The sequence below is a fragment of the Thunnus maccoyii genome, chromosome 5 (assembly GCF_910596095.1).
Source record: "Thunnus maccoyii chromosome 5, fThuMac1.1, whole genome shotgun sequence".
Taxonomy (NCBI): domain Eukaryota; kingdom Metazoa; phylum Chordata; class Actinopteri; order Scombriformes; family Scombridae; genus Thunnus; species Thunnus maccoyii.
Window position 1 is genome coordinate 3,782,001 of NC_056537.1, and position 126,228 is coordinate 3,908,228.

The 126,228-nt window shown below is 39.2% G+C and overlaps 6 protein-coding genes across 12 annotated transcripts; 2 read left to right on the forward strand and 4 right to left on the reverse strand.

The window, feature by feature from the left end:
* The first annotated feature begins 2,771 nt into the window (after positions 1–2,771).
* mphosph6 (M-phase phosphoprotein 6) lies at positions 2,772–8,013 on the forward strand. Its single transcript, XM_042412096.1, has 5 exons — positions 2,772–2,972; positions 4,807–4,919; positions 5,921–6,011; positions 7,221–7,324; positions 7,584–8,013. Exons 1-5 carry the CDS (start codon positions 2,925–2,927, stop codon positions 7,720–7,722), a joined length of 495 nt encoding a protein of 164 aa, XP_042268030.1. The 5' UTR covers positions 2,772–2,924; the 3' UTR covers positions 7,723–8,013.
* A 2,233-nt stretch (positions 8,014–10,246) lies between these two features.
* On the reverse strand, positions 10,247–21,185 carry hsd17b2 (hydroxysteroid (17-beta) dehydrogenase 2). The gene is made up of 5 exons (XM_042412301.1): positions 20,676–21,185; positions 17,609–17,821; positions 15,583–15,768; positions 11,551–11,688; positions 10,247–10,802 (listed from the first exon to the last, which is right to left on the reverse strand). The coding sequence occupies exons 1-5, from the start codon at positions 20,920–20,922 to the stop codon at positions 10,456–10,458; spliced, it is 1,131 nt and encodes a 376-aa protein (XP_042268235.1). The 5' UTR covers positions 20,923–21,185; the 3' UTR covers positions 10,247–10,455.
* A 3,272-nt stretch (positions 21,186–24,457) lies between these two features.
* Positions 24,458–45,558, reverse strand: gpia (glucose-6-phosphate isomerase a). Its single transcript, XM_042412542.1, has 18 exons — positions 45,248–45,558; positions 42,589–42,679; positions 40,931–40,999; positions 38,239–38,358; positions 38,025–38,108; positions 36,510–36,656; positions 36,110–36,181; positions 35,793–35,837; positions 35,235–35,288; positions 34,816–34,876; positions 32,904–32,947; positions 31,953–32,105; positions 31,507–31,636; positions 29,931–30,007; positions 28,851–28,979; positions 28,248–28,323; positions 26,571–26,637; positions 24,458–24,886 (listed from the first exon to the last, which is right to left on the reverse strand). Exons 1-18 carry the CDS (start codon positions 45,364–45,366, stop codon positions 24,763–24,765), a joined length of 1,662 nt encoding a protein of 553 aa, XP_042268476.1. The 5' UTR covers positions 45,367–45,558; the 3' UTR covers positions 24,458–24,762.
* Positions 45,559–52,832: 7,274 nt separating this feature from the next.
* lsm14aa (LSM14A mRNA processing body assembly factor a) lies at positions 52,833–63,434 on the reverse strand. 6 transcript variants are annotated; one of them, XM_042412920.1, is made up of 10 exons: positions 63,044–63,434; positions 59,592–59,755; positions 59,351–59,510; positions 56,873–57,085; positions 56,434–56,514; positions 55,687–55,869; positions 54,745–54,919; positions 54,515–54,553; positions 53,916–54,156; positions 52,833–53,113 (listed from the first exon to the last, which is right to left on the reverse strand). In XM_042412920.1, exons 1-10 carry the CDS (start codon positions 63,162–63,164, stop codon positions 53,090–53,092), a joined length of 1,401 nt encoding a protein of 466 aa, XP_042268854.1. In that variant the 5' UTR covers positions 63,165–63,434; the 3' UTR covers positions 52,833–53,089. The 6 variants fall into 6 exon arrangements, with proteins under 6 accessions (XP_042268854.1, XP_042268851.1, XP_042268850.1 ...); XM_042412917.1 differs by lacking the exon at positions 56,434–56,514 and having other exon boundaries at positions 55,687–55,866; positions 56,741–57,085; positions 63,044–63,432; XM_042412916.1 differs by lacking the exon at positions 56,434–56,514 and having other exon boundaries at positions 52,833–53,110; positions 56,741–57,085; positions 63,044–63,431.
* Positions 63,435–66,955: 3,521 nt separating this feature from the next.
* Positions 66,956–98,257, forward strand: LOC121897884 (transcription initiation factor TFIID subunit 4-like). Of its 2 annotated transcripts, none has more exons than XM_042412665.1 (15): positions 66,956–68,262; positions 70,410–70,576; positions 71,528–71,617; positions 73,437–73,631; positions 73,816–73,938; positions 74,049–74,138; positions 75,436–75,627; positions 76,444–76,519; positions 76,697–76,802; positions 79,661–79,830; positions 83,302–83,432; positions 85,133–85,258; positions 87,128–87,184; positions 90,666–90,788; positions 97,011–98,257. In XM_042412665.1, the coding sequence occupies exons 1-15, from the start codon at positions 67,080–67,082 to the stop codon at positions 97,170–97,172; spliced, it is 2,991 nt and encodes a 996-aa protein (XP_042268599.1). In that variant the 5' UTR covers positions 66,956–67,079; the 3' UTR covers positions 97,173–98,257. The 2 variants fall into 2 exon arrangements, with proteins under 2 accessions (XP_042268599.1, XP_042268598.1); XM_042412664.1 differs by having other exon boundaries at positions 67,025–68,262; positions 73,440–73,631.
* Positions 98,258–100,622: 2,365 nt separating this feature from the next.
* On the reverse strand, positions 100,623–117,538 carry LOC121897573 (BTB/POZ domain-containing protein kctd15-like). The gene is made up of 5 exons (XM_042412141.1): positions 117,245–117,538; positions 111,189–111,364; positions 108,093–108,237; positions 102,205–102,507; positions 100,623–101,055 (listed from the first exon to the last, which is right to left on the reverse strand). Exons 1-5 carry the CDS (start codon positions 117,269–117,271, stop codon positions 100,894–100,896), a joined length of 813 nt encoding a protein of 270 aa, XP_042268075.1. The 5' UTR covers positions 117,272–117,538; the 3' UTR covers positions 100,623–100,893.
* Positions 117,539–126,228: the final 8,690 nt, after the last annotated feature.

The following is a 126,228-nucleotide window of genomic DNA, read 5'->3' on the forward strand; positions in this document are numbered from 1 at the left end:
TTTCTTAAAAAAGGACTCAAAACGATTAATCGATCATTATCAAATTAGTTGCCGATTAATTAAATAGTTGGAAACTAATTGATTAATCCACTATTCGTTGCAGCCTTAAACACAGTTTAACTACAAATGAGCTCAATATAAAGAAACTATTAAAGTCTTCAAACTAGATTTTAATAGAGTCCTTCTTCAAGACCACAAGATGAAGAACCTGTCAGAGATCAGATTGGACTTCACTGCTGCTAATTTATAACTAATTATAGATTAATCAGATTATGTAAACCCAAATGATGTGGGGTAAACCTGGGCAGTTGGTAATCCAGAGTTGTTACGTTACTTCCTGGTTTAAATCTTACTTAAAGGCAGGGAAACCCTCCTTCAAAAAAACGTTTGTACTGTATAATGTGCTGTAAATGTTGTCTCCCTGCATCGTGGTTTACTGTTTCACAGCCACTGACAGGACATCATCTGATGGACAAATATTAAATCCCTTTCAATTTCATTACTTTTGACCTTCAAGCAGTCGAATATAAAGATATTTGGGTTGGATGGAAAATACTGTGTCCTTCAAACGATTAATTCCATATTAGTGAAAACTGTTCTGAATATTTACTGTACGCAGTTATTAAAGTGAATCTGTGTTGTCTTCTCTGCAGAGGAACTTGTGTGTCATCATGCTTTCAACACAGATTGTTCAACAGAGAAACTGTATTTCAACAAAGGAAAACAAGGGCGGAACTCCCCGGAAAATTACCCAAACTACTTCACTCTGTGTGTGTGTGTGTTTTCACTTTTCTCTTTTAACAGAAGACACACACACACACATAGAAGACCAGTCAAATTAGAAATTGTGAATATATACAGAGACCCCTCCACTCGCTCATGGACTCGCCTCCTCTGTCGAGCCGTGACGTTTATGGGAAATGATGTTCGTTAAAGGCCACTAAAAAGCATAAATACTGAATAAAAAATGATATTAGATTGTTCTTCAGAAAACTTTCATCCTTATGTAAACATATGAAGCATGCCACATGACATACTGTTTAAAGGCTGGATTTTTAGTTAAAGGTGCAGTGTGTAGAATTTAGTGGCATCTAGCAGAACGGACTTTGCAGAAATGGAATATAATATTCATAGGTATGTTTTAATTAGTGTATAATCACCTGAAAATAAGAATTGTTGTGTTTTTGTTACCTTAGAATGAGCCCCTTATATCTACAGAGGGAGCGGGTCCCCTTCCACAGAGCCCGCCATGTTGCACCGCCATGTTTCTACAGTAGCCCAGATCTTACATGCTTGGAATGGGGGAAGGGTGGGGGATTGTTGCCGCTAGATGCCACTAAATCCTACATACTGTACCTTTAATGAGGTTTTCCTACTTACATGTGTTTGGTATTTTACAGCTCCTTTAATTTTATGTTAATTTCCTGGAAATTTCTTTAGTAATTTGCAGATATTTATCAATTTGTTTTTAAGACATTTTACGGAGAGGGTGGTGCAATTTGGTACAAATTATGCGAAAAACAGAAAAACATGTTAAGTTGGTTTAGGTGGTAAAGTTCCACTCATTATGTTTGGGTTCATACACGGTTTCTAATCTGAAAACACTCTTTATAAATTAGATTATTGACTACTTTTTGGCAGTCAGAAAATACTTTCTGTTTGTAGTTTAATGTGTCAAATGATACATAGCACACATACACAGCAAATTAGGTTTTTTCTTAAAAAAAAAGCTATCAACAATCTCAGTAACATTCATTTTACTGATACCTTACTGTCCTACTACAGTAATTTCCAGGACATATTTTCACTAATTTCCTAAAGTAGCTGCTGTGTCTTAGTACTAATTCTTAGTTCTAATAGTCCAGGTGATATGTGAAAATTATGTTCACTTTTTCATAAAACCATAAAACTTGGCACACTTGTACAATTTGGGGCCCTGAACATTTTCAGAAATGGAGCCATCACAAAAACACCTTGTGGTGGCCATGGCAACCAATTTACTTCCCACCATAACCTAATTATGTATATTGCATCATATCTCTGGAACCAAACATGATAACACAGAAAAAGTGATGTCTACCCCCATGTTTTGATGGCCAAGGATTACAATGATACCATATACAACATCATAAACTGTTCAGGTTAATAGTTAATGGTGCATTCATTAAGGCATTTTTGCAATGGCTCCATTTCTGAAAATGTTCAGGGCCCCAACTGTACAAATGTGCCAAGTTTCATGCTTTTATAAAAAAGTGAACATATCACCTCAAATTTGGCACATATCACCTGGACTATAAAAATTAGTGTCTAATTCTTAGTACATCTCTGTGGAAGGGTTGTATGATTTGTTGTATACAGAAAAAATCTATTATGCAGTTTGACACACAAGTCTACACGCTAAAAACTAAGCATTTTTTTGCAAATTAACAATTTCAACCCGAATAGAAGAGAAGAAGAATAGACGTGTGGATACTTACCAACTAAATCAACTTAATACTGTTTTCAATACTTTTTTTTTCTTGTAATTTGTACCAAATTGCACCTTCTCTGTAAAATTAACTGTTAAATACCTGCAAATTGCTCTTAAATTTCTGTAAAATAACCAATTGTTTACTTAGTAAGGAAGTTTATAACTTAAGTGTTCATAGATAAGTGGTTTAATGTGAATTCCTTGAAATTATTACTCACAAAGACAAAAAACATAATGTTGATTTTGACAACATTGTACACGAACATCGATGATATCAAAGGTCGATTAGCCGGACTGCTGAATCCTCAAAGCTGCTCGACAGTCGGCTGCTTCGGCCTGAGTTTTACCAGCAGCTGCAGCTCGTGGGTTTAGGTTTTAGCAATAAACTTTAATGATCCAACAAACCTTCAGGATCTGCTGTAGTTCAGTTATTTATCTGTAAACAGGCTTATCGATGGCGAGCGACTCTGTGAAACTCTCCAAAAACCTCCTGCGCATGAAGGTAAGTGATGATAAGAAACGATAAGCTAGCAGAGTTCACGTAACATTAGCTCCGAAACGCCACGATGGCTGATTTTCTGCTTTATTAGAAGCTGTAACTCGTGGAAAAATGTCAGTTTAAGATATTTTAATGTGATGTTTGACCCAGTGATTAATTCAGCAAATAACAACAGTTCTTAAACTGATCAAAGTCAGCAAATTAGCTGATTTACACGGCGGCCAACTGTGTATGTTGGTGTATGGACACTTTATTTATAATTTATCATCATTTATTTATTATATTATGGTTACAGTTTATTTCTTTTATTTATAACTTTATTTATAAAATGTGAGGCACCATAGTGATATGAAAACAACAACAAAAAAAATGATAAAAATTATAAAAAAAAAGATAAAATACAAACACCGATCAACCACAACATTAAAACCACTGACGGCTCAAGTGAATAATATTGATTATCTCGTTATTGATTATCTCGTGATATATCAGGCAGCAAGTGAACAGTCAGTTCTTGAAGTTGGTGTGTTGGAAGCAGGAAAAATTGGGCAAGTTTAAGGATCTGAGTGACTCTGACGAGGGTCACATTGTGAGGTCTAGACCAGTAGTTCTCAAACTTCTTCACATCAATGACCCTGAAACTGACACTTAGACCACGGACCCCCTTCTGATAAGATTTTGTCCCAGGGTCTGTCTGATAAGATTTTTGCTTTTGGATGTTTTATTACAGAAAGTGTATGAAACCCATGACCAAAACAGTCTTGTTGAGTGTTCCCAGTATGCAGTAGTCAGTGCCAACACAGGATGATGGGCTCTGAAGGCTCATTGATGCACACGGGGAGCGATGACCAGCCTGTGTGGTCTGATCCCACAGAAGAGCTACTGTAGCACAGAAAACGTTAATGCTGGCTATGACAGACAGGTGTCAGAACACACAGTGCATCAGCTTGTTGTGTATGGGGTCCATGCTGACCCCTGACCACTGCCGAAAGTGCCTTCAAGTGGGCACGTGAGCATCAGAACCGGACCGTGGAGCAATGGAAGAAGGTGGCCTGGTCTGATGAATCATGTGGACGGCTGAGTGCGTCATTTACCCGGGGAAGAGATGGCACCAGGATGCATTATGGGAAGAAGGCAGACTGTGATGCTCCGAGCAAAGTTCTGCTGGGAAACCTGCTGACGTTCATGTGGATTTTACTTTGACATGTTTTGTAAAATATTGGTGTCTTTTAATCCCACGTGGGCCAAATGTTTGGCATGACACCGAAATAACAATAAAACCTAAAACTTCATTAGATAAAACATCATTAGAGAGTAAGTCATACAGTAAATTTCATGTACCATGAGGGAAAAGTGAATGTTAATAAATAAAAAGGATACAAGTTAGATAACCAATCTATATTAATCTCATATATAATAAACATAATACAACTGGAAGCAAATAAATACATGATAATAATGCTGAAAATAATAATAACAATAATAAAATTAATAAAATAATAAAATTAATAATAATGCTGAAAATTCACCCCATAATATGTGTCTCAGTCTGAGATTTCCTCTGGTTTTATACATTAACTGCTCCATTTCTCAACACTAGAGCTTCACTTTTGAAACCACCTCTCTGTCATAAGTTTAAGAGCAGTTCATTATAAGCAGTTTAATAAGCCAGATTGCTGCTCAACTGTCTCCTCCTCCAAAGCTGTTGTTGTTGTTGTTTTTATGAAATAAAGTGTGACGTGTGTGTGTGTGTGTGTGTGTGTGTGTGTGTGTGTGTGTGTGTGTGTGTGTGTGTGTGTGTGTGTGTGTGTGTGTGTGTGTGTGTGTGTTTCCACAGTTCATGCAGAGAGGTCTGGACGCTGAGACGAAGAAGCAGCTGGAAGAAGACGAGAAGAGAATCATAAGTGATGAACACTGGTATCTGGACCTGCCAGAGCTTAAAGCAAAAGAGTAGGTGTCAAATTCTGCATACAAACACTCAGTAGCTTTATATATATATATACACCCCCGCACTCCTTAGTGAACTCCATTCAGAAATATGCCGGTTTAGTTTTGATAATTTCGTAGTCAAAGTTACACACATAGTAAAACTTTCCTGATATACTTGGTGTGAACAGTGAGATCCACAAATAATTTCAGTTTAAATTTAATCCTCCAGCCAGAAGTTAATCTGATAATGTGTCAACTTTTAGGGAGACATGAGTAGCTGCAGGAAGGAATTATACATGTTTGAATATTATTTAAAGTGTGTCTTGATGATTAGTTGTATGCTGACGACTAGATTGGCAAAACTGCCAAAAAAAAGAGTCTTGTACGCACATTTTAGTAATGTGGACAATAGAGGCTGTAACTAACGATTATTACCATTATTGGTTCATCTGTCGATTATCTTCTCAATGAATCGATTAGTTGTTTTGTCTATGAAATGTCAGAAATTGGTCCAACATGTCGATCAGAGTTTCCAAAGCCCAAGACGACGTCCTCGAATGTCTTGTTTTGTCTCGACCAACAGTTCACAACCCAAAGATATTCAGTTAATTGTCATAGAAGACTAAAGAAAGCAGAAAATATTCACATTTCAGAAGCTGCAACCAGATCATTTGGACTTTCTTCTTTCTTAAAAATGACTCCAAACAATCAATTATCAAAACAGTTGGCGATTAATCAACGAATTATTGAAGCTCTAGTGGACAAAGTGTGTCTGTTAAGTAATGAGCAAGGAAACTATAAAAACACATATTTTTGAATGGAATCTGGTGTGAAAGTGTTTTCTATAGAGAACAACTTTTAAAAGAAAACTTCAACAGCCGTGTGATAAATCCTACTTTCATTAAGTTTTAGAGGCGTCGGTTCAACTTTATGATCACGTTGGAGGCCGTTGCTCACTTGTGATGCTGTTGTATTGTATTATATCATGTTTTCCTTCATTGATATTCATTTTCTTCTTTCAGGAACCTCATCATAGAGGAGAAGAGTTTTGTGCCGTGTGAAGACCTGAATTACGGTCGCATGTCGTTCAAGGGTTTTAATCCAGAAGTCGAGGTTTGTTTTTAATCCGTTTATTAGTTCTGTCGTTTCTCTGCTGCCTCTTCTGAACTCTGCTTTCTGTTTACTGCATAAATCATTTCATAGACATTTGATTTTCTTTCAGGAACAATCATCTTCAAAATGTCTTTTTCTTTCTTTCAAAAAAAAAAAAAAAAAAATCCTCCTACGTGACAACTCTGCATTTTAAAAATGTTTCATTAATTTGTGTGAATTTTCTCAACCGACTGAAGAATTCATGAGTGCATGAAAGAAAAGTTATTTTGGTTCCAAAGTTTACAGCTAATATGAGAATTTCCTACATTTGTTGTAAAACTATTTGTTTTCTTGTCATATTTGCAGTGTAGCAGATGTGTTTGCAGTTTCTTCCAACAGGATGTAAGATAGTTAAATAAACTTAAAACTCAAAAACCATTTTTCTTAAGTCTCATAATCATGGTGGGACAAGTATATAAGTATAAAATGTTAAAAATGAGAAATAGTTTCCCAAAACCCAAAACGACATCATCAAATGTCTTGTTTTGTCCACAACACAAAGATATTCAGTTTACTGTCATAGAGGACTAAAGAAACCAGAAAATATTCACATTTATGAAGCTGGAATCAGAGAATTTGGACTTTTTTTTTCTTAAATTATGACTCAAAACAATTAATCAATTATCCAAATAATTAGAGATTAAATTAATAGTCTGCAACTGATCGATTAATCGCAGCAGCTCTACTTATCTTTTAACTTTGGCTGCAACTAACAATTATTTTGGTTAATGAGTCAATAAAACATCAGAAAAAGGTGATAAATTCACAATTTCCCAAAACCTTAGTTAACATATTCAAAAGTGTCATTTTAGTCGTCCAGAAGTGCAAAACCTGAAAATATTCTGTTTATTTTTCACATATAACAAACAAAACCTTCAAATAGTCACATTTGACAGTGAAATTTTGGCATTTTGCTGGAAAAATAGTTAAAAATCGTTCAATTAAAATAGTTGCTTTTGATTGATTTTCTAATGATCAATTAATTGTTTCAGCTTGACTTTTAACTGCTGTTGTCCTTTTAATAAACATGATATTTGTCAGAATGTGTCAGTAAAATAATCTGAGACAAATTTAAACCTTTTCTACAGATAAATGAAAAATAAAATGATTTGAGACATAAATGTGACCACATTTCATTTAAATCTTGTCATCGTTCTGCGTCGGACACAGAAACTGATGGCTCTGATGAATCCGAAGGACGAATCGGAGAAACGAGAGGAAGAGGAGGTCAGCCGAATGCAAACAGATGTCACAGATGAAGAAATGGCGCTGAGGTTCGAATATCTGACTTGTTGGTTATAACTTGCAGATGAGTAAATGTCTTTATCTGATGTTAAGTCACTGTAAAACAGTAAAAACTATTCATGATATGGAGAAGTAAGTAAACAAAGCCAAACATGTTTCCGACTAGATGAAGATCATAGAGGTTTATATTCTTCTAACAAGCTGACCTGCTGTGCTCCACAGCATCTGAAAGTTTATATTTTTTCTATTTTACGACTGTTTCTAACTGTGTTTTTCGTCTTTTTTCAGGTACGAGAGTTTAGTAGGAAGCATGAAGAAAAAGTTTGCAAAGAAGCGAGAGCGAGCAGCCGTAGAAGAAGAAGACGACATGAACCACAACGTTGTGGAAACAAACACAAAGAGAGTTTTTCTGAAACCGCAGGACTGAGATCATTGTGTGATGGACTGGAGAGATGTGTATTTTTTTATGTAAATGACTCAAAATACTTTTTTTTTTTTTTTTTTTAACTGTGTGCATAAACGTGTTTATATAGAGAGAGTGAGCATCAGAGATTGTGACGAGCAGAACGAGTATTTTAAGGCTGAATGGATGTTATACATCCTGTTTTTTTTAAAAAAGAAGATGATGTATCTTTGAGATGCTGAGAACATCCAGTGTAACGTGTTTTTACCGTCTGTGCAGCCTGGAGGACTTCCATTAAAAGCAGAGCACAGTGTATCTACAGTATGTATCTGTGTGTCAAGGAGAGTAACTATCAGACTATCATTCAATTTAGGGTCGCAACTAAACTACTATTTTCATTATTTATCTCAATGAATAGATCAGTTTGGTCTATAAAATGTGATAAAATGGTGAAAAACGATCACTGTTTCCAAAGATGACCTCAGATGTCTTGTTTTGTCCCGACCATCAGTCCAAGATACTCAGTTTACTGTCATCTGATGAAGATCTAAATGGGATTGAAACATTGTCAATTGAAGTGATTTAGAAGAAGAAGAAGAACTTTATTGATCCCTGTGGGGATCAATGCATTTGACCCATCCTATACACACACACACACTGGGAGCAGTAGGCAGCCGCAGTGCAGCTCCTGAGAACCGACTCCAGTTCTTTTGCCAGTGTCACTGACAGGAGTATTAACCCTGACATACATGTCATTGATAGAGGAAGGAAACCCACACAAACAAAGGAAGAACCTGGGACAGCTGGGGTTCAAACCCAGGACCTTCTGGCTATGAGGCAGCAGTGCTGACCACTGATCCACTGTGCTGTTTAGAGTCAGTGTGCAGCTTTACTCACAGAGACAGTCTCAAAGGGCTTCACGTTACAGGCTGAGACTTTTTAAAGCAAGGAGAGAAAAACCTTTTATCAAAAATGCCGTCCAGCTGTCAGGACTTTGTCTACAAATCAGCAACAAACTACTTTTCATAATGTTCTGTTTGGTTGTCTAACAACATCTCTCAACACATCGAAAACAGAAGTTTTAATAACAGTCCTTGTTCTCCAGTGGTGCAAAATTCAGCTGAATCAGTCAAAGTGGACAAAGACATGAAGCAAACAACATATCATCAACCTAGACGAGGTGTACACTTGTTGTTGGATAATTGGTTGAACGGGGTTTCAAATCTACTGGAAAATAAATCCAATGGTTGGAGCTGTCAAAGTGCCACACCGCTAACACCATGTCAGAAACAAAAGACCACAGACTTCTCTGAAAGTTACACAGACAAAACTATAAAAAAGTACAAACATCCGTCATGGGTAACATATTAGAGGAAACATGACAAATTCAGTTCTTCATTTATGCCAAAGAGCTCCGCTGCGTTCAGAGCGTGAATCCAATCCGCCTCTCTGTGGTGCGGCGAGTTGATGATGTCACCACCTCTAAGAGAAACTGTTGTGGTTAGCCTGTGCATAGTGTTGAGCGATAGCATAATCCATGTTTTATGATGACATAATACATGTCTTATGTTCAGATATGCGAGTCTTTAAAGCTCTTTTTGTTTGTTGCTGCTGCAGTTAATGAAGGATTTAATGGAGTATATTTTACCAGTGCGTGGATGTGTAAAGTACTTGGTGTCTGACGAGTTAGGACATTGTGCACAGTGGCCACAGTGGAAAAAACCTGTAGGTTGATTAGACCGGTGGGACTCAAAGTGGGGTTCGGGGACCCCCAGGGGTCCTTGAGAGGGTTCCCCAGCAAAATGGGGAATAATTTATTTTCACTATAATTACATCCATAAGTAACACAATGACAGAACGTGACTGTTTTGATCATGGGTTTCATACACTTACTGTAATAAACCATCTTAACAGCAGAAATCTTATCAGATGGGGGTTTGTGGTCTAATTTGTGTCACTTAAGGGGTCCTTGGTGTGAAAAAGTTTGATAAGCACTGGATTAGACAGCCAGGAGACAGTGTTATGTGGTTTTGTAGTGTCAGAATGTACCAGTCTGTCTCTCAGATTGCAGGGGAGGCACATAGCTGATATTATTTAGAGATGGGTCACTTTTGAGGGCATTCCAATGTTTAAGGATAATATTTTTGACCCTGCATGCAAGAGGAGAGTAACCAGTAGAGAAAGTGATCCATGAGGAAGTAGCGTTAGTTCTAGTTTTCTTAGCTAACAGGGATTCTCTCTGTGTATGTAAGGCCCTCTGATAGGCTGAAGAGATACATGATGTAGGGTAACCACGATGCTGGAAACCATCTTTCATCTCAAGAATTGACCAACAGGAATGTTGAGAATGAGTTGTTTTGGATGGTTACATACAATAAATGTTCAAATGATCCAATATTTCACCAAAAATCAAAGATTAGAGAAAAAGTCCAAAAACTGAAAACAGATTTGTGTATCAGAACTTTGTTTTTTTACTTTACTATACTTTAACTACCTCAAGCTCATAATACTTATGTACTTTAACTTCAGTAGGATTTTTCATGCAGGACTTTTACTTGTAATGGAGTGGAGTGGATTTTGGTATTTTTACTTAAGTAAAGGATCTGAATTCTTCTTCAATCACCACAAGACAATAATGCAGTTTGACTCCTGCTCCTCCAGAAAAAAGGTAATCAATGTTTGTTTTGATGGATTTGAAGTCTGAAGTCTTTGGAAGTTGCTCTGGATTACAGGATACCAGTATAAACACATTTCCCTTTAACCTGAGTTGACGTGGAGGCCTGCAGGCTCACAGTCGGTGTATTTCTGGAGGTTCATGATGACGCAATCGAACAGCGTGGTGGGAAGGTGGCGGTGAAGAAACGGAAGGAACCATCCCATCTTTCCGGGGGTGTACAGAGGTCTGGGCTGGACAGACAGCAGAGCATGACACATGTTGTCCACCACAGGAGACAGATCCTCCGCTGACATCTGGGACAGTTTGGTCAAACTGCTGGGGAGAGACGAGATGTACGCCTCCCCATAATCCTCTCTGGCATCAGAGGAGACACCTGAGAGGATCTCGTCTCGGTAGCGGCTGATGGCGTCAGTGTTCCCAAAGATATCTGAAAGGAAAAAACATAAATGTGGTTTTATTTTGCTGTAAACGCCACAGCTTTTATAACACTTTACTGGATCTGCCTCACAAATAGTGTCATGTCATTAGTTTTGCAGGTATTTGATCATAAACCAAAGTGTTGGACAAAATGAAATGTTGACCAGATGATGGCGCTAGATGAAAAGTCAGAGGGTCAAAGTTATTACAATTCATCCTGATGGATACATGAATGTACGAAGCAAATTTCACAACAATCCGTCCAATAATTGTTGAGATATTTCAATAAAAAGTCAACCTCATGGTGCCGCTAGAGGAAAAGTCAGAGGATCACCAAAGTCAGTAGGATTCATCCTCATATATTTAACATATATTTGAGACAGATTTTTACTTCAGTCAGTTGTTAGAGCAGCAAGATCATGAGAATCGTCGCCACATTTGAGCGTATGTTATGTATGACAGTGCAAATAAGAAAAGGAGAAATGAGAATTAAAATGAAAGAGAAACAAAACAGTGTGTAATGTAGTTTGGTGGCTGTTTGGAACTTGCAGCCTGCCTTTAGACACAAGACAAAAATGTAAAAACTAAACAAAGAAAACACTTTCTATTAGACTGTAAATGTTTCTCTGGTTTGAACCAAAAACAATTTAATGTCTGTCTTTATGCTGTAACTTCCCTTTCTTTTATTCATATCAGATAATAAACGCTTACATTACAAACTGAATATGATCATAAGTCACAGATTAAATCAGACTTACTTGTTCTGAAGCCTGAAGGCTGAATTAAAGCCACTCTGACGCCCCACACAGACAACTCCAGCCTCATGACTTTGGAGAAAACACTCAGCGCCGCCTTCGATGCTCCGTAAGCAGCGAACATGGGCATCGGCACCTCAGCTGCAGGAGAAACCATCACTGCATTAATGCAAAGTCAAGGAAAAATGGCCTCCAGAGTTGTTGGTAGAAATAAAATCATAGAGAGAGATTTATTTCTCATAAAAGTTGTGTTGATGCTGTATTTTTATTGAAGAATTTAATGTTATGAAACCCTTTTGTAAAACAGTAAATAATTTCATGTGCTTGTGAGAAGCTCCGATATCGAGAACTTGACAGACGGCTACTTAAAGGACTAGTTCAATATTTTGTGATGTTTTTGTATGTTTCTTCTCTTTCTGGCAGAGAGTCAGATGTTCAGATTGATTCCTCTCTGGTGTCTGAATATGAAGTTATGAAGGATTTTGTTACTTTTGGACAGAGCCAGGCTAGCAGTTTCCCCCTGTTTCCAGTCTTTATGCTAAGCTAAGCTAACCAGCTGCTGGCTGTAGCTTCATATTTAGACATGAGAGGAATCGATCGGAACATCTGACTCTCTGTATGAATATTTATAGAGTCACAATATTGCTTTAATAGAAATATTTTAATGCATAAAGCCACCAAATTAACATCATTTTTACAAACGTCCATGTTTGCTTATCGTTGATTACTGATGAATACTTCCTGCTCTCTTACAGTGCAGACACTTTTCTACTTGCTATCGCCTCTGCTTGCATTTTTCTGCTGATATTCTTGTTTTTCTTCTGCAATAAACTATGAGCAGCGGCTCCTGGATACTTATAATTTTAACATTTTTATGACCTCCTCAGTGAGGCCTACCAGCAGCACAAGCCTGTACGTGGCACTTAGCTAAAGCTAATTAGCAGCAAGATGCCTGCCTTCTCCACCAACAACTTCCACAAACTTCTACAGAAGATTGCAGTGCTGGAAACCAAAATTCACCGGTTAGAAGTGAACGTGGAAGTGAATGGACTATGTGCGAACGACACCACTTTACCATGGACTCAAAACGGTGGACAAGAGCATGCTAACACACAGCTTATTGGCACCACCAAGACTACCAAGAAACAGGAGGTCTGTGAACTGGATAATAAATCTACAAGTGATAGTCCTCCTTGGAACTCTCTTGTAGCAAAGCCTAAGTATAAATCAATTTCCGGAAAAGTGGGAGGACAAGTAACAGGCAGAGCCCAGCTCCCTGAGATTTGTGATGCAACAGGCTGGCCTGCATTATCATCCAGGCAGAGCGCCTCTTCAACAGCTGTTCTTCATAGGACACAGCCGTGGACAGCTGCGAAAGGGAGAATTAGCAACAAACCTCCCCAACAACCCAGTGTACAACTGGAGAACAGATTTGCTCCACTGCTGCAGGACCCTGGATCTCCGTCTGATGACCTGGATAACCTCTCGTCTTCAAACAGCAGGGTAAAGACTGAGAGTACGTCTGAAAGTAAAAAGCTACAGGGAAAGCTAACAACTGGGACTCAAACTCTGATTTTGGGTGACTGTGCTATAAAAGATTTCAGAAGCATGTGCAGTAAAAACACCAAAATACTCTGCTTTCCCAAGAACATGGTCTCTAACATGACTGAGAGAATCCTGCGTATCATGGCTGCACATCCAAATGTGAAAAACATCATACTGCACATAGGGACCAATGATGTTGTGAAACAACAGTCTGAAGAGTTGAAACAAGACTTTAGTGATCTGTTGAACACAGTCAGCTCTTGCTGAGGTGTTTATCAGTGGCCCTTTACCACCACTGAGAAAGATTCAGCAGATTGTTGGCACTGAGCACATGGCTCTCAACTGCATGTACCGTCCATTCACCGCACTTTATTGACAATTTCAACTTTCTCTGGGACCGCAGACATCTTTTTAAGGCAGATGTACTTTTCCTTAACAAGTCAGGAGTAAAATTGTTTATCTCTCACCTATTTTACCTCCTGTTTCACCCATCTGTTCCCTCTGCCAAGGACAAAAGACAAGAGGAATCAAAACAAGAAGAGGACATAACAAAACACAACAGAAACCTTGACAGAGAGCCGCCTCAGCCTCCGCCTGAAGACAGCTTTAAACATGACAGTCATCAGAGTCGAGAGAAGGCGTCTCCACCCCCCTCACCAACTTCCACCTTTGAGGATTCACCCTCTTCACCCCCCCAAACCCCATCCAGGTCAATCTCCTCTCAAATCACCCTTACCCTCTCCTCCCCCCTCTTCGAGTTCACTGACCAGATGAAAGAGCTGGTCACTGCAGGGACCAAACTTACATCCCGCCCTACTCCCATTTTCTCTCCTCTAAACCCCACTCAGCGTCCACCTCCACCAATGGCTTTAAGTCCTAGACCAGTCTCGACATATTCGTCACAGTTATGGCGCCCACCCCCTCCACGACGGCTACAGTATCATCCTCTCTCTCCCCAGTCTGATAAAAGCATAGCACATCCAATTATTAATGTACAAAATACAGCAAGCTATAACTGATATGTGCTGGGTCCAGGCTGCAAGGCTGATGGCATTCATGTCTCTTCCCAGGAAAAGCATATTGTTAAATGATTCCCTCCAATGCTGTTTGCAATCATTAAGCTATATTTCTAAATATCTACAGGCCACCTAACTACTGTGCAACCTTTTTCGATGATTTTGCTGAACTGCTGTCTATTATCTGTATTGACTTTGACTGTGTAGTTATTGTTGGTGATTTTAACATCCATGTTGACAACCCCCAGGACAGAGGGACTAAAGAACTGTGTTATGTTCTTGATAACTATGGATTGACTCATCATGTGACGGAGCCCACTCACAACAAGGGGCACACTCTGGACTTAATCTCATCTCTAAGGGTCTGAACATTTCTAAGGTTGTGGTGACTGACGTTGCTCTCTCTGATCATTCCTGTCTTTTCTTTGCGAGTGCTATCTCCATGCACACAAATGTTCAAACAGAAATAATCACATAATGGTATATCACTGAAAACACCAGTGAAATATTTATTCAGGCCTTCTCCTCCACATTTGCCCTCTCTTGAGTATCAGTCAATGAGCTTGTAGATAATTTCAGTTCTAAAATTAAATCTAAAGTGTTATTGATGCCATAGCAGCCACTAAGGTGAAGGTTGTCTCTGATAAGAAAAGATCTCCATGGAGAAATGCCACACTGGTCAGAATGGAAAAAGGAGTGTCGAAAAGCTGAACGCAGGTGGCGAAAAACAAATCTCCAGGTTCATTATGAGATCTACAAAGAGAGACTTCACATTTATCATTTGGAACTGAGAAATGCAAGGCTGTCCTTCTTCTCTGACATCATTGCCAAAAACAATAACAATGCACGTGCCTTATTTGCTACTGTCGACAGGCTAACAAACCCTCCTGTGTCAGTAGCCCCTAAACTTTTATCCACCAAGGCTTGTAATGAATCTGCCTCCTTCGTCACTGACAAAATTAATTTTATATATAAAACAACAATCCATTAATCAAGAAAATAATCTGCAGATTAATTGATAATGAAAATAATAGTTAGTTGCAGCCCTAGAACTAATCAATATTCCAGTAATAAGCGAGACAAATCATTTGTTTCCATAAGGTTTGAAGTCTTATTTTAATATAACACAAACTGAAACCAAAGACTGTTTGGAAGGTATAAACTTCAGGGATCACAAGTCAGGATTTATCCTCTGAGGAACATGAATGTGTGATCAAAATAATGTGACAACCCATCCCATAATTTCTGAGATATTTCAGTCTGGAGCAAAGTGGCGGACCGACAGACCGACTTTTCCATCCACAGAGCAGCACGGCTCTGTGGATGGAAAAGTCGGTCTGTCGGTTGCTACATGTAGTTTAGAAAACTGGCAGCAGTCATGTAATCTATACTTGTTGATTTGTTGTTTATTTGTTCAAACATGCCATGTTTGCATCATTCTGCTGGTGTCTCGTGTCTCTGCGGTCAGATGTACCTGCCATGCTGGCCACGTTGACGATGCGTCCTCTGGACCTGCGCAGCAGAGGCAGGAACACCTGACACATCTTCACTGCAGACAGGAAGTTGACGTCCATGACACGTCTGTACAATGTGACAGGATGCAGCTCTGCATCCAGAGGACAGTGAAGGATTCCTGCGTTATTCACTAAACCCCACAAACCTGCAGAGACACAAAAAGTGACAAAACATTTGTCATGTTCTATTCATCGTGGTGGTAAGGAGGTGAAAAGTTGCTTTCTAGCAGGTTTGGAGAATCTGGTTTCAAGTTAGTAAAATACCTTGATGTTAATGATGATGATGCTGAATCTCTTACTGACCTTTTAAGCTGTTCTTGTTATTTATTAGTAGAGAGATATAGAAAACTTTTAGGCAACAGACTTGTCATTTTTATCCCCATTACTGAACTGACTGTCACATTCAGCGATTAAAATGACAAACACACAGATGGCAGATTACATTAACTGCAGTGGTGGAAGAAGTATTCAGATCCTACCTACTTAGATACTTAAGTAAAAGTAGCAATACATCAATGTAAAAATACTCCATTACAAGTAAAAGTACTGCATGAAAAATCCTACTACAGTAAAAGTACATAAGTATTATGAGCTTGATGTAGTTAAAGTATTGCAGTAAAAGTACATAAGTATTATGAGCTTGATGTAGTTAAAGTATTGCAGTAAAAGTAGTGGTTTGGTCCCTCTGACTGATATATTATTATATATGACATCATTAGATTATTAATAGTGAAGCATCAGTGTTAGAGCAGCATGTTACTGTTGTAGCTGCTGGAGGTGGAGCTAGTTTACACTACTTTATATACAGTTAGCTAGTTTAGTCCAGTGGTTCCCAACCTAGGGGTCGGGCCCCTCCAAAGGGTCAGCAGATAAATCTGAGGGGTCGTGAGATGATTAATGGGAGAGGAAAGAAGAAAAAACAAAGTTCTGATACACAAATCTGTTTTCAGTTTTTGGACTTTTTCTCTAATCTTTGATTTTTGCTGAAATATTGGATCATTTGAACATTTATTGAAATGAAAGCATGTGAGAAGTTTAGAGGGAAAAATCACTATTTGGTGGAGCTGTTAACAACTCATAGACATGTGAAATGTGACCCCAACTACTAGGGATGTTCAGAGGGCCCAGTATTTATATTTGTATCTGTATTTGTTGAGGCAGCAAATTATTTGTATTTGTATTTGTATTTGAATAAAAGTGGAAAGAGGCTTAAAAATCCTGTTTTAGTTTTTATTACGCTTTTAATTTTAGAAAATTAAAGTATTACAATAAGTGTTCATGAAGTGTTCCCTTGGGAGCACTTCACTTGTGTCAGTAGCTCAGCTTTATCTCTGGGGAACACCCCCAACTCTGGGACTGATGTCCAAATTAGGAAATGTGCGTCATGTAGCAGGTGGATGTGACTCCCCTCGTTGAGACCTGCTGATAGACGTCACAGCGGAGCAGAGGAGAGACACTGAGATAGCAATGTAACCGACCTGCTCCCTGGTATTTGACATGTTTTGTTTTTTTTCTTCCTGAAAACAAATCATTTTTAAAATATTTGTATGAAACAAATATTTGTAAAAAACCCACTATTTGTGCCAAATAACGTATTTGTATTCGGGCACACCCCTACCGACTACACACTGCTTTTTGTAAGACGTCAAAAGCCAAAAAGGTTGGAAACCACTGGTTTCATCTTTAACAACAATGACAATTATATTATCAATTGTGTCAAATCTTCATCTGAAAAGTAACTAAAGCTGTCAAATAAATGTATCAGAGTAGAAAGTACAGTAGTAGAAATACTCAAGTAAAGTACAAGTTCCTCAAAACTGTAGTAAATGTACTTAGTTACTTTCCACCACTGGTCAGCTTTAGCTATTTGAAGTTACTTCCGTGACTTGAACAGTGAAAGTTAAACTTAGTAAGGTTGTATTAGGTTGAGTTTCACACCTCCTCGTCTTCTCAGTGGATGATGACAACAACAGCGTTCAGTCTCACCTGAGTCTCCGACCTGAGCGCGGATGTGCAGGTGTGTCTTCTCTATCTGGGAGCTGTCGATCACGTCGAGCTGCAGGACCTGCAGGTTTTCACATCCTTGGTCTCTCAGCTGCTGAGCTCCAGCTCCGTTCACATCCAGCACACCTGCGAACACCTGCACTCCCATCTTGCTCAGCCGCTTCGCCAGCGTGTGACCGAAACCTGAATCACAACCTAAAAGTGGAAGAAATGCAATTATGAAGCTTTGAATGAAACTTATTTATCGTCACCTTCCTAAAATAATGGCCTATGTCATTCTTTCAGGTTTCTCAGAAAACACAAAAAAAAATCACCATGGTGTGCACAAGCTGCCTCTAGACACTGCACAACAGGCTACTATAATACCGGTCAAATGATGTTATGATTACTAATATTATGTTTAAGTGAGATTTTCATTAAATAAAAACACAAAAGTAAAGAGGATCCTAAAGAGGAATTTTTTAGTTATACACACAATTTCTAGCTGTTATATTACAATACGGTATTCAAATCTTTCTTAATTAGATGATGTAATATGGAAAAAATTAGACAAAAACTGTAGATGAAATATTGTTTAAAAGGCAGAAAAGCCTATCACTTGCAACAGCCACAGATTCTGGAGCCTTTCAGCTCTTTGCTAAATGCTAGCTTTATGGACTTAGCCATTTTGCTGACTAAAATGACTGAATAAAAAGACTAAATCATTTTTGTCATTATTTTATGTCCATTATTTTAGGAAGGTGACGTTATTCTGTTTTTTCTGCAGCCAAGAGGCACAGGGCATAAAGGATAAGGGGTCTGTCTGTCTCTAGGTCAATAAATTTGGTCCAGACTCAAATATCTCAACAAAAATTAGATGGATTGACATGAAATTTGGTTCAGACATTCATGCTCTTCAGAGGATGAATCCTATTGAGTTTGGTGATCTTCTGACTTTTCCTCTGGCGCCACCATGAGGTTGAATTTTTTGCTCCTCATTTGGATGGATTGCTCTGAAATTTGGTTCAAACATTCATGTTCCCCTCAGGATAAAAACTTTTGATCCTCTGACTTCTCATCTGGCACCATCATCTGGTCAACATTTAATTTGTCCAATACTTTGGTTTATGATCAAACACCTGGTGACATTAGTAGCAAACTGAACACATGACAGCGTGTACTAAACACACCCTCTCTAATCACTGAATAATAACAAAATATGGTAATAGATATTAATATTAACACATCTCACTGTACTATAACTCACTCACACTCCTGGCCCATAATTAAAGGGTCACTTCAACCAATTACTAAAATGTATTTTCTCTCTTAGCTCTGATGCAGATAGTTTTAATTTTCTTCTTCAGACGCGTTATGAGCTCTGTGAATGTGTTGCATGGAGACTAGCCGTAGGTTTAAGAGATGAAGAGACATTATAGTTGATTAAAAGTTAGAGTAAGGTGCATATTCTGATCAAACAATGTGAAAACAAAAAATCTGACCCACAATCTGAACCTTGTGGTGTATTTTCATTAAGCGTCATTGGTGTGCTTAAAGACAATATTGAGCTATGCAGATTGATTTTATACATTTTATAAACAATAAGTGCTAGTGTGTTAGAATCTTATTGATGATGTATTTGTAATCTCATGAATCATTTAATCACGATATACGTATAGAAGCACGGTAAAAGAATCATAATCATACACTGGAGAAATTTGAGTGTGTTTGTATTACATGTCACTTTGCTCAGGTCTACATAAAAGTCTTCACCTTTTTTAAAAATACACTCTGGAAAAGATCAAGAAATAAGGGCGTAAAGTGACCAGAATAACTTATAAAAAAATAAAGGCCAGAAGACAACTTAGCAATAATGGTGTAAAATGATCCCCAATACTTATATAAAAAAAATTGGACATAACCAGATAGAATTGAATATGCCAGTACATATCCACGACAGCTCAAAACCTGTCTTGAAGAGTTTTGACCAACAACGAGTGACGAAGATAAAAATAATGGTGTAATTGGCCAAAAATAAGGAGGATGGACGATAGGTGTGACCTGTGCCAACCTAAGGGTATAAAAACTACGCCCTGAAGGAAAAAACCGTCAGAGCGACCTGGTTCATCTTGTATGCACTAATTTGCTCTCCATTAAAGAACATTTTGCTGCTTGGACCTCTGACTCCTGATTTTTATCTTCAAAAAGCAGTTTTTGATCTGGTGTTTTCTTCAACTGTCTTCCAACGATTTGACACAACAACCTTTTATATTTTATCTCTCTTTCCTGTTTGTCCAGTCGGTGCAGACTGCTGCTCACTGAAGCAGAGATGCCTGAAATGTCACTGACTTAATAACACAAATAATGCAGAGTTACATTCACAACATGTTGAGTCCGACTGTTATTATATCATTCAAACAACTTAAATGCTGAAAACAGAAACAAAAAACATAACTAACAGTCTAAAGATGAATCCAGCTTGCTTGATTTAGCTCATTAACAGTGAGAATCAATGGTAACATGCTAATATTTTGTATAGCGTCACATGTTAATGGTGTTTGCATGTTATGCTAACTTTAACATGCTGACATGTTAAAATGTTGCATACTAACATTAATGTGTAGCTTTCCTGTGACACAAAAAACGTGGAAATTAACAGATATAATTAAGCAAATTAATAATAATAATAATAATAATAAAATGAATTAACAATTGATAGCAATCAATAGAATAATATCAAGAAAATCACACTGATCCAGCTGACTGGAATTTAGTCATTAATTTCAGAAGGATCTTGTCTTTAAGTTTTGGACAAGTAAAAGTTTTGACCAGCTGGAGCTACTAAAGGAAAGGTCATGTGATCACCAGGTGCATATTATTTAAATTATCCAATTAAATCAAGTAAATAAAAAGCAATCCAGTAGTCGTTGGCATACTTCACTCTGGACCAAAAATCAGTGCTTCTTTTAAGATGTTTAGATGATTTAATAGTCACTCAGCTGACTTATATAACATATGTTTGTATTAGAATAATAAGGTTGCAGGTGTGTCTCTATATTCAAAGCCTCACCTGTAACCAGCACCGCTCTGCCCTGCAGCGGCAGCAGCTCGTCCGTCCTCGCAGTCACACACACCAGAGCGATGCTGCAGCACAGTAAGGCGACCCCACAGTACACCAGAGGAGCTGTGAAGTACAGAGAGGCCCCGAGGGCCCCGAACGCAACAGACCAGTATCCAGCATCACAGCCCTGCTTCAGCGTCCAAACCACCGTGAAAGTGAACGCCGCTGCAGCTGCAACACAGAAACAGGCATCCATCCTCCAGCAGAGGAATCAGTGTTTCTGCCTCCTTCACCAGTGACCCAGGTGTTCATTCTGATCTGAAAAGCTGAGTCATGATTCGTCCTGCCCTATCTGACCTGCAGACAGGTATTTGTGCTCCTGCCAACAGGTGTGTTTTCGAAAAACCTGTTCCTTGTCTGTAAGAAAAGCAGAGAGGACCATGTTTTCATCGTGACATATGACGCTGTTCTATCAGAGGCAGATCTCGCTCATATCCTGCAGTTCCTGCTCTTATCATGATCATCAGTCTCCTCTCCCTTCTCTAAATACAACTTTTGTATTTGCATATTTGTTTTTTCTTGTTTCCGACCTTATTTTCCTGCTTATAGAACATATTTAAAACTCAGCAGGAGAAATTAAAACCATCAGATGTTTTCTTTTGAAAAAATTCAAAATGATCTTGAAAGTTTTGGCCAAAGTTCAAGTTTCTCAGTTTTCAAATTAGTAAATGTTTCACCTTATTGGCGATGAGTCATCTGCTGCCTCTACACTGCGGTAGGTCAAATGTGTATCCAACTAAATAAGCACTTCACTAATTAACCCGCAAGTCAAAGCAAACATGGCAAAAAATCTGATAGGATATGATGTTCCACCAAACTGGAAGAATTTCGCTTAGTCCAGATAGTCTTAAAACATTCAAACACATTCTTTTACTAGATATGATCGATCATTCTTTTGTAACAGGTTTGCACCACTAAGATTAAACCTCTTGGTAAAAAGTCTACTGTTGATTCACGTGTTTTAGCCATCTATAGACCTATATCTAATCTTCCCTTTCTCACTAAGATCCTTGAGAAAGCAGTCGCCAGTCAGTTTTGTGTGACTTTCTTCATAACAATAGTTTATCAGGCTGCCCTAACAAGTCTCTATAGACTCTCCATCTGGTCCAGAATGCAGCTGCATGTGTACTGACGAAACCTAGAAAAAGAGATCACGTTTCTCCCATTTTAACTTTGTTGCACTGGCTTCCCGTAAAATCCAGAATATCATTTAAAATCCCTCTCACTTACAAAGCCCTTAAGGGTAAGACATCATCATATCTTAAAGAGCTCATAGTACCTTATTACGCCACTAGAACACTGTGTTCCCAGTATACAGGCTTACTTGTGGATCCTACAGTCTCTAGAAGTAGGATGGGAGGCAGAGCCTTCAGCTATCAGGCTCCTCTCCTGTGGAACCATCTTCCAGATCTTATCCGGGAGGCAGACTCCCTCTCTACGTTTAAGAGTCGGTTTAAAACTTTCCTTTTTGATAAAGCTTATAGTTAGGGCCGACCAGGCTCGCCTCGGATCAGCCCTTAGTTATGCTGCTATAGGCCTAGACTGCTGGGGGACTTCCCATGATGCACTGAGCTCCTCCTTCTCCCCCCTTCTCCATCTGTACACATTCATGTCCCGTTAATACATGTTACTAACTTGGCATCTTCCGCAGTTTTTGTGCTTTGTCATCTTGCAGGTTTCTATGGATCGTGGTTGATGCGTGCACCTGCTATTATTTTTAATATTAGTCATATTTCTATTATTATTGTTGTTGTTATTGTTATAATTTTTGTTGTTGTGCTTCTCTGTGTCTCTCTCTCTCCTCCTCCCTCCTTCTTCCTCTCTCAACCCAACCGGTCAAGGCAGCCGGTCGCCCGTCTAGAGTCTGGTTCTGTTCGAGGTTTTTTCTTGCCACTGCTTGCTCACAGGGGAGTGTTGGGTCTCTGTTAATTAAAGGATAAAGTCTAGACCTGCTCTATCTGTGTGTGTGTCATGAGATAACTTCTGTTGTGATTTGGCGCTATATAAATAAAATTCACTTGATTTGATTACAGATGAGAAATATGGTGACTTAGAGGTAGGGAGACCAAAAAAATGTTACAGATTTGGTATTTTTACTGACTGTTTTGAGTATAATCAATAATTATATATACACTGCCTGGCCAAAAAAAAAGTCACCACCTGGATTTAACTAAGCAAATAGGTAAGAGCCTCCTATTGGATAATTACTGCATGGGCAATTATCTTTCAGCTGGCAACAAGTTATTAAACCCCAACTGATGCAATGAATAGCTTCTCATTTCTTAAACAACCATGTCAAACAGACACATCCTGTGGTCGTGGAAAGATGTCAGTCTGTTTGAGAAGGGTCAAATCATTGGCATGCATCAAGAGAAAACATCTAAGGAGATTGCAGAAACTACTAAAATTGGGTTAAGAACTGTCCAACGCATTATTGAAAAATGGAAGGATAGTGGGGAACCATCATCTTCGAGGAAGAAATGTGGTTGGAAAAAAAATCCTTGCTGATCGTGATCGGCGATAACTTAAATGTTTGGTGAAATCAAGTCGCAGAAAAACAACAGTAGAACTCAGGGCTTTGTTTAATGGTGAAAGTAAGAGCATTTCCACGTGCACAATGCAAAGGGAATTCAAGGGATTGGGACTGAACAGCTGTGTAGCCCTAAGAAAACCACTAATTGGAAAAAAAGGCTTCAATTTGCTAGGGAGCATAAAGATTGGACTCTGGAGCAATGGAAGGAGGTCATGTGGTCTGATGAGTCCAGAGTGATGGGCGCATCAGAGTAGGAAGAGAGGCAGATGAAGTGATGCACCCATCATGCCTAGTGCCAACTGTATAAGCCTGCGGCAGTGCTATGATCTGGGGTTGCTGCAGTTGGTCGGGTCTAGGTTCAGCAACATTATGCTCCCAAAGAATGAGGTCAGCTGACTACCCGAATATAGTGAATGACCAGATTATTCCATCAATGGATTTTTTTCTTCCCTGATGGCACGGGCATATTCCAAGATGACAATCCCAGGATTAATCGGGCTCAAATTGTGAAAGAGTAGTTCAGGAGAGCATCATTTTCACACATGGATCGGCCACCACAGAGTCCAGACCTTAACCCCCATTGAGGATCTTTGGGATGTACTGGAGAAGGCTTTGCGCAGTGGTCCGACTCTCCCGTCATCGATACAAGATCTCGGTGAAAAATGAATGCAACACTGGATGGAAATAAATCAATGTGACATTGCAGAAGCTTATCGAATCAATGCCACAGCGAATGAGTGCCGTAATCACAGCTACAGGCGGTCCAACGAAATATTAGAGTGTGACCTTTTCTTTTAAGGTGGCGACTTTTTTTTGGGCCAGGCAGTGTATATATGTATTGAGAGACAGAGAAAGAGAAAAGAGTTTGGATTTTTTATCTTTTTTTTTTCTTATTGCTTAATTTTTTGTTTTTTAAAATGTATTTATTTGAAATTGTACTTTTTTTTCTTATTGCTTACTTATTTTTTGAATTTTTGTATGTATTTGTATTTTGTTTTTTTTAAAAATGTTTTTATTTTTAGTTTCTTAATGATGTAGTATTTTGTTTTTTACTGTCTCTTTACTGTCGTGTGTGATTTTGTTCAGATTATTCTATGAAGAATAATTTGCTCTTACATGTTTCCTTTATATTGTTTGTCTACTTTAAGTTTAAAATTAAGATATTAAAATAAAACAAAAAGCAGCCGAGACAGCATGATTCAGTGACAGACAGGACTTTATTTTCAGTCAGTGCTGACTATGTTAATTGTGGGCGTGTTGTCACCTACAGTAATATCTGCACCTTAGAGGGACGTTTATCTGCCCTCTCACATAAAAGCAACTGATAAATTCCCTTTCTGATTTAACACGTCTACATGTAAAGTCGAGTCTCACAGATTCAACACATCATCACAAACATTAAAGTGCTCGTTCCCGCGGGTCAGACAGAGGACAGGACTGTGGAGGATTCAGCCGATGAGAGGACTACACGGTGAGGAGGAGGAGGAGGAGGAGGAGGAGGAATCAGGCGAAGTTCTTCTTCAGGAAGCTGATGAGGCCGTTGGTGGAGGAGTCGTGGGAGGTGACCTCAGACTTGTCCTGCAGCTCCGGCTCGATCTTCTTGGCCAGCTGCTTCCCCAGTTCGACGCTGTCAGCGGGGGGAGGAGAGCAGTGATAAGTTATCATTTACACATCTGCAACTTGTAAAAAAAAAAAAAAAAAAAAATGGAGCAGTGATAAGGAACAGCCAACATGTGTCACTAAATCTTTTTAAAATGAAAGAACCAAAAACATCCCGAACAATGTCCATCACAGCACATGTCAACAACGAGGCGATTCAAAGTGCTTTACATAGAGCGCTAAAGGCATTAAAACAGAATATAAAAGCAAAACAAGTAGAAAGACATATAAAAACAATTAAAAAGTGTTATGTGTGTAAATTTGTGTGTCATCCGCATAACTGTGGTATTTTGTTGTTTTCCATAAGCATGTAGATGTTGAACAGAAGAGGCCCCAGTATGGAGCCTTGGGGAACTCCGCATGTCGTTTTTGTCCGCTCAGATGTGTAATTACCTATAAACATACAGTAGTCCCTGTCCTTTAAGTAGGATTCAAACCAGTTTAGCACTGTGCCAGAAAGTCCCAACCAGTTTTCCAGTCTGTCTAGTAATATGTTGTGGTCAACTGTGTCAAATGCGGCACTGAGATCCAGTAATACTAATACTGTAATTCTGCCACTGTCGGTGTTTAAGTGTATGTCATAGAAGACTTTAAGAAGAGTAGTCTCAAAACAGTTGTTTAGTGCCACAAAGTTGTCACGTTGTTGGAAAAACAGCTTTTTCAACGATCTCGCTTAAAAACGGGAGGTTTGATATGGGCCTATAGCTGCTCATTAGTAAAGTGTCTAGATTGTTCTTTTGTACGAGTGGCTTGTTGACGGCAGTCTTCAGGGCCTGTGATGTGTTGACAATCTGTAGAAGATACTCACTTCTACCTTCATCAGGTAGAATGATGGTGAAATGTTTTGATTTAATCTGATATCTAGTAAAAACAAGAAAATGTGTCATGACATGAAAAGAATCTTGTTATAAGAATTATTTTGTGTGTTTTTTTTTTTAAAGGGTAACACTGTTTACATAATCACATGCTGTAGGTCTATGTTGGTGCTCAAAATTAGCTTATTTGTGTCTGCATGGATTTGAAAATTCAGATCAGCCGCATCCTCCGCCCCTCTGTAATCGTAACAGGCAAGACCTCGAGGTCTGTTTCATATCAGCTGCTGCCGAGTATAAACATGAGAACACTGGCTGAATTGTGTTCCTCTGTTTGTGCCTCTCACACAGAGCTGCTGGTAGCGTTCACAAGTCTGATAAACAAGAAGAGTGACTTCATTAACGTCATGAGATTAACTACACGGATGCTGTGCGTATCAATCATTCGTGCCGTCTTCGATAAGAAGGTCGGCTTTCATGGTCATGGGCCTTTTCCTTGAGTTGTTCATATCTTCTTCATCTCTTTATGTCATTAAGCCATATCATGCATCGTCTCCTCGTTTCCCTTCAATCATCCTTTCTAAAACCCCCCTAACTCAAACTCATAATGAAACAATCTGAGTATCATACAAGAGAATATTTCCACATAGAAACTGAAATATCTCCATGACAACTGAGCAGACTCCATCTGCTGAGGAAGACGCCCCAGAAAAAGACAGTAAGTGGACCTTGAGTTGAGATTATTTTTAAGTTTTAAAACAAAACTTTCAAGCTTAACTAAAAAAACTGCAGTTTCAACGTTTGTCTGTGTGTTTTTGAGGGTAAATCTGAGTTTCTTACCCCCACTGATCGTAGCTGTTGACGTCCCACATGACTCCCTGAACAAAGATCTTGTGCTCATACATGGCTGGAAAACAAACAAACAAACAAACAAACAAACAAACAAACAGACAGGAGCGATCACATGAGTGGACAGATGAAGATACATCACTTGCTGAATTTTCAGGTATTATTATTATTATAATATATGTTGTATTTGTTTAATTACTCATCAATTTAATATATTCTGTTGTCTTTAATACTATTTTACTTATATACTGTATGTGTGTGTGTGCATACATGTGTATAGATTTGTATTTTGCGTTTTCTGAAGTGTATTTTTATCAGGATTTGTATTTTTTTTTCTAATTGTTGAATTATTTTTTGTATTTTTTTATGTATACATTTTGTTTGGATTTCAGTAGGTGTTTTTTGTTTTAGCCGAATTATTTTTTGCATTTTAAGTTTGTTTAAACAGAATAAATACAATGGTTAAAAACAAATAAAAATATTAAAGGTTGAGAACTTGTGTGCAGAAATCACAGTTACAGTTTTTGGATTGTTCAAGAGAAACGTGCCTGTGTTAATTTTCCAATTAACTATTTAACAAAGCTATTATTTATATTATTTATATCTAAATTTAAATACATGTGAGGGGCCTTCAGCTTTCACACTGTAGATCCTCTCGTCTGTACTTACAGTGTTTAATTAATAAATTAAATATATTAGCCTGGATAAGATCTGACTGTAAATTTGTCAAACAATACAACACTACAATGCTACGATAATAGAAAATGTAAGTCATTAAAATAATCTGAGCAGTAAAACAGTCGTGATCCTCTCTGTGTAGAAGGTTTGGCTTCAGATACAGTGACCTCTAGTGACCTCTAGTGGCAGTCAGTGATTTCTACACAGCTGTAAACACTGTGACCCCCCCCTTCAGACAAAATTGAGACTATTGACGACTGAGCCAGTTTCAAATGGTGAATAGTGAGTTTTTTGTCTTTATGTCCACTGGCCTTCAACACAAGACATATATATATATATGCATGTGTATATATGTGTGTGTGTGTGTGTGTGTGTGTGTGTGTAGGGACAGAGGAGAGTATTAATGGATTTTATTCTTTGTTTCTTGTCTGACTTGATTTCATCATGCTATCAGTACTACAGTTCCCATAATTCTTTGGGGGAATGTAAACAGGAAGTATAACTTTGCCATGGATTCAGTGCAGTGAATTAGCTGTGAGCTACATCTTGAGCACCGTTTTTAGTCTATTTTTTTTTTTTTACATTTTGGCAAATTGGCTCCATTAAAAGTCTGCTGCATTATTTATTATCAGCTCCTGTTTGAGGTGTAACATGAACGTACAGAAAACTTTGATACTGAAGAAAACTTGAACGTGATGATTCTCAAGTTCTGAAGCCTCTTTTTTCTATGATTTATAAGCAGACTGATGGACGTTTCATGGTGATTCATTCAGGATGTTTAAGTCACACTGAATCTAAAAACACATGTTTCATGTCTGCGTGTTCAGATTTGACTGATTTATGAGTCAAAGGAGTCATTTTTAAAGCAAAAAGCAGCTCATGTTGCTCACAGTTTGAAAACCTCTGATTGAAACTGCTCATGACCCTCTGATTTAGTGCCAGTGTTTGTTTCCTGTCTTCAGTTTAGATGATTTAGCGCCCATCACTTACCAACCAGAGCTCCCAGTATGAACGGAGTCAGCTTCTTGAAAACAATGGAGTTGCTTGGCTTGTTCCCTTCGAATACCTTGTAATAAAAAAGAGGAAGAAGAATCACAGAATAAGCTTTTTTTTAAGTTTTTAAAATCTTAACTTTTACTGCAAATTCAGGACATTTAAAAAAAAAAAAAGGCATAAAGGTCTCAACAGCCAATAAAATGTTTGTTTTAGTTTCAAAACATCAAACTCTAACTTTTTTACAGACTTTGTTTAATAGTCTGACTTTGACCCTTGACCTCTGTCGTATCTTAGACTCACTTGAAACACAGAACTAGTGCTCACAGCTGTCGTCATGGATATATATGACCACAAAACAAACAAATTTATTTGATTAACGGAAGCAAAAAAGAAAGATTTGACAGCGACCTTCAGTTTGTTTCACGTCAAACTGAAACACAAAACAAGTGTATCAGTGAAGTGTTAAAACAAACAGAAGTGCTGCTTTTATTAAGAGGAAACATGAGCTTCGCAGAGCTTTCCAGATACATTACAACACCATCTTTGTTGCCACTAATAATAAAAAAAAAAAATCAGACATGTGATAGTTCCTCTTACTTTGTGCGGCAGCAGCTTATCAAGAGCGTCTCCTTTCATGCCGCTGGCCTCCAGCTCCTTACGAGCCTCATCTGAGGTTTTACCCTTCATCAGAGCTTCTGTCTGGGCCAGGAAGTTAGCCACCAGGATCTGAAACGCAAAAACCATCAACGTCAGCCTCCAGCAGACAGACGGGATGAGATATCTGAACATCATTTTAACAGAGTTAAAGGTTAGTCGGGGAGCTCCTGTCATCATGTGCTTAATATAATGCACTCCAGTAGACCTCCACCCCCCCCACTATGACCTCAATAATAAACTAAGTAGAATTATCACCTTTCTGACAATGTCTTTACAATCTTATCACTGTTATTAGTCTGGACCCGTTTCTAAACAAACTACGATAATCATTCCCTTCAGGGACGAAGGAACATGTGACCCAGTGCAGCGGAGTGGCTCACTGACGTGTTTTTAATAGTTTTAGGACAACTGAGGTCTACGGCACAGAGGGGATAAGATATAATCAGGCTTTGGAAACACAAACAATCCCTGTAAGTAGATCAGTTCATTGCTGGTTTGGCTCCAAACATGAAGATTTATTGACAATAAGAAAAATATAGAAAATCACCAGACTGCTCCTTTAATATTCACACAACAGTAGTGGATGGAAACAAGCGTTCACTTCACTTACTTACATAATAACTTTCTGGGAAAATCTGTTAAAATTTGAGCTACATTTTTATGGAAACTTGGTTTATCACATTTTTATATCCTTTTAGATCAAACCTTCTCAAGTTGAAAGGTGCAGTGAGGTCGTACACATATTTAGAAACTGTGTCAATAAAGTTTTGAACTCAAACTGAACGTGTGAATACGTGAGAGGAGAAACTCAACAGTATTTTTATCTTTATCTCGATACATAACTGATAACAGCTGATTACAGAAGAGCTGGGAGTCAAACTCAAGACTGTTTTCACCTTCTACTAATAATTCGTTCTTGTGCAACAGAAACAGTTTCTTTGTCAGTTCGACTGCGGACTGTTGGTGCGAGTGTTTCTACATCAGATATGAAGACACACAGAGCGGAGCAGCAAGCGTTACCTTGTGGTGAAGGTTGTCCCTGATTGGATGCTGTGACTGAGCAGGAATGAGGAAGTCGGCAGGAATCATACGAGTGCCTGGCGAGATGAGAGCGAGTCCGTTAACTCTTCACAGACAAGATGCTGATTATTACACCATGATTAGTCTTTATTATCTTACTGAATGTCATGTTGTTTATCTTGAGTTTTTAACAGAACACTGTATCAGCTTTTAACTTCCTGTATTTGTTTACTTTATATTCGTGGACAGCTGAGTGTATGCAGAGCTCAGTTCAGACATGAAATACATAACATTGCTGCTTTATGTGTCAGTCAGAAAGAGGAGGGTTAATGTTCCTCACAGATTCATTCAGACTACAGCTGCAACTAACGATTATTTTCTTGATTAATTGATTAATTATTTGATCTGGAAAATGGTGAAAAATGTTTCCCAAAGTCCAAGATGACGTCCTGAAACGTCCACAACACAAAGATATTCAGTTTACTGTCATAGAGGACTAAAGAAACCAGAAAATATTCACATTTGAGAAGCTGGAATCAGAGAATTTGGACTCAAAATGATTAATCGATTATCAAAATAGTTGGTGACTAATTTAATAGTTGGCAACTAACCGATTAATCAACTAATTGTTTGCAGCTCTAATTCAGACATGACAGGATGTTTACAAAAAGACACACTAATGTTTCCTCTCAGGCTGCGTCACTGATGGATTTAAAGGACTTAAAGGACAGGTTCAAAGTTTTTCAAGTGTGTCTTAAACCAGCAGTCAGGTGTCCATAAGAACAGTGAAAGAGGTTTTTTCTCGCTGTAATCATTCCTCCTGTTCATACTGGATATTAAAAGATCCTTCAAATGTGCTTTCAATGGAAGTGATGGAGGCCAAAATCCACAGTGTGTCCACACAGACATTGTGCAAAAATGTATTCAAAAGTCTCTGTGAAGCTTCTATTCAGCTTCAGCAGTCTGAGTTAGTCATATCAAGTGGATATCTGACATATTTACAGTCTTTTTAGCATCAAATTCCCTCTTTGTGTTTCCTCGGACAGTGTTTCCCTGTTGAGCTGCAGGTGGAAGTATAGTAACAAAAAGAGGAACTTTGGCACTAAAAAGACTGTAACGTTGAAAGATATCTACTTGATTTGACTCATTTGGACGCTGAAGCTTCATATTAGCTTTAGATAAACTTTTAAATACATTTTTGCACAGAAGGAGGACTGTGGATTTCCATCACTTCCATTGTAAGGTCATTATGAAGGGATCTTCTAATGGTCAGTATGAACAGGAGGAATGATTACAGCAAGAAAAACATGTTTCACTGTTCATTTGGGCTCCTGACTGTTGTTTTAAGACACACTAGAATAATTGTGAACCCGTCCTTAAATGAAGCAGTTTCTTTCTCCTTTCATCTCCTGCTCTGCTGTTACTTTCCCTGTCCTGCAGTCTTCTGTCCTGCACATATAAAAAACTGATTAGAAACCTGGTGACTGTATAAACATGCTGCTGTGTGTGTGTGTGTGTTTTAGATGACTCTCTCTGTCTGTTACGGCTGTGATGATGGAGGAGTCAGGTGTGTCACCTTGGTGGATGAGCTGGTAGAAGGCGTGCTGTCCGTTGGTCCCGGGCTCGCCCCACACAATTGGTCCGGTGTGATAGTTGACACGGGTGCCATCTTTGGTGATGTACTTCCCGTTAGACTCCATGTCGCCCTGCGGACCCGAACGCAACGCTCACTGTTAGTCACAATAACAGAGTGTGTAATACTATATATTTTCCACCTCATATCAGCTGATGATTTCACTTTACAGGAGTCGTTTCACAAATGCAGCAAGAAAACATGTTTATCACTTTTAACTTCTTTGTATTTGCATTTCTGCTATTTAAATTTTTTGCTTTTTTTCCTGTGAAGCATTTAGTTTTGAAATAAATCAAGTTTATTATTATTTAGTGTTGTGATGTGTGTGCAGCAGAGGACTCGGCGGTGAACAGATGGTCTCTGGTTGTGTCTCTTTCTGCCGCTCTGACCTGTTGGAAGTATGCAGCGAAGCGGTGCATGTACTGGTCGTAGGGCAGCATGGCGTGAGTCTCCGCCTGGAAGAAGTTGATGTACCAGACGCCCAGAATGGCCAGAAGGACGGGCAGGTTCTGCTCCAGAGGGGTGCTGCGGAAATGGTTGTCCTGCAGAGGTGACGAGACCGGTTAACGGAGATACGATAAAAAACACACAACAGACAAAATACAACAAATACAGCGTAAGCTTTTTGTTAAATGTTTGAATTTCTTTGTATTTATTTAAAAACAGAAGAGTATTGTCCTTTTCTTCTCCATAATTTAACATATTTATGTTTTATTTGTGGTCTTATTTACTTAATTGGTGTAATTTTAAATAATGAAATTTCCAGTGTAGTTTACTGTCATCTCTGCTTCTAAAAAACAACAAAACTCATGTGACATAAAACAAAATATAGGTGACATATAGTCATATATACATATATACATCGTTTTTTTCAGTATAAAATATCAATATCAGCTCTATATTCTAATATTAAATAATAAATATCAACAAGCATCAACTTCACCTCTTAAAAGAATCAAACTCAGATATTTTTACCTTTTAACTGTAATTGTTTTTGTACAACAAATCTGATTTTGTCATGAATTAATTAATTAATGAATTAACATTTAATTTTTGCAACAATTTCTTTTACTTCTTATTCCAAACAAATAAAACTTATTATTTTAATAATTAGTATTTTACAGTTACAATCATTATTCTCTCCTATAAATAAAAACACATTCTCACAGATTCAGTCATTACAACTTCTTGCATTTGAACTAACGAGAAAAATGTAAATGTAAAAGTTTCAAATCTTATTTTTGAGTGTTTTGATGACTGAAATTCTTCATCTTGAAGCAACACAACAGCAGATAAAACGTTATAAATGTAAAGTAGAGAAGAAGAAAATGTTTTCCTACCATCCAGTGAGCTCCAGCAAGAAGCTGCTCAAAGTTTTCAAAACCTGAAACACACAGTGACGATAGTTTGTTTTACACACAGTGATAAATACAAAAAAAACCTCAGTTAAGGACTCTGGAACGTGATAAACAAAAACTAAAAAGTAGAAATAACGCATCACGTTGCCTCCGTCAACCAGTCAAGTTGCAGTTTACATCCGTGTTTGTCCAGACTCATCATATTTGTAGTGAAGACTTTAAATATAATTAAATTAAGTGTATTTTCCTTGTATGTGTTCATATGTTTGGCCAGTAAAGCTAATTTTGATAGAACACAAAGTTGTAGCCATGACAGTAAACGAAGCTTCAGATATGGATTTTGCTGCAAAGAAGCTATAAACTCTAAAACGCTGACACTTCACTCACATCTTTAACTCGGCAGAAGATTTAAACAATCACCACAGTTTCAAGGTGGGAACCAAGATTAGTGTCACCGATTCACTATCCGACCAAATGTGAAATACAGTCACAATCTCCTCTTCTGTTCCTGAGTTACGGAGCTGAATAACGGCCAGAAAAGTCTTTTTGCAGAACATTATAACGCCACAGTGAAGTTGACCTTTGACCTTTTGGATATAAAAGGTCATCACTTCACATCATTTTATCCTATTAGACATTTGTGTGAAACTTTGTCATAATTAGCAAATGAATTATCGAGTTATGGCCAAAAACGTGTTCTGTGCCAAATTTGAAGAAACTCTCTCAAGGCGTTCCTGAGATGTCGCGTTCATCGGAGAAAACGGGATGGACGGACGACCTGAAAACGTAAAGCCTCCGCCTGCGGCTGCAGCAAGCGACGAGGTTTAAAAATTTTTACAGAAAAGATAAAATAAGTACAGAAATATTAACAAAATTTACGTAAGTATCAAAAGTAAAAGTTCTCATGTTCGGTAGTTTAATCGGTAAACCCAAAGAAGATGTTTCTGTTTATAATTTCATCCTAAAATCTGTCAGAACAGCAAGAAAACTGTGTTCAACCAGTTTTTATTTTAATTCAATTTGTTTAAAATGCTCCAGAAACACGCGGCTGAAAGAATGAAAGCAGCTCGCTGCATCACAACTATGAAAAATGAAACTTTGTTTTAGAAAATACCTGAAATGAAAATAAGACTTTAAGTTACAAACTAAACTGACTTCATGAGACACTGAGAACTGAACAAAGCATTTTAGATATTTTAGAAGCAAATTATGTTTTGTGTGAAAAATCTGCTTCTAGCAGCCAGATAAATGTAGTAAAAAGTACAATATTTGCCTTTGAAATGTATTGAAGTAACAAAGTATTAAGTAGCATGAAATAGAAAATAAATAAATAAATAAAAGCACAGTACTTCAGTCAACTTTGGTTTGAAAGACAGAAACAAAGAACAAGAAGTTGATTAAAAACGACAAAATAAAATAAAAAGTAAAATACATTTAGATAATAAAAAGTAATAAATAAAACCAACATGTTTGTGTGTTTGTGAGACACATGATGCAACTAAACATCAGCAAAGCTTCATCATCAGGACTTTAAATGTTAAATAAATAATAAATATTTGTTGTACTACAGCTGAAACTGAGGCTGAGTATTTAGTTTTTAAACATGTGTAACTTCTTAAATGTTAAATGTAATTATATGTGAATTATTTGTATTCTTTCATAATAAAAAGACAAAATTATTTTCAGTTTCATCATTTTGTAAATTAACAAAACATTTTGAATTTAGCAAATATATCAATACGTTTGGTGGAAAATTCTACATTTTCTTTCTGATAAATTTCTGATTCAGTTGAATTTTTTGAAGATGATAAAGTGCTGATGGACATGAATCAATATATTAGTAATCAATACCGATCCCCGGTGTGAGTAGATGTTAGTGAAGGTTAGGACGTACCTATATGCAGAGCGATGGACAGACCGATGGCTGACCACAGTGAGTAACGACCTCCGACCCACTGAGGATGAGCAAACATGACATCACAGAATCATTCCACCAATCAGAGCGCAGGCAGAGCAACAACAAACGACACGATTTAAAACTAGAGCGGAAACATTTTAAATCCTTTCAGTTCGTGCAGAAACACTTCAGGTATTTTTTATAAAATCTTTGGGTCAGTTATACAGACAGAGAATAAAAAAACTACATATCATTTGCTTCTACACATGCTGCTTTACAAAACCACACACACAATATGAACAGGTTCACATTAGTATATTATTGCAGGCCAGAACACTGCACATCAACCTTCAGACAAATAATCATCCTCAGCAGTGAATATTAAGTGTTGCATAAAAAAAAAAAAAAAAACTTACATCCCAGAACTCAAACATGTTCGCCGTGTCGATGCCGAAATCCTTCACTTTGGCCTGAAGAAGAGACGAGAGCAGAGGAGAGGTTAGAAACGTTATAATAATAATAATAATAACTTTAAAGTTATAGTTTATTTAAAACAAATGCTACAGAGGGATTAACACAAAACTAAAAAAATCTAAAGACAGGAACCAGTGTGTACAAAACACCTTTACAGCCGTTTATGAGCACGCGCAACAAGCTGATGAGGTAGACTTGCAGGCAGCGTTTCTACATACGTTCACCTCAAGTTTTCGCAACTTTAACCATGTTTAGCATAAATATCCGACATTATAACAGGATAAAATCACAGACAATCTCAAAAAGCATAATATGTCCCCTTTAAGATAAAGAAAAGATAACTGCAAATGAAAAGAAGATGTTTTCGTTAGTCTTGTTCTAGATGGAGCCTGATGAGTGCTTTCTGGTTTACAGCTGTTTAAACGGTCCGCTCATGAAGACACAAATGCGTCTAAAAACAACAATTTATTTAAATGATAAAACTGAAAACGGACACTTACTGCGTTGGTGGACAGCGCGACGAAATGCTTGGCGACAGCAGATTTCTATAAGAGGAGAAAAGATGTAATGAGACACTGAATCAGAGACAGCTGATGCTCCTCCCTGCAGCTACACACATGTAAACAACTATACAGAGTGCTGGATATTAAGATATGACCAGATAGATTTCATTTTCTCAGAGCAGGTGTTTGTCTGTGCAGTCCTCCTCTCTGCTCAATCGAACCGTCACAAATCAGATTTATCTCTTTCCTCTTCAGTGCCTGCAGGCAGATAGATCTCTGTCCTCCTATTGGCTGTCAGCCATAAATCCACTCACATCCTTGGCTGTCTTGAGGAACCAGTCTCTGGCAGACTCGGCGTTGGTGATGGTCTCCTGAGTGGTGAACGTCTAAAAAAAAAAAACACATCGACTGTCCTCAGTGAACCAACAGACCTGAAACACACTGAGCTCATGTGACGTTCACAAAAACACAAAGTCTCACATGTGCAGTGAGACAGATTTTATCACTTTCTGTTTATCTCAAACTACACAGAAGTTTATGAATGCATTTTACATATTATTAAAGTTATTAAAGTTTGAAGAGTTACCAGCTCGTTAAGCTAAACATTTGGCAACTAGCTGGTGTTAAGCAGCTGTGTGTGTACAGATGTGTGTGTGTGTGTGTGTGTACAGATGTGTGTGTGTGTGTGTACAGATGTGTGTGTGTGTGTCTTACCTTGGAGGCGATGATGAACAGCGTGGTCTCGGCGTTGAGCTGCGCGAGCGTCTTGGCCATGTGAGTCCCGTCGATGTTGGAGACGAACCAGACGTTCGGTCCGCCGGCCGAGTATGGCTTCAGAGCCTCCGTCACCATCAGAGGACCCTGAACGCAACACGGGGAGTTACAGAGGAAGTTAAGAGAAACAGCGGTCGTACCGTTGGGACATCTCATGTCTCCATCGTGATGAAATCGCCTTTTTGTCAGCGTTTGGATTCCTCTTTGATTGGTTTTAATGTTTGATGCCTTGATATTATATTTGTTAGTCTACATGCAGACATCAAGCTTTCAACAGTCACTGAATTTCTAAACAAACACGCTGCTGTTCTACTTTCTGATGTCTGTTACTTGTTTTTTTTTATTATTTGAGCTCATTTGTCCACATGACTTCATATCTGAAGTAAATGGAAACTGCTGCTACATAAAAAAAGCAGTTTTAGCAGCAGATGGAAAATATTTTTTTCCAGAACGTCACATTATCAGATCTGGAAATGATCAGACGTCCTTTTCCACGTCCATCAAAATTAAAACACGCTCCATAACTCTTTTATTCACCAAACGTTTTCAGATTCTTGTGAAATGTTTGAAATATTACAACGAGGCTGAAAGAAAACAGAACATTCAAGCTTTTAACCCGTTGATGTGTTAATAATATGAAAAAGTGTATTCGCTAAAGAATTCTGTGAAAAGATGATTGTAATGTTATGTTTTGTATTTTTAATCATTTATATTTCTCTGCAATTTTTCTTTCAATAAAGACTGATGATATTTAGTTATTAGTTCTTCTGGTATCTATGTTGATTTACACAATAGATCAATGAATTGTATTTAAAGCAACTTATCTGACTGCTAGAGGCTAAGTGAGACTCTAAAACAAACTCCTCACCCCGTCCTGTTTCCTACGCCTTCACCCTTCAAACCACTGACGCCTGGATACAAGTCCAAACAACTAGTTTCAGTCCTTTGGCCTCTTTTAATGCTCTTCATCAAACATCAAACCTGTGTTCATCCTCGTTTCAGCTCTCTCTCTGTCCTGCTAACGCCATATTTTTAGTTTAACTGTTAATGTGTTGGGATTCGGTCTGACTGTCAGCAGCTGCAGGATCGTCCGTCTGTCTGGCTGCTGTTTGAATCACGCCACTTTCTAACCTCTGCTAAATGGCGGGCGTTACGGACCGTACTTTGACCACACAGGCTCACAATAATAGAAGGGCTGCAGGCAGCACAGTACGACTGAGAGTGATAGTAATGCTCAGTGACACCGCCTCATATCAGATATTCATTTGATCAATCAATAGTAAATGTGTAAAATCTTAATTAATGCACCTTTAAAGGAGACAGGAAGTAGCCTCAGACACACTGACTACGTGAATGACACATGTCGAGATGTGACGTGTATTGGTTTTAATGGACTTTGGTCTGCACTGTGTGTGTGTGTGTGTGTGTGTGTTCTGTGTCTGGCGGGTCACTCACCAGGTCGGAGCCCCCGATGCCGATGTTCACCACGTCAGTGATGGATTTCCCATTGAAGCCCTTCCACTCACCGCTGCGTACTTTCTGTAAACGGCATAACGAGAGGTCATGACCTTTAAGTCTGTTAAGTCTTTAAGTGTGTAATTCAACTCTCACCACACACACACACACACACATAAACACACACATAAACACACACACACACGCTACTCACATGACAGAAGACCTTCATCTTGTCCAGCACCCGGTTGACCTCTGGCATCACGTCTTTACCGTCAACTTGGATCGGCGTGTTGGAGCGGTTCCGCAGGGCGATGTGGAGCACGGCGCGACCCTGCACGCGCACACACACACACACACACACACACAGGTAAACAAAACATACACAGCAGTCAGGTAAAATGCAGTTTATTGATTCCTCTAACATACTCTGTTTAATATTTAACCACTTCATCACCTGCAGGTAACATTTTATCTGGTGGTGAATCTGTATTGATTATTTAATTCACAAAGAATTGATCGATAATCAGTTTTGACAATAATGTAAATCGATTATTATGTATAAATATCAATCATGCAGGTGTTACAGCTTCTAAAATATGTGTCTTTGCTTGCTTTTCATATTTCACAACACTGTAAATCAAACACTTCAGAGGAGAGTTTGTCATTATTTTTGACATTTTATAAACTAAAAGACTTCAGTTTAGGTTGACGTGGCGACTGCTGTGGTTATTGGTGGTAAAAAGTCTGTTTGAAAGGACACGTTTATTGATCAAATGCGCTTTGAGAAGCTACTCTGAAGACGACACAACTCGGGTTCTTCCCTCGTTGTTCGTCCATAATAACAAATATTAATAAGAGGACCGTCTGCTCTGCTCTTCTGGATTATGTAACAGCATCACATACATGGATGCGCATGAATCACGCGGATGACTCAGCTCTGACCTTCTGCATGTCGTCCACAGCGTGCAAACATCGTTTCCTGAGATACAGACGCCGTTTAAATCCAGCGCAGGAACGACAGACTCCACCACTGAGAACGTCAACCACTATGTTTAGAGCTGACTCATGAATGTAAATAAAGCTGAAACGATTAGTCGATTAATCCATTAACTGATCGACAGAAAAATAAGCTGCGGCTATTTTGATAATTGCAGAGCTGCAGCTAATGATTATTTTTCCTTTTTTATTAATAAAATGACAGAAAATAGTGAATAACGTCCAACATGACGTCCTCTAATGTCTTGTTTCGTTTCGACCGATATTCAGTTTACTGTCAAAGACTAAAGAAACCAGAAAATATTCATTCATACTATTTTATATTCATTTGAGGAGCTGGAACCAGAGAATTTTGGCTTTTTTTATGACTCAAAACGATTAATCGACTATTAAAATAGTTGCAATTAATTTTCTGTCGATCGACTGGATAATTGATTAATCATTTCAGTCATTTAGCTAAAATGCCAAAAAATTATCTGGTTCCAGCGTTTCATTTATAAAGATTTTCTGTTTCATATCGTAAATATTATTTGGGTTTTCTGACTGTTTGATGGTCTTTAGGGAATTGTGATTTTATTTTGACATTTAACGGCTAAAACACAAAGAATGACGACTAGAAATTGTGTCAGTTGGGTTTGATATGATGAAAATCGTTATAGGATTATAACTTTAATTGATTAATCAGAAAATAAATAAATGGTTGCAGTTTAAATTAAATTTACTCATAAATCAACGTTTCTTCACAAACTGCAATGTCACTGAGGAAGATGCTGTTATGCAACATCATTGCATCATGACCTGTGTGTGTAGAGAGGGGGGAGGGGAGGTCCCCTGAATGACTAAGCAGCGCAACACACACACACACACACACACACACACACACACACACACACACACACACACACACACACACACACACACACACACACACACACACACACACACACACACAGTCACTGTGAGTTCAGCTTTTGTCTGTCTGGACGCTGCTCGTTGTTTTCAGGAATCTGAGTCTGTTCTGCTTCAGATAACTTTGTCAGCTCGGAGCTGTAACACTGCAACGAATGTAAAAGGAACATTACGCAGACTGCTGGGAATCATGTGTGGATCCATTAAGGTCCACTAGTGATGTCCTGTCATTATGATCTGATTATAAATCAATCAATCAATCAATCAATCAATCTTTATTTATATAGCGCCATATCACAACAGAAGTCATCTCAAGGCACTTTTCACATAGAGCAGGTCAAGACCGTACTCTTTAATTTACAGAGACCCAACAATTCCCCCATGAGCAAGCACATGCATATGTGTCCCACCCAGGCGTGGGGAATCTCTGGGAAATTAATATTTTGTCGATAGATTCGCTTCAGAATCGATTCTCAGTTGCATAAATAGAAAAAGCGTCGCTATTTTCAGTCTCTTACTCCAGTACACTGTGTGCCAAAACATTCACTGGTGTCCTCAATCCACTGAAATGCAACATGAAACAAAACCTGCAGTTAAGATAAATGATCTTGATGAAGGTCACCGTCAGTAGAGAAAAGCGTGGGAGAGAGCGCCGCTTTCTGATTTTAAAAAGTTAACCGCGTTGATTAATTGGAAGCATCTTAAAGTCTTCTGCCTGTGTGAGAATAATGAAATGAAAGTGTGATTTACTGACTAACATCACTGGTTAAATGTCTTTTATAAGAACATAAATTGGTGTGTTTGTTGTGTTTCCTTTAACACGCTCAGCTGTCCACAGCTGGAGTTGTAGAGTGTTAAATACGTCCAATATGGCCGCCAGAAGTGTGTTAGGTGACCTGAAACTTCCTGATTAATGTGGATTTCCTCTTGTGTTTCTCTGTAACATTAACCCACCACATGAACCTGTTTAAAACCTGTCTTCAGGTATTAGTCAGTACCTCAGTGAAGTTGATTTTCTCTCCGGAGAACATCTTCTCTCTGGCTTCCTCCACTCCCCTCGACTTGGCCTGTGAACATTATAAAAAAAACAAACAACAGTGCAGTTAACTCAGACACGGGAGGCATGTTCAGCATCATATCTGCTCTTCATATCTCAAAACGCAAACAATGGGAGGTTATATTTCAGCAACAGTGTGTGCTTGTGACAAAACTTCCATTTGTGTAGCAATCCTTCCTTTTACTGCAGCGTGAGGAGGAAGTGTCGGAGGTTTTGTTGTGTTTCCACATTCCCGCCGATGTTAACATAACGCTGCGGGACAAAGCCGTCGTTCTGCCCTCGCTACGGTTCAGATATGTGCTTCCTCTTTCAAAATACACTGTTGTAATCTAATCCTGTTTCATTGTGTCCTCCAGCACAAGTGTTGAGACCAGATCCTCTATCTATCAAACTTCAGAACACTCTAAAAAAAAAGACAAACAAAGAGGAAAATAGTTCTTTTCTGAGTAGGGCTTTCGCAGTAACCTCAATATTGCAATACTGTGCTACAGACAAGTCAACCACGGTGGATGGCGGGCAACCGCTACACCTGCTCTATGCTCATGTTTCTTCTTTTTGCGTGTGTATTGAATGTTTGGCGCCGGAGGATCCCGCCCGCTGAGTGCCAGCTAACCTGGCGCCCGGCCCTCGTAACAGAGCCGGGCTCAGGGTCAGCTGACCGGGGGGTCAAAAGTGTATGAACTTTTTTTTTCTTGGTTATATGTTTAAACTCTCCCGGGTCACTGTGCGGCCGAGCAGGCTGCCATTTAACCTGCGAGGTTAAGTAGTTTTCCACCAATCATACGATCTAAAGGCGCGTCCAGCCAAACTCTGTTCATAAATTTAAGGGGATTCAGATGTAGGACGATGACGTTGTTTCCTTCCACAACACCATTTAAAGTGTTTTCTGTGTTTATCAGGTACTGCTGCTCAACTCAGGCAACACATAATCACATTAACATACTTTGCTTTTCATAAAACAAAACAAAACAAAACAAAACAACACAACAACGTGCCACTAGTACCACATAGATGGCATACCACGCTATTCAGCCACGGTGAACCACCGCAGGGGAAATTCCTTCACCACGACACATTTATCATCAGGTGACTTCCTCCTCCTGACAGACATGTGTAAAGGTCACTTATAGGAGCAACTTTTCATATTTAAAAAATATCCTGACAGTTAATTCAGTGTTTCTCCTGGTTTTACTGCTCAAAACTAGTTTGATAAATCTGTTTTTATTCTTAACTTTGTGAATAAAAGTAAAGAATTTCTACTTTTATCTTTCACTCGAGTCCAAAAATTTGACTTTTAGCGGTTAAATACGGTCTCAGGCCTCACCTGTGACCTCACCTGCAGAAACGCACCGGCAGCATTGTTTACAAGTGTCACAACCGTTTAACGAGTGTCGGGAGGACGATCATCAGATCACATGGAGGGGTTGGATTGGACAGAAGCTCAAGCCGAGTTACAATGAGCGGACGGGCTTAAAGTTGATTAGAGGCGACAGCTTCAGTCGCTGTGTGTACCTGCAGTGAGTGTGTGTGTGTGTTGTCTGAACAGAAAACACTGTTAAAGGGAGCGTGTATGAGTGTGTGTGTGTGTGTGTGTGTTACCATGGCGAGCAGCATGCCCATGACTTCCTGGTTGATGAGGTTCTTGGAGTAGTCCAGCAGAATGTCTCCATCGTCCGTCTCCACAGTCGTGCTGTCAGACACACAGTTACACAAATTTAACTAAAGCTGCAACCATTAATCGATTAGTTGTCGACTATTTAATTAATCGCCACTATTTTGATAATTGATTAATAGTTTTGGGTCATTTTTCTCTGATTCCAGCTTCTAAAACGTGAATATTTTCTGGTTTCTTTAATCCTCGATGATGATAAACTGAAACTCTTTTGGTTTGAGGACGTCACCTTGAGCTTTGAGAAACAGCGATTGACATTTTTTGCCATTTTCTGGACCAAACAACTAATCGATTAATCGAGAAAATAGTGAAAATAATAATTAGTTGCAACCATTATAAAGCAATCGTCCCTCCTGCTCATACTAGTAAAAGATCCCTTGAGTCCTCATTTTGTAAAAATATTTTATAAAAACATTTCTATAGTCTAATTGACATTAAAGGACAGGTTCACAATTTTTCCAAGTCTGTCTTCTGTGTGAGGTTTGCATGTTCTCTCCGGGTGCTCCGGCTTCCAGACCACAAAACATGCAGGTTAGGTTGACTAGCATCTCTAAATTGCCTGTAGGTGTGAATGTGAGTGTGAACGGTTTTCTGTCTCTGTGTTTCAGTGATTAACTGTGATTGACTGGCGACCTGTCCAGTGTGTACCTCGCCTCTCGGCAAATGTCAGCTGAGATTGACTTCAGCTCCAGTGCAAGAAAATGGACGGATGGAAAGAATGGAACAGTCAGGTTCCCCAAATGAACACTGAAACCTGTTTTTCTTGCTGTAATCATTCCTCCTGTTCATACTGACCGTTTGAAGATCCCTTTATAATGCACTTATAATGGAAGTGATGGAAATCCACAGTCCTCCTGCTGTGCAAAAATGTATTTAAAAGTTTATCTGAAGCTAATATGAAGCTTCAGCGTCCAAATGAGTCAAATCAAGTAGATATCTTTCAACGTTACAGTCTTTTTAGTGCCAAAGTTCTTCTTTTTGTTACTATACTTCCACCACAGCTCACCAGGGAAACACTGTCCGAGGAAACAAAGAGGGAATTTGATGCTAAAAATACTAAATATAGCAAATATCCACGTGATATAACTAACTCAGACTGCTGGAGCTTCATAAGCTTCAGATAAATGACTGTGTGGACACAATGTGGATTTTTCCCCCCCATCACTTACACTGAAAGCACATATGAAGGATCTTAAAATAGCCAGGATGAACAGGAGGAATGATCACAGTGAGAAAAACCTTTTTCTGTGTTCATATGAGCAGCTGACTGTGGTTTTAAAGCAGACTTGGAAAAATTGTGAATATGTCCTTTAACGGAACATCATCGCGCTTCCCCGGTTTATGTGCGGATGTGCCGCATCGCACGTAGCCGCCGCGGACCGCAGACATCCGCCCTCAACATGGCATCGTTATAAACCTGCCTGCGGGGACGCTTTTACTCTGTGTCACTGAAAATAATCAGTAGGCGAGGTTGCCGATGAAAGAGCTCAAAAAATGTGAATGAATGGATTATACAAATAACGTTACGTGCAAAAAAAATAGTAAAAGTGTTTTTAACGCAAAACGTAGCGTTCATTATCGGACACACCCCTGTCTCCCCTCCTTACACAGCTATGCCAACATTTTTTTATGAGCATAATGGCATTTGAGACTTCATCTCATACACGATTACAGAGTACAAAGTTCAACAAGTTTGATCTAGTTAGCTCGTCTGCAGCTACAGGTAACTGTCCTGTCGTGTTCATCGGATATTATACAATATAAATTGTCAATTGTGTAACATGTCAAACGTCTAAATTAAATAGAAACAGACGAGTTATAGGTTGGAAATGATGCTGACACAAGATAAAATAAACAAAATCTGGTTTAAAGTGGTGATAGCGAGCAAATTTACCAGCGTGTTCCACAGCGTGTTTAGCAGCCATGAATTAATGATCGATCATTTATCAGATGCATTAATAGCAGTCAACATGTAAAAAATAGTGAGTTTCCAATCACAGTGCTTTTTGCTAAAACACTAAAACAACTCCACGTGTTTAACAAACAACACGGAAATGTCACCGCAGTTATTCGTTAGCTAAGCACAATGATGTCCGATAATGGACGCTTGCGACATTAGCAAGCGAGCTAACGTTAGCTAGGTTGTTTAATTCACTGTCGACAGCAGGCCCGTCGCTTGTTTTTTGGGGAGATTTTACGGCGCACAAGCGGAAGATTTTACCTGACAAGTCAGAGCAGGTCTGAGAATTATATTTGGGATCGTTTCCAAAAAGGGAATGCGGAAAAGTACTGATATGAAACGATGACCTTGCAACTCAAAGTAAAGGAGTCGTAAATCTAGGAGCGCTGTGTATGGAAGGATATGCAGGGAATTAAATATTAAAAGCGGCACTTTTGTGTTATGTTTGCTAAATTACACCTTTTAGCTTCACTATGTGCTGTCGAGGAGGCCGTAACGTTTGTCACGTCTCTCCCAAAAGTGCAACTCTGCCAGCATCACTTCCCACCTCCCCTCCATTCATCACCATCGTGCCCACTTTTACTTCCTTAAAGAATTTTTTTTATCAATCTGTTTTTGTTTCCAACCTGAATTTGCTGAATCTGTCCTTGTCGGCGTCAAACATGTCCCTCATGTTGAGGCTGCCGGCGTTAGCTTTGTACCACTGCTCCAGCTTCTTGTAGCTGGGGTCGTTAGTTAAAGCCATGATGGTGGTCTGCGGTGAGAACTTGGAAGCGGCCCCCGTGTAACTCCAACCTCTGAGGTGGTGAACTGGTCTCCGTGTGCTCGGTGCTGCGGAGGGGATGATGAGGACAGGATGGAGCCGTTAGAGAGCTGTCAGGGACGGAGAGGGTTAGACCAGTCTGCACCAATGACAGCCGAGGCCTCGCCCCACCCGCTGGTACAACTCCTCCCAATGTACTGATACGATCACAGATAATGGGACTGAATGTATGCATATGTATGGAGGCAGATTAGTGTCAATAGTACAGACTGTGCCTTAAATATGCAGAGTGGAAGTGATCGTGCTTATGGGACTGAATGTAAGAATGGAAGCAGATAAGTGACAATCAGCGGTGGAAGAAGTATTCAGATCCTTTACTTAAAGGACTAGTTTGTAAGATTTGGTGACATCTAGCAATGAGGTTGCAGATTGCAACCAACTGAATACCCATCCCCTTCCGAGGGTAGGGGAACCTACGGTGGCCGCAAAACTTGCGAAAGGCCCTCTCTAGACCTGCTGTTTGGTTTGTCCATTCTGGACTACTGTAGAAACATGGTGGTGCAACATGGATGTATTATGAGAGCTGGATATTGGACTAAAAATGGCACCCATTCAGTCCTATAGAATTTGCTTGGCTGACGCATATGCCAAAAAAAGTTTCTAGCTTCCGGGTTTGCTTCTGCATTGTGCGGCCCACTGAATATGTGCAGTAATGTTTCCCCCACGAGTTCCCACTCAGCCCATAGACTTTACATTGTGATGACATCACAGATCTTTAAATCGCTTTTCTCGGCTCGAGGAAAGTTCCACAAATATAAAACTTCCATGGATCATAATAGAAAGAATCATAATTGACGTTGTTTGCAGTTCGAGGTGTCCTGTCAACAGTTCTACAGATGTCTATTTTACAGTGGTGGTCTATGGGGAAAATTTTGATGAAAAAGTGGATTTTTCGCTGCAATACTATTTATATACAGTCAATGGCTGCAACCTGGCGGGCCCCATGGAAGAGGACCTGCTTCCTATGTAGATCATGGATGTATAGTAAGAGCTGGATAGGGCAGCCGCTCAGCCTTGCAGCCAATTTTTCCCAGTGGCCACTCGTGGTATTGCAGCAAAAATCCCATGTACACCACCATTTTTACAGTGATGGTCTATGGGGCCACAGGGGGATTTTTTTGCTGTTGAGACGTCTGTAAAACTGTTGACAGGACACCTCGAACTGCAAACAAAGTCAATTATTACTCTCTCTATTATGAATTTTTGATCTATGGAGGTTTTATATTTGTAAAACTTTCCTCAAGTCGAGAAAAGCGATTTAAAAATCTGTGACGTCATCACAATGTAAAGTCTATGGGGCCGTGCTGGAATTTGTGGGCGGGGCCAGCCGGAGAAACACTAATATTCAGCCATGACAGAGTTGGAGAGAGGAGGGCCAGGAGGAGTTTGTTGTGTTGGAGCACAGAAAGTGTAGCTTGGTGTTATCTAAAAGATTTTCAAAGTCATGACTGAATATTTAGCTGATTTCTGCAACAACTCAACTCCCACGCAATGTCAGAACAATACTTCTCTTTGAACAAGACTTAGACACAATAACAAACAGACTGGGTCAAGAGAAAGGTAAAGAAAAACGTTTTATTTCTCTGTTTGGTCCTTTAAATAATGTTATCAGACACTTATAATAACAATCTGAGCCTGTCAGTGGCAAAAACAAGCACTTTTAGTGGACGTACTTTAACGGGGCGCTATTGCCCCGTCGGATTACATTGCAGCCCGTTATCCCGCTGCCACCTGCAATGCTCTCACTCAATACTGGACCGATTTAAAAAATTGTTGTCTCCATTAGTCGCTTAGTCACAAAAAGATGGGAAAATAGGGTCAAGGTTGAAAAATACTGAAGTTTCCCTTTAAATATGTAAAGTGAAAGTGACCATGCTCAATATAATGGGATGTATGTGTGTATGGAAGGAGTTAAGTGCCTGTACTACGAACCATGTCTTCATTATGTAAAGTGAAAGTAATCAACCTTCATATGATGAGGCAGTATGTAGTACGCAGCAAGATAATTACGTTAAGTGGAATATTTGCACACAGAAATTGAATTTATAAAGCAACAGATATATACTGAGCCCTTGAAGGGACATGAGCTAAAGCTGGACCGTCTCAGGTGCAAACCAAATACTTTCTGGTCCGCATCAGATAGTTTGTTTTTGTCTTTTTCTGCACACCATAGAATTTTTGGTGCACATATGACAGCTTTAAGTGAACATCAGTGTTTCTAAAAACACTTCTGTCCTCTCCCATTAATCATCTCACGACCCCTCAGATTTATCTGCTGACCCTTTGGAGGGGCCCGACCCCTAGGTTGGGAACCACTGGACTAAACTAGCTAACTGTATATAAAGTAGTGTAAACTAGCTCCACCTCCAGCAGCTACAACAGTAACATGCAGCTCTAACACTGATGCTTCACTATTAATAATCTAATGATGTCATATATAATAATATATCAGTCAGAGGGACCAAACCACTACTTTTACTGCAATACTTTAACTACATCAAGCTCATAATACTTATGTACTTTTACTGCAATACTTTAACTACATCAAGCTCATAATACTTATGTACTTTTACTGCAATACTTTAACTACATCAAGCTCATAATACTTATGTACTTTTACTGCAATACTTTAACTACATCAAGCTTATAATACTTATGTACTTGTACTCAACACAGGACTTTTACTTGTAATGGAGTATTTTTACATTGCTGTACTGGTACTTTTACTTACATTACTGAGTACTTCTTCCACCACTGGTACTTACACTATACAGTAGGCTATTGCAATAAAAAAGTGAGCAACAAACATTGAGTTATTTTAGATTACATATGAAGTCGGTGCCTTGCACTCAAATGCTTCTGTCCAGGTTAACTATTTCACAAAGTGCTGTCCTGGTTTTTCTAACATTTTTAAATCTTGTGCTGTCCTGCTCTCTGGCACTTAGCACCAGTCATGCAGGTTACATAATAATTTAAATGTGAACAGATAAAATCTTTCGGACTGTAGAGACTCCAGCATACTGTCTGTAATTAAGATAAAATGTTTCATGCATCTAGATTTCTTTTGTCGTTCACATTCTAAATCTGACAAGCCGAGCTGGAGGCTGAAGCAGAAAAACAAAATGAGACGAGACAAAAGTAATGAACAACTGTTTATTATTTGCTCTTAATAAAAACCCCAGTCCACTGAGGCCCACAGAGGAGGACACCATGCTGGGTTTCAAGGACTTAACATGTGGCTGTGACTCCAAAGAGTGTTAAAGGAAGCCAGAAGCGAAAAGCAAACACGAGCCATGGCCCCGTCTGCTTTCCACCTCCTGATGCTCAAACCGCCACCACTCCTTTCAGTTATTGCATCAACAACCATGGCAATTTCTTTTTTTACGAACAGTTATTTAGTTTTTCTTCTTTTTCACACCCAATTTAGTGGTGACCGACTAATAACGAGCATCATGTAGTGTTGTGTGCGTTTGAATACAACACCGGTCAAAACTTGACGTGGAGAACTACACGGCTTCCTTTAAAAATCCAGGCACAAAACCAAACCCCCAAACCTGAAGTGTCTTTTCTAAATCAGATAATCTAAAAGACACTTACAACTCTGGTTCTCAACTTGTTCACCTCAGAGAAACAAAAAACACGCCTTTAGCCTTTTGAGAAAATGTGGAAAAATCTATGAATATAGGCAGAGCTGGATTAACACACCAGGGGCTCTATTTAACCTCCCATACCCCCCATTTCTCCCAGTCTGTATACTTTTATATATATATATATATATATATATATATATCTATTAGTTAGTAATTAGTTTCTAGTAACTTGCTCAAGCTCAAATTTATTCAGTAAAATGCACCATGTCAGCACAAACTAGTAAAGGCTTTAAAACTAGGAAAAATTGTGGAGGGAAACACAGATGTTCAGATTGATTCATCTCTTATTTGTATGCTTAACATGAAGCTACAACAAGCAGCTGGTTAGCTTAGCTTAGCATAAAGACTGGAAACAGGGGGAAAACGGCTAGCCTGCTGGCTCCCGGCTCTGTCCGAAGGTAACAAAATCAACCTGATTAACGTGTTATATCGTGTTGGTTTAAACCAAACATGGCCCCTATGATTCCACTTTAAATGGCGCATACAGATTAAATAAACTAAATTGTTATTAATTAAGTTACCATAAACTAATTGCCACATGGGGGGCCGGGGCAGTTGTGCCTGGTTGGTGATCCAGCCCTGCCACTAGCTTCTCTATAGTTTGATTTGTTCAAAGTGAAGCCTGGTTAAAGACTTTTCTCTGCTGCTCTGATTTGCCACAACGCTGAAACAGTTGAGAACCACTGCTGCAATCAAGTCAACCCCTCCCCGAATAATCATCTGAAATGTTTCCAACAAAGAAGACAAAGAAGAAGAAGAAAAAAAAAAAAGATTTCTGTCCTGGGTTGGACACTTGGATAAAGTACCAAATTAGTTCGGACACATCAAGAAAATTGAAAATCTTTCAGCTTGTTTTAACATCTATGAATCTGAGAAATTCTCCATGAGACCGAGAAGCATCCGGCTGCAGAGCCGCAGCACCGACAGTCTCACACAACACACGTCTGCTGAGGATGGTTTGGATTTTATGGGCTGAAGATGAATGAAAACAGTGTTCCACTAGAATAATTAGTGTTTAATTATTGTCAATTAATACATAATAAATACATACATTGATCATTTAAAAAAAAAAGATATCAGAAAGTCATTAAACTACACATTTCAAAACCCAAAATAAAAAATAGGTTTTAAATTTGATGAATAACTGATTTTTTTTTTGTAATTTTTACAAAGGCTTTTAAGTTTTACTTTATTTTTCTGTGTGCCTTTCATTTTTAATTTTCTCACAATTAATTTTCCTGGTTTAACATTTTCATGATCACTTTAATTTAAACAAATGAGCTATGAGATGAAATACAGAAGCCTATATATATATATAAAAAAAAGAATAATTCTGTGATTCCATCTTCAAATTCACTTTCTATTTTACCTTTAATAGCCAAAAACAGCAAACAGATTTTTTTTGGTTGCAAAATTAATGTGCCTTTTATGTTTTTATTTTACCTTATAGTTTGCTAATGTATCATTTAAATACAATTTAATTGAGTAACATACTTTTTTTTTTCAAATAAATCCACTTATTAATTGATTAATCACTGTGAGTACATATTTATTCTTGTGACATCATTCAGGCTCCATAGAAACAAGCCTTCAGTATGAAACCACATCTGTTTGGTGTTGCAGCTCTGCAGCTGGATGCAGGTTTTTTTCTTGTTGTGTCCAACTCAAAATTTTTCTGAAGGCTCCCGACAATTCTCTCATGGGGTAAAAACAAATGATTTTAGTGCCTTAATGCAAAGGAATAGCGACGACAACAACAGCGGGAAAACAGGATGTTAACGGTTATTCTCTCGCATTAAGGCAAATCGAGAAAAAAAATATTTTCTCTACATTTCCTGAGCACAATTAAGTACTTTAAAGGTAGCTTTGCATGTTTTTTTTTTCCCACAAAATTTAGGGATCTGTCATTCTGGAGTCAGAGCCATGATGCAGACAGTGTTTAAACAGAAAACAGACCTGGGTCAAACACATCTTCATGCAAATTTTTGTAGATTTTAAACTGCTAAGAGAGCTCAATTCTTACTTTTCTCTGATGGAAAATGTTCCCAAAACCACAATGAACTGTTGACAGTGTTTGACCCAGGTCTGTGCAGATCAATACTCCTGAAATCATCTCCACTTTAAACTCCAGTTTGTTATCAGGGGGGGAGCCGGTTATTGTGACATTACAGTCTTCATTAGCAGGAAACAATCTCAGGACAGATTATCAGGAAACAGCATTATTTTTTTTTTCTTTTCCAACATTGCAAAAAGTACAACTCTATACATTTCTTGCCAAATCAGATGAAAAATGCCACTGAAAAGAGAGTTTTTAAGTACTTAAATCATACCAAGTCAAGATGGCTTCATATTATTCAGTCATAATTCATCAGACCCGATCCTTCGTAACCTCAAAAATAAAAATGAATATTGCTAGGAAACTAAGTTGCTACACCCAGACAGCTAGCTCGTTTTTCTAGGCTTTTGTTTTTTTTTTTTTTCTATATTTAAGTTTGACATCACTTCTGTAGCTTTAGCGGGCTGTCGACCACCATGCAGTGCCGCGGGACAAAGTTAGTGGCATCAGGTTGTTTTTAAAGAGGTGAATGTGGAGTTTTTTTTCTATAACAGGTGGATAAAATTAGACCTAGTGAGCTTATGGCTTTGTGTGCGTGTGTGTGTGTGTGTATTCCTGTGATGGTCAAGATTTGAAGTCCAAAGACGCTAAAAATTTAGAGCAGTATAAGTTAGTGTGTCTGAGGAAGCAGCCCAAGAAACAAAATGTACATATTGTATGCATGAATGAGTAATAATATCATCAAACAACTTCTTAGAAAAAGTGCGTTCACCTTCATGTGGCCTGTCTGCCGGGGACGCTGCCGTAAACTAGCAAAGATGGATTTTTTTAGTCCTCGTCTGTGTAGGTTACACTGCAGGTCTAACTCTTGAAAGCACCTCAAAACTCGTCACACAAGTACCAGTGGTCAGTGAATGAAATCACAGGAGGAGGAGGAGAAAAAAAAAAGATCAAAAGAAAAACTGAGATTTGACTTATGATCCATCTGCGACCCAGCCCGAGTTAGCTTGTGGGGACTGGGGGTAAAAAAAAAAAAAAAAACTACCACAAAAAACCAGAAGAAGAGTACACACTGACACTGACGGCTACAACCTCCCTATTACACTGTTAGAAAGTGACACCAAAGTGAAGAAACATCTTCAAATGATATTAAACCTACACTGTAATGTAAACACTTTAAGATCAAATGAAAATGACGACAAAAAAAAAAAAAAAAAAAAGCTGCAGAAGAGCGACTGAAATATTTTAAAGTGAGATGATCTAGAGAAAAAAAAAAAAAAAAAAAAATCGCACTGCCACTGAAGAAGGCGGGAGAGATGCGAGTGTGAGCGGGCTGACTACATGACGGGATGAAGTGTGTAATAGTAGAAAAATACATGTTAGAAAGGTGTGACTGAGACCCTGTGGGCTATTTTGGTGCTGAAGTTACATTACAGGACATATTAACCCCCACCCACCACACCCACACCCTCCCACCCCACACCCCCCAACCCACCCCTCCCAAATAAAGCTATGTCAGTGAGCATCACAGTCAAGAACTTATGTGGACGACCCTCGACAGCTAACAAAATATTATCAAATACAGGTTTAGGAAAGGGGGCGGGAAGATAATTCATTGAAAAACAAAAAAAAATACTAACATCCCTCTGAAATATGACATTTTATACATAATTATTTCAGAAATTATTTTGTAAAGATCGACTTTTTTTTTTTTTTTCTCTGACAAACTGCGTTGTTGTTGTTGTTGTTGTTGTTTCCACCGTTGAAAGGTGGAAAGTTAAGTTGCATTCAAGCAGTCTACCCCAGTGCTGGTGACAAATATACAACTAGTACACAATCTTCATTCTTTTAGTCAAGAAGAGTAGCAACCAAAAAACGATTTTCCTTTTTTTTTTTTTTAAGCGTTGCACCTTTCTGTAGAGCCTTCCTCCCGTTGAGACTACGCTGCCACTTTGTTGTCCTTCTGGAAAAAAAGGGGAAGGAAAAAACAAACAAACAAACAAACAAACATTTAGAATTGAAACGTTCAGATTTAGCACGTTAAACATGTGTGCATGAGGAAAGACGTTTAAGATTTATTTGCTCAGTCTGAGTTGCAACTATTTGATGATCAAATAATTTTATTTTTTTTTAACATTTTCTGACTCCAGATTCTCATATGTGGAGATTTTATACTTTTCTGTTTTACATATAATTATAAACTGATTATCTTTGAGTTTTGGACTGAACAAGACATTTGAAAAAGATGTCACCTTGGGCTGTGGGCTCTTTCTCTGTGCATTTTTTGCACAATTTTCTGACATTTATAGACTAAACAATTAATAGAGAAAGTAGTCTGCAGATTAATCAATAATGAAAATAATCATTAGTGACAGCCCTACTGGTGATATTCTCTATTTTTCCTTCTTGAAAAATATATTTTTTTTATGATCTCATGTGCAGACTTTCCTGTGTCAAAAACTATTTTTATTCTCAATTCATTTATCAATTATTGATTATTCTATAAAATAAATGTAATAAGTGACAAAATAGTGAAAAATGTCCACCATAATTTCCTAATGCCACAAGTTACATCTCTAAATGTCTTGTTTATCTGACCAACAGTCCATAAAAGTTAATTTTACTGTCACATACGACAAAGTAAAGCAGTAAATCCTCACAGTTAAGAACTTTAGTTAACAGTTGAGGTAAATAAAGGTCTCGACAACTATTAAAGGAAATACGGTGGTCTGTAAAGAAAGAATCTGCATTTAACTGAACTTTACCCTGTATGCTGATAAGTCGGCGAACTCGCGGCCGGCCTGGTTTCCTCTGTATCCTCCCCTGAAGCCACCGCCTCCTTGTGGCGGGCCGAAGGAACCTCGGCTAGCCGAACGACCCCGTCCTCCGCGGAAGCCCATACCGCCACGCCCGCGGTAACCTCCGCGGCCTCTGCTCTGACGCAGAGGGATGCCGAATGTCTCGGCATTCATCCGCCTCTCCTCCGCCCAGGTCTGCCTCCGCTCCCTGCAGCAGGAGGGAAAAACACGTCACAGATGAAGTGATGGAGGGAAACGGCAGCTTTACCAATACTCACATTCTGCAGGGAAATCATAATAATCAGTAATCAGTGTTCTCCAGGTTTCTCTAATCCACTACCCCGATTACAGAAACCAGGTTTCAGGAAGCAGACTGAGGACTGCATGTAAACACGCTGTATGATTGATGTCACCTGGCTACAAATCTAATATCCTGGTTGGGGACAATAACCTTTATTTGATTGATAAATGCAACAACTCAGGATTGCAGGATTTAGACAATTAGTCAATATTATCAATGATGTAGAGGTTTAAACTGGCTTTCACATGACAAGATAAACACTTACCGTGGGAACCCTGAGCTTCCAGACTTGTCATTTGCTTTCCTGGTGAAAAAAAAAAAACAACAAAAAACAGTCATGTCATCATAAAAGAAACATCTTTCATTCATCCTTACAGTGCGAGTCCTGGGAGGTGAAGGAAGTATGTACACAGTGATAGTGATGCTACCGTCATGTGTCACACTGTCCTTCTACCAACAAGTGTCTGACCGGGAGTGACGAAGGCCGGCTCGTACCTAGTGTCGTCACAGGAGATGTTGTCGAAGAAGGACTTGGATTTGTCGTAGTAGCAGTTCGGGCCGAGCGGGTCGCACTCTTCCTCAGCGTTGTTCTCGCTGTTCTGAGTCTCGACGCCGGAGTCGCCTTTGTCCTCTCCGTTCACCGCTTTCTCCGGCTTCTCGGTCTTCTCGTCTGAGTAACGAGAACGGACGGTCGCACTTTACACTTAACCTAACTTAAGTATATTTACTAAAGTTTTGAGCTACTTGTATTTTACTTGAGTAGGTAAAATACAAGTTATTGATTAATTTGTCAATTATTCTTTTAATACAAAGTCAGAAAACTGTGAAATAAGCATCACAGCTTCTCAGAGTCAAAGGTGACGTCTTTAAACTTCTTGTTTTGTCCGACCAGCAGTCAAAACCTTAAGATATTCAGTACAAGAAGGAAGGAAACCAGCAAATATTCATGTTTGAGAAGCTTGAAACTGAGACTTTTGGCAAATTTTCTTTTTAAAAAGGAAACATTGTACTTTTTACTACACAACATTTACTGGACAACTTTAGTTTAGAGTTTACATATAAAACATTAAGGGCTTCTATGTGATGAAGCACTGTTATATATGTTTAAACACATTATAGAAAATATATAAAACCATCTCTACCCCAAACAAACAGTAAAATGCTGTTTACACATGAATGCATCTATAATAATAATTATATTATAGTTAGTTTTTATGTATTATGAGTACTTTACTTTTGATAGTACATTTTGCTGATGATACTTATTGTACATAAGGACTGTTAGTAGTACTTTAATGTAATTTAAAATCCTGAAATGTAAAAGCTTAAATGCAAAAACTTAATATGAAACATTATTTCATTCCTGACTAGTAACAGAGTATCTTCACAGTGTGGCGTTGCTGAGAAGCTCGTTCACGGCTGAATGCTTTCTGCTACCTTTCAACTTCAGCTTGCTCTGAAACTCTCGGTCGATCTCCTCCTTGTTGAACTGGGCGTTGGCGCTCTCAAAGTCAAAGTCTTTCTCAAACTTCATGGGTCCGTCTCGGCGTACGTTGAAGCGTCCTCGGCCGCGGTGTCCGCCGCCTCGCCCACGTCGGTTAGCCGGTGCGCCGGCAGCTGCTGAACAACAAGAGTAAAAACATTAGTTGCTATTTTAATTTAAAAAAAAAAAAAAAAAAAAAAAAAAGTTTGAAGGGGGTAGTACAGAACAGAAACACCAGTAAACAAATCACATGGCAACACATCAATGCACACATCCACTTTCAAAATGAGTTAGCCAAGAGCCAAGAGCCATAAAAACAGCAGCTTGGCTTCAGATGTTAGCTGTACACCGGTGTCACAGAAATAAAATTCACATCCAACATGGAGAAAAAATGCAGTAAATAAATCATTCAGTTACTAATCAAATAGCACCACCACAGCACAGAGAGCATTATCACCGAGGAGACAAGTCTCATCGCCTCGAGTCCATTGACATGAACAGCATGTCAATCTGCACACATGTTCACTAGCAAAGAAAAACATGTCAAAGAGGGATGATCGGAGGGGGGTCGAGAGGTTGTAGAGGTATGAGTGTATGGGCTCCACTGTCCGACAGGAAAGGCATGCAGAGTCTTAATGAGCATGGAGCTAGGCTGTTGAGGATGGTTTCGGAGCAGAGAGGGGGGGTGGGGGAGGTTTAACCTGTGGAACGTTTACTGGTATCCCTGCCTTCACCTCGCGCCTGCTCGCTCTCTGGTTTGGGGACTTTCTGGACGTCTGTGCCTGGAATAGCAGAGTCTTTTAGTCTTCCATAACAAAGGCAACAGTCATGAGAGAGAGCAGCCCTGGTGGCACTAGTGTCCTACCTTCAGACAAAGGCACAACGCTTTCAAATGTGGGACCTCTGGAACAAAACGTTAACAAATCACACAAAGAGGGAAAAGACTCTTCACTGAAAGACAGCAGCACAGAACATAGCAGTGTGCTGTTCTCTGGCCTGAGGTCTCACCTGAGTGGCTAAAGATAGAGTGGGTAAACCCTGCAGTGGAAGCCCTATCTACAGCACTGATGTGAGAGGCTGAGATGGTTCGGGGTGCAGGCCAGCCCTGGCTGCTGCCGCGGCCTCCCCTGACAGTCTCACCCCTCCTTGTGTCCACGCCATCCTGCTGCTGGGCCTTCTGGCTGCTCGGGCCGCCGGCGGCAGAGGGGGCCGTGCGAGCGTGGGCGGGGCTCCTGCGTCCCAAGCCGGGGGCCGGGGCCGTGGTGGCGGCGGTGGGGGCCGACGGGGCAGATTGGATCACCTGCTCCAGGGAGGGGCTCTTCCGCAGAGGGTCCAGGCTGGGGCTGCTGCGGCCTAGAGGGGAAGCAGGACGGAGATCGGGGTTAGTGGATCACGCCGCTCACTACGACTCAAATACATCAACCTCATCATTTCTTAGCGTTGACTGAACCACCAACCGCACCCAGACAGTCAGTCATGTTGTTTAAAGGGAACCAGCTGGGCTCACTTCCTCAACACAAACTAAAACAAGCAGCAGCTGAACCTCAACACGTCTTCTCGACACCACGGAGACGTTTGCTTACAGTGAAACACCTGAAGAAAATCTCTTCTTCTTCATCTTCTTTTCAGTTGTCAAACAACAAAACGTCATCCCACATGTAGGGCTGCACTAACCATTTTTTTGATTATCAATCGATCAGTCGTTTGATTTATAAAATATCAGAAAATGGTGAAAAATATTCATCAGTGTTTCCCAAAGCTCAAGATGACGTCCTCAAATGTCTTGTTTTGTTCTGACCAACAGTCCACAACCCAAAGATACTCAGTTTACTGTCATAGAAGACTAAAGAAACACGAAAATGTTACTTTATATTATATTATAATTCACATTTAATTAATATTTCTTCTTAAAAATGACTGTCAGCCCTCCAGGGTACGGGGTGAGCGTGATACGGGAACTTGAGGCCTTGAAATAATATGCAAATGTTTGAAACTCCAATAAAAACATTTGAATAAAAGTACAAATCAATTAACTGTTGCAGCTCCAGAGTGACCGCAGTAAAGTCAGAGAAGAACAGAACAGGACACAGACTCTCACTGTGCAGCTCATGTCATCATTTTGTAAAATCTGTTTTCCTCGTAAACATTTATAAACTCTCCAGAATGTTTTGGAAATTATCAGTTTTTGGGGGAAGAAAATGTTATTTTAGTCTGGACGGCGGCTGAAACAAACACAAACAAAGATGTGTTTTCTGAAAGTAGTTTCATATCTTACGAAGGCTTTAAGCCGACCAGCACAAGACTGATTCAACAGGACATGCAGGTTATGATGTGGGAGCGTGCGGTTACGTTTAGGCATGAGGAAACAATTCTTCTGTCAAATTGACAACCGTGCAAGATTTGGTACTGGAGGCATTCTTACGTCTATGTTGTCAACAACTTAGAATCACAATTAGACAGAAAGATTTAAACATATGAGCAAAGAAAGACCAAACATGTAAACGTCTAAACACTGCAAATGTCAGTGAGCAACATCTAGATTGATCTGGCTTGTAAGTCAAATAGTTTTATAAAAGAGCAACTTTTTATTAGTGCAGAGTTTTCAACTGTGTGTGAGTGTAATTTAGTCATTTAGAACCACTCAGTGTGGTGAGTAGACACACAGATCTGCCACTGCCTTTTCAACCTGCTTCCTTCAGGTTGTTTTTTTTTTTTTTTACCTTCGGTTACAAGAGTACCCAGAGAGCTCAAGTCAGAGTGGCGAGCAGAGCCGACAGCGCTTCTCTGAGACTGGGCTGCGGCTGTGCTCGTGTCGCTCACAAAGGACGGCACTGATCGTCCTGTATGGGGAGGAACAGCAGGAATAAAGAGTACCTTTAAATGCTGTGTGCTGCTATGCGTCACTGTGTACCTCCCGATGTACTCTACCGTCATGTGATGCAACGTGTTTGATAGCCAGGGCTGCGCTGATATCATGACATCACCAGACAGACACCACAAACACTGAACATAAGCAGGTTTTAAGAATGTGTTTTATGTGTAAAAGTGACTAAATAAAGTTTACTGAACAGCAGACAGAATGCAGAGTAAATACAGTCCATTTAGAGTGTGCAGTTGATTGATTTCCCCACAATGCAATGCACGAACACAATAAAAGGAGCTGCTCACTGCTAAAAAATAATTTAATCAATAGTGGTTGGTGGTTAGAAAGCTCCAGAAAGACCTTGGAAAACTTTAATACGATATGCGATAAATGTGAAGCTGCTGTTGCTTAAACTATTAAATCCACCTGCTCTTCAGTGAAGGTTATACTCAGTATTATGTATCTGACGCAAAATGTAATCGGCACAACCCGAGTAACAACGACACATGTAGAGGGAGGAAGTGAAGGCCAGGAGTGATTAAGTCACATTGATGCCGTGAATCAAAACCTCCTCAGTTTTTGTGGCATGATCTTCGTGGTGCGAGAGTCACGGAGAGACCCCGAACCCTTGGATGTCATGCGCAACTTCTCCCCGTAGTTTGTCTTTTATAGTTAGACACATGACAGGCTATAGAACAGCGTTGTATCATAAAAAAATATTCTCCACCGTCATGATCGAACATGTCTGTGCTTACCGACGCCAACGGGTCCAAACTGGGGGGACACCAGGGGGCTGGTGCTGAACTGGTTGTAGGCAGGAACTGGAGCACGGTTGAAGAGGCCATAGGAGCCGGCAGACTGGAACGGGGTCGGGGCCGCGGCAGCAGAAGACGAGGAGCTAGAGCTCATGGACGACTGGAGGAGGAGATCAAAAGGTGGTTAATGTTACAGCTTCACATTTAAATACTAAAAACCGAGGTCGAGGTGAAACCTCACCTGGACAATGGCGGGGTCCTGAGGGAGAGAGCATGTTGGTTTGGGTGGCTCACACACAGTCAGGTCCTTGATGTCGCTGCCTCTGAAGATGATGTACTCGAAGGTGTCATCTCGAGGCGGGATGGGCCTGTCGGTGGGGCGGTCCTCCGTACCAAAGGAACGTACTGACGAGGAGGATACAGATTGAAGTTAGCATCACAGGTCAAACGTCAACTAACTCAGGGATGGAACACGAAATTAGTACAGTAACTATATCACTTAAAGCTGGAGTGTGGGACTTTTGTCTCCCCCTTCTGGCAGTGAGAGTAAAGGGGGGCGCTTGGCTGTGATTGCGAGCAGCACACTCATGTGCACCCCGAATGACAGGCACACAGAGAGGGCCGGTAAAGCGGGTATGTTTAGACAGCCCACTAGGATTTGTCCCAATATGCCTGCTGTCCAGTACACCACTGGCTGTGACCTACTGTTGTGGCTGGAAAACACATAGATTGTTTTGAGCGTCACACAAGCCCCACAAAATGACTCGTTTCACTATCAGAATTTGATCCATTTGGTCCGATAACATTTGGAAAGTCCAGAAGAGCTGCACGATTAACAGCCACACGGCCAGCCACATAAAACTTATCAGCAAAGATGATTGGTTAATTTTTTACATCTTCCACTGTGAATGTTTTCTGGTTTTCTCAGTCTTCAGTGATAGTAAACTAAATATATTTGCTGCTGGTTGGACAAAACAAGAGATCAGTAGACGTTACCTTGGACGGTAGATTAGAAGAATTATGAAATGAAGTGTGAAACCCAAAAAACATCCAAGTTTATCATCTTGAGACAAATAAATGCAGCAAATCATCACTATTGAGACACTGGAAAATGTTTGGCTATTTTGTTTCAAACTTACTTTAACAATAATTTATTAAATGAACAGTTTCAGATTAATTTGCTGTCGATAAACCAAACGATTTATCGACTAATTGTTTCAGTTCTACTGTAAATGAGGTTGGGTGATGTGGACAAAATCAAATATCAAATACTTAATACCTCAATATCGATATTGCAACAGTATTGTAGGGATGACTATTGGTGCTTTTACAAAATGTTTATACAATGAGATTTTTTGATAAATAGTCATCAGTAACGTGGATATAATGACTAAAGGCAAATAATAGAAGAGCTAGAACAGTCTGGTAAGTTCAGAGAATGACATCACTTCACTGTAATGCAGCCTTTGAAACCAGGAAAAGACAACACTTATGCCATATCACAATATTACGATATCCAACATCTAAGACAATATGTAGTCTCATATCACAATATTGATATATTAGATATATTGCACAGCCCTAATTGAAAATATTGAGTTGAATCCATATGGTGTTTTCTACTCCACTACATTTATTTGACAGCTTTAGTTACTTTTCAGATGAAGATTTGACACAATGGATAATATAACAAGCTTTTAAAATACAACACATTGTTAAAGATGAAACCAGTGGTTTCCAACCTTTTTGGCTTTTGACGTCTTACAAAAAGCAGTGTGTAGTCGGGGTCACATTTCACATGTCTATGAGTTGTTAACAGCTCCACCAAATAGTGATTTTTCCCTCTAAACTTCTCACATGCTTTCATTTCAATAAATGTTCAAATGATCCAAATATTTCAGCAAAAATCAAAGATTAGAGGAAAAGTCAACAAACTGAAAACAGATTTGTGTATCAGAACTTTTTTCTTCTTTCCTCTCCCATTAAATTTCTCACGACCCCTCAGATTTATCTGCTGACCCTTTGGAGGGGGCCCACGCTAGTTCAATCCAGTGGTTGGGAACGATTGGACTAAACTAGCTAACTGTATATAAAGTAGTGTAAACTAGCTCCACCTCCAGCAGCTACAACAGTAACATGCTGCTCTAACACTGATGCTTCACTATTAATAATCTAATGATGTCATAGGCTATATAATAATATATCAGTCAGAGGGACCAAACCACTACTTTTACTGCAATACTTTAACTACATCAAGCTGATAATACTTTTACTTAAGTAGGATCTTTAATGCAGGACTTTTACTTGTAATATAATATTTTTACATCGCTACATCGGTACTTTTGCTCAAGTAAAGGCTCTGAATACTTCTTCCACCACTGCTGTACTTCACTGTCAAACGTGTTTGCACCAGTTCATTAGTCTACATTGCTTCTAGAATATGGATAATATTAATGAGATGTTTCAGTGAATAGCTTTGCGTCATAATGCGTGTAGAACAGGTGAGATGAGTGCGCACTCTATGACGTCAGGTGTTCTGGCTGCCGCTTCGTCAGTGAATGGAAGTGATTGCACAGATAGCAGCGACACCTGTAACACCTGTCGGTCAGTCAGCGTTACATAAACATGATCTCAGCTAGCGTTAGCATTACAGCGGGGCTGTTACAGGCAATGCTTGAATGAAGCTGACTCATGTTGGAAACTCAGGTTAATACTTACAATTCATACATGACTTTCAGATTATTAACACGTCGCCTAATTGTTTCGTGTCTGCAATGAAACTCCTCGTCCGACTAAAGTAACGTGGCTGTTAGCTTCCTAGATGAACGCATTTTATAAACTCAAAAATTTATCACTGTCAGCCTCAAAAATCAAATATGGGTCAGACTTCAATTGAAATGTTTAAAAAAAAAAAAAAAGGTTTTTAGGGACTTAAAAGCGTGCAGAAGATCGTACTGAGACAGACATTCCATGTGTCATATCTCACGTCAAACAGCCTGAAACAAAACAAAAGATAAGTATACGAAGGGCAGCCATGTGATTTAGTTTATGCAGATAATTATTTAGGGTTCTTACGTCGGTGAAGGCGATTAAACTCCTCGTCTGACCAAAGTAACGTTGCAATTAGCACCCTAGATTTTATAAACTCAAAACATTATTGTTGTCAGCCTCAGAATCCAATATAGGTCAGGCTTTGATTGAAATAGAAAATAGGTGTTTTAGGGATTAAAAAGTGTACAGAACAGCAGCAGGAGATAGAAACTTAACTCTGACATACATGCCATGTGTAATATCTCACATAAAATAGCCTAAAACAAAACAAAAACAAAAGAAAAAAATAAAGTGTAAGAAGGGTAGCCATGTGATTTGGCTTCTACAGATAATTAATTAGGTTTGTTATGTCGAAGAATACGATTAAACTCTTCGTCTGACCAAAGTAACGTTGCAATTAGCATCCTAGCTTTCTGCTTGATAATGGTAGCGACGTTAGCCTGTTAGCTCACGCTAGCAAACTGACGCTAAAGGTTACTAATTTTTCATGTTGCGTTTTTGGATTAGCTAAACCTGCACGCAGCGGATTATTCACACAAAGAATCCATTTTCAAACGTGTTGTTTTCAAACTATAGGTTACCACTCGCCGCTTAGGAATAGCATTAGCCTAGACTAGCTTAGCATTAGACTAGCCGTGTTACCTTTAGCGAGTGCGACAGTGGAGTTCTCGGTATCGATGGTGTACAGGATCCCTTCGTAGCGGATCTCGGCCTTCGAGATGAGGCTGATTTTGCTCCCGAGGTAGGGCGTCCCGCCGCTCATGGTGTCTCCCACAGCTCGGCAGACCAAACAGGGAACAGGATGGACGGCCCCTCTGAGCCGTGTGGTTTAACAGTTACAGTTTCTACACCAAAAACAAAGAAAAAAAATCCTCCGGGCGGTTTGTGCGCTTCTTCTTCTTCTTCGCCGCTACAACATGGCTACCTCACCCTCCTCCATCGCACCAACGGCTCTCGGTGAACGCGGGGGCTAACGGGAAATCATAATCTCGCGCGTTTACGCTCCGCCGTGGAAACTAGATCCGTGCAGGATAGAAGAGCTATCAAACATCATTACACACAGCGGTGGAGAGTAACTAAGAACATTTATGACATTTCCTCAACTACTGTACTTAAGTGCAATTTTGACGTACCACCGGACTAATCTAGCTAACTGTATATAAAGTAGGTTAGTGGTTCCAAAAAGGTTGGAAACCACTGGTTTCATCTTTAAAAGTAACTAAAGCTGTTAAATAAATGTAGTGGAGTAGAAAGTACAATATTTCCCTCTGAAATGTAGTTGAGAGGGAATGTAAAGTAGCATCAAATGGAAATACTCAAGTAAAGTACAAGTACCTCAAAACTGTACTTGACTCTTAAAGGTAGATTTGATACTAGACCTAGTATTCTTAAATATTTATATAGAGTATAAGTATTTATATTAGAGTTGCAACAATTAGTCGATTAATTGATTAGTCGACAGACAGAAAAGTAACCGGCAACAATTTTGATAATTGAAGAATCGTTTTCAGCATTTTTTTTAGGCAAAAATGGCAAATATTTGTATATAGTAAACTGAAAATCTTAGGATTTTGGATTGTTGACCAGACAAAACAGGACATATACTTACTTGTTCATGTTAAAAAAAAACATTTTATCCACTTTTATCTTTTATCCAACTTTTATCTTTTATGCAAGCGGCAACCTCCAGGGCTGAAAACTGAAGCCAAAGAAGAAGTGCCAAAAACTGCAGTTCCTTGAATGGCCACTTGAGGCTCCAAATGCGAGTCAATCCCCATAGACCTCCATGTTAAAATGCCCAAATTTACAGCAGAAATAAACATGTTTACAGCCTGGTACAAAAAATGGTTTTGGTCTCTATAACAAATCTTTTCTTTTCATATCTGTAGAGGGGTAAAAAATTTTTATAACTAGCCTGTTTAAATTTTACTAAGCTGTAAGGTTATACATAATAAGAACATGGCTGCTTTGAGTGACGGGTTGTTAGCCACTAGGTGGCTTGTTTCAGGAACCAGGCTTCATTCAGCCTACCTCAGCTCCACCTCTTTGCCCATTTTGGATTAGCCGGGAGTTAGGCACTGCCAAGATGGCGACGGCCAGAGCCGCGCACTTTAAGCTTCAAAACCACTCTTCAGAAACCAATGAGTGACATCACGGTGGCTACATCCATATTTTTTTACAGTCTATGTTTTTATCAGATTTTATGAACTCAAAAAAATATTATTGTTTCAAGCCTCAAAAATCCAGTATGGGTCTGGATCTAACTGAAATATTAATTGTACCGAGATATACATGAAACGTGTAATATGACACATATAACCGCCTAAAACCGAACACAACAAAAAAAACATTAAAGTATAGGAACTGCAGGCATGAGATTTAGTATCTGCAGACAATTTTTTAGGTTTATTGTGTCAAAGAACCATTATCTTATCATTATAACTTCATTAACTTATTACCTTGAGATAACAAATGGTGATGTTTTTAGATTTTAAAGCCTGTTATTATGTGATAACAATTTAATCATACCATTATCAGCTATAAATGTTATAATACCATTACATTTTAAACATGGTTTCCTTTCTAATTAAAGTTTATACAAAAGATGATTATCCAAGTTGAAGTTACAGATGACAGCAAAAGTGAATGAAGTATGTTGGCCTGAATAATACAAAGTGACTGTAGGAAAACAAAATTATAATCAAGATGACAGGTCTAAAAATATATATATTGATAACCATGGCATCTTTTGGCTTCCATACTTCTATACAAATACAAATAGGATGGTTTTAAATTAATGCCAGAAATTATGCTGAATATTCACATCACTTTACTGAAAGTTAGCTTTTACTGATATAGAGTAATACTTTCTTCACAGACAGTATGTAAAATAAGAATATTGGAGATACAGTAAATTCACTTTACACATGTAGATAACATGAACAAAAAAGAGACCTTTATAGTCCTTAATGCCACGATTTAATAAAGTTTATAAAGTTTAAAAAGCTGGAACTATCAAATGTTTGGAATTTATTGCGGTTGTTTTTTAAAAAATTGCTCATCTTTTTTTGTCAATTGACTAATCAATTAATTGACTAATCTTCCTCTGTATTATTTTATTTTTACTGCATGTAAAAGGCTTCTTGCACAATCCCTTTACCAAATGTTTTTATTATTATTTTTTATTATTATTATTATTATGTCATAATTGAATTCGCTGGCACTGTCTCTCCTCTTTTTGTTCTTCATATTTGTTTACATAGTCCTGTTTTTTACTGTCTTTTGAATTTGACTGTTCTCAATAAAATTGAGGGGAAAAAAACAACAATCAATATCAATATTTCACTTGTCACTTTTAAACTGTGATTGACTCGTTTTACAAACACACCTGTATGTGGTGCCACATCACCCATATAAAATCTATTTATTATTATTTTTATTTAAAAAAAAAAAAAAAAAAAAACTTTATCGAAACAAGTATACAACCAGTTTCCAGCACCTTGTGTAAACAACTTGTGTCTATAAACATGCTGGGTAACAAAAGGTTGTAATAAAAGAAAAAGAAATAGTTAAATAAATAACTTTTTAAAGTTTACAAGAGTTATACATTTTAAAAGCTTTTTTGTTCATACAATCAGAAATACTAGAAATGTATTGCTTGATATGGACAGTCAGCTCTGAAAAGTTTGACTTTTTGCTGAAGAATTTTTACTTGTGAATATAAAATTTGGTCAAAATATTAAGCACCTTTCCCTTATGCCACCTGCTGCTGGTCTTTGACAGGTTGGAAATTGGGCCTTAAGAAAATTGGGGATGCTGCTTTCTTTAACTAACTACAAAATTATGGAATTTTCTGCTGAGACATATCAGAGAGGCTAACCGAGTAGCTAGTTTAAAAAAAAACACAATGGTACAACCTGGCATTTTAACCCCTCCTCTGTATTTAATGACCTTTTTATTGTTTTACCCACATATCCCGGTTGTATCTTCTATTTCTTTTTTCCTCTTTGTTTTATTTGTTTGTTTTTGTTTTTTTCTTCTTATCTGTTTTTGTTGATCTTTGTTTTTACTTTTGTTCCTGGTGCTCTGACTCTGTCATTGGCCATGTAAAGCACTTTGAGGTGCAATCCTTGTATGAAATGTGCTACACAAATCAGAATCAGAATCTGTGTGTTGTTTTGTTTGTTGTTTTGTTTTGGCGTTTACCTTTTTTAGAGTAAGGTAATAATAATAATAATGAAATAATAAAATTAACAAAGTAGAACTAAAATTAAATGAAAAAAATAAAATTTAAAGTCTATTTACAGAATGGGATAATAATATTTTTGAAATGGGATATAAAACTTGAAATTAAATATTGACTGTACAACGGACTTCCGTACGGACCAGGAAATGGTGCAAAAATTGTTATTATTATTATTATTATTATTATTATATTCAGTGAATCCAAGCACTACATTTTTTCTTAAGTAATGTAAAGTGAGAGTAGATATGATCGGCAATAAATCTTGACATTTTACTCCACAGTTGTTTTTTATTGTGGGCAAAACCAAATAATCTGAGCTCCTCACAAAAGGATAAAATCTGTGTTTTCTATTTCTATGCTCGAAAACAACACGGATCCTCCGCGCATGCGTACATTCTAAAATACGATTTGCACAACGGTCCAACATCAAAGATGGCGGGAGCCTCCGACCTACTGGAGGACATGCTCTTCAATGAGGTGGATGAAAAGGCAGTTAGCGACTTAGTTGGCTCTCTGGAATCACAACTCGGCGATCGAAAGGCTCCCGCTGCTTCATATTCCGACGTGAAACGGGAGGGAGCTCCGGGCGCCGTCAGTCAATTCTCAGGGAAAGTGCGCGATCAAGTGGGGTCTCTGGAGCCGCAACAAGGGCATCCGAGAGCGGGGTTAAACCCGGAGCCCGGCGCTAATGAGCCGCTCTCCGGTAGAGCCCTCACCTCCTCTACCTCCTCTGCCACCGCCGGGGCCGTAATAACCACCGGAGCGAGTCTACAAACAGTTGGAGCGTCTCCTCCCACTATCTCCCCGGTACCGGGACCCGTAACTTTGAGCACTCAGCCCGCCGCTGCTAGCTTCCACCGGGCTGCGGTCCCGGGTCCGAGTACCAACGTCGTCCCCGCGGCGGAGGCTGTCAGCACCGCTTCTCCCGGATTACAAAGTTTAAACGGCAACACTGGAGCTGTGAAGTTGGTGAACTCGCCCGCTGTCACTCCTCCAGCCGGGGCCAACACTGTAATAAGTGCTGTCAGTACCGGTGGCTCCACTATTATCGCCTCCATGGCTTCACAACCTAATTTTCCTGTACCTCAGTCCTCAGTGGCGTCTCCCGCTGCAGCTGTGCAGAGGCACCCCAGTCCGACGCCCAGCGTCGCCCACAACGGGGTCGACCCTAAGGGTGGCCAGCTGGTGACCCAGTGTGCACCTTCCCCATCAGCCTCCACGTCTCAGGTCATGAACCACAGCAACCCTCTGATGCACACCAAGATGTTGGTGCCCAGTCAGCCTGTCTCTGGAAACTCTGTCATCCTGGCCAGCACCCCTCCGTCTGCTGCAACCCAGTCCCCCATCAGCCAGACTCAGACCGGGACCAGTCCAGGCCAGGCTACTGTCACCCTTGCTGCTGCCGGGGTGAAGCCTGCGGTCAACGGAGTGGGCCAGCCTGCAGTAGCTGTCGTGAGGCCGCTCGGTGCTCCGGTGGTGGCCACCTCCATCCAGCAGCAGAGAGCAGGGCTGGTGGCCACCTCCACCAGAGCGGCTGCTCCTCAGCCTCCACTGGCAGTCCGGCCTCAGCAGCAGACCACCATCCAACTGCCCCCGGGGTTCACTATGCCTCCTGGTGAGCTGACACAAGGATGCTACACTCTCACCTCACCCGAAGACTCACCTGTGGTGGGGTGATGTCACCTCTCATGACACTGCATGCACACTGAGGTCACGCTCAGTTTGTTCCTCTCATCTTTTAACATTACATTTGAGTCACAGAGCTAAACATCTGACTTACCTACAAATAAATACCTAGAAGGTGCTTCAACAAAAGTTCCTGCTGTTCTGAATGAATCCTCAAAAACTCTGCAAACCATCTGGACTAAAAAATATTTTATCTTCTGCATCAAAGATCAGACTTTTAACACATTTTCTAAGTTGCGATTGTTTGTTTTCCTAATCTAGGCAGCTGGAGATGACACATTGTTGCTCGTTTTGTAAAACAAAAGCAAAATATTAAGGCGTGTTTTGTTAGAAAATATAAAATATTGGAATGAAACATCAATATAACTGAAAGTGAAACTTTAAATTTTGTTTCACATTGTATAAACTGAGCATGGACATGTTATATCCAGCCGCCATCTTTGTTTGGATCAGGAAACGGAGTTGAGACACGAGTGGAGACTATATTTTAATTCAGATAGTTAGAGGAGAGTTTCAAGAGTCAACAGGAAGTGTTTTTAAACAATCTTCAGGGTTTTTCAAACATCACAGATACTAATTTTTAAGATCAGATGCTTTGCTCTGAGACTGAGGTGTAATGTAAAACATTATGAGACGAACACGCAGGGAGCTAACGTCTGTGTAGCTCATGTTTTATCATACAGGATACAGTCCAGGATCCTCAAAGACTCTTCTAAACATCTGGATGAAACTGATGTATGATAACTGATTTTTCACCTGTTTTCCAAGCTTTGACTCTGTTCTTTATCCAGGTAGCCGGCAGGCCGCCATCTTTGTTTTGATTCAGAAGCAGAGGCACAACTTGGTAAACTAGTTCAAAATGTTTTTTTTATTGTTCAGCAAACAGAATATTTTTTTCATCCAGATGTTCAGAAGAGTCTTTGAGGATCCTGTAAACACCTTCAGAACAGCAGGAAGTTTTGTTAAAAGGCCGTCTGGGTTTTTCAAACGTCGCTGGTTAATTATCTCTTATAGAAACTAACTGTGTGTGAACTGAACAGAGTTTTCATTATTGATTCATCTGTTGATTATTTTCCCGATTAATTGACTAGTTGTTTGGTTTATAAAATGTCAGAAAATGGTGAAACATGCTGATCACTGTGTCTCAAAGCCCAAGATGGCGTCCTTACATGTCTTGTTTTGACCAGATCAACAGTTCACAACTCAAAGATACTCAGTTTACTGTCGTAGAGACTAAAGAAACCAGAAGATATTCACATTTGAGAAGCTGGAACCAGAGAATGGCTCCAAACAATTAACTGATTATCAAAATAGTTGTCGATTCATTTAATAGTTGACGACTAATTGACTAACCGTTGCAGCTCTAAACCCGAATATATATCGATACATAAGAGCTGCGACGATTAGCAGATTAATCGATCAGTTGATCAACAGAACAAAATGAATCGACAAATATTTTGATAATCAAGTCATTGTTTTAAGTCGTTCTTAAGCAGAAATGCCAAATATTTCATGGTTCCAGATTCTCAAATGTAAGAATTTGTTGTTTTTCTCGGGTCTTCCTTCACAGTCCTGTAAATTGACATTCTTTGGGGGGTTTTGGTTTGTTTGTCGGACAAAACAAAACATTTCAAGATGTTACATCGGACTTTAGGAAATTGTGATGCACTTTTTTCATGTTTTGATATTTTACAGACCAAACAATTAGTCAGCAGATTAATTGATAATGAAATAATCATTAGTTTCAGTTGCTAAACACATGAGAGCAGGACATTAAGTTGTTCTACGTAGCAACAAGTTATTGGTAAATTTATGAGCCACTTTCACAGACGACAAGTTTTTAGGAGCTCTTTGTTTCAGCGCTGGTGTGACTGAGTGTTAGTCCGAGTAAGATGTTGTGATAATCAACAGACGAGCATGTGAATATTTACTGTTGCCGTCTAACACTGCAATAAAGAAGCACTTACACGCTCATTAGGATCTCTTCATCATGACTGTCCACTCGGCAGGTCGCCCGTCGTCGTTCCAGTAAAGAGACGACGCGTTTCAGACCGATGATGTTTCTGTCTCCTTCAGGTATGGTTCTGGTCCGGACGGAGACGGGCCAGCTGGTGATGGTCCCTCAGCAGGTCCTGGCCCAGGCGCAGGTCAAGACACAGCAGGGCCAAACGGTGACCAACATCACCCAGAGACCCGGGACACCGACGGCGGGGGCCACCATCCGGGTCACCACCGCCAACCCGGTAGGTTTAATACTGACAACGCTTCAGGGACTGTAGATGTCAGATGTCGGGTATCTGCAGGTCCTGAGAAGTCTTTAATTTAGTCTCCTCGAAACGTCCTTCAGTATTAAAAAGTCTTAAAGTTATACTGTCTCTTTCCTGCTGTAGTAACCTGAGTTGTAACTTTTTTATATGTTGTTACGTGCTTGCAGGAGACCTTCAACATAAAAATAATATTCTAGACTGTTAAAATAATCACCAACTATTTGGATCATTAATCAGCAATCATTTTGGGTCATTTTTTTAAGAAAAAAATGTGCAAATTCTGTGATTCCAGCTTCTCAAATGTGAATGTTTTCTGGATTCTTTAATCTTCTACGACAATAAACTGAATATCTTTGGGTTGTGGACAAAACAAGACATTTTAGGGGCTTCGGGGAACTGCGATCAACGTTTTTTCCTGACAGATTATAGACAAAATAACTATCAATTAATCCATAATGAAAATAATCATTAGTTGCAGCCCTTTAATATTCAGTCGACTATCATATAAGACAAGGAAAAGCATCAAATTCTCAAATTTAAGAACATCAAACCATCAAATATTTGGCATTTTTGCTTTAAAAAAACGACTAAACAATGAATCAGTTATCCAAATAGTTGTAGGTTAATGTTTTATCGATCGATTTATCAACTAATCATTGCAGTTGTGAGTTTTGGACTGTTAGTCGAATAAAACAAGATGTTCGATGACGTCACTCTGTGCTCTAGAACAACGTGACGGACATTTCTCACAGTTTTTTTTGTCAGCAGATTAATCGATAACGAGAATAATCGTTAGTCGCAGCTCTAGTTCTTTGTGTCTATACATGAACTTTAAGCTGATGGTGTTACTGCTTAATTAAGACGTCCCATGATGCTTTGTTGTTACATAACATCATCTGTTTCCCCCTCCCTCCCTGTTGTCCGCAGGTTCCTGGTACGACTCAGACCGTCCGCCTGGCTTCTCCCGCTCAGACCAGACTGGTTCAGTCTCCCTCTCCCTCCACCACCACTGTACAGGTGTGTCTCCCATCACCAGCTGAACCAGACTCCTGGTAGATGACGTTGTAACATGAACGTTGCATTTCTACTGTTTATCTTGCGACGAAAGATAGAATATTTGATGCCATGGTAGTTTTATAAACCTCTGTGCAGTGTGTTCTGGTGTCTGATAAACCTTCAGACTCATGGATCTGTTATTCAGACTGGATCAGATTTCATCATAGAAGTAGTTGTTCCAACCCTGAGGTGTGAGGAAAGGGAAGCAACCTAATGCCAGTATATTCTGGCAAGATCGACCAGTTATTGTTTCGTTGGAAAGACTCGACTTTTGGATGCTGGACAATGATAAGGAGATCTTAGAAGAGCAACAATGAGAAGGGCCAGCATGTGGTATGAAATCAAATAAATGATTATAATAAAAGGAACCGTCTTATCACTTAAACACAAATAAATATAAAACAAAACCTTACTTATGTACTTGTATCGCTCTGCCTTAAGGCGCCTTCAGGCTGTGGTGACAACAACAATCGTGTGAGTTTATTGCATGTCATATTGTGCATAAAAAAATCTTGGTTGCGGTCTGTGTGTCAGACTGTACGATGTCAGTCTGAGGCTTTCAGATCGTGAGATAAATGTCGGTGAATCGTAGTCGCTGCGAGGTAAATAGAGAAAAGGAAACGAAAGTCATCAGCTCGTCATCCGTCTGCAGGTCCGATGTTTGAAAATGCGAGCCACACAAGCTGCTTTTTGTTTCACCTATACTTACGAAAGATCACGTCGGCCGGTTCGTCCTGTGTCGTTTCGTGTCGTGCTCTTGATTGGTTTGTTTGTAGTCGTGGCAACAGTCACGTTGTGAGGATTTGCTCTTAAATTTTGCCTCAGGTTGTCACATTTTGTCGGCGGTGCACATGTCTGACGGTGTTCCTTTTTAAAGATTAAAGTCAGGGAACAAAAGTCTCCTGTGTGCAGTAAACACACCACAGATTACATGATAGACTTATGATTGGCTCGAACAATTATTTCCATTATGAGTAATGTGCTGATTATTTTCGTGATTCATTGTTTAGTCTATAAAATGTCAGAAAAATGTAAAGAATGTCTGTTATTAGATATACTTGATTGTCCCTGAAGGGGGGAAAAATTGACTTGGACGTTAGTTCTGCACACAGCTGCAATCAACCTAAGCACCAGAGTCCTGGTCGCCAGCGGAGCAGCGCCGCCGGAAACACCGATATAATACAGCCCATAATTCTCCGTTATAATACAATCTGATTAATCTTTCAAATCTGGAGGTTCTTCAGTGTCCAGCTTGTATGAGGTGGGGAGGGACCGACCTCTCATACAGGAAGTATTCTTATTATAACTGCATCTGAAGTAACACCAGAGAAGAAGAGATGCTGTGTGAGTGTGTAAGGACAGTGACAGATGTTAATGACAGATCAGTGTTTGATTAAACGCTGCATAATTAACAACTTTTGTGGACTGTTGTTAGCACGCTAGTCATGCTAGCTCCCGCAGGTTATGGTTGCATCCCTACACACGCTGTTTCCTGTCTCTCTTTCCTGTTGGCCGAGCCGTACGAGTAAATTTCTCCAGGCGGTTTTCAGTCTGACTGTATGCACTTAAACGTATCTGTGGCTGATTTTGGAAGGTTTAGGGTCCATGTGACTTCTTTTACAAGCTGCTAATTCAGTAGTATTAACTTCCAAATGAATACAGTAAAATTAGACCAAAAGAAAACGCTGATTATACTGTGATTCCATCTGAGGAAGAGAGCAGATCATTAAATAATGATTATAATAAATTTCATTCTCTCCTCGACTGTGTCGTTTCTCAGAAGGCCATCACGGTGGCTCCCGGCGGTACAGCGGTGTCGGTGAAGATGGCCCCCGCTCAGAAGGCTCCGACGGTGATAACGCCGGGGGGGACGCCTGTGGCGAAGCCCGCCGGCGTGCCGTCCACCCCCCCGATGACCAGCACGACGCCGGCTCCGGCCGCTACGCCCGCTGCCAGAGTGACCGTGGTGTCCCAGGTCAGGGTCCAGAGCAACACCAGCTCTGAGTTCATCCCGGTTCACTGTGTTAGACTCATTTATGACACATTCAAGAGACACTTAAACATATAAAATAAGAAAGAAAGTTTGAGTTAATGTGAGTGTTACCTGACAAACTAATCAGCGTTGTTGCCTTTTATCGTGTCTCTCAAACTCCCAACAGGAGATGCAAGAAAACGTGAAGAAATGCAAGAACTTTCTGGCCACGCTGATCAAGCTGGCGTCCCACAACTCCCCCTCCCCAGATACCTCCAAGAATGTGAAGGCCCTGGTGCAGGACCTACTCGTAAGCAGTTTTTTAATTTCATGTGTGGATTCATTCAGGGGTTTCCAATGACCGGCTTGTGTTTTTTGTTTTTTTTCCTTGAGTCTAACTCCCGCCGTGTGTTTGTTCAGGATGCTAAGATTGAGCCGGAGGAGTTCACCACTCGGCTGCAGGCGGAGCTGAAGTCGTCTCCACAGCCCTACCTCATCCCCTTCCTCAAGGTAACAACACACACACACACACACACACACACACACACACACACACACTGCAGTCTGAAGTACTACCATCAGTGATATTACCACATCACAACCTGTGTACCTGTTACAGTACTGTACAGTAACTACTGCTCTTATTCTGAAAATTCTTTATTCTACTGCTGCTGCTGCTGCTAATATTACACTTCTTATCTTTTAACTCTGCTTCACTACTGCTGCTAATACTACTAGTACTACTGCTAGTACTTATTCCACTGCTTCTATGGGCACTGGTACTTTAACACCCACTACAGCTACCATCAGCAGTACTACTAACCACTTCCTGAGAGCGCGAACCATCGCTGCTGCTGCTGTTATATTAATAGCACTATTAGTACCATTATTGTCTGCGGTATTACTGTTACTGCAGAGAAGAACAGAGATACATGTATAAGTTTTTTTTTACATTTTACACTTTTTTAGAATTGTATTAGTTTATTGCAATTCTTTAACAGTATTTGCAGTTTAGGAGAGCTGCAGTTAACGATTATTTTGATAATCATTTAGTCCAAAAAACAGTGAAACATGTCCGTCACATTTTCCTAGAGCCTGAGATGACGCCGTTTAATGTCCTGTTTTGTTCAAGTATTAATTTATTATAATGTAAGACAAAGAAAAGCAGCAAATTCTCAAGTTTAAGAACCGAAACTATCAAATATTTGGCATTTTTGTTTAAAATAAGTTACCTGAATGATTAATCGATTATCAAAGTCGTTGCCAATTAATTTTCGAATAATAGTTGTGGCTTTATGATTTAGTTTCTGTAGATAATAAAATTCAATAAGGTATAAAGTGAAATGTATAAGAAGAATGGAAGTAATGTTGTTTAATTGTTTAAGTATGTGTTATTGCTTTATGTCATATATGATATAATAACATGAGGAAATGTTGCCTGCTCTTCATCTCTGGATCCTCTTCTTCTAATGTATCTCAGCTAATCCAGGCTAACATGTTGATATCAGGCTAAAATAATCTAAAAATTTCTCCACGTTCACACCTGTATGAAAGTCAATCATCATCATCATCATCATCATCTGGAAATTAGTTCTTACAGTATGTTCAACCTAAAACGTCTTGAACCATCTCACTGTGAATAAGCCTGGACTTTTATAGGTTTGGGCTTTTGGATTTGTTGCTATGACAACAACTCTAGATCATGAGAAATCCAGACTTTTGTCAAATCAAACTAACTAAGATCACTTCATCGTAGCACCACCGGCTGTTTAACCCTGATGTGTGTTTTCTGTTTTTTTCTCCACAGAAAAGTCTCCCCGCCCTGCGTCAGTCTCTTCTCAACAGCCAGCAGTCTCTGACGACAGTCCCCCCCAGCACCTCCGCGCCCCCTCTGGCCGCCCCCGGCGCCGTCACCACCACCGCCATCCAACCGCGGCTGCCCATCAGTCCCGCCACCAGCACCGTCCGACTGAACGCACCGCTCACAAACACAGCTCTGGTACGAGAGATGAAACATCCCCAGAAAAACATTTTTAAAACTCCGCTGCTGCTTCGCTTTCGTCTGACACATTAACGTTACTGTGCTGTAGATTAATAGTTGCTGAATCGTCTCCTCATAACGTGACGGATTACAGAAAAGAAAATCCTAATTTAAGGGCTTGTTGGAGCATCGTTGACCTCGCTGGATCTCCGGTGTAAAAACAACATCATAGCGACTTTGTTTTAACACAGAAACATGATGGAAGTCATGTATGAAAAGTCAAACACATGTTGAAAATCCTGCATCACAGTGTTTGTGTGTGATCGCGTCCAACTATCATGAAAAAAAGTATTTTTTAAATTGAAAACTGCTAAAACTCTCCATTAAAGATCCCCTCTAGACGTGTTTTAAGACATATGTAAGAATACTCTACATGGAATAATAGTTTTTCTCTTCTTTTTTTTCCACAAAAAAGTTAAATTACCTTGTTAAAAATACTTCTAAAGTTTAACTGCTGGACACAAGATGTCTCCTACTTCACTGAAAAGTCCGCTCTCAGTGTTTGTGCACTGGAGTTAGTTGCATACTGGACTACGATTGGCTCCAAACCAGTTGTGATGTCATAAATCCTGCAGGTACGTCCAGTGAACACAGAGAAACGTTCAAAACAACCTCTGCACATGCATCATTCTGCAACATCATCACAGTCAAGAACAAGAAGAAAAGCACATTTTAGGGCGGAGGGGAACTAAATCTACATCTCAGACTCTCAAGAGTTTCTGCTGTTTTTGTATTTTTTAATGTCCCCTTTTTAATTTTTTCTTTTGTCTTCAGGCTGTGGGCAGAGCAGGAGTGCAGACTGTGCAGACTCGTTCACCTGTTGTCGTCAATCAGACTCTCAGACCTCAAGGTGAGTCCAGCAGCGTCTGCAGTTCACTCCGAGCTGCTGGAGTCCAACCAGCAGATGGCAGGATTCACTAACACAGCGGAAATATTCTTTCTTTACCAGATTTAGTGGAAAAGATGTCAGCTGATCTTGTTATTTGATATTAAATGTTGGTTGTTTTTTTTTCTCCCCCTCCATCAGGTGCACTTGTAAGAGGACCCGCCACCATAGTGGGCAAAAGTCCTATTCACCTTGCAGCCCAGGCCAATCAGAAGAAACTGAGTGACCCAGGGGGCGGGACTTTCAGGTGAAGTAGAAACTCATTGGCAGGCTGTTTGGAGGTCAGATTAAAGCAGCTGGAGGCCAAACATTATATAAATCACACACACGTTGCCTTCATCACACAACAAACATGGAGACGTTTTCTCATACTTATGAATTCAATATCATATAATTATGACATCACCTTATTGGAAAACTATGTGGGATATTTACTAAGGATATCACAAATGACTTTAGGGGCGTAAAAGCTGCACTAAAGCTGTATTCAGACAGGAGGAACAACACGGGGGGAGGTGGTGCTTCTTGATAATTGAACTCTTGGTTCTGGGCGGCGTTTTAACCAGGTGGAAATGACAGGATCTGTGATAGACATGACGCTGGAGACGTAAAGATGAGGGGAAAGATACTGCGTGAGGTGAGAGTCAGAAATCGTACTCCTACTGCTCGGAGGGATAACTCAGTCAAATCTGAACACACAGACATTGATTTCATTCAGTGTGACTTACACTTCCCAAGAATATCATTATCTCTAATGTCCTTTAATGGTAAACCTCCATAAATACGGTAAATTATAGAAAAAAGAGGCTTCAGAACTTGCCTGAGAATCATCCAGATTTTTAAGTTTTCTTCAGTAATCCAGTGATAGTTGTCTTTACATCCATGGCAACACTGCAAACAGGAGCTGTTAATTCAGCAGACTTTAAACCTGCAGTGCGGGACTTTTGTCTCCCCCTTCTGGTAGTGAGAGTAATTACACAAACACTGTTGACATGTGCTCATGTCACAGGCTCCTCCATAGACTCCTCCGTCACTACTGTTGTGGTTGTAAAACGGTGGATAAATTGTTTTGAGCGTCACGACCTCCAAGAAATGACTCGTTCTGCTATCTGAATTTGATCCATTCAGTTTAATAACATTTGGAAAGTCTAGAAGAGCTGCATGATTAAATTATTTTCTCCCCAGTCGAGTTAGCGGAGGGCTTAACTAGAAGTCTCAGGTGTACATGCTGTATCTTTACCAAAAACATCAGAGCAAATGTCCAAATAGGTGTAATTTGGATAAACTGACCACATATTTGGACTTTAAAAAAGTGACATTAACAGTCCTACACTGAAAATTACAACACCTTCTAGTCTGTTGCGTCAGATTTGCTGAGGATATTACATCATGTTCGGCATCCCGACCCATCCTGACTGGTGCTCGGCCCTCAGGTGATACAGAGAGATTTACCTGGCAGTGACAGGCTTAATCAGCATTACGTGAACTCGTTTGGCAAGAGCTGGAATGTAACAGATGTTCATTTATATGTAAAAGTCCCTCACACACACAATATAAACAAATATGGTGTAAAAACGGGTCTGAAAGGGAACAGCAGTACCTGCCTGCAGCGGACATTACAACAGACCGTTAGATGAGCTTTTATGGAGTCTTGATGGTTTTATTTTATTCTGTCATCATATTGGCTCCCAAATTGGCCGATATGCTGGTGTTAGCATGTTTCCATCTATCAGGTTTGCAAAAAGTGTTTAAAAAAAACTTTAAAATACAAGAATGTCGCTCCAGATGAGATTTAAATTACACAATTAATCATCAATCATCTGTGTTGATAGATGATGATTAATGTTCTGTTGATCAGATCACAACTGAGCTCATAATTACAACATCTCATAACGACGAGATGCATGTTCTTATTTAAGAGCTCCGATCAGAAGAAAACATCTGTCATTTTTATGTTTCCACATGTTGCCTGTCGTTGCTTTCAGCCTCTTGACGCTCAGTGTTGAACAACTTGTAGTTCACATACGAGCCACCAGATGGCGGCATGTGTTCACAGTGCCGATAACTCGCCTCTCTCATCACATGTCGCCGCCGTGCACCAGGGGAACAAACTTTTCCTGCAGTGTTTCAGCTGTGGTCCAGATGGATCACAGTTCTGGCTGTGTGAGTTGATCTCATGATGTCTGACAGGGAAACATCTGTCCACACACACTTCACGGAGCAGGAGGGAGGAGGTTTTACTGCAGGTGGCACCTCCTCAACCCTCCCATGTAACTCTGAATGAGCCAACTTTAATACAGTCAAAATAAAGTGCTTTTAATGCATTTATTTAACTAAAAGTTTCATTTTTTTTAGTGAGATGATAAGGATAATGCACCTACACACATGCATGACAAGCAGACATTTCCATCTGACATGAAAAAGTGATTGATTTACAGCAACCTGGAAATATTTAGAGACATTTTTGAAACTAGTTTGGTCACACGGCCGCAGTGACACGACAAGAATCTGAAGTCAGAAACCTACTGAAACAGACAACATCAGAAACATACTGTTACAACAGTATTAACACTAAGTAAGTAAGTAAAATGTATTTATATAGCACTTTTCACAGACATTAGTCATAAAGTGCTTTACATGAGCATGATGCCACAAAGAAATACAGAGAAATACACAATCTGTAATAAAAGTACACAGTAAAAAACATAAAATAAAAATACACAATAAAAACATGGAAACATACTCAAACACCTGTCTAAAAATGTGTGTTTTTAGATGCTTTTTAAATGAATCAGCAGACCAGTAAGGGTGCAGGCAGAAGACTCCAAAGCTTTAGGTGCCACGGCCTCAAAAGCTCGATCACTAACACACAAACTAACACATATTAAAGTCATGTGAATCACTCGGTGAATAAAAAGCTTAAATAACCCTACACCTTATGTTAAAACTACTACAGTAAAACTATTGGTTGTCCTGGTAACTCCTGAGGTAACTGGGAGGTCAGTTTCCTGTTGTGTCTTAATTCTAATATTCGTGTATTAACGTGAAGAAAACATCCGGCTGAACGCAGCTAACCTCTCCGCTCTGCCTCTCGACTGTCCTCAGAGATGACGACGACATCAACGATGTGGCGTCCATGGCCGGCGTCAACCTCAACGAGGAGAACGCCCGTATCCTAGCGACCAGCTCGGAGCTCGTCGGCACCAAGATCCGCTCCTGTAAGGACGAGTCTTTCCTGCCCACGGGTCTGCTGCACCGCCGCATCCTGGACACAGGTACGGTCACCTGTCAGTGGTTAGTGTGTGTGTGTGTGTGTGTGTGTGTGTGTGTGTGTGTGTGTGTGGTGGTTCAGATCAGTGAAACTGGGGAAATAGACCCTGTTTTTACTGTGTATCATCCGTGATTGCAATCATATTTTGTGATTGTTAAATATCATTAATGATACATAATATTTAGTCTATGTTAACAATATAATAATGATAACAATAATTTATTTGTTTAGCACTTTTCAAGTTAGACGGCATAAAGAATAATCACAAATATACAAAGAAAGACACAAGAACAGCAAAATACAAGCACACAATTAAAAGAAATTTACACAAAAATCATCCAAAAGGTAAAACGAGCGAAACTATTAAAATAAACGTAAAATCAGGTGGTTGCACAACTGAGCTGTTTTATGTAAATTAATAAGACTAGTTGTTAAAATGTGTCTCAAGAATGATTTTAAAAGCAGAAACGGTGTCAGCAGATCGAACGCGAACTAGAAGACTGTTCCAAAGCTGAGCTGCCAGTACAGAAAAAGCTCCATCACCCTTTGACCTTAACCTGGAACAGCCAGCAGGCCAAACCCAGCGGATAGAAGAGGCCATTTTGGACAGTAAGGGGTTAAGAGTTCACTCATGTACTCTGGCGCCTGGCCACGTAAAGCCTTGTGAGTCATGAGTAAGACTTTAAAATGGATTCTAAAAGAAACTGGTAACAAGTACAAAGAAGCTAAAACTGGGGTGATGTGAGAAGAGCGTTAACAAGGCGTTAACAGTAGTCATAGCATGAATAATTTTCTCTGTATTGCTCAAAAATAAGATTGCTCTGATCTTGGAAATATTCCTGAGTTGGTAGAAACATGATTGTACCAGTTTTTTGTGTGTTGAAGACAACGAACAGGTTCTTAGCAGGACCCTTAACCCATAAGAACCCACGGTGACACAGGTCCTTGATTTTAACTCATGAAGTCCCTCAGTGACATCTACTGAACATCCTGGTGCAGTCATGTGACAATGTGTGAATCTGTGTACCCATGACATCACTTCCAAAACGGCAGTGTGGTGTGGCTGGTCAGCAAATGTGACAGAACTAACTAATTTTAAAAAAGCTTGTTTTTCTGTTACTAAAGGTAGATTTCAACCCATTTAACAATTCTGATGCTTTAATAAGACGTCCTGTATTACATTTAACCTGTTCTCACCACATTTCTTGAACAAATTGATATAAAACAAGTTAGGGAAATATCGTTATGACATATATGTTACATTACAGATCTTTGACACTGAAGGTAGAAATGTGTTCCTCGTGGTCCATTTGGTCTGTTTTATATTCCCCATAATTTTCCTTAAAGGAGAAACGGGTCCGGGTTCTTATGGGTTAATATTGGAATATATACGGAGGTGCTGATGATAAGCACGTCCGTTTTGTCAGAGTTAACTGCGAACAGTTTTGTGACATCCAGTTTCTCACATGAAACAGCGGGTTTAATGGGTTTAATGGAGAGATATAACTGTGTATCGCCCTAATGGTAGCGTATACAGAGAGAACAGAAGTGGTCCTAGAGTTGATCCTTGAGGTACGCCACATGTTGTCTGTGCAGTTGAAGAGATGAAAGAATCAACAGAGACATATAATTTTCTATTTGACAGATAGGAGGAGAAACAGGGCGGCTCCAGGAATGCCCACACAATCTTTCAAGTCTATTAATTAGATTGATGGTGTTGAATGTTGCACTAAGGTCGAGCAGCACCAGTACAGAGCAGTGTCCAGAGTCTGCAGCCGTTAATAAGTCATTTGGAAGAGCTGTTTCGATGCTGTGTAGCTCAGGGAAATACGGATTGAAATTTCTCAAAGATGCTGTTGTTATTAAGCGAAGTTCTAAAACCAGTTTCTCAAGAATTTTGGAAATGTTTGGTAATTTTGACGTTGGTCTAAAACATTTCTTGAGTCTCTCAGAATGATTTCTCACATGTTTGAAAATGAAAAATGATAAAATGTGATTTCAATGTGAAATCAATGTGAAGAACAACATGATGACTATTTAACTATTTTGGTTTTTAATATCTAAACACATCAAAGAGAAAAGGCTCTTTGTGTTACTGTTACATTATTTCCTGTCATCTAACTGTAGTCATATTCCCTATAAACCTGCATTTATCTGCTCTTTGGGTGTTGCAATAAGTAAATTTCCATTCAGCTGTTTTTAACGCTGAAAAAAACAATCTGTAAATATCACAAAAATAGTTGTTATGCTTGTCTGAAGTGGAAAAGTTATTGAAGTATTGATGAAAGCATCACTTACGTTTCCACTCCACTGAAGAGCTGAAAACATCAGATCTGTGTGTTGAGCGATGATGAGGAGACGGTAACCTTCCTCAAATCAATACATGAAACAAACAGAAATGTCATATTTCTACGTGGTTTTCCATCGTTTGAGCTTTGACTGCCGCTCTTTTAATGACGTCATCTCGTTGTGTCTTCTTCGGTTTAATGGCACCGGCTGGAGAATTAGCGCCACCTGCTGTTTATCTCCTAATATTCACACAAAAGCTGATAGATGGAAATTAGCATTAATTCCAATTTTCTTTCAACCATTTACTGGTTAAAATTTGAGCTACAGTTGGATGGAAACCTAGCTAATAACTCTCCAGTGCTTAAATTGATGCGTTGGAGATATGAACAATTAATTATTGCTGTCAGCTGACATCAGCACTCTTTAACTTATCAATGAGGTGTAGATATCAGCTGAAATGTGACAAGAAGCTGCTACAGGAAAGCAAAAAGATGTGTTTATGGTCATTTATAAACACTGTCTCCACCAGTGACAATAATAGCTAATGATGAAGTTTGTATAATCAGTCAAATTAAGTTTGACTTTAATTTTTTTTTTTACATTTTGTAAATAATTTCATTGTGATGTCACTGAAATGCAAAACGGCATGTGACACATGTGACCCACAAATTCTGTTTCTGTTTCACTTTCACATCACTGTTCCACTGTGACTTCAGTGTTAGTTTAATTATATGCTCATGTTAAAAATCTATGTTTTAAAACTCTCAAACGTAGATATTGTCGTAACAGTTACGTTACACATGAACTCTTAAAATCTCTGAGAGATTCAGTTTGATTGTGGAGGAGAAATTAAACGACGTTCAGCAGCATCTGATCATCTGTCATGTTTAAGTGGAGATTTGTTCTGCTGCCTCTGTCAGTTATTTTTAAACTCGCTCGCGGCAGAAAACCCTGGTTAATGTTCGTTCAACTCTTGACTGAGAGCAGACTAAATCCCCTTCAAGCACTCGTGCCCGTTTTTAGTAACAGAACACAGAGAGTCTAAAATTAGTCAAAGTCAAGGACAAAAAGTAGAGCCCTGACAGGTGCTGCAGAGGAAACATCCGCCTCAAAACAAGAAGAGTCCGGTTGTTTCACAGGTGGAAATGTTTCCTCTGACTCTTCTTGTTTCTTCTCTCGTCTGCAGCTAAGAAGCTCGGTGTGACCGAGGTGCCGCTGGAGGTGGTGAACTTCATCTCTCACGCCACCCAGTCCAGACTCCGCTCGCTGCTGGAGAAGGTTTCAGCGGTCGCTCAACACCGCACAGACGGGGGAAAGGCAAGAACAAACACAGACACACACACACACACACACACACTGATTTATGGTTGCAACTAATGATTATTTTCATTATCTATTAATCTGTGGATTGTTTTCTCAATCAATGAATTGTTTGGTCTGTAAAATGTCAGAAAATAGGGCCAGTTATAATTCCCCAGATACAACAGTTGTCCGAACAACAGTCCAAAACCTAAAGATATTCAGTTTACCATCATGTATAACACAGGAAAGCATTAAATCATCACATCTCAGAAACTGCAGAAGGAGAAATGAACAATATTTACATATTTGTAGATTCTGGATATTTAATGAGGGAGTAGATGTTATTTTAAGGATTTTAAAGTGGTAATCATATTTTTTTTTGTGGAAAAAACATATCAGACACACACTATTGTTCCAAGCAGAGTATTTTTATGTGTTTTAATACATGTCTGAAAGGGATCTATAAGAGAATACTTTTCATTTTGGAGAGATTTTGCCTCCAGAAATGAGATTCAGGTGTATTTTCATTGCACACGTAAAGTGCCAGTTCAGTGAAATACAGTTTTGCATTGAAACTGATAGAACAAACAGTAGCAACAATGCATAAATAAATATATATGAAGATAAACCAAACAATAAACAAGATGTAGAGTCTGAGTGAATGCAGCTATCATATGTCAGCATGAACAGAAACCAGTAAAATATTCAGCTCCAAAACAGCCAACAGAGCTGTAGTTTATAGTTCACTGTTCAGTTTGTTCAATTAAATCGAAGCTGATCACAATGTGAAGTCATTTTACTAACTCTTAGCAGTTGCTGTGATATTTTTGGCCATAATAATTGACGCCAGTATAATGTTATAGACTGTATAAACAGAAAGCAGTTATGTAAATTCATCATTGGTCGTTAACTTCTCTAAACCTTTTTGAAGGTAAAGATCGTACAAGGACTCAGGAGTTACTGTTGAACACAATCATTCTGTAAACGCCTTTCTGCAAAATACAGAACCAGTCTAAAGTTCGGACACTTGAGAGAAGGTGTCCAGACTGTTGACTGTTGTTTATCCTGAAGGTCTGACAAACATGTCGACTGAATTTCTATCTGTCAAAACATTCGCAGAATGTGAAACGTTAATTAGAAAATGTTCACATTCATCAACACTGATTTAAAATATGAATGTGACACTAAATTTTGTGAGCTCGTCAACTTCATAGAGCTTCAACTAAAGATTATTTACTTGATTAATCGTGAATCAAAAGTGAAAAATGCATCACAATTTCCCAAAATCTAAGTTAACACATTCAAAAACCCTAAAATATTTTAGTAATATTAGTTTATTTTCATATATGACAAAGAAAAGCATCAAATTGTCACATTTGACAGTGAAATTTTAGCCCAAATTGTTGCTGATTAATCTTCCATTTATTCATTTTATGGTCCATATCTGTATTATTATTATTATTATTATTATTATTATTATTATTATTATTGTTGTTGTTGTTATTATTGTTTTAATATAAAACATCTCTATTTATCTGTTTTACTTTCATAATTTTTATAATTTTCACACACCCTTTTTGTTTCTTTTCCGCTCCTTCATTTCCTGTTCTCGTTTTCTCTCTTACCTACTTCTCCCTTCACCCTCATATTTATCTCTCATATTAACCGCCTCCTCCTCCTCCTCCTCCTCCTCCTCCTCCTCCTCCCTCCACCAGGATGAAGAGCATCATGAACAGACGTCAGACGTTCGTTCTCAGCTTCGTTTCTTCGAGCAATTGGAGCGGATGGAGAAGCAAAGAAAAGACGAGCAAGAGAGAGAGATGCTGCTTAAGGCTGCCAAGGTACAAACACACACACATATATATATATATATATATATATATATATATATATATATATATATATATATATATATTTATATTTATGTATATTCACACAAATGTATACACACAGTTTCCTCAGCTTTGTTGGGAAAAAAGAAGTTTAGGGTGCATTTCTGTTTTGTTTGGAGGTTTTTTTTTTGTTTTGTTTTCATCAGAAAGTTTTTTCGCAGGTTTTTAAAAACAGAAAATAGATTTTAAAGTAATGTTGATCTGGATTTTATGTTCACACACATTCAAAAGTTGTTGTTTCCTTGTTTGTTTTACCACTGAAGTTCACAGTAAATGAGGTCTTATTGTGGTGCAATTGATAAATAAACAAGTGATAAAATAATAAAAATAAAATGGTTAGACTACAGAAAATGTGTGCTGCATAAGCTAATTACAATAAACTTGTCATTTGTGATTTTTCCCGGGAATGTCACCACAGACACCCAGTTCGTGATACACATAACACTGTAAATGCCAGGGCTTTCATCAGCGGGCCAAAGGCTCAATCACCATTGTATTACCTCATTCGGCGATAGATAGACTTAACAGACATTTATTTGAAAGTCTTTGAGATTATTTAACTATGAAGCAAGGACTCTCAGTCTGGCTGTATGTATGTATGTCCTTCACATATCTCGAGAACCGTTCATCCGATCTACTTCACACTTGGCGGGTGCGTTACTGGGGACCAAAGGAAGTGTCATGTGAAGTTGTTTGAATGAGAAATGTTAAAGATATCATTAAAAAAAAAACAGTGGACATCTTTAATATGGCAGTCACAAATACCAGCATAAATACTTGTGCTGCATTTGTTTATGAGTGAATCTTGACCTCTCCAATATGGCAGCCGCACAGACACATAGCTGCAACATACAGCAGCTAAAGAAGTCTCTGTCTGTCTGTCCGTCCTTTGATTTGCTCTACAACTGTTCATCCAATCGACTTCAAACTTAGCGGGCGTATTGCTGACGACCCAACGAAGTGGTGTGAAGTTGTTTTGATGAGCATTTCTCGAGAAAGCTGCAAGCAGCAATACCGGAGGCCAAACAATCAACCCATTACGAACAGGCGTGTTTTGAATGGGCGCTGCACTAGTCACTTAAATGTGCGTGTGTGTGTGTGTGTGTGTGTGTGTGTGTGTGTGTGTGTGTGTGTGTGTGTGTGTGTGTGTGTGTGTGTGTCCCATGAGGAGGAAGTGACACATGAAAGCAGAGATAATTACAGAAATGACCTTTTACACACATCACTACACACACTAACACACACACACACTCAGCTAATTACCTTGATCTTTAACAGAGACGTCACCGAGGAGGTGACATGTCTGTTTCTCCTGAACAATATTCCCTCATCATATTAAAATTAAACCTGTCACATAGATTCAGCTGCTCATTACCAACATCATTATAACGGTGTAAAAATGTCTTTATTATAGCCTGAAATTAAACACTTCATTCTGAAATGCCACATTCTAACTCGCAATTAAGGGGAAAAAATAATTTAGACTAGAAAATAATTTAAGTTTTCATATGTAGAAAATGGATCCAAATACAACCGATATGCCTATTAATGAAAATAATTAAATATTCAGATTTGACAAATAACATGATTATTATTTATTGAGGAGTTTTATTCACTTTAGTTAAATTATCCACAAAATATTATGTTTATGTATGTATTATATTTGTATAAATTAATGACTTTTAACTTGTAAAATGATAAATATTTGCAGCATGTCAGCTTCGTCTAGCACAGAAGAGCTGTGAGCAGGCTTCTGGTGTTTAAATGTTATCTGATTAAAAACAGTAATCTGAACTTCTGTGTGTGTTTCACTTCCAGAGTCGTGCCAGGCAAGAAGATCCTGAACAAGCTCGTCTGAAGCAGAAGGCTAAAGAGGTACGTGTGTTTTAATGACGTCTTCATATAAAGTCCATGCAGTGAATATATAGTTCATACAGTGGATATACAGTTCATGCAGTGAATATACAGTTCATACAGTGAATATACAGTTCATACAGTGGATATACTGTTCATGCAGTGAATATACAGTTCATACAGTGAATATATAGTTCATACAGTGAATATACAGTCCATATAGTGAATATACAGTTCATACAGTGAATATATAGTTCATACAGTGAATATACAGTCCATACAGTGGATATACAGTTCGTATAGTGAATATATAGTCCATACAGTGGATATACAGTTCATACAGTGGATATATAGTTCATACAGTGAATATACAGTCCATACAGTGGATATACAGTTCATACAGTGGATATATAGTTCATACAGTGAATATACAGTTCATACAGTGAATATATAGTTCATACAGTGAATATATAGTTCATACAGTGAATATACAGTTCATACAGTGAATATATAGTTCATACAGTGAATATATAGTTCATACAGTGAATATACAGTCCATACAGTGAATATATAGTCCATACAGTGAATATACAGTCCATACAGTGAATATATAGTCCATACAGTGAATATACAGTTCATACAGTGAATATATAGTTCATACAGTGAATATACAGTCCATACAGTGAATATACAGTTCATACAGTGAATATACAGTCCATACAGTGAATATAAAGTTCATATAGTGAATATACAATCCATACAGTGAATATACAGTTCATACAGTGAATATACAGTCCATACAGTGAATACATAGTTCATACAGTGAATATACAGTTCATACAGTGAATATACAGTCCATACAGTGAATATATAGTTCATACAGTGAATATACAGTTCATACAGTGAATATACAGGTCATGCAGTGAATATACAGTCCATACAGTGAATACATAGTTCATACAGTGAATATACAGTTCATACAGTGAATATACAGTCCATACAGTGAATATATAGTTCATACAGTGAATATACAGTTCATACAGTGAATATACAGTCCATACAGTGAATATATAGTCCATACAGTGAATATATAGTTCATACAGTGAATATACAGTTTCTCTTGCCCTCGTGTAGTGTCTCTTTATCAATACTTTTCCCTGACATGAAAAATCAACAGTGTCTCAGATGTTTATTATATTCTTTAAATTCAAAGCATTTCCAGTTAAATATTTCATGTTTGCAGGTGGATGGAAACTTAAGAGAGTTTTTAATTTAATATACATTCCATTAATAATATACCATATTATACTGTTGATATTATTAATGTAGTTTAATAACCATATAAGCCTCATTTATAATAACATGAAGCTGACTGACTGTCCCACCTCCACCTCCACATTGACTTATGTTCATTTCCTGGAGACTTACCTTAACCTTAAACCAATGATTTACGTTATGGGGACTTGCTTTTTGTCCCCTAAAGGGAGGCTCTCACCATAATGTGAGTGTGTAAACAGATTTATGTCCCCGCAACATGAGGAATACCTGGTTCACACACACACAGAAACCTCTCCCCGTGTGGACTCTTTGTCTGCCGCAGTGTCACCTCGAGGCAACAGCCGGGCATCGAGTCTGTCCGAGGCTTCAGGCGTTCCCCGAGGCTAGCAGAGGTCAGGGGTCATTACCCATAAGTCTCTCTGCTGAGGCCTGAGGGGAATGGCGGGGGGGGGGCAGTGAGAGCCAAGTGGAGGCATGTCAGAGTGGTGTGGACAGTCTGAAGAGATGACAAGTTTGTATAAAATGACATAAAACGTACAAACAAGTTGCTAAAATGTCTGGTTAAGATAATAATATATATTCTGCATTGCGCTAATCCAGGCTGGATCTCATTCTTCGGCTAGTTATTAGCAACTGTATGCTAATATAGTAGAGTATGCCTGCTAGTCGGTCGGATCAAGGTAGGATCACGTTTCCACCACAAACAAATCACTCTGAAGTTTGTTCGGGACTGGACCCAGACCACCTCCTCAAAGGGTCTCGGTACAGTTGTTTTAGTCCACACCTGAGTGCCATTACTGTGTTCAGACCTGCGCAAATGAAGAAGGGGGGAAAAGAACCAGAGTCCAATTCAACAGGACATAAAAGCGCAGGTGTGATAACGCCCTCAGTATTTCTAGAGAGAAGTTGACACTTTGAATGGGAGTCAGTCGGAGCCTCTAATGTCTGTCGGTGGCGCTTTAAAGTGCTTCCACGTTGGTTTCAGCCTCAAGCCGCAGTAACACACATGTAACCTCAGTCCAGTGAATGAATCTAACTCTTCATTATGCATATTAATGATTATGTGATCAGACGCCTCAAAATGCACCGAGAATCGTTTTTGCAATCAAATATGTGTCTGCAGGCTTCCTCCCAGCTCCTTTAATTCCACCAAGAGATCAGAGCAGCATCTATAAAACCAAACAGTTCCTGGAACTAATCTCAGGAACTAAACTAGGAACTAAAAGTCTCTGTTGTTCGTTCCTGTTTGTGTTTCCACCACATCTTAGGAACCAGTTAGATTATGCAAATTAGACCCACGAGGATGTAAAAAAAATCAGTTTTCACACGTGAAACAACAACAGAGTCGTCGTGTTCTTTGTATTTACTGTTGACGACTCTGATGTTTGATGTAACGAGTGAACGAGAAGCAGAAATGCAGATTGTCTTTGTACGCAGTGACGAGCTGCTGAGTGTTTGATCTAAATCAGCAGCTAATTTGATAATTAATCGTTTCAGTAAGAAAACATGTTCTCCCACATTCTCAAATGTGATAATTTGCTGTTTTTCTTTGTCATATGACAGATAATTGAATATCTGAAGGTTTTATACTGTTAGACAGACAAAACAAGCAAATTGAAGAAATCACTGGGCGCTTTAACATTTAATCGATTTAACAATTAATTTATTAATCAAGAAAATAATCAGATTAATTGATGAGAAAAATCATTGTTAGCTGTAGCCTTATTTATTTATTTATTTATCTATCTGTGTTACTGTACATCTGTGTCCTCAAAGTGTCCTCGTGTGTGTGTGTGTGTGTGTGTGTGTGTGTGTGTGTGTGTGTACACCATGTGCCCTCCTTCCCTTCTAATTAACATTACAGTGTGTTAATGAGAATGTAAATGTTGCCTCGAATTACGTTTTCTGTCTGCTCTGATCTCCGTCAACCGCACACACACACACACATATGTATGTACTTCCATACTTGTGAGGCCCCTCATTGACATTATGCATCATAACTTAACGCCTAACCCGTAACCCTTTACCCTGAACTAAACCTAAACCTGATCCTAACCTTAAAACCAAGTCCGGACCGGCCAGAATGTCACCGTACCTTTTTAATCCTAATGTGTGTGTAGTTTCATGTAAATATTCAATAAAGAGGTCAACACTTTGATCACATAAATAAGACAAATATATATTAATTTCTGAGGACATCCTCTCTCTTTGATTTCCTTCACAGATGCAGCAGCAGGAGTTGGCTCAGATGCGGCAACGAGACGCCAACCTCACGGCCCTCGCTGCCATCGGGCCACGAAAGAAACGCAAGCTCGACTCGCCGGGGGGCGCCACAGCCGGCTCAGAGGTACGTCAAATTAACAGTGTAGTGTAGTGTAAGTAACCGGTCACATGATCTGCTGGTGTGTCAGGACGGAGGAGGGTCACAGAGAGAGAGAGCGGTTAAAGCTTTTTCAGACTCAAAATGTCAGTGATGGAACATCAACGGTGGCAGTTTTTATCTTGAGCGCCACTTAAAATAATATATAAGAATGAAACACAACAGAAACCTTATAAAACTGTAGAATTACAGCACAAGCAAGTATTAAACAGCAGTTTAGTAGTGTGCAAAGCAAACTTTATTTATATAGCATACATAGCATTTACATTCAAGGGGAGATTCAATGTGTTTCACATAGAAACATGTATGTATATACAGTATGTATACATACACACATACAGCATATACACACACGCAGACAAATCATACACACATGTATGGACACCATGAAACAAACAATCTGTTATACTGAAAGAAAACAAATCAAATGCACAAACAAAAGGAATGTTTTCATTTAAAATGCTTCAGTCTGATCTGAAAGCTTCGTTTGCAATGTTGTTTTACTTTCCAGACGAGACGACGTCAACTCATCACATGTCCGTTAATGGTCGTCTGTTCTGTAGCCTTTGTTGCTAATAAGGTTGTCACGATACCAGAATTTGAAAATTTGATACAATACCAGTATAAAAAATGATGCTTGATACCACAGCAAAAAGAAAAAAAATCCTAGGCACACAAAATAGTTTTTTTTTTCTTTATTATTATTCCCGTGGCTAACTCTAGCAACAGGTTGAGGACCAGTTGATTTTCTTCCCCGTTGTTTCATTTGCAGCCTTGGGTTGAAAATCTGATTGTATATCTGTTTATTTGTTTATTTATTTATTATAGCTTCAGTACTTTTGATACTACTGAGGGTATAATTAACTTCAGTCGTATCGTTTTAAACACATGGTATTGAAAAACTTAAGTTACTAAAGTTGTCCACTTGCGTATTTGGGATCTGATTTGGGCTTGAACATGTGTGGATGTGTTTGCGAAGTTTCCATTTGGAATAATCTTAGTAGTATAATTTGTTTACGTTGCCTCCTTAGCAGGAGGAAGCTTCCTGAAGCTGACCAATCAGAACAGAGTGGGCTGATCGGGAGGCGGGGCCTTAAAGAGACAGGAGCTAAAACGGCCTGTTTCAGACAGAGGCTGAACTGAGGGGCTGCTGAGGGTCATTATAAGATAAATAAAGAGGTTTTTTTAAACTGTAAATCAAGCAAAGATAATCCAGTAGAGCCCCAGAATATAAATATAGACCTGGAAATAAAACACAGTCTGTTGTCAGTGTACCAAATGGCCAGCAGGAGGTGTTACATTAAGTGCGTCATTTTTACAGTGTAATTAAACGCTCTCTGGTGGACAAACTCTGAATGAGCTCAAATCCAGTTTAACATTTCTTCTTACTTATCGGCCGACATACTCTGATACCACATATCTGCATTAAGCTGATATCAGCTGATATATCAGCTCAGCTTTAGTAACAAGTAACTAATTGTATTTTAAAGTAACTTGCACTGAACACTGATCCTGAGTGAGGATGACTGCAGAGAAAGACAAACTCTCCTGACCTTTTCCATCAACACACACACACACACACACACTCCCTCCTCTCTAATCCAGTGAGTGAATGTGACCACAGTTGAGTGAAGGGGGTCAGCTCCGGCCTGGAGGCTTGTTGTGGGTGTGACTCCCCCCCCCCCCCCCTCCCCCTTCCCCTCCACCCTTGAGGGCAGCCATAGATTTGGGCTCTGCAGAAATGAGCTCGGGGCAGGGTGTTGGAGGCGGGTTGGAGGGGGGGTTATCGTGGCCCGGGGGGCAGGCTGCAGTGCAGTATGGGTGCTTGCCTCGTGCTCACCCCACCCTCACCCGCATGCTCTCTCTGCCCCCCCCCATACACACACACACACACATCCAGCCTGAGGCTCGCCCCCTAGCAGGCCCAGACAAAGGCAGCAGAGTGATGATGAGGAGAGGAGGGGGGGGGACCCTGCGGAGAAATCCAACATTTTGGGGGTGGTTTAAGCCTCTGATGGGGGGGCGATGAACTCTGGGATGTGTGAGCGATGTGCTGCCTGGCAGTCAGTAATGAAGCTGCATTAGTCAGGTTTTAATATGTCTGCATGTTGTTTTAAGCAGCTCAGGTCTGTCAGAGCTCCAGTAAATACATGTTGACCAGGTTTTTTGGAGCAGCTCAGTCTCCTCTTGGCCTCAGGTGAAAAGGTATGGCTGCTTATTTATTGTTTTTTTTTGCAGAGAGGAAAACAAAGCTGCTGCGTTGCTAGCGTGTATTCATAACAGCGGGCCGCCCCGGGCCGCGGAGGTGGTGGTGGGGGGGGGGGGAGGATGGGACGATCTGAAGCCTGATCAGGCCTGCAGTCTGGAGCTAAAGGGCTGCAGCAGCTCCGGGGCAGATTAGATAGACGAGGCAGCCAGGGAAGGCTGAAAGAACAGAAAATCATTTGTGCTGGAAGTTTCCAGGCGAGTTTGGTGTGAATTCAGAGTCTCGCAGAGAAAAGACGGAAGAAAGGATCTTTGTAGTGTCTACATGGTGGAGTTTGAAAGCTTCTGTATGGAAGCAGGGGCCATATTTATCAAGAGTCACGGAGCAGGAAGTCACTCCTCACTGGCCAGAAACTCTCAGAGTGATGCGGTTTTGGTTCTACTTTTAGGAGAAAGAGTAAAAACATCACTTCTGTCCGCTGATATGAATCAGAGCTGCAGAAGAGTCCTGGCCTGATGTTTTTGTTATTTGAGTATATATTTGATATTTAAAGCAGCTATAATCGATATTTTTAGCTGTCAGTGTGTAATGTGTTGGTCGTGGCTCATAACGATGAACCCACAGAGACTCAGCAGCTCCTCTCGGCTTTACAGAGCTTATAGTGAGTTTCAGCTCGTTGTTTATGTGTCTGGCTGTAACTTCACTGTTTTGGTTCACTCTCAGCGTCTCATAGCGTCGTTTTCAGCCGCAGCTGGCAGCTGTTTTCAGAGAAAAAGCTCTAAAAAGCCACTGTACACTACCTGCTCAGCACCAAACAGCCAGATATTTCCCTCAGGAGTCAGTAGAGAGTAAAAACAGCTAAATGAGAGTGAATATTGGACTCACATTCACCAGGTGGACAGAAACACGACTCCACATGAATGATAATGTTGCTCCGTAACTGCTGGATGTGGAAAATAAGCAACTGTTTGCTAACAAGTTCAACATGTAAGTGTTGTGTTCACTACTCGTTTCTACTGAAAACAAGCAGACAAAACATAAGTTAAAGCAAGTTTAAGTCTATAAATGAACAAACTGGTGACATTTATGGACATAGTGTGTGATCCCAGTATAGAAGCCACACCTGTGTGTGTATGGTGCGTGCAGACGTGTATGTGTGAAGCAGGTTGACATGCCTGCAGGCTGTGTAGCTTCGTAATGCTCTGATTGTGTTCCTGTATGGACCTGGAGCTTCATTCCTATCCTCTGCTGTCAGCTCTGCCTTCAGGCTCCGCTCCCGCACAAAATGGCAGCCCAGTTCTCCGTACAATAGCTTTTCAGCTGCTGGCTCCACAGAAGCCGAGAGAGGAAGCTTCAAAGTGTACATATAGGCTGGTTTATGCGTACAGTTATAAAATGCGGAAGCTGAGAGACTTGAAACAGTGTTTTAATTACACAGAGAGAGAGCAGATCAGGTTTAGGAGAAAGACCTTTTGCTCTTTTAAGAAACACCTCCGTCAGTTAGAGCTGCAGCCAATGATTGTTTTCATCATCTATTAATCTTCAGATTATTCTCACGATGACTTGTTTACTCTATGAAATGTCAAAAAGTCATAAAAAAAAGGGCCCAAACATCTTCAAACATCTTGTTTGTCTGACCAACAGTCCAAAACTCAAAGAGCTTCAGTTTACAAAGATATAAATCAGCTGAAGCTGAAGCTGGAACCAACACTTCTTATTCTGTGGTGGTATCTGTGGCCGTCACCGTCTTATCCAGTTTAAACTCATTCATGGAATATACTGGTCAGGCTGGACAGGCTGTCTAAAACTAAACCTCTGACGTCTTTCCTCTGTGTGATAGATGCAAGCAGCTGCATTGATGCACATTATTTATATTCTGGAAATCAATTTTTTGACTCTATTTCTAAAGCATTAGAAGCAATCATTGACCCTTCCCCCTCTCATTGGCCTCTCACCCAAAAATATTCCCCTCTAACTCCCAGAAAGACGCCCTGGTCGTCTCCACCCTGGAAGTCTACTCAACCACCTTCTCATATACACTCGATGAGGGATTTATTGCGTCGCTTGCAGCTGGAAAAGATCAGATACACACGACAAAGCGAGGCCGAGAAATATCGTTTTATTTGGGTATAGTAGGAAATGTTGTCAGAAGGTAGTGAGGGGAGCTCGTTGCCTTAAATTTAAATGTAAAAGTAATTCTCCCTTTGGTTTTTCAGTTGGTCTTGTGTTGGTTCAGCCCTCAGGCTCTGCTCCTGCAGAAAATAGTAGCTCAGTTGTCTGTACAATAGTTTGCACCGCTGGCTCCAAACATCATATGGTGCCACGTGGGAGAAGAGTGTAAAACGGTTTATGTCTCAGGCCGTTCTCAGCCGGGGTGAAGTTCACTGTGAGCGTTATTCTTTCAATGTCCTGTCAGGTAAACCGTCCTTGTCCCGCCACCCTCATAGCGCCGTATTTCTCTACCGTCACCTCGGGGTCAATTCAGGAAACTGCTCACTCCCACGTTTTTCTGTTTCAAACAGAAGTTCGTTTGTGAGGCTCTCGGAGAGGCTCGGCTCGCCCCGGGGACATTGGGTGCATGGGAAGCGACGCTCCGAGTCATTAACGCTCTGAACTGTGACTTTCTGTTTAATAGACCATTTTGGGAAAGAGGGCTTGTTGGAGCAACATCTCTGGGAGTGCAGAGGAGTTGTGTTTGGCTGATAGCTGCAGGGGCCGGGCGTTACCTGGCCTCAGGCTGCAAACACACCTTAGACTAGGAAGGTGTGGTGATCCTCACAGGTCTGGACTGAAAGAGTGATTAGTGTGGGAGATATAAATTAATGCTGTTACTGATGATTCAGGTGCGTCTGCAGATAAAACCAACACTGCAGAGGTTAAAGCAGGGGAGTTCTGATCAAACACATTATAGTGTGAGAAAATACAAAACCACCACTCAGTCTAAACTCCAGGTTTCCAGTAGAGTTTAATAGAGCATCAATTAATCTAGCAATGATTATCTCTAATCGATTTGGTCAATAAAATGTCAGAAAATATTAAACATGACATGTTTTAATGTTTTTCTATCAAAGTAAAGAAATTATAATCTTAGATGATACCTGATAACAAGAATCTTTAATCAATAGTTTGACATTTTGTGAAATATGCTTATTTCAGAGCTGCAATAATTAGACAAATAATTGATTAGTCAGTCAACAGAAGATTAATTACAACTATTTTGATAATCAAATACTTGTTTTATTAATTTTTTAAGCAAGAATGCCAAAAATTAGCTGGTTCCAGCTTCTTAAATGTGATAATTTGATGCTTTTCTTTATCGAACGTGACAGTAAACTGAATATTTTGGGGTTTTTAAACTGTTAGTCTGACAAATAAGACATTTTAGGACGTCACCTTTGACTGTTGGGATCTATAAAACACATTTTTCACTGTTTTCTGACATTTATAGACAAAATGGTTAACTGATAATAATCAGTAGATTAATTGATAATGAAAATAATCATAAGTTGCAGCCCTGGGAGAGTTAGATGAGAAGATGAGGAGACCATTAGCCTAGCTTAGCATAAAGACTGGAAACAGGAGGAAACTGCTAGCCTGACTCTGTCCAAAGTGAAACAATCTGTATTTTTGCTTGAAATATGACAGCTGACTAATCAACTGATCGACTAATCGTTTCTACTGCATTATTGAAGAACTGATTGAATTTGAGCTAAATGACTTTCAGGAAGTGGACAAAATAAATCCAGCTGCAAAAAGCAACTGGTTTCCATCTCCAGCTGTGGTGTTGATGTGATTCTTGGTCTGTTTTAATATTTCAGTTTAAAAATGAAGTACTGTGACTTTCCTCAGTGAATTTTTTAGCTTTGTCTTGTGCTGAATTCTTATTTGTGTCTGTTTGTCTTCACACTTCAGTCTCAGGAGGCTGGAGGTGGACTCCGCCAACCCAGTCTGGGTCTAACACTCTTCTGTCTCTTCCCCTCCAGGTGGCTTCAGGCTCGGGCGCAGGCTCCTCCCCCGCCGCCTCCTCCCGACAGCAGGTCCGTCAGCGGATCACGAGAGTTAACCTCAGGGACTTCATCTTCTGTCTGGAGCAGGACCGCACCACGGCGCGCTCGCTAATGCTCTACAAGGCGCTACTCAAATAAGGTGTCCCTCAAGGAAGCGACCTCGGCCCACTGCAGATCTCAAACTGGATTACACTTACACCTGCTCCCCCCCACACGTATCCTCATCCTCAGTCTGTCACCTGAACGCTCACCTCTACTTTTACATCGACCTTTTCGTCTCATTTTAGCTCATCCTCGTGCCTAGCTTGAGACAGCACAAAACTTCTCAACTCGGTGTTTGTTAATAACGACAGATATATAAAAAACACGCAGAGTTGAAGTGTGAATGCTGCAGGTCTGAAACGAGGCACTCTTAACCGAGAGTTTCAAAGTGTTTTCCAGACTGTGAGATGAGCAGATCCTGCTGCCAACGCTGCCAGGATTCTTCTTGTTTCGACTCCAGCGCTGTACCTAAAGAGGTGCCTTCGAGTCTGAGCTCTCCTCACCTCTCCATAGCAACATAAGATTTTATTTCCGTCTCTCGCGATCAGCAGCCCACTCAGCTACCCACTCAGGACGCCGGGCTCGTGGGCTGCTCAGTTTGTTTTGTTTTTTTTTTTGTTTTGTTTTGTTTTTTTTGAGTTTTCTAATCATGGTCAGATCTGTGAGAAAGTCTCGACTGTAGAGAGGCTGGTACGCTCACTCACTCAACCTGCATTTTAACTCATCTTACAGCTACAGGGTGGGAACGAGTTTAGGGAATGTTTTATTCAGCATAGTGTGCGTGTGTATGTATGTGTGTGTGTGTATGTGTGTGTGAGTGTGTGTTGTTGTCAGAGGAGTGTGTACCGCGACTACTGTGAAGCTTCGCTGGTCGTATGAAAGGTAACAGAACAGTTGGAGAGTTGGTTGGTAGATCATTTTAATGTGTGTGTGTGTGTGTGTTTTTCAATGTGTGTGTGTGTGTGTGTGAGAGATAATCATGCTGAGGACGGTGACACTCGACAGACTTGAAAGGTTGAAAGGAAAAGTTTAACGTTTGTTTTCTTTCTGGCAGAGAGCCAGATGTTCAGATTGATTACTCTCTCGTGTCTTAATATGAAGCTATAGCTAGCAGCTGGTTAGCTTAGCTTAGCATAAAGACTGGAAACAAGTGGAAACTGCTAGCATGGCTCTGTCCAAAGATAACAAAATCTACTTACCAGCACTTCTAAAGCTCTCTCATTAACATGTTATATCTTGTTTGTTTAATCTGAACAAAAACTAAAGTGCAAAATTCACCTTGTTGTTTTAAAGGGAAGTTGTGTAAATTTACAATTTAACAAATAAAATGTGAAAATTTATAAGAAAATTCAGTCAAAGGTGATTTTCCTCAAATGTCTCATTTGTCTGACCAACAGTCCAAAACTATTCATATGAGATATTTTAGAAGTTGAAACCAGAATAAAAAAAATTACTAAAATGATTACTCAATTATCAAAATGGTTGTGATTAATCCTCTGTCTATTGATTAATCAATAATTTGACTAATCATTGCAGCAAAATGTCAAACTATAACTACAATTTTTGGCACTTTTCCTTTGAAAATTAACCTGCAACTATTTTCATAATCAAATAATAATTTTAGTCTTTTTTTTTTCAATCAACTAATTGATTAATGGACTAATCGTTGCAGCTTTAAAGGCCTTTATGAGGACAGCATCGTACTGTCGTCACAAACATGGACTCATTAGCTCGATGGTCATCAGTTAAAACTCAACGAGATACATTAAAGAGATTTAAAGGTGCTAGTAGGTGGATTTTGTTACCTTTGGACAGCGCCAGGCTAGCAGTTTCCACTTGTTTCCACTCTTTATGCTAAGCTAAGCTAACCAGCCGCTAGCTTCATATTTTACGACGCGAGAGAGGAATCGATCTGAACGTCCGACTCATCTGCCAGGAAGAGAACAGATGTTGAACTTTTCCTTTAACACGAACGATTCACTTTTGACAGTTTTTAAGTTCCAGTCATCACAGGGAGCTGGCTCTCCTACAGACAGTAAAAAACTCACTCAGGCTGCATTCATGAAGGCTAACAAACATTTAACTCCTCTTCGGATCAAACAAACATTCCTGCAGTTTCCTCTCCTCCTCCTCCTCCTCCTCCTCCTCCTCCTCTTCATCCCGGCTGACGTGTGATTTAACTTTTAGCTCAACGTGCGACTATGAAAACATTAGAATACAAATCACAGTCTGAAAATATTGACCTTGTACTGTTGAAAATATTAATTTGTCCTAGTAGTTGAATATGCAGTTTTGCTTCACAGTTTGCTGTTGAAAGGCAGTTTTTAAGAAGACTTTTTTGGAAAGGGTGTGTACATTGAAGGTTTTTAACGCTTTAAATGTTTTTTTTTCCCCCATAACGGGCATTTGGTTTGTATAGTATATAGCTCTAACTGATAATTGAAGCTGTGGTGTATGTACTGTATTCAGTCTGTCGGGGGGCTTCAGAGCACCTAGCTAAAGTATCATCTGTTGGAAGGACACAATTTTTGCGACTATTTATATTTCCTACATTCTGTATTCAATCCTGACGCATTTCAGGCAATGCAATTTTACAGTTGTTTGTACCTTTGCAAAAAAAATGAAATAAAGAAAATGATAAAGAAGCAGGTTTGATTTCATCTGGATTTTGCAGAATTTTGCGACGTAAAAACAAGACGGCCGAGAGCTTTTTTTTATCTTTTTATCAATACATCTGTACAAATTAAAAAGTGTCACACAAAGTAAGCTAACAAATACATTAAATATACATTTTCAAAATGACAGTTATATAAAAAGAATTAAATTATGCGCCCCGCGGCATCCTCACACACTTATAAAAATGACCTTTCCATTCATTTGTATACACAGTAGACAATATTCACCAAGCGAGCTGTTTAAAAGGACACATTCACAATTTTTCAAGTGTCTTAAAACATCAGTCAGGTGTCTATATGAGCAGTGAAAGAGGTTTTCCTCGCTGTAATCATTCCTCCTGTTCATACTGGATATTAAAAGATCCTTCAAATGTGCTTTCAATGGAAGTGATGGAGGCCAAAATCCACAGTGTGTCCACACAGTCATTTAAAAGTTGATGTGAAGCTTCTATTCAGCTTCAGCAGTCTGAGTTAGTCATATCAAGTGGATATCTGACACATTTACAGTCTTTTTAGCATCAAATTCCCTCTTTGTGTTTCCTCGGACAGTGTTTCCCTGTTGAGCTGCAGGTGGAAGTATAGTAACAAAAAGAGGAACTTTGGCACTAAAAAGACTGTAACGTTGAAAGATATCTACTTGATTTGACTCATTTGGACGCTGAAGCTTCATATTAGCTTCAGATAAACTTTTAAATACATTTTTGTACAGAAGGAGGACTGTGGATTTTGTCCTCCATCACTTCCATTGTAAGGTCATTATGAAGGGATCTTCTAATGGTCAGTATGAACAGGAGGAATGATTACAGCAAGAAAAACAGGTTTCACTGTTCATCTCAGCTCCTGACTGTTGTTTTAAGACAGACATGAAAAATTGTGAACCCGTCCTTTAATATCAAAGAGAGATTCTTATTACATAAATATCTACATGTGACAGCTGTTTTATGTACGTATTGTTTCTTTCACCTGGTCGTCAGGCTCAAACCAAAGCTCTGTGATCTGCAGCAGAGTCAAATGTCTGTTAAAACTCTTGTGATATTTTTAAATCTTGAGGTTTCTCAGCTCAGCGCCGCCGCTAAGAGCAGCTCCAGAAGACATTTTGAAGGATCCGGATGTGAATAAAATGACTGTATATGAGTTTGTCATTAGTCCAGAGGTTCCTGTTTGATCCGGATGGGAGTGCTGTTGATGGACTGGCTGTGTCTCAGGTCGCGACACAAGACGTACTCGCTGAACTGGGACGAGTCGACTCCTCCGCCGCAGGACGCCTTGATGCTGAAACCTTTCTGAAACAGACGCTCGAGGACCTGCGGACACACACAAAAACGCAGACGGCTGTTAAAAGTCTTTTCAGATGATCTGCAGCACCAGGCGCAGGTGTTCATAGTAAACGTTACTCCCAACTCAATGTGCAAAATATAAACATACAAAAACATTTAAAAATATGTTAATACATGTTGATTATTGCACGTAGCAGCAGCAGTTATGCTAATTTTCTGCCCACTAATTTGTCATTTTTCAAACTCAATTCCTTTCAACTCTATTTTAATTGGTGTAGAGGCAGAAATCTCAAAACCTGGACTAAAAACTATCAGCATAGTTACATAATAATAATAAATAATGTTTGGGTTTTTTTCAGATTTTTCTTTAAAAATTTGTTACTGTTGTGTTTTCAGCTCGTTTAGTTGCTCCCAAAGTGACCAAATAATCAGTCAGTGCTGCTTTAAAAGTTCCCTTAATAGCTTCTTCTGAGTTTTCAATGAGAAAAAGCTCCAGAAACAGCCAGTAAGTGGACCTTGAGTCAGGGTTTTTTTTTTGTCAAACTGCTGTTAACAAGAATGACTTCAATTATCTTCAGAGTTACAGCCTTTCTCTTAATTTGTCAAATATTTTTTGCTTTCATATTTCTTTCTTCTTTATTTTCTCACTCTTTTGTTTTCTTCTTTCTTTCTGCCAGTTTCTCTTTTCACTTCCTTAAATTTGTCTTTACTTCGCTTTTTACTTCTGTATTTTCTCCAAATTATCTGAAAGCAGTAAAATCCCCCAAAAAACTAAATTCCATTTAACTTAAAACCTTTATTTATTCAGGGAAGTTTCACTGAGAGGACGCCTCTCTTTAGCAGGAACGCTCTGATCACACTTACACACATTCACACCTGGAAGCTGCCCAGTACAACCACAGTCTGATCTGCTGGCCACTGGAGCAGTTTGGGTTGAGGGCCCTGCTCAAAGGCATCTCGGTGGTGGTAATGAGGGAGGTTTTATCCTCCCAGTCACAAGCTCACTTCTCTAACTTCTTTAGGCCTCCAGAAATCTCAAAACCTCGACACATGAAACCAAATCTATCTACATGGATAGATGCTACTGTAGTAAATATATCTATTGTGTGTGATTTGGGTGAACCGAGCCTTTAAAAGTACGTGTGATGCAGCAGAGACGTTGTCATGGGAACCAACCTGCACGGAGTTGAGTCTGCAGTATCCGTTGAGGGGGAAGCGGATGACGTGCGTGGGGTCCTGGTTCCAGCCGGCGTTCACCGAGTTGCACATGACGTCACCGGTCTCCGGGAAGATCTCCTCGATCAGCACCTTCTCCCCGCTCAGCGCGATCCTCTCGCCCAGGTCGGGCGTGACGCGGACCACCAGACACTCGCAGAGCGGCGCCCGCTGGGCCTCGCGCTCCGCCTGCCAGCGCTCCAACTCCCGAACCATCGGGGTCAGCTGGTAGAAACGAGCCTCCTCGTACAGCTGAGGGAAGTCCTGACGGGACAGAGAGGCGCACCGTTAGAGACCAGATGACTCAAGTGTCTTAATTTCACCAGGCGAGACACTAGGAACAGTTTTATATTTACTATGACAGCCTGGTAAGCGCCAGAAGACACTTGAAAGAGGGAGGAAGAGGATTGGGGACAAAAACAAACAAACAAACCAAAAAAAAACCCAAAGAAGAATGACTAACTAATCAAACAGAAGTAAAACATTTACAAGTGTGAGCAGGAAAGGACTGCACTTGTTTTCATCACTTTGGATCAATGATGGAAGTATTCAGATCCTTTACTTCAGTAAAAAGCACCAATACAGTACAGTCAGACACTGGGGGGGACCCAGTGGGAGGGGGGGTGCACTAGGTTATTCATAGTCATCATATTTTTGGTAGAAAATCAACCAAATAAATGATCAGGTTTGTTGAGGAGCCAAAGTATTGAAATCTCTGAGATAGAAATCTCCAAACCTGGACAAATAAACATAAATCTTTATGAATGGAGAGATAATACTAGAGGTACGGGGGGGGGGGGGGGGGGGGGGGGGGGGGCAGGTTTGTCTGAGCAGCTAGAGAGTTCACCTCTGCAGCCCCAAAACACAATTAAAACACTGAAATTGCATTATGTATGTAATGCAGCTTATCTTGGACTTTTAGCTTAAAATAAATATATCCAGTCAGCTCTGATGGAGCTCAGGATTCATCTATAAGAGGCTGCTTTATTACCATCAATCCCACCTTATAAACCTGCAATCAGTGTGTAACAGCTGAGCTGTCGGACGTGCAGCAGAACACACATCCATCACTGTCAGATCCTGATGTTAATGACGTCACCGCTGCCGTGCCCACACGTGTAAACGCACACATCGCTCTCTACAATTTAAAAAGACACACTCTTATGGTTTCTGCTGCTGTCGTGACGCTGCAGGTGTTTAATAAAGTCGAAAGGAAAAGAATCTGACGCACAGCAGCTGTGAGCAACAAACAGCATCAGCACTGACGTCTCTGCAACATCCCAGATTACATTCAGTGACACCTGAACGACGTTATCGTGAGACTCAGACGTTAATCTGACATGTTACAGACTCGCCCGAGTCGCATTAATAGCTGTGTTTTGATGGACGTTTCAATAGGCTGTTTAATAGATGTGAAATACTGGAGAAGTACAAGCAGTAAAATACATGAAGGTGGATTTGTGATGTTGGAGAGCTCTGTGTGTGTGTGTGTGTGTGTGTGTGTGTGTGTGTTACTTAAAGCTATGCAAACTGTCTGCAGCTTTCATTATGGACAAATCTCTCTGCTGAAATGTGGAGAAAAGCCTGAAATGCTGGAAACCGCTCCGCTCACTGTAAACAATAACATTACTGCCTGTAAATACATCCACAGCCTGGTTATATGCAGCAACACATTTAAGTTCCTCTCTGTTAAATTAAAATACCAGTTTTGAGGAGCAGAAACATGCAGCTCGGCTCATAATATTCGGGGCTGAAGCAGCGGCGGCCCTCTGGACCTACAGGACGGACCCGAACATGAACAGAAACGAGACGCAGCAGGTTTTTCTGTGAATGATGAACATCCTGTGTGTTTGGATTCGGTTTAACACTGAATATTGAGGGAACAAATCAGCTTTCTTTCAGCTTTTTGGGGGAATCTGATGTGTCAATTACAAATACTGTGAGAGGGGAACAAAGTCCTGTGTTTCATATTTTGGGGGGGACGTGACCCCCCCCCCCCGTCTCCTGCAACGATTACACACCTGCAATAAAGCAACGTAAGAATACTCCATTACAAGAATATCTGAATAAAACTTCTCAGCAATTTCTTTGATAGTTGTTCAGATATTTCAGTCTGAACTGTTACAGTCGAAGTTACAGCAAGTCTGTAATGAACAGTCAGTGTTTTGAGCAGCGAATAAGTACCTATACTGAAGTACAATTTTGAAGTACTTGTACTTTACTTGAGTATTTCCATTTGATGCCACTCCACTACATTTCAGAGGGAAATATTGTACTTTCTACTCCACTACATTTATTTGGCAGCTTTAGTTACTTTTCAGATGAAGATTTGACACAATGGATAATATAACAAGCTTTTAAAATACAACACATTGTTAAAGATGAAACCAGTGGTTTCCAACCTTTTTGTCTTTTGACGTCTTACAAAAAGCAGTGTGTAGTCGGGGTCACATTTCACATGTCTATGAGTTGTTAACAGCTCCACCAAATAGTGATTTTTCCCTCTAAACTTCTCACATGCTTTCATTTCAATAAATGTTCAAATGATCCAATATTTCAGCAAAAATCAAAGATTAGAGAAAAAGTCCAAAAACTGAAAACAGATTTGTGTATCAGAACTTTGTTTTTTCTTCTTTCCTCTCCCATTAATCATCTCACCACCCCTCAGATTTATCTGCTGACCCTTTGGAGGGGCCCGACCCCTAGGTTGAGAACCACTGGACTAAACTAGCTAACTGTATATAAAGTAGTGTAAACTAGCTCCACCTCCAGCAGCTACAACAGTAACATGCTGCTCTAACACTGATGCTTCACTATTAATAATCTAATGATGTCATATATAATAATATATCAGTCAGAGGGACCAAACCACTACTTTTACTGCAATACTTTAACTACATCAAGCTCATAATACTTATGTACTTTTACTGCAATACTTTAACTACATCAAGCTCATAACACTTATGTACTTTTACTGCAATACTTTAACTACATCAAGCTCATAATACTTATGTACTTTTACTGTAGTAGGATTTTCCATGTAGGACTTGTAATGAAGTATTTCTACATTGCTGTATTGGTACTTTTACTAAAGTAAAGGATGTGAATACTTCTCCCACCACTGCATAATGTACTGAAGGATATAAGCACTATAATGAAGCATTATTTCACTGTGTTGTGCCAACTTTTCCTGCAGTAACAGATCTGAGTGCTTCTTCCTCCGCTGGTAAAATACAGAGGAGGCTTCTTGTGTTTTGTTTTTTTTGTTTTTTTCTGGCTTTTTCCTCCATACTGTTCCTGACGAGGAGCTGCTGCTGGCCCGAGGCTTCACGCTGTATCAAAGCCTCGCCTCCTTCACTCCCTGCCCCCTCCTCTCCTCCCCCATCGCAGGCTGGAAGCGAGGGATAGATGTGTTTTATAAAAAGGGGTTGTGTCTGCGGGGCTTTTTAGTCATCCTGAGCACAGAATAACAGAGGCAGCGCTCGCTAACTACAGGGAGGGAGATGAGAGAGATGCAATATGCCCGCTGACTCACACACATACACACACATGAACAGACACGTCGGTTCACTCAGACACACACCTCGCACATTAATTTAGTAAAACACACACTCGTCTGTGCTGTAAGCTACACTGGATGGAGCTGTGCAGCCCTCGGGCGCAGCGCCGCGCTGATTAAAGTTTCCTCAGCGTTAAAAGACTCGCTGCTGTTTGCTCAGACTAACCAAGATAACGATGTGCTGCTGGACAAAGACAAATAATTTCTTTCACCTCAAGGTCATGTTTCTCCATCTTTGCATATCTTTGCTGGATTCGCTGTGAGCCACGGCTCATCGTTACAGAGTCAGTCGATACAGCAGCTGAGATAAAAACACGACTGTTTTCACTGTTTTAAAATGACTGTAAACAATCAGGATGGAATCAGCTTTCAGTGGACATTTACTGTCTTCATCCTCTCCGTATAAAACACTATTCAGTACTCAGATCCTTTACTTTAGTAAAAGTACCAATACAGCAAAGTAAAAATACTCCATTACAAGTAAAAGTCCTGCATGAAAAATCCTGCTTAAGTAAAAGTACATAAGTATTATGAGCTTGATGTAGTTAAAGTATTGCAGTAAAAGTACATAAGTATTATGAGCTTGATGTAGTTAAAGTATTGCAGTAAAAGTACATAAGTATTATGAGCTTGATGTAGTTAAAGTATTGCAGTAAAAGTACATAAGTATTATGAGCTTGATGTAGTTAAAGTATTGCAGTAAAAGTACATAAGTATTATGAGCTTGATGTAGTTAAAGTATTGCAGTAAAAGTACATAAGTATTATGAGCTTGATGTAGTTAAAGTATTGCAGTAAAAGTAGTGGTTTGGTCCCTCTGACTGATATATTATTATATATGACATCATTAGATTATTAATAGTGAAGCATCAGTGTTAGAGCAGCATGTTACTGTTGTAGCTGCTGGAGGTGGAGCTAGTTTACACTACTTTATATACAGTTAGCTAGTTTAGTCCAGTGGTTCCCAACCTAGGGATCGGGGCCCCTCCAAAGGGTCAGCAGATAAATCTGAGGGGTGGTGAGATGATTAATGGGAGAGGAAAGAACATGTGAAATGTGACCCCGACTACACACTGCTTTTTGTAAGACGTCAAAAGCCAAAAAGGTTGGAAACCACTGGTTTCATCTTTAACAATGTGTTGTATTTTAAAAGCTTGTTATATTATCCATTGTGTCAAATCTTCATCTGAAAAGTAACTAAAGCTGTCAAATAAATGTAGTGGAGTAGAAAGTACAATATTTCCCTCTGAAATGTAGAAAGTAGCATCACATGGAAATACTCAAGTAAAGTACAAGTACCTTAAAGCTGTACTTCAGTGCAGTACTTGAGTAAATGTACTTAGTTACTTTCCACCACTGAGAACAGAAACAGTAAAAACTAGAGCTGCAACAATTAGTTGATTAGTCGATTGACAGAATATTAATCAGCAACTATTTACATAATCAATTAATAAGTTTTAATATTTTTTTAAGAAACAGGCGGAGAATTACTGCTGGTTAACATGTAATATTCATGAGATGAGACGTCGTGGACATAAAATAACTGCTTACCAGATGTTGTGGTAGTTTTGATGAATGAGTGTAAAGCTGCAACAATCAGCTGATCAATAGAAAATAAATATATAAATAAACTATTTTGATAATTGATTAATCGTATGAGTCATTTTCTTAAAGACAAAATGCTAAAATGATCTGGTTCCAGTTTCTTAATCGTGAGTATTTTCTGGTTTCTTTAGTTTTCTATGATAATAAACTGAATATCTTTGGGTTGTGGACTGTTGATTAGATATTTTAGGTTGAATCCTGAGATTTGGGAAACACTGATCAACATTTTTCGCCAATTTCTGACATTTTAAAGACCAAAAAACTAATCGATTAATCAAGAAAGTAATCCACTTTAATTGTCTGATTTTATTTGCCTTATTTCAGTCCTGAAATGTTTTAATCCCGGTTCAACCATGTAAAACACTTTGTAACTTCATTCATTATTAATATCTCTGAATGTGTGTTGCAGACGACGGCGTTTGGGGTCAAAGTTCAGTTGAGTTTGACTTTAATAAAAACTCAACAACAAAGATTTTTGTTGTTTGATTTTAGGGGGAAACACAAGCAGCGTTTGATGTTTTAATCTTTAAGCAGTTTGCTTCTCTGACGTCTCACCAAGAATCAGATGTAAAATATTAACATCAATTTCATATCTGCGTCAGTTAAAAGCAGCTCTATTATGTATGTATTCTGTTTCTACTGCAGATGATTGTTACGACTCTCAGATCGTTTCTGAGCTGAAGTACCTTGAAGTCTTCTGGCAGAAGCAGTTTGCAGGTCCGCAGGAAGCTGAGGATGTAGCGGAAGATATCTCCGTCTCTGTCGATGAAGTAGTGCTGCTTCAAACTGTCCAACACGATGGGCTCGGTGCCGTTAAACAGACGACTGATCCTACAGACACACACAGAGAAACATCAGAATGAATCACGGCTGCGGTTACTTTACTTTGGAAGTTTTACAGGAACATAGTTCTAGTTTCAGGAGTCCAGGAATGACTGACTGATCAAACTCAAGCCTTCATATCCGAGCAGCAGCTTCCACCACTTGAGCCTGAAGCCAATGTGAAGATACCTCAAAGTGTCACCGACAGCCGCTAGATGCTCCAACCGACTCCCTTTTAAAAAGTCTTCTAATTTTGGAAATTATTGCCCCGTTAATAAGATTTGAAGACTTATAGTAGCTTTGACGTCTGCTGTGTGGGTGTTGATTGACAGCTGTGATTGACAGTTGGCTCACCTGCTGCTCCAGGACTCAGTCACACTATCGTCACAACATTTCACTAAGTTTAATGTTACTTGATGACCTTACCTGCCCTGACAGCAGTTTCCAGGGCGTGAAAGGCAAATATCAGCATGCTAGCTTTATCATTGTGAGCATCACAGAGCTGCTAGCATGTTAGCTGCAGTCTGGTTAACATCTGCACTAGCCTCCCTTACAGACATGTTTAAAGACATAAAATCAATCTGCTTTGAATAATAATGTCTGATATGATATATAATAATCTGATTCAGTTTTAGAAATATACCTAGTTAGAAATATAAAATTACATCCCCTCCTTCTCCCTCCAGATTATCTGAATATGTAAATATAGTCTCAGTGTTTGTGCACCGGAGGCTTCAAGTTTCCACATCACACTAAGTTGCATACTGGACCACGACTGGCTCCAAACTATTCGTGATGTCACACATCAGGCTTGTAGTCCCCTACGATGTGAAAACAGCCTCCCAGTGTCAAACTCTGCACATGCATCATTCTGCACAGCGAAGCTTAAACATCACAGTGAAGGAACAAGAAGAAAAATAAAACATATTTTTGAGTGGAGGGAGACTTTAAGTATAGAGGTCAGAGAGTCTCTCTGCATATGAACACTGCAGGATGAAGTTCTGACCTCGGGACTGCATTATGTGAATTTCAACAAAGTCCTTCATGATGTTTGAAGTCTGTGTCAAGGTTCATTTGCACTCTGGGCAAAATAACTTCTCTCTCTCTCTCTTTCTCTGCTTTCTTTCTGCCTTTCTTTTTAAATCAATGCGGGTCCTTCTCTAAGAGCCCCGGCCCGTCGCTGCTCGCCGCCCCGAGGAGCTGCTGCAGCAGGAGCTTCACCTCCTCGCTGCAGGCCACCGGTGCACCTCCTCTCTGTCCTCCAAAACCCAATTAAACCCTCCCTCCCCCTCCTCCCCCCCCTTCTCCTCCCTCCTCCTCTGCCCTGACTCTCTCTCTCTCTCTCTCTCTTTATTCTCACACACTGGAAAGCAGAGCTGAACCAACATGTGAGAGGAAGTTAATGATCCAAGGTCAGCTGCTGACACGACGCTGCTGCATGTTTGCTCTTTTCTTATATTCTGTTAGAGCAGAAACAAGGAATCAATTAATCATTATTATAACTTTTATTATTATTATTATAGTTTTTTTCTATTATATATCTGCTGTTGTGTTTTTAGGATTTTAACCAATTTTTTTTTATTCTAAACTTTCATTTTTTCTCCCCTTGATCCTCATTATTATGTGTTTGCTCTATAAATAAATTGACTTGACAGGAAATTTACTAGCAACTATTTTGATAATTGATTAATTGTTTATAAGTAATTTTTTTTAAGTAAAGATGCCAAACAATTCTTCTTCAAAGTGAATATTTGCTGCTTTTCTTGTGTATGTATGTGGTGTTAAAATGAATATATTTGTGCTTTTTAATGTTGGTCAAACAAAATAAGACATCTGAATTAAAGCTGAAACTAACAATTATTTTTTTCAATCAATAAATCAATTATTTGGTCTAAAAAATGTCAGAAAATAGTAAAGTCAAAAATAAACAAAAACTCCAAAAAGTCCGAGGTGACGTTTTCAGATGTTTTGCTTTGTACAAAATCCAAAAATAATCAGTTTATTATCATGTTTGATACAGAAAAGCATTAAATCGATTATCAAAATAGTTAAATAATCAATAAGATGCATTTTCAACCAACTAATCGTTGCAACTAAACAATATAATATATATATGATAAAAAATATTTCATACGTAGGAAATTATATAAACAAAATATGTAAAGTATATGTTAAAAAATATATCATAAAACAAGCATTAAATGAGGGATTATTATCATATTATTTCATTATGTGTGCTGTGCAAATTTAACTAGTAATGTTGACATTTTCAAATGTACCAATATGTCAAATACTCACATTACACTCACAGTACAGAGTTCAATTATAAAGACTCAATCTCCCAGAAATCCTTTGGAAATGATGTCACATAAACTAGACTCAGTTCTCAGTGTGTAAAGAGGAGACGAGTGACTTTCTGCATAATAATGAACTTTGCTGCACGAGACAAAGACACAAACATGATGTCAGTAAAGTACAGACGACTCTGAAGTTAAACCTGAACATTTTGTCCTCTTGTTTTCAGCAGAACTCTGACACATCATCACTTTTTAAGTTAATATGTTGAAGCTTATTTTCCACATCCAGCAGTTACGGAGCAACATTATCATTCATGTGGAGTCGTGTTTCTGTCCACCTGGTGAATGTAAGTCCAATATTCACTCTCTTTTAGCTCTGTTTTTGTTCTCCACCAGCTCCTGAGGGAAATATCTGACTCTTTAGCTGCTAAATGCTCCACTATGTTCACCAGCTAGTCTACAGCTAACTGTGTCTGTTTGCTGTTTGGTGCTGAGCAGGTAGTGCACAGTGACTTTTTAGAGCTTTTTCTCTGAAAACAGCTGAAACACTGAGACTAAAGCAGACAAAACTCTCACAATAACATTTTTAGTCTCTGATGGGAGCTGAACAGAACCACCAGGAACAAAATGAACCTGTCACAGGTGTCCTTGACCTGGTCTTACCTGGACTCGGGGTATTTGGTGAGCGTTGCCAGGCTGCTGGTGTACATGTGCCCCCCTACGTCGATGTGGACCGGGGCGTTGGCCTTGGTGAGCTGGGCGGGTGACGGGATGCCCTGGGCGGTCATAGGCGACACTGGCGAGCGACTCAGAGACATCCTGGACATGCTCCGCCCCTCCTGTCACGGACAACAACACGTCAGAACAAACCTTTAACCTGAACAACATCTCTGACAACAAGCTCAACGTCAGAGCGAGGAGACGTTTCATGACCTTACGTGACATTGTTGCTGTATGAAACATTTCTTTGACAACTTATAAACACTTTATGTACATTTGTTTTTCATGTTTTATGAATGAATGACCCTAAAATATGAAAAAAGGAACCACCTCACTGCTTTCTAGTGAAGTTTTTAATCCAAACGCAGCTCAAACTTTAACTGACTTTTCAGAAAATGATCAAAAGAAAATATTCTGAATGTTTGTTTCCATCCACTGCTGCTGTGTGAATATTAGGAGATAAACAGCTGGTGGCGCTAATTCTCCAGTCGGTGCCATTAAACCACCGCAGAAGAAGAAGACACAACGAGATGACGTCATTAAAAGAGCAGCAGTCAAAGCTTAAACGATGGAAAACCACATGGAAAATGTGATAGTAGTAGTAGTAGTAGTAGTAGTAGTTGTAGTAAATAGTGAAAAGTTGGCGTTCACAATCTCTCAGAGCCCACTGATGTGTTCAGTTTGCTTGTTTTGTCTTATTAAAATGTTCAGATATTCAATAAACTGTCATATATGACAAATAACATTTGGAAAGCTGGAAACATCAAATATTTGGCATTTTTGCTTGAAAAATTGATTATCAAAATAGTTGCAGATTAATTTTCTGTCAAGTAATCAATTGACTAATCATTGCAGTACCTTCAGGTTCGTAAGTTATTTTAACCAGTAAAAGAAAACTTTACTGTGTATCAGTTTTGTCCTCTAGGATGTGAAGTATATTCTGCATATATTTGCATGATTTACAGTTTAAAAAACTCCTTATTTATCTTATACTGGTCCTTTATGCAGCCCCTCAGTTCAGCCTCTGTCTGAAACAGGCTGTTTTAGCTCCTGTCTCTTTAAGGTCCCGCCTCCTGATGAGCCCACTCTGTTCTGATTGGTCAGCTTCAGGAAGCTTCCTCCAGCTCCAGAGGCTACATTAACAAACAGTAGTAGCAGGATTTCACTTATTTTTCTTGTTTTTTACTCCAAAAGAAATACACCCGTACATGTTTGAGCTAATTCAGATCTGAAATATGAGAGCAGACACCTTGAACAACCTCAGCAGCGAGGATTACAGAACAGACGGACGTTTGTGGGCATGTGTGAACAATGTGATGTCATCATGAGGAGGAAGTAGAGGATGCCCTGGATTTTGACTTGCAGGGAGCATTTCTACATACATTCACCTCAAGTTTTGGAACTTTAAGCATGTTTAACATCCGACATCAGAACAGAATATAAATCCATAAAAGCCTGATGTCTCCTTTAAAGGACGAGTTCACAATCTTTCAAGTGTGTCTTAAAACAACAGTCAGGAGCCCAAATGAACATTGAAACCTGTTTTTCTTGCTGTAATCATTCCTCCTGTTCATACTGACCATTAGAAGATCCCTTCATAAAAGTTTAATTGAAGCTAATATGAAGCTTCAGCTGTTCAAATGAGTCAAATCAAGTAGATATCTTTCAACGTTACAGTCTTTTTAGTGCCAAAGTTCCTCTTTTTGTTACTATACTTCCACCTGCAGCTCAACAGGGAAACACAAAGAGGGAATTTGATGCTAAAAAGACTGTAAATGTGTCAGATATCCACTTGATATGACTAACTCAGACTGCTGAAGCTGAATATAAGCTTCACAGAGACTTTTAAATGACTGTGTGGACACACTGTGGATTTTGGCCTCCATCACTTCCATTGAAAGCACATTTGAAGGATCTTTTAATATCCAGTATGAACAGGAGGAATGATTACAGCGAGGAAAACCTCTTTCACTGTTCATATGGACACCTGACTGTTGTTTTAAGACACACTTGAAGAATTATTAACGTATCTTTTAAACTCAATATCTCAATAAATCTCTCAGACTGCAGATTGAACCTGATCTACTTCTAAAGTCTGGACGAGCTGCTCCTGTGTTGAACTGAACTGAGTGATGTGAGGTGTGTCGCTGTAGGACGATGTGTTGGTCGCAGCAGCTTCTCGCTCTGAGTTTCTTCTATAACTTTGACTATCAGGAGTCGAGCCGCTCTGCTGCAGAGCTGCTGTCTGAACCGTCGTCTGTTTGAAGTCTGCAGGCTTCACTCTGCTGCCGGCTCTCTAACTGGCTTCATTTAACAGAGAGAGCAAGTTTCATCCAGTCAGAGACACATGAAGAAGAAGATCCATCGCCTGAGTGAAGAGAACCGTCTCTGAAGTAAAAGGTACTTTTACTGCAGTACTTTAACTACATCAAGCTTATAATATTTGTGATATTTTAAGTACACAAAGCTGATAATATTTGTGTACTTTTACTGCAAAACTACACAAAGCTGATGATACTTGTGTACTTTTGTACTTTTACTGTGATACTTAAACTACACAAAGCTGATAATACTTGTTTACTTTTGTACTTTTACTGCAATACGTTAACTACACAAAGCTGATAATACTTGTGTACTTTTGTACTTTTACTGTGATACTTTAACTACACAAAGCTGATAATACTTGTGTACTTTTACTGCAATACTTTAACTACACAAAGCTGATAATACTTGTGTACTTTTGTACTTTTACTGTGATACTTTAACTACACAAAGCTGATAATACTTGTGTACTTTTGTACTTTTACTGCAATACGTTAACTACACAAAGCTGATAATACTTGTGTACTTTTACTGCAATACTTTAACTACACAAAGCTGATAATACTTGTGTACTTTTACTGCAATACTTTAACTACACAAAGCTGAAAATACTTGTGTACTTTTGTACTTTTACTGCAATACTTTAACTACACAAAGCTGATGATACTTGTGTACTTTTGTACTTTTACTGCGATACTTTAACTACACAAAGCTGATAATACTTGTGTACTTTTGTACTTTTACTGCAATACTTAAACTACACAAAGCTGATAATACTTGTGTACTTTTACTGCAATACTTTAACTACACAAAGCTGAAAATACTTGTGTACTTTTGTACTTTTACTGCAATACTTTAACTACATGGTGCTTATAATATTTGTGATACTTTAAGTACATGAAGCTGATAATACTTGTGTATTTTTACAGAAGCAGGACTCTAAACTTTTACTTGTAACAGTATTTCTACACTGTGATATTAGTACTTTTACTAAAGACTGTGAGTACTTCTCGCTGTACTACAGTCGTGGATCTGTCAGACAGTCGGACGTAGCTCCTCCTCGGGGGGTTTCGGTGAAGTGACTCCCCCGTTAGATTAAAAACAACCTCGTCTCCAGATTTCCATGAATGTAATATTCATGGAGCTGCGGTGGTTGAGGAGGGCAGCCTCGCTGATGAAACAGAGGATGGTGACGACCTGAGGGGCTGCAGGGCCAGGCACACTCTGGATTAATTGACCCCCCCCCCCTCCCCCTCCCCCCCTTCACAGAAAGTCTCTCAATTGTAAAGAAGAGCTTTGAAGCATGAAAGGTGAACAGGAGGCGGGCTGCAGCTTTCAGAGTCTCTGCCCCGCGGCCTGCACGACGCCCCGGGCCAAACTGACAAACACTGCTCTCCTCTTTCTGTCTCTGTCTGCTGCTGCTGCTGCTGCTGTGGTGAAACTAAAGAACTCCTCTGGAAACTGGAGCACCAGGAATCACAGGAAATAACCGACTGCACTCCCGTCTGCAGCTCTCTGACGATTACAGGCTCCAGTTATTCAGTCACAGGTTATAATCTAACATAATGTTACAGCTGTAACATTAGAGATACCAGATGAAACATTTAATGAGCTGAACCAGTGGTGGAAAGTGCTTTTAATCAAGTACTGTACTAAAGCAGAATATTGAAGTACTTTACTTGAGTATTTCCGTTTGATGCTACTTTATACTTCCACTCCATTACATTTATTTGACAGCTTTAGTTACTTTTCAGATGCAGATTTGACACAATGGATAATATAACAAGCTTTTAAAATACAACACATTGTTAAAGATTAAAGGTGCAGTGTGTGAGATTTAGTGGCATCTAGAGGTGAGGTCGCAGATTGCAACCGACTGAATACCCTTCACCCTCCCCCTCCCCCTCCCCCTCCAAGTGTGTACAAGAACGTATGCAGTGGCCGCATAAGGCCTTCTCTAGAGACAATGTTTGGTTTGTCCATTCTGGGCTACTGTAGAAACATGGTGGGGCAACATGGCGGCCTCCATGGAAGAGGACCCGCTCCCTATGTAGATATAAAGGGCTCATTGTAAGGTACCAAATACACTACAATCTATTTTCAGGTGATTAAACACTAATTAAAACATACGTATGAATATTATATTCCATTTCTGCTAAGTTTTTTCCACTAGATGCCACTAAATACTACACAAAATCAAAGATGAGAGAAAAAGTCCAAAGACTGAAAACAGATTTGTGTATCAGAACTTTGTTTTTTCTTCTTTCCTCTCCCATTAATCATCTCACCGCCCCTCAGATTTATCTGCTGACCCTTTGGAGGGGCCCGACCCCTAGGTTGGGAACCAGTGGACTAAACTAGCTAACTGTATATAAAGTAGTGTAAACTAGCTCCACCTCCAGCAGCTACAACAGTAACATGCTGCTCTAACACTGATGCTTCACTATTAATAATCTAATGATGTCATATATAATAATATATCAGTCAGAGGGACCAAACCACTACTTTTACTGAAATACTTTAACTACATCAAGCTCATAATACTTATGTACTTTTACTGCAATACTTTAACTACATCAAGCTCATAATACTTATGTACTTTTATTGAAGCAGGAATTTTTGTGCAGGACTTTTACTTGTAATTAAGTATTTTTACATTGTTGTATTGGTACTTTTACATAAGTAAAGGATTTGAATACTTCTTCCATCTCTGTCTGCTTGACTACAAACTGTCTAATCAAAATACTGGAAGCTTTCTCTCCATTTGATTGACATGTCTTTAAATACACACAGTGACACTAAACAGGAGCTACATCCAATATGTTCTGTGATGATGAAAGTGTGCATCAGTAAAAAAAAAAAAAAAAAAAAAAAAATCAGGAAAACCAGCTGAGAATCACATAAACTGTCAAACTCTGGCCTATAAATCAAGTGAACACATGTGAACACATTAAACATGAAGGCCTATAAAAAAAAACGGAGCTTTGGGAGCTTTAAATTTTGGATGTTAACTTTAACACTTTTAAACTGAATCGTTACGAAATCGTCAGATCCGGAGAGATAACCTGTTCAGATTCATACGCCGGTCTCGCTCGTGTGTGAACGTCACGCGCCAGACTCCATTAAAAAATCTCAACATTTAACGTTGACTTGTTGATCGGCAGATGCTAAATATCACATAACCACGATTTAAGAGCTTTTATCTTTAGTTAAAGGTCATTTGGTAAATTTGGGATATAAATAAGCCGCAGAGTACTGATTAGTTTCTATAATCTTTACTTTTATCACAGAGTCTCATAAGTCGCTTCGCCAAATTCGGCGCTTTTTTAAAAGGAGAAAGATGGCAGAAACAACAGGCGAGCAAACAGTAAAACTACAAGTTTTGCTTAAATACGTCCAGCTTTGGTACAGTTCATGTATGCCGAATTTAAGAGTGCATAATATCAATACAGAAAATACAAAATGTTTTTCTATCCTTTATATATACATGTGTCGATATCAATGGAGACTTTAAACGGGTGTATTTTAAATGGGAGTTTGGTGATACGGTAAAGAGCAGTGCGTCAAGACTACTCGAAACCCCCGCGAATGTTTCCGAAATAAGGGGGCTTTGAAATCGTAAACTTGGGACACTTTTTCGCTTAAATCTCTCATAGAGTCAAACCGGTTCTGCTTACCTGAGAAGACACCGACACAGAAGACATGGAGACCGGCGTCTGTGTGCTCCCTCCCGGCGTGTAAATCTGAGGATACCGGCTGCTCTTCACTTCACGTCCTCGTCAGTCTGCCTCTCTCTGTCCTCCGGTCTCTATGTGTGTGTGTGTGTGTGTGTGTATGTGTGTGTGTGTGAAGCAGAAGGAGAGAAAAAAAAACCAAGCCAGCCCGCGTCTCCTCCGCAAAAATAAAGAGGAGGGCTGAAAGAGAAGTCTCGCCCGGGGCCCTTCAGACCCCCAGGGGCCAGGATTAGGTTACAATAACGCGGGCGGTTTGTTCTGTTCTCTCGCCCAAACTCGTTTCTGTCAAGAGAGAGAGAAAAAAAGCGCGATCCTCCGCCTGTTTAGAAATATCTTGGATGATTTATCAGAGGAATTTATTACCCATCAAACCATCTGAGCCTTTAAACAAACAAAAAATCCGTCTTGTTGTTGAGAAATACAACAATCTGTTTTCTGCAGCTTCTTACTCCTTCTGTGTGTTTCCAATATGGAGCTGGCCTGCACACATCTTCACTGTCTGCCCTGCACATCCACGTCTTTCTGCCCGATAACTCATATATTTTAGCAACACCAAACATCCCTCTGGCTCTGGAGCCAAATGACGTCTATCGTCATGCATTATGCCCTTCCAGCAGCCTGCGGCCAAATGCGCCATTTCAATTATTGCGCACTGGTAGATGGAGATGTGCGCCGGGAGGGTGCGCACACAGATCCGTTTTATTCTCCTCATCTCTCGGAATGAATCCAGAATATCTCCGCGCTGCTGCGTCTTTCTGAGATCAGGAGAAAGGATCGGATTCAGTGATAATTCAGCGGAGTTTTGGTCCGCTCGGCGCCGTCAGGAACCATTTTGTGTTCCAGTGCGCACGGCTTTACGCAGAGACCTCAGCCGGGCTGTGATGTGGCTCCCGGCTGTCACATTTCACCCACCGACTCCCACTCAGTCACTCATCACTTCTGCTGCAGTTTACTGAAGCATCCAGCAGCTCCACTGCCTCGTTTTTTTTTTTTTTTACCTCCACAACCGAAAAGACAAATCAGATCCACACATCTGCTCTGGCTCTGCTCGCTTCAGAGTATCCGAACTCAAGTTAATTGAGCAACACTTTTATATCTTGAGCTGTGATACAAGAGAAACCCAGACTGAGGTCAGAAGGTCACAGAGATTTTACAGTTTCCAGACAAAAAGACACCTGCCTGCCCGCATCTGTTTCTACACCTTTAACACTTTGTGACATTGATTTAAAAAAGTGCTACAAAAAAAAAAAAAATCAATCTGTCACAAACAGTAATGTGGAAAATGTCCATGTCTGTCTGTCTGTGTGCATCAGAACCAGCAGTAATTATATATTTGTTATGAACGTCCTCTCCTGTCTTTGTGTGTAAGCTGTGGAGGCTCCGGGGGGAAACATCAGGACAGTGACAGCAGCAGCAGGATGTCATGTTGTTGTTCCATCATTGGTAGAGAAGCTGAACTCTGTAACGTCCTGCATGTTGTCGCCCTCTGCAGAGCAGAGAGGTGACTGGAAGAGTCAAACGGATATTTTTAATGAGCAGTGGAGCAGTTTAATTCAATCATCCACACTGTAAAAATGCACAATAAGGTGTTTCCAGCTTTTTAAACTGATTATAGGTCTGCAACAAACACTTACTATTAGTGATTAGTCTGCTAATGATTTTCTAAATGAAATGTCATATATAGTATATTATAAAATGTTGGCCTGTAGACCTCACAGTTCACCAGAGCACAAGTTGACATATTTAAAGGTTTTTTCAACCAATCGTCCAAAACCTGAAATGATTCAGTTTGCTGTCACAGCAAATATTCATATTTGAGAAGCTTTAAATCAGTGAATTTTAGGCATTTTTCCTTAACGATTTTTTATAAAACATATTTTTTGATGTGGCGTTTGAATGCGTGATGTGATGTCAGTGTTTCCAAATACTTTTGTCCAATCAGGTTCTTCTTTGTGTCTCAGTGAAGAGAGTGTCGTCATGTTTTGTGCAGCAGACTTAAAGGTGCAGTGTGTAGAATTTAGTGGCATCTAGTGGTGAGGTTGCAGATTGCAACCAACTTAATACCCCTCTCCCTCTAAGCGTACAGGAGAATCTACAGTGGCCGCAAAACGTGTGAAAAACGTGAAAGTCCCTCTCTAGAGCTAGTGTTTGGTTTGTCCGCTCTGGGCTACTGTAGAAACATGGCAGTGCAACATGGCAGCCTCCGTGGAAGAGGACCTGCTCCCTCTGTAGATATAAAGGTAACAAAAACTCAACGATTCTTATTTTCAGGTGATTAAACACTAATTAAAACATACTTATGAATATTATATTCCATTTCTGCCAAGTCTGTTCCGCTAGATGCCACTAAATTCTACACACTGCACCTTTAACATGACGTCAAACTACTGAGTGAAACGTCTCACCTGTATTACCTGAAATCACCACCGGAGGGACCAAAGGTGCAGATTGTTTTTAGCTCATATTTACTGTAAATTTAACATCACATTAAAGGATAGGGCCGGTTTGGAGCCAAACCAGCAATGAACTGATCTACTAACAAGTATTGTGTGTGTATCCAAAGTCTGATATATATTATTCCTCTGTGTCTTAGACCTCCGTTGTTGTCTTTTCTTGTCTTTTATTAACACATCAACTTTTAAGTTAAGTTTATTTATTTGTATAGCATGTTTCCTACGGTAGTTGTAAGTCAAGGTTTAAACATTAAAAATACGTAAAATACATTAAAAATAACAGAATATGAAGTAGATTAAAAATAAGAGAATAAAACATGAAAATACATTAATAATGTGCTCACTCTTCCTGGTTCTGGTGGCCGAGTTCTGAATGACACATAGTTGTTTTACTGATTTTTTTGGAGAGTCCTGTAAAAACTGCGTTACAGTGTAGTGTGTGAGTTTTTCTGCATCTTTTTTTGTTAAGAATGATCGAAGTCTCTCGATACACCTGAGGTGAAAAAAGGCTGTTATTGTGATATAATTTATGTGGGACTTAAATTTTAAGTTAAGAGTTTAAAGTCACAACCGGACTGGTAACTGATGTAGTTTGATATCAGTTCTGATGTCCATTGTCCCATTTAGCAGAGCACTAAGTCCCTTTAGGTTTTGGCCCAATCAATAATATCTCTGTTTTGTCCTCATTCAGTTTTAAAAAGTTATTCTGCATCCGCTGGTTGAAGAGGTTAATGATGTCAGTATCTGAAAGATTAAAGGACGTATATACAAACTGCATATCATCAGCGTAGCTATGAAGGTTTACTGTATGTTATGTATCCTGATGACATCATCAAGAGGAAGTGATGGTCCAAGCGGCTTCCTCGGGCGAGCCCACAAGTTCGGTCGTACCATCCTGTCCAGTGCATATCTGTCTGATATGTAACTTTTCATCCAAGTATATTTTTGATATATTTTTTTGAATTTCCAGTGTTTCCATTCACATTTTGTTGTGCGCAAATTGAAAAAAACGCATGAGAATTTTTTGTTTGTTTGTTTTTTTGGCATATATTCTTAAATAGGTGCACAGTATGACCGGGGATGTGATCTAAAAGAGTTAAAAAGACATTTCATCTCGACTTTAATGCCAGGCCTTGCCTCCCCACATGGAAATGTTCCACCAAAACTAGTCCCCCCCCCACCTACAATATTTTACAAAGGCCCCATCGCTGCATCCTGTTCTTAGTGCCGCCCAAGATGATTGTGATTGGTTTATCACAATGATAATGGATGCAGCCGTACTGTAGGTCTGACTATGCAAGACTAGTGACACAGAGACACACTGAACCAGTTACATGTCTTCATTTGTCTGAAGGACTCACACACACACACACACATACACACATACACACTCTCACACACACACACACACACACACACACACACACACACACACACACACACACACACACACATGCTCTGCTTCCATGTGTTTTATGTGTTTTGGCTCTGGGCTGAGTGTGTCTCTCTTTACTGTGCAAACCAGCAGAAACACTTGATTCTCTCCGTCTGCTTTTTTCCTCCTAATTAAAGAAACCCTGCAGTAACTTCAATTAGATGAAGTACGGAGGAGCCGTGTTACCAATTTAAAGATTTCAATATCTCCTAAACCTGCCAGAGGCGCCGCCTGCTCCGTTTGTAATCTCTGACTTCTCTTTATGCACGGAGGGAGGGGAGGATGAAGATGAAGAAGGGAGGAAGAAGAGCGCAGCAGGAGGAGGGGAGGAGGGGCGGCCGGTCCTCCGTCAGTCTTGACGTTTTGAGGCCAAAGAAGGAAGAAGATGATGATGATGACAGCGATGATGATATTTACAATAACAGTGATGATAATGATACAATACTATTACTGTAACAAAAAACACAGTATTGAAAATGATTTATAGTACAATGATGGTACAATTATAGTATTAACGTTTTATAATTACAGTGGTATTACTGTAACTAACAATACAGTATTTAAAATTGCTGTTTTATTGTACAGTTACATCATTGCTACCGTAACTGTAACTATAAATGCATTCAAATTATAATTATCTTAAAACTGAATTATAATTTTGCTGCCAGTTAATTACTGTAAATATCACATCCTCATGTCACATTACATGCAGCATTTATTATGGGATGCCTTTATTTCTGTCCAACTGAATTTTAAGCCATCTGTTTGCAGAGTTTTGTCCAATTTTTTTTATCACAATAAGTGGGTATGTGAATCATTCTGTTTCTTTATATACACATATACACATTTTAAAAAAGATACATCATATAATTTTCATGGAAACGTGAAGGAGAATTTCCTAAAAAATGACGTCTCCAGGCAGCATATTACAGGAAATAGTTACAGTGATGCAGAATATATAGTTTGAATGTTTCTATCAATAAGTTTAGACATAATGAAGACGTAGTTTAGCAGAGCACTTGACAACAATGCATCCCATAAGCACCCATCTATTACACAAGTATAATGAATCAGTCGCAGTCATTAGACACACATACACATCAAGAATACTCGTTCATAATATATACAAGTATACACAAACACAAATAATGAGAAGAACAATATAAAGACAAATAATGAGAAGAAAAAACAAGCCATATCCATAATCGGCCTTTTGGACTCAGCTTATATAGGCAGCCAATAGCCCAATTGAACAATGCTAAGTTAGCAAGCGTACATCACATTAAAGCATAACATTGTACATTATAGCTTTGAATACATTATCAGGTGCTGCTGTGGAGTTCAGATATCAGCCAGAATAACTACAGCAGCATATTGAGGGGAGCTGAATGCTGCCTGTCAGTGTAGATTAGCTTTGATTGGTTGGATGAAGCAGCTTTCAGAAGTCCTTTAAATTAAATAATTACAATAGGATTTACATAAAAACACTTTATATTTATGTATATATATGATGTGTTGATGAAGAGGTGGAGGAGGGGGAGCTGGGGAGGGTGAAGGTTTCTCCTGACAGTGACCCTCAGGGCATCTAAGGCCTCATAAGACAAAGGGATGTTGGGGGGGGAGGAGGGGGTGTCGGGTACTAGGCTGCCCCCCCTGAAGGCACGAGAGAGTGAGACGCCCTGAGAGTCCATGAAAAGGTGACAGACGCCACACTGTGAGACATCGAGCTGATGCTTCAGGACACAAACATCTCTTTGTTCTTCAACACATCATGAGGAAGAACATCATTCTGAGTCTGTCTACTTATAAAACCAAGAAGAACCTGAAATATGAAATCAGTGTTTTATTGATATTTTACAATTACAATACTATTATTGTCCTTGAAAATACAGTATTAATACGTTATTATGTATTATTTTACAGTTATAATACTACTGTACCTGAAATTACAGTATTAAAAGTTTTATTTTAGAATTATAATACTACTACTAAAAATACAGTATTAATACGTTATTATGTATTATTTTACCTGAAATTACAGTATTAAAAGTTTTATTTTAGAATTATAATACTACTACTAAAAATACAGTATTAAGAAGTTATTATGTGTTATTTTACAGTTACAATACTACTGTACCTGAAATTACAGTATTAAAAGTTTTATTATAGAATTATAATACTACTACTAAAAATACAGTATTTAAAATAAAACATCTTCTTTTTAACCAAGAAGAACGTAGAATATGAAATCAGTGTTTTACTGATATTTTACAATTACAATACTATTATTGTCCTTGAAAATACAGTATTAAGAAGTTATTATGTGTTATTTTACAATTACAATACTACTGTACCTGAAATTACAGTATTCAAAGTTTTATTTTAGAATTATAATACTACTACTAAAAATACAGTATTTAAAATAAAACATCTTCTTTTTAACCAAGAAAAACCTAAAATATGAAATCAGTGTTTTACTGGCTTATTTCAACAAAATTACCATCATTTACAGTATCAGCAGGGTTCACCTGCAGCTGATTGAAACCAGGGCTTCATTATCAATTAATCTGTTGATTATCTTCTTGATTAATTGATTGGTTGTTTGATCCATAAAATGTCTGAAAATGGTGAAAAATGTTGATCAGTGTTTCCCAGAGCCCAAAGTGACATCTTCAAAATGTCTTGTTTTGTCCACAACTCAAAAATATCCAGTTTACTGTCACAGAGGACTAAATAAACTAGAAAATATTCACATTTAAGAAGCTGGAATCACAGAATTTGGACCTTTTTTCATTAAAAAATGATTTAATCAACTATTAATCAACTATCAAAATAGTTGGTGATTAATTTAATAGTTGACAAGTAATTGTTTAATCATTGCAGCTCTATTAGCGATTATGAGCTAACATTAGCCACATCAGCTAATTTTAAATGCAGCTGTACTGTAACTGTGTAAGTATGTTTATTTATATGGAACCTTTCACGAGCAGACGTCACAAAATGTTTAAAATTTCCTCCTTCTTAAAGTCCTTCAGAGCAGATTTTAAAAAGGAACTTTCATCTGTTCTGCTTGATTTTTAAAATCGTGGATCTGTGGACGTTCAGTTAGTCGGTCACTTCAGTCCAGACTGAAATATCTAAACTATCTGTTCCCCAGGAGATGAATCCTACTGACCTTAGTGATCCTCTGACTTTTCATCCAGCGCCACCATCTGGTCAAAATGTCTTTTGTTTATGACCAAATACCTTCTAAACTTATGACATTCCCATCAGCTTTAGCTGTACTTTAATTCACTGATTGATTGATTGTTTATGTAAGTGTCCTCCATCTTTCTGCTGTCCAGCCCAGATGGGCTCACAAGACACTAAACAACAGAAACCAGGACAGCCACATGACAAATTATAATTATGACAGATTCAAAAAGAGAATGATGATGGATGCAGTGTTCTTTGTCTTAGCTGCCAGACATCTCCTATAAATCAAAACAAAAATCTCCATATTAAAAAAATAACTCAACATATCAGCTTCAATTGGATCTTTTCAAACAAATAATTCCTCAAGTCACTGAACAAAGGGAACGGAATACAAAATGAAATTCATCCTCGACAACAACCAAGATCACAAAAATCACATCAATGTCTTCAGGAGTACTTTTATACCTGCCTACCTCTGCAATTAGCATAGACGTTAGCATGCTAACATGCTAAACTAACACAGTGAAAATGGTGAACATCAGTGGTGGAAAAAGTATTCAAACCAAAAGAAGCACAATGTAAAATATTCTCAGTTACAAATAAAAGAACTCTATTCAAAAGAGTTCTGAAGTTCAAGTACAGAAATATATGCAGTAAACTGTACTTAGTATCATAAGTAAAATTACTTCTTATGCAGAATAGCCCCTATATAATTATATATTATTATACTATTTCACTATTATATGTATGGATGTATAAAAGAAATTTCACGTTGTAGTTGGATGATTTTTACTAGTCTGTACTGCAGTTCATCTATAAACTGATCATGTTTCTATGTAAAATCTGAATGAGGAAACCAATAATTAGCTGTCAGATAAATGCAGTAAAAAGTACAATATTTCCCTCTGAGATGTAGTGAAGTAGAAGTATGAAGTAGCATAAAATGGAAATACTCAAATAAAGTATTAATACCTTAAAATTGTACAGTACTTATCCTTCTTGGATCTTTGAAGGAAACTGAAATATTAGTTTAATTTAAGTCTAATTAACAAGTACTGTTTTATTTTACAGTTATAATACTATTACTGTACATGAAAATTAAGTACAGTATTTAAAATCAGTAAGATACTGATTCAAGCTAATTCAAACTACACTGTACTGAGTTTTTGAGTTTTCATTTTTGATGTACATTTTGTGACAAAGACATCAAAGACATGTTTTATACCTGTGATTTTAAAGCTAAAATATTATTAATGTAATTAAAACTGCAGTATTTAATATATCATGTTGTATTTTACAGTTATAACACTAATTAGTGTAACAAAAAATACAGTATTTAAAATTACTACGTTTTATTTTACAATTACAATATCATTAGTGTGAAGCGAAAATCTGGGAAACACTAAAAAAATGATATTTCTAATTTGTTTCAAATGTATTTATTATAATTTGTTTTTCATGCAAAACAAAGAATTTTAATATTTATACAACAGAGCAGATATTTGAAGGTTATTCTAACAAGTTTGAAAATGATGTGTATCTCTTTAAATCTTGTATGAAAATGTCTTAAGATAATGTGAACAGATGGCAGTGTACACTTATTTATTTTTTTTAAAAAATGTGTAAAATCTTTCTGTGTTTTCTTTTGTTTAATTTATTTTTTTTGTTTTCTTGTATTTGTTAGTTTGTTTCTGCTGCTTGGATTATTTTATAAGATGTTTGTGGGTTCATAAAAAGTAAAAAAAAAAAACAACAACAGACGATTCAATTATTAACGACTCTCACACATTTATTTGTAGTCACAGCAAACATTTTAAACAACTTAATGCATCGGGTGAAATGGC

What these genes read in the sequence shown, in the direction of transcription:
- hsd17b2 (XM_042412301.1), bottom strand. Translation starts at nt 20,922, where the DNA reads ATGGATGCCTGTTTCTGTGTTGCAGCTGCAGCGGCGTTCACTTTCACG. An exon ending in CAGAGCGGTGCTGGTTACAG is followed by an intron (nt 17,822 to 20,675) that starts GTGAGGCTTTGA and finishes TTCCACTTTTAG; the next exon opens with GTTGTGATTCAGGTTTCGGT. An exon ending in CGCTCAGGTCGGAGACTCAG is followed by an intron (nt 15,769 to 17,608) that starts GTGAGACTGAAC and finishes GTGTCTCTGCAG; the next exon opens with GTTTGTGGGGTTTAGTGAAT.
- lsm14aa (XM_042412915.1), bottom strand. Translation starts at nt 63,164, where the DNA reads ATGAGCGGCGGGACGCCCTACCTCGGGAGCAAAATCAGCCTCATCTCG. An exon ending in GTTTGGACCCGTTGGCGTCG is followed by an intron (nt 57,086 to 59,350) that starts GTAAGCACAGAC and finishes CTTCCCCTCTAG; the next exon opens with GCCGCAGCAGCCCCAGCCTG. An exon ending in GAGCAAGCTGAAGTTGAAAG is followed by an intron (nt 54,920 to 55,686) that starts GTAGCAGAAAGC and finishes CTCGTTACTCAG; the next exon opens with ACGAGAAGACCGAGAAGCCG.
- mphosph6 (XM_042412096.1), top strand. Translation starts at nt 2,925, where the DNA reads ATGGCGAGCGACTCTGTGAAACTCTCCAAAAACCTCCTGCGCATGAAG. An exon ending in CCAGAGCTTAAAGCAAAAGA is followed by an intron (nt 4,920 to 5,920) that starts GTAGGTGTCAAA and finishes TTCTTCTTTCAG; the next exon opens with GAACCTCATCATAGAGGAGA. An exon ending in GTTTTAATCCAGAAGTCGAG is followed by an intron (nt 6,012 to 7,220) that starts GTTTGTTTTTAA and finishes CGTCGGACACAG; the next exon opens with AAACTGATGGCTCTGATGAA.
- LOC121897573 (XM_042412141.1), bottom strand. Translation starts at nt 117,271, where the DNA reads ATGTCTTCTGTGTCGGTGTCTTCTCAG. An exon ending in CTGTGTCGGTGTCTTCTCAG is followed by an intron (nt 111,365 to 117,244) that starts GTAAGCAGAACC and finishes TGTCCGTGACAG; the next exon opens with GAGGGGCGGAGCATGTCCAG. An exon ending in GCAGACTCAACTCCGTGCAG is followed by an intron (nt 101,056 to 102,204) that starts GTTGGTTCCCAT and finishes GTGTGTCCGCAG; the next exon opens with GTCCTCGAGCGTCTGTTTCA.
- gpia (XM_042412542.1), bottom strand. Translation starts at nt 45,366, where the DNA reads ATGGCTTTAACTAACGACCCCAGCTACAAGAAGCTGGAGCAGTGGTAC. An exon ending in GCATCGGGGGCTCCGACCTG is followed by an intron (nt 36,657 to 38,024) that starts GTGAGTGACCCG and finishes TGTTGCGTTCAG; the next exon opens with GGTCCTCTGATGGTGACGGA. An exon ending in CATACTGGGAGCTCTGGTTG is followed by an intron (nt 26,638 to 28,247) that starts GTAAGTGATGGG and finishes TTTGTTTTCCAG; the next exon opens with CCATGTATGAGCACAAGATC.
- LOC121897884 (XM_042412665.1), top strand. Translation starts at nt 67,080, where the DNA reads ATGGCGGGAGCCTCCGACCTACTGGAGGACATGCTCTTCAATGAGGTG. An exon ending in ACCGCACAGACGGGGGAAAG is followed by an intron (nt 83,433 to 85,132) that starts GCAAGAACAAAC and finishes TCCCTCCACCAG; the next exon opens with GATGAAGAGCATCATGAACA. An exon ending in TGCTGCTTAAGGCTGCCAAG is followed by an intron (nt 85,259 to 87,127) that starts GTACAAACACAC and finishes TTTCACTTCCAG; the next exon opens with AGTCGTGCCAGGCAAGAAGA.